General features: G+C 37.8%; 1 protein-coding gene across 2 annotated transcripts; it reads left to right on the top strand.

Annotated features, from left to right (window-relative positions):
* The first annotated feature begins 24,591 nt into the window (after positions 1-24,591).
* Positions 24,592-137,983, top strand: LOC132107750 (cadherin-8-like). 2 transcript variants are annotated; one of them, XM_059513924.1, is made up of 12 exons: positions 24,594-24,920; positions 26,580-27,062; positions 60,855-61,149; positions 89,768-89,887; positions 91,757-91,924; positions 94,700-94,887; positions 104,211-104,458; positions 127,953-128,089; positions 129,599-129,720; positions 130,302-130,413; positions 135,675-135,926; positions 136,103-137,983. In XM_059513924.1, the coding sequence occupies exons 2-12, from the start codon at positions 26,814-26,816 to the stop codon at positions 136,594-136,596; spliced, it is 2,385 nt and encodes a 794-aa protein (XP_059369907.1). In that variant the 5' UTR covers positions 24,594-24,920; positions 26,580-26,813; the 3' UTR covers positions 136,597-137,983. The 2 variants fall into 2 exon arrangements, with proteins under 2 accessions (XP_059369916.1, XP_059369907.1); XM_059513933.1 differs by lacking the exons at positions 130,302-130,413; positions 135,675-135,926; positions 136,103-137,983 and adding an exon at positions 129,880-130,280 and having other exon boundaries at positions 24,592-24,920; positions 129,599-129,790.
* The last annotated feature ends 6,196 nt before the right edge of the window (positions 137,984-144,179 follow it).

Raw genomic sequence — 144,179 nt, 5'->3', positions numbered from 1 at the left:
TTTATTTATATATATATATATATATATATATATATATATATATAAATATATATATCTGTGTGTGTGTGTGTGTGTGTGTATATGTATGTGTATGTATACATTCCCCCCCCCCCCACACACACACACAAATACATATATAGCTACAGGGTTTATAACATTAACAGTTTAAAAGTAGCCATAAGAGAAACAAAAATCAACACAAGCTGCAGGAGTCAGTTTTGACTGATCACGGGTTGAGGAGATATAGATAAGATTTAAATACCCTACGTATTGATAGCGGCTCCCTGATGTGCGAAAATTGTGCAATATTAGAATGTTTGCAGGGAGTGGGTAATAATGGTCAGAAATTCAGTGGGAGCGGGATTAAGAAAATAGTCCGTCGCATCGCTCTAATACAAAAATGCAATGGCGACTGTAGAAAGTAAAATCCGAATTCCCGAAATTTTGGGGGATTCAGAAATGTTTTTAGTTTCAAAAAGAGGCCATGTCCGGGAAAAAGAGGATATATGGTCACTCTAACGTCATGGCAATGTTCAACACAAAGTACATAACGCGAGAAAATGCATAGTGCGTCAATGCATGTAACTAATGTAAATCAAGCAAGCTTATATGCATTGGCCACGAATTGTTGGCAAAATAACACATTAGCGGACCAGAGGGAATAATATGTTTTTTTTTGTCTCCAGAAAACTTATTGCACAAAATAAATTCAAGCTCTCTCAAGGACCTGCATCAATGTATGTTTATTTTCAAAAACTTTCCAGGGTCTTGATTTCTTTTTAAGATTCACAAACTTTCAAGGATTTCAAGGACCCGTGGAGACCTATAATATAAACATACTAACCCAAAACATCTGAATGGTATTGTGAGATAGTGATTACACCCATGTGCCTCCTTTCTAATTTGTTAAACTGATAGTGAAACAACCAACCAACATGTGTCACAACTCTTTCTACTCTTCCCAGATTCATTGTTTGAATAGTCAGCCTACAAAAATGTCTCACTTACAGTTATCCACATAAAGCAGGGAAAGGAGAAATTATTTTAACATTAGAAAACGTTTACATTTAGGAATGCGTATATAGAACTGAAACAACTGATCCTACAATGCATTTATTTTAAAAGACAACACCATTATGAAGTCAAGAAGAGTTCAGGCTATGCCTTCTATCCCTCCCTCTGTTTGTCTACCTCCCTTGTGTTTAATATCACTCCACCACTGTGGGCATATATCACCAGTCCAGTCAGGCCATGAGCTGTGATGCGCAGCTCTCTTCATCAGGGCATTAATTTCTGGAACTGGATTTAATCAAGTCTCAATATCATCATAGCACTGAATGTGATGTTCAGTTTGGTTGTGTTTTACACCTGTCACATGCTATCAATGTGATGTGAAGCAGATCCTATCCTGATGTATTAATTCCATGGTACACCTTTTGTAGACTGCTGCCTCCATTCAAGTCCTGCACATCTGTCATACTATAAAACAATAAACATCAGTCAGAAGAAATAACCTATATTTGCAGTCAATTTTTGTCAGTTCCCATGAGCTCCAGTCAGATGGATGTTTTATTGGTTGTGGGAAGCCCTTAGGCAATATTTAACAAACAGTCATAAAAATTACCAATAAACATGATTGACTAGTCTCCCAATGGGCCAGTGCCATTCCTGGCATAAGGGGAAATACTTGAAGGGACTATGTTGTAAAGCTTTTCTGATTTCAAAACAAGAGGAGAAAATAAAACATCTGAAATAATACTTTATGACCGTGCTTTCATTTTTAGATGGATGGTCAGAGACATTATTCGCTTAGCTGTAGGATAATATAAGGTGTCAGTTTTACTGTTTGTTCCGGACTCATTTTGAGCATGTTACACAGACTGCCGGTGCCACTGTTCCATGCCCTCCCCTGAAATAATTTGCAAGTCAGTAATGTTTGGACACACCCATGCCCTCTGTCTCAATTTGTTGCTGTTGTATCCAACATTTGCGTTTCTGCTTTAGCTGTCAGAATTCATTATCTGCCATGCTAAAAATACTACAGAGTTGTCCTGAGAACAGGTGTCAGAGGGGCAGAAAATGGCCAAGAAGAAAGAAAGAAAAATAAATAAATACTGTAAATGAAAGCCTGGCACGGCACCAACTAACCAGGCAAAATTAATAACCTCATTCCCAAAGTACCCCTATATTTTATTCAACTGAAAGGAAGCAAGGGCTCAATAAAGAACTCTCTGTCCACAGGCTTGCTACTTACCTTGATCTAAATCAAGCTTTCGGGATTATTTGAAGGTGAGACAAAATTCTCACTGTACTGAAATAAACATCATATGGGCTCAATGGAAAAAAGTGCCTCTATCTACATTTTTACTAAATTCCAAATATATATATCTATATCTATCTCTCTCTCTCTCTCTCTCTCTCTCTATATATATATATATATATATATATATATATATATATATATACAGTGTTGGGGAGTAACTAGTTACATGTAACGGCGTTACGTAATTTAATTACAAAATTATTGTAACTGTAATTAGTTACAGTTACTACGAAAAAATGAGTAATTAAATTACAGTTACTTATGAAATTTTTAACGATTACAAAGGGGATTACATTTGAATATTTACACACATCCACATACAGATTTAACTGATTTCTTTCCCAAATTGCACTGACTATTCTGAGACATACCGCTCTAATAATTTCCGGGATGCGGAAATACAGTCTGGTTCGTAGAATCCATTCATAAAAACGGAATGCCTAACGCGGACGGAATATGCCACATTTTGGATGACTAAATCAAAAGTAGGTCAGTACACTTGATTCAAAACATGACATCGACTAGTGTCTGTGAATATTAAGCCCCAAAAATGCAATATATGACTTGCACATTCTGCGTGTCTTTGGAAATCAGGCGCGGACTGGACACCGGGAGAACCGGGACAATTCCCGGTGGCCTGGCAGCCGATTTTGCCCCACTATTTAATATCATTATTGTATACTAAAGCGATCATTTGCAAATCCGCCATTTGATAATTAAATCTCTAATAAGTCATGAATTGTAAGTCATGACTCGCACGCTCTCCGCGCCTCCGCCAAACGGTTTGGATCAGACTCAGAGTAATCAATGAGAGAGAGAGAGAGAGAGAGAGAGAGAGAGAGAGAGAGAGAGAGAATAGAGTGGACTGCTGGAGCAGAGAAGCAGAACTACTGTTCAGGGTTTCAGGTCAGTTTCATCTGTAAAGATGCTTTTTTGTCTTTGTTTTTTTATTTATTTAATCAAGCAGCAGCACGTTGCTCATCAGTAATCACTCAAAATACTATATAAAGGACATCATTATTATGTGTTGTAATGTTACAGTAGGAATTTAGCTGAAAAAAATTCAGATTTATTTTTTATAGGTTTAGGGGGAGCTACGACAGACAACAACACAACCCTTATGAAAATTAACATTTTAATATTTAACTATAAATCCAGAGAAATGGTTACTATTGTTTAACTGTGGTAACCAAAAATGAAAAAATATTTTACAAATGTATTTATTTAAAAATAAATACAAATCCATTTGCAAAAAAACAAAAACAAAACAAGGTTATTTTACTTTTATATAGGCTAATAAAAGCATGGTAATTTTTTGTAAGGGAAAACATGACTCGTGTACAGTATTAGGATTTTTCTATAAAGATATTGTAGTATTGTAGAGTATTGTATTGTAAAGTATAGTTTTGTTCAATCTTGAGTATTAAAGTCATGAGAGAGATGGATAACAGGGCAAAATAAAGAGACTGAGGAGAAAAATGGAAGTGAAGGTGCAGTTCAGGAGAGAACTTCAAATTATTTTGCATGTCCCCAAATTAAAGATTTAAACCTTTTTTTATGTCAGGTCCATACAAAAAAATAGTTTTGTCCATGAATTTGTTTGTATGAGTTTGAATTTTCCAGTCTGAATTTTTTTCCCAGTCCGCCCCTCCTGTAAATTAAGGGCAAAGACATGGTTTCATTTACTACACATAGGCCTACTGAAACTCGCAGTGTTTTCAACCTCTGCCATCTCAATATAGGAGTACACAAGCACATAAACATAATTTCTAGAACTGCTCTGTGTCACTTCATGTGCATTTTACTTATTTTGAGAAAACTATCATCATATACAAAGAGACAGCAGTTTAAAAAAAACACAAATGTTTCAGGAGTTTAGTACACAGAATACGTCACATGCTTATTAGATAAATGTATTTAAGTTGATGTATATGCTTTCATTTATTATTCTTTAATTTTCACAAATTTAGAAAAGTAATCAAAATTTACTCAAAAGTAATTAGTTACATTACTTTAATAAAGTAATTGAAAAAGTTACACTACTATTACATTTTAAACAGGGTAACTTGTAATCTGTAACCTATTACATTTCCAAAGTAACCTTCCCAACACTGTATATATATATATATATATATATATACAATAGTCAACTTTGATTCATTTTCCATAAAGATTACAATGGTTACTGATCAATAAAGACGTTTTGCTCAATTCCTTGCAATAATACTATGTAATGACCTCAAAACACATTTATCAAAGTGCATGATTTGTAAACTAAAACATTTTTATGTTTATGCATCACATAATCAGATTTGTATGTATGGTTTTTCTGAAGTACAGAAGAATGTTTCTGAAATATGTAATAATAACTTGCTAGGTAGCTCACCTGGTACAACATTGCACTTGCTATGCAGAGTGCTTGGGTATGAGTCCCATGAAACAAACTAGAAACAAACTAAATTGGAAGGGATGCATTAGCAAATGCTTTCTCATCTCACATTTGCTTTTGTTAAAATTGTTGGCTAGTTATAGCGTAGGGTTTCATTTATTATTTTGAGATGCGATAGACCATTTAAGGGATAGTTCACTCAAAAATGAAAATTTTATGTTTATCTGCTTACCCTCAGGGCACCAAGATGTAGGTGACTTTGTTTCTTCAGTGGAACACAAACAGAGATTTGCAAGTGGGTGGGAATCACAGCTAAAACATACAATAAAACTAAAAGAAATAAAAATAAACCCTGTAGCTCGGGACTATTCTATGATGTGTAAACACACAAAATCATCAGTCTCTGCAAGAAACTGAACAGTATGTATATAGTTTTTTTTTTTTTTTACCTCTGATGCAATGCAATGCATAAACCGTCTGAACTGTATGATCGCCTCCTCAAAACACAGCCTGCACATGAGGTGTCTTCTTATTGATTTTGGCAGAGCGCAGATTTATAAGTGCATTACCACCACCTATCTCTCAAATTGACAATTGACACTCTATCTACAATCTCAATTAGGAGTGTCAGTGTTCCACTTGAGAGATAGGTGGCGGTAATGTACTTATAAGTCTGCCATAAAATGCTGTATTGCTGTTCGTTGTTGGCGTTTGGTCATGGCGGTTGATTGAGCGCCTGGATTGTGACTGGAGCATTGATGGAAGGAAGTGACGGTATTACCGGAAGTGATCCGGAGATGGAGGAAGAGTGTAGCGGTAGGAGTTCAGGAGCAAATGATTGGAGTAAAATTGTTAATTGTAAAAGAAAGAAAACCTGTAGACAAGAATCGGGAACTGACAGTGAAAAAGACCGTATGCCGGTAAGGACATGCAAGGAGGATTTCAAGGTAATGGTGAAGTTTGCAGATGATTTTGCGATTAATCCAGTAAAATTAACCAAAGCAATAAAGAAAGCAGTAGGAGATGTAGAGAGTGCAAAGACTTTGAGAAATGGGAATATTCTAATTTTCTGTAAAAATGAAAAACATCAGAAAGTGACACAGGGTATAAAATCACTGTTAGGCCAATCAGTAAGTTGCACAGTACCAAGTAAGAGAGTTTGGTTAAGGGGAGTAGTCTATGGAATTCCTACTGATGTATCTTCCGAATCAATAAAGAACAATATAAAGGGGGCTAAAGTGATTGAAGTGAAAAGACTGAAATGTGTTCGTAATAAAGAGAGAGTAGATAGTCTTTCTGAAATGCTTCAGTTTGATGAAGGAACAATGCCAGAGAGAGTATATATTGGATATGTTAGCTATGTGGTAAGAGCATATGTACCACCTCCAATCAGGTGTTTCAAATGTCAAAAGTATGGGCATGTTGCGGCAGTATGTAAGGGAAAACAGCGATGTGCTAGATGTTTTGGGAACCATGAATATGGAAAGTGTGAGCAAGGGGCACATTTAAAGTGTTGTAACTGTGGAGGCGAGCACAGTGCTGGCTTCGGGGGATGTGAGGTACATAGGAACGCTGTAAAAATTCAAAACGTCAGGATGCAGGAGGGAATATCATATGCCGAGGCTGTTAAAAAGGTTAAACAGACAGAAGTTGGGCAAGGAAATGGTACATCAGTTCTAATGAACAAGAACAGTAGGCCTTCATCGCAACACAAATTAAATGAAGACTTTCTAAAAATTGGAAAAGTTGAGTTCATTACTTTTTTAGCTGAGGTAATAAACTGTGCTGCACAAACTGAAAGCAGAACTGAGAGGATAAAATCATAATCAAGGCAGCTGAAAAACATCTTCAGATTGAGGGAGTTACTCTTGAACAAGTCAATGAAAAACTTAAGGGTCAAATAGCAGATACACAGGCATCACATGGAGGCTCTTAATGGTAATATCAGTTCTACAGTGGAATGCAAGGAGCTTAATCTCTAATGGGCAAGAATTTAAAAAGGTGATAGATGATAAAGAATTCAAACCTCATGTAATATGCATTCAAGATACATGGTTGAAGTCACATTTAGATTTTGTAATACAAGGTTATATATCTATTCGAAGAGATAGACAGACATGTAAATTAATCAAATTAATCTGCAGCTGTATATATCCAAAGATTACAAGTCAAAATTCAAAAAAGAATAACTAATTTTGTATCAGTCTTTACAACAGAGCTAATAGCAATTTTATTAGCTATTCAATGGGTGGAGGAAGTTAAGCCTACTAGGGTAGTCATCTGTACTGATTCCTTGTCAGCTTTAAATAGTTTAATAAGTCAACAATCAACATCAAGGAAGGATTTAATCTATGAAGTACTTATAAATCTTCTTAGGATTCAGGAAATGGGTATAGACCTGAGGTTCCTATGGGTACCTGCACATGTAGGGGTACTAGGGAATAAGATTGTTGATAAACTGCCCAATCAAGCATTGAAATTTATGAATGTTGAGGTACAAATTCTGCTGAGCAAAGCAGAAATAAAACAAAGAATTAAAGAACACATGCATAAAAAGTGGCAGGAAATGTGGGACAATGATTTAAAGGGCAGACATCTATACAATATTCAAAAACAAGTTGGCAAAGGGAGAATGTGTTTTAACAATAGAAAAGAAGACATAATAATTACTCGACTTTGAATTGGACATTCTGGTTTAAATCATTCATTATTCACAATAGGGAACCATCAGTCAAGATTATGTACAACATGCAGTAAAGCAGAGAATATTGAGCATGTACTTCTACATTGTGCATTATATTCCAAAGAAAGAGAAGAGTTATTTAAGAAACTGAGAAACATGGGAATAATAAATTTTACTATATCAAATCTGTTAAGTTGTGCCTTAGGGCAGACAAGTACTATGAGAGAAATTCGTAGGTATCTGAACATAACAGGATTGGAAAGCAGAAAATAAATTTCATATTAATACTACCGGTTGGTTTATTTATGTAATTATTATTATTTAGTTATGTATTTATTTATATTTAATTATTTATATTTATTTATTTTTTTCCCGTTAATGCTTCATTCTCCTGTCCAGTTGGTGGCGGTAATACACCATAAGTTGGCTTGTCAACCGCCATTAAATCATACAAGAAAAAGAAGAAGAAGTTGTTGGCGTTTGTACTGCGTTTGAGCTCTGTCACTATATTCTTTTTATCGACTATTTTTATCTTAAAAATCAATTTAATAAACCATTGTTTCTGTTTCTATAACGTGTGAATATATCCTCTATCGTATTCTACAACAAAAACAATCAGAGCGCCTCGTTATCACTAGTTTTATTTTGATCTCCCAGGTCTGCTATTAGCCCATAAGCATAAGCAGCATGGTTGCTGCTAACTGCGCTTGCGTTGCTAATACTCTACTCACACTGTTACTTTCCCCTTCTTTGGTCTAGGGGCTTTCAAGGGGGGGTAACAAATGTTGTAACAAAAATAAATAAATGTGAGAAAACTCCTTTCCGTCTATCCCAGCTCTAAATTCTTCTCATCTTTTATATCTAGAAGGCTACACAACACCTTTTGATTTACACTTTGTAACAAAAGAAAACTGAAGAAAAAGTATGCTTACTAAAGGTTTCTTTTATTAAAGAAAAAAAAAGTTTTTCCAAATATGTTAATAAAGCAACAAATATCAACAAACAAACAAAACAAGTTTAAATAATAACCAGGGGCCCGTTCTTCGTACGTCGCTAATGTTGACGATTTGGCACAATTTGGCTCCCCTCCACGAGATGGGATGCGACGCTGTGATCATCGGAGACTTCATCGTCCGACATGTTCGTGCTACGTTAGCCGAAGGTAAAGTGCACACTCGTGTTCTCGATGTTTCTGCGCAGATACCCGCGATCCTGAAGGCCTACGAGAGCCCCAGAGCAGTCGTGCTTCATGTCGGGTTAACGACACCATGCTGTGGCAGACGGAAACGCTAAAGAGGGACTTCAGGAGCCTGATCGAGATGGTTCGCAACACGATGCCCGCGGCAATGGTCATCGTGTCAGGACCACTGCCCATGTACCGACGAGGACACGAAAGGTTTAGTAGACTTGTTGCTTTAAATGAATGGTTGTTGTCATGGTGTAAAGAACAGAAACTGCTATTTTTTAATAATTGGAATCTTTTCTGGGAGCTTCCTAGGCTGTTTTGCACTATTGGCCTGCACCCCAGCAGAGTCGGAGTGGAGCTGCTCACTAACGACATCTCCAGGACACTTCCCTCCATGTGAGTAGTAAGCCAATTCTCAAATAACTGTTATGATCACTTTTGTTCCACGATAAATGATATATCTGATATAAATGATAAAAGTACTTGCGCTGTACAATCTATTAAGACTGTGTCTGATCCCCGAATAGTAAGGTCAAATTTAATGTAGGATCTAGAAAAAATCTTATCGTGATTAAACCAGAAAAATGTAAAGTACATGAATAAAAACTACTGTTATAAGCATGAGCCCTGTCAGACTGGTCGTGGCGGATGTGTTGCAACAATATACAGTCGTGGCCAAAAGTTTTGAGATTTACATAAATATTAGTTTTCAAAAAGTTTGCTGCTAAACTGCTTTTAGATCTTTGTTTTAATTGTTTCTGTGATGCACTGAAATATAATTACAAGCACTTCATACGTTTCAAAGGCTTTTATCGACAATTACATGACATTTATGCAAAGAGTATTTGCAGTGTTGGTCCTTCTTTTTCAGGACCTCTGCAATTCGACTGGGCATGCTCTCAATCAACTTCTGGGCCAAATCCTGACTGATAGCAACCCATTCTTTCATAATCACTTCTTGGAGTTTGTCAGAATTAGTGGGTTTTTGTTTGTCCACCCGCCTCTTGAGGATTGACCACAAGTTCTCAATGGGATTAAGATCTGGGGAGTTTCCAGGCCATGGACCCAAAATTTAAACATTCTGGTCCCCGAGCCACTTAGTTATCACTTTTGCCTTATGGCACGGTGCTCCATCGTGTTGGAAAATGCATTGTTCTTCACCAAACTGTTGTTGGATTGTTGGAAGAAGTTGCTGTTGGAGGGTGTTTTGGTACCATTCTTTATTCATGGCTGTGTTTTTGGGCAGAATTGTGAGTGAGCCCACTCCCTTGGATGAGAAGCAACCCCACACATGAATGGTGTCAGGATGCTTTACTGTTGGCATGACACAGGACTGATGGTAGCGCTCACTTTTTCTTCTCCGGACAAGCCTTTTTCCAGATGCCCCAAACAATCGGAAAGGGGCTTCATCGGAGAATATGACTTTGCCCCAGTCCTCAGCAGTCCATTCACAATACTTTCTGCAGAAGATCAATCTGTCCCTGACGTTTTTTTTGGAGAGAAGTGGCTTCTTTGCTGCCCTTCTTGACACCAGGCCATCTTCCAAAAGTCTCCACCTCACTGTGCGTGCAGATTCGCTCACACCTGCCTGCTGCCGTTCCTGAGCAAGCTCTGCACTGGTGGCACTCCGATCCCGCAGCTGAATCCTCTTTAGGAGATGATCCTGGCACTTGCTGGACTTTCTTAGATGCCCTGAAGCCTTCTTTACAAGAATTGAACCTCTTTCCTTGACGTTCTTGATGATCCTATAAATTGTTGATTTAGGTGCAATCTTAGTAGCTACAATATCCTTGCCTGTGAAGCCATTTTTATGCAACACAATGATGGCTGCACGCGTTTCTTTGCAGGTCACCATGGTTAACAATGGAAGAACAATGATTTCAAGCATCACCCTCCTTTTAACATGTCAAGTCTGCCATTCTAACCCAATCAGCCTGACATAATGATGTCCAGCCTTGTGGTCGTCAACATTCTCACCTGAGTTAACAAGATGATTACTGAAATGATCTCAGCAGGTCCTTTAATGATAGCAATGGAATGCAGTGGGAAGGTTTGTTTTAGGATTAAGTGAATTTTCATGGCAAAGAAGGACTATGCAATTCATCTGATCACTCTTCATAACATTCTGGAGTATATGCAAATTGCTATTATAAAAACTTAAGCAGCAACTTTTCTAATTTCCAATAGTTATGTAATTCTCAAAACTTTTGGCCACGACTGTATAGTGATATTCTCAATGTTACCCAGAAAACAGTATACTGGTTTAACTCAGTTGAAATACTTCTGCTTAATGTTACACTGTCAGACATGCAAAAGAAATCTAATGTATCTCTTGCTCTGGCTACTGTGTATAGACCACCAGGGCCGTATACAGAATTCTTAAATTTAATTTGCAGATTTCTTCTCAGACCTTCTGGTTACAGTTGATAGATTGCTAATCATGGGAGATTTTAATATTCACGTTGATAATACAAATTATGCATTAGGCGTTTGCTGACCTAATAAACTCTTTTGGAATCAAGCAAAAAGTCACCGGGCCCACTCAACATTTTAATCATACACTAGATTTAATTATACCGCATGGAATCGATCTTACTGACATAGATATTGTACCTCAAAGTGATGATGTTAAAGACAATTTCCTTGTATCGTGCATGCTGCGTATCACTGATATTAACTATATGTCTCAGCGTTACCATCTGGGCAGAACTATTGTTCCATCCACCAAAGACAGATTCTCTAATAACCTGCCTGATCTATCTCAATTGCTATTTATACCCAAAAATACACATGAACTAGACGAAATGACTGGCAACATTCAATTATTTTCTCTAATACATTAGAAGCTGTTGCCCCCCTCAAATTGAAAAAGGTTAGAGAAAAACGTACTGTGCCATGGTATAACAATATTACTCACTCTCTCAAGAAAGAAACTCGTAGTATTGAACACAAAAGGAGAAAAACTGACTTGGAAGTTTTTAGAATTGCATGGAAAAACAGTATGTCCAGCTATAGACAGGCTCTACAAACTACTAGGGGAGAGCATATCCACAAACTCATAGAAAATAACCAAAACAATCCAAGGTTTTTATTTAGCACAGTGGCTAAATTAATAAATAACCAGACGCCACCTGATTCAAATATTCCTTCAACGTTTAATAGTAATAACTTTATGAATTTTTTCACTGATAAAATGGATAACATTAGAAATACAATATTGAATGTAGATTCTACAACGTCTAACACTTCAGTTTCATCCATCTCACCCAAAGATAAACTGCAGTGCTTTACAACTATAGGACAGGAAGAGCTAAATAAACGTAGCACTGGATCTAAACCAACAACATGTTTATTAGATCCTGTACCCACTAAATTACTGAAAGAGTTGTTACCTCTAGCTGAAGAACCGCTTCTGAATATTATTAACTCTTCGTTATCTTTAGGTCACATCCCAAAACCAATTAAGCTGGCAGTTATTACGCCTCTTAAGAAACAACAACTAGATCCTAGTGAACTGGCAAATTATAGGTCTATTTCATATCTTCCATTTATGTCTAAAGCTTTTGAAAAAGGTGTGTCCGCTCAATTGAGCTCCTTCCTGCAAAAAATATCTGTATGAAGAATTTCAGTCAGGTTTCAGGCCCCACCATAGCACAGAAACTGCACTTGTTAAAATTACAAATGTCCTGCTTTTTGTGTCAGATCAAGGCTGCATCTCATTGCTAGTTTACTTGATCTTAGTGCTGCGTTCGACACCATAGATCTTGACATACTCATAGATTACAAACCTAAACAGGTATTCAAGGGCAGGCTCTAAGATGGTTTAGATCCTACCTGTCCGATCGCTACCATTTTGTTTATCTAAATGGGGAGTCATCTCATTTATCACCAGTAAAATATGGAATGCAACAAGGATCCATCCTAGGTCCCCTTCTATTTTAAATATACATGTTGCCCCTTGGTAATACAACCCGAATTCCGGAAAAGTTGGGACGTTTTTTAAATTTTAATAAAATGAAAACTAAAAGACTTTCAAATCACATGAGCCAATATTTTATTCACAATAGAACATAGATAACATAGCAAATGTTTAAACTGAGAAAGTTTACAATTTTATGCACAAAATGAGCTCATTTCAATTTTGATTTCTGCTACAGGTCTCAAAATAGTTGGGACGGGGCATGTTTACCATGGTGTAGCATCTCCTTTTCTTTTCAAAACAGTTTGAAGACGTCTGGGCATTGAGGCTATGGAATTTGGAAGTTGGAATTTGGTCCCATTCTTGCCTTATATAGATTTCCAGCTGCTGAAGAGTTCGTGGTCGTCTTTGACGTATTTTTCGTTTAATGATGCGCCAAATGTTCTCTATAGGTGAAAGATCTGGACTGCAGGCAGGCCAGGTTAGCACCCGGACTCTTCTACGACGAAGCCATGCTGTTGTTATAGCTGCAGTATGTGGTTTTGCATTGTCCTGCTGAAATAAACAAGGCCTTCCCTGAAATAGACGTTGTTTGGAGGGAAGCATATGTTGCTCTAAAACCTTTATATACCTTTCAGCATTCACAGAGCCTTCCAAAACATGCAAGCTGCCCATACCGTATGCACTTATGCACCCCCATACCATCAGAAATGCTGGCTTTTGAACTGAGCGCTGATAACATGCTGGAAGGTCTCCCTCCTCTTTAGCCCGGAGGACACGGCGTCCGTGATTTCCAACAAGAATGTCAAATTTGGACTCGTCTGACCATAAAACACTATTCCACTTTGAAATAGTCCATTTTAAATGAGCCTTGGCCCACAGGACACGACGGCGCTTCTGGACCATGTTCACATATGGCTTCCTTTTTGCATGATAGAGCTTTAGTTGGCATCTGCTGATGGCAAGGCGGATTGTGTTTACCGACAGTGGTTTCTGAAAGTATTCCTGGGCCCATTTAGTAATGTCATTGACACAATCATGCCGATGAGTGATGCAGTGTCGTCTGAGAGCCCGAAGACCACGGGCATCCAATAAAGGTCTCCGGCCTTGTCCCTTACGCACAGAGATTTCTCCAGTTTCTCTGAATCTTTTGATGATGTTATGCACTGTAGATGATGAGATTTGCAAAGCCTTTGCAATTTGACGTTGAGGAACATTGTTTTTAAAGTTTTCCACAATTTTTTTACGCAGTCTTTCACAGATCGGAGAGCCTCTGCCCATCTTTACTTCTGAGAGACCGCTTCTCTAAGACAAAGCTTTTATAGCTAATCATGTTACAGACCTGATATCAATTAACTTAATTAATCACTAGATGTTCTCCCAGCTGAATCTTTTCAAAACTGCTTGCTTTTTTAGCCATTTGTTGCCCCCGTGCCAACTTTTTTGAGACCTGTAGCAGGCATTAAATTTTAAATGAGCTAATTAAGTGGATAAAAGTGTAAAATTTCTCAGTTTAAACATTTGCTACGTTATCTATGTTCTATTGTGAATAAAATAATGGCTCATGTGATTTGAAATTCCTTTAGTTTTCATTTTATTAAAATTTAAAAAACGTCCCAACTTTTCCGGAATTCGGGTTGTATTATTAGAAAATACGGGATTAGTTTCCACTGTTATGCTAATGATACTCCGCTATATATCTCAGCGAGACCAGATGAAACTTCTAAATTATCTAAGCTAACGGAGTGTGTTAAAAATGTAAAAGATTGGATGACCAATAATTTTCTTCTATTAAATTCGGATAAGACAGAGATATTAATTATTGGACCAAAAAGCAGTACACAGAATCTTGTAGATTACAATTTGCAACTAGACGGATGCACTCTACACTTCCTCTACAGTGAAAAATATGGGTGTTATATTAGATGGCAACTTGTCTTTTAAAAATCATATATTAAACGTAATTTTCTGTAAAGTTGCTTTTTAATGATTTGTATTGTAAAAAGTGCTATAGAAATAAACTTGAATTGAATAAAGCAAGAAGACACTGCGAAGTAAGCAAGAAGAAGTGATCACCGCATGATGCTTGTCAGTTAGAAAAGAGTTACGTCTTCCTTGCTCTGATGTCATGCTGGCGTGTGCCAAAACACTCTTGCAACAGCGTGGCGGCTGTGTCGGATTGAGCAGTCGAGCACAGTTGCTCTCCACTGACTGCGCTATTCAAAAGCATGATGGAAAACGGCTGACTGACGACACAGCTTCATGCTGATTGGCTGAGAATGTCAACTGATACATTTTCTCTTTATTCTAAGAATTAGATTACCCATTTATTTATTTATATTTACATGCGAACTAAACAAAAACAAAACATGCCTAGTGAAGTTGAGAATTAGGACGTGTGTTTAATTTATTTATTTTTTCTCTTAATTAGAATTCTTCCTTGTAATTTTCACTTTATTTCTATTGTATTTTTGTGTGAACTTATAAATCAATCCATTAAAAATATACATGCACATATATATCTAAGTGGACTGTTTAGCCATTATGCCTGTTTGCTACAAAACAGATTTGACTTACATAGTATGGAAAAATACTATGGACGTGAAATGATGGCAGAAACCTGCTTGTTTGCTAACATTCTTCTAAATTTCCTCTTTTTTTATGTTCAGCAGAACAAAGGAATTGATGCACATGATGACAAAACAGTGGTGTTTCAATTACATCCACTTTGTCTGCGATTAAAAACGCGATTGCGTTCTCCTCAATTGCTGACGATTGCAGGCAACAAAACAGCGAGATTAAGGAAGTGTCCGACTTCAAAGGTCTTTTTTTGACCCCTCCTCTTACTGTAGACATCTATCCTCACCCACATTTCAGGCGAGGCTAGACGCATCTCAAACAATCCTTGTATTTTGAGGGGGTGCTCATACAGTTCAGACAATGCAGTGTATCAGAGGTTAAAAAAAAAAAAAAAAACTATATAAATACTGTTCAGTTTCTTGCACAGACTGATTGTCTTGTGTGTTTACACATCAATGTATTGATTTTTATTATTATTATTTATTATTACTTTTATTTTTTTATTGTATGTTTTAGCCGTGATTTCTTTCCACTTGCATTATATGACTAACAGACTACAACGATTTGATTTAAAAATCTCCATTTCTGTTCTACTGAAGAAACAAAGTCACCTACATCTTGGATGCCCTGGGGGTAAGCAGATAAACATCAAATTTTCATTTTTGGATTAACTATCCCTTTAACCTTTTAGGGACAACCAGCATAATAAAACATTTGCCAGATTCACATTAATGTGTTTTGGATAAAACTGGCCAATCTTTGATTGGCACTCACTGGACTTTTTTACTTTGAAAATGCTATAAAACGACAACATAATATATTTTTGCGGAAATGTCACCATGGATACATTGTTTTTTGTTTTTGTTGTTTTTCTCAATATTCCTGGGTTGAAAATTCTACAGTAGAAACCTTTTGATGTTTCCTCACAAAAATATATTGAATTAAGAAATGCAAGTCCTGCTGATTGGGTCTCAACAGGGTTTTTAAATAGGTAGGAGGTCATAATGAGACATAAGTTGTGGTTGTTAGATGTTATGCCCAATCAGAGAATATAGCCTCTGGAGCACATCCCCCCAGGCACTCTCCCACACTTCTGAAAGACCGCCACAGTCACAAATACTCTTATCATTTACTATTAAAGATTAATGAGAGGGATTTCAGATTTCAGGGATTTCAGATCACAAAGATTAATAAAATTAGAGATTCTGTAGCTGACTCCTCAGATGGAGGTGGTCAAGTCACTTGCTGGACACTCTGGGACGTCCTGAAGACTTCTTCATTCCAGTCCAACCGCTCTTCTTGAAGTTCTTGATGATCCGGTAAATGGTTCTTTCAGGTACAATATTCTTTGCAGAAATTTCCTTGCATGTGTGGACATTTTGATGCAAAGTGATGATGGCTGCATGTGTTTCTTCGGAGGTAACCATTGCTAACAAGAACACAATGATTGGAAGTGCTTCTTCCCTCCTTTTATAGCAATCAGTCTTATCTTACAATCTGTTTAGTTTAATAGTGATTAACCTGACTAGTACTCATTCGCACTGAAAAGTTCATTTTTTGACCAATGAAGCTTTTAGAAATCATTTAAAATGCATTGTATCACTCTACACAATAATCTAGAAACAATGTGAATTATCATCACAGCAGCTTAAAGGGAGCTCATTCAGCCACTACCAGTAACTGCCTGCATCAATTTCAAAGCATTGTTGGTTGTGTACGGCCACTGAATGTACACCCCACACATAATGATGTCATTATGATGGGATGGAATGTTCCTCTCATTCCCTTTCCACTTTATTTTATTTCAGTGGTGAAACTTCTCTTTAAAATTTTGTTTTCAAGAAATGCAGTACCTTAGCACACTTTTACCCCTTATCCATAACTACTTTAGTGTTGATTTGTCATGCACTTGCTGTAGTTTATATTTATTTATTTACTCTTCTAGTTGAAGTCTCTTAAGAATGAAGTGATTGTGTTGTGTTCCACATTTTTACATAAAGGCATCAACTAAAATAATAAATCTAAAGATTATGATCTGTGACAAATTTTGAAGAAATAACAAAGATGGTCATGCCATATATCTAATAACCATGGGTATCCTAACTTTTTGTGTCTCATGCCATCTGACATAAATCAAACTTTCCCTCCTTTTAACACAAGCCTCTCATCTTGTTATGTGGCCTGTCAAACAAATTGTTGGACAGTTTTTGAATGTTAAGGGTTGTTGCAGGCATTTCGATTTTATTTTTTAGTGAGCAAGCATAACCTTCCATTTAGTCAATCTTGCACCTGTCACAAAGACAAAGACAAACACAAACCACCCCCACTGCCATAAGAAAAATAACAACAAAAAAACGTTAACTCACATTTGTTTGTCTCTGTGCTTTATATTATTCTTTCATGCGATTTCTACTTATTTGTCTTTCTCTCTTGTCTTTCTCCCTCATTCTCTTGCTCTTTCACTTAATCCACAGCATATCAATTTATCATTTTAGTATGTAATTGAGGCTGTCACTGAGGTTGCGAGAATGGTTAGCATGTAATCATTACCATTTTCTTATCCTTATTAAATTACAGCTAATGTAGAGTTATTACAGTGTTATATGAATTAACACGGTAATTGTTTTCATGCACCCTAATAATCTAGACTGATTTTCTGACTACATTCACAATCAGATTTAAAAAAAAATGGTAACACTTTAGAATAGGTAACACTTGTTAACTATTAACTATGACATTTCTCTCAATAAATTCTTAATTTGATGCTTATTAATAGTTTGTAAGGTAGTTGTTAGGTTTAGGTATTGGGTAAGATTAGGGATGTAGAATAAGGTCAAGTAGAATAAGGCATTAATATGTTCTTAATTAGCACTAATACATGGCTAATATTCTAGTAATATGCATGCAAATAAGCAACTAAAAGGTGTTACCTATTCTAAACTGTTACCAAAACGGTACCTTGCATACTGTGGTGTTTTCCTTGCAGAAAATGAATGAATTCAAAGGCATTTACACCAAATGCCACATCCATTGGAAAGAGTCTGCCACTAAATAAATCTAGTATCTGGAGGTGTTGAACTATGTCTGACAATGTAGACTAATGAAAGTTTTAATCACCAAACAATTGGAGTGAACATCAAAACTAAGCAGGACTTGCTTGACAATAATACTATTCCATTAAGATTATCTCCACTCATAAAAAGTCCTTCCCTTTTAATTTCATGTTCGAACTGAGTCATTATATTGTAATACTCACAGGTCTGTAGATTGTGCAATTAACTTTCTAGAACAAAATGCTTTTGGTGTAGTGGTGCATTCCCAGAGGTGTTCCGAGATTCTTGGTTGTGATGTTATAAGGGCTGTTCTAACGTCTTTTGTACCAATTTTATTGGGTGTAGACAACATAAACCACTTATTAATTAGAAGATAGGATTCCCACTGTGGACTTTTCTCAGTGAACATGTGAGGAGACTAAATCCCCATCTGCACTGGAATGTCCTGCTTAAAGCTTTGTGTAAGCACAGCAAGTGATCACCGCACATGGCTGAATCCTCAGTGTGGGGGTTCACAGGGTAATATTCTCAGGGTGACTGTCATAGAGGATTAGATGTTCAAAACGGTGCCACTGCAGTGTTGCTGAGGTAGATGTTTGTTCTGCAGAGCATGCTTCTCTCTCTCTCTGTCTCTCTCTCTCTCTCTTTAGCTGGAATGCTTATACAGGTGCATCTCAATAAATTGGAATGTCGTGGGAAAGTTCAGTTATTTCAGTAATTCAACTCAAATTGTGAAACTCATGTATTACATAATTTGAATGCACACAGACTGAAGTAGTTAAAGTCTTTGGTTCTATTAATTGTGAAGATTTTGGCTCACATTTAACAAAAACACGCCAGTTCACTATCTCAACAATTTTGAATAGTTCATAAGACCAAAAAATACATTTTAGTGAATTGTTGGCCTTCTGGAAAGTATGTTAATTTACTGTACTTGTACTCAGTACTTGGTAGGGGCTCCTTTTGCTTTAATTACTGCCTCAATTTGGTGTGGCATGGAGGTGATCAGTTTGTGGCACTGCTGAGGTGGTATGGAAGCCCAGGATTCTTTGATAGTGGCCATTACCTCATCTGCATTTTTTAGTCTCTTGTTTCTCATGATCCTCTTGACAATACCCTATATAATCTCTATGGGGTTCAGGTCTGGTGAGTTTGCTGGCCAGTCAAGTACACCAACTTTTGATGCTTTTGGCAGTGTGGGCAGGTGCCAAATCCTGCTGGAAAATGAAGTCAGCATCTTCAAAAAGTTGGTCAGCAGGAGGAAGCATGATGTTCTCCAACATTTCTTGGTAAACACAATGGACCAACACCAGCAGATGGCATTGCACTGTGGAAACTTAACACTGGACTTCAAGCAACTTGGGCTATGAGCTTTTCCACCCTTCCTCCATACTCTAGGACCTTGGTTTCCAAATAAAATACATAAATTGGTCTCATCTAAAAAGAGGACTTTGGACCACTGGGCAACAGTCATGTTCTTCTTCTCCTTATCCCAGGTGAGACGCTTCTGACATTGTCTGTTGTTCAGGAGTGGCTTAACAAGAGGATTACGACAACTGTAGCCAATTTCTTTGACACGTCTGTATTCCTTGACTCCAGCCTCAGACCATTCCTTGTGAAGTTCACTCAAATTCTTGAATCAGTTTTGCTTGACAATACTCATAAAGCTGTGGTTCTCTCAGTTGGTTGTGCATCTTTTTCTTCCACATTTTTTCCTTCCACTTAACTTTCTGTCAACATGCTTGGATTAAGCACTCTATGAACAGCCAGCTTCTTTGGCAATGAATGTTTGTGGCTTACCCTCCTTGTGCAGGGTGTCAATGATTGTCTTCTGGACAACTGTCAGATTGACAGTCTTCGTCATAATTGTGTAGTCTAGTGAATCAAACTTGTACCTGATATTCCCAGCAACCTGACACAGCTCTATTTATGTGCTTTTGAGTATATTAATTATTGGAGGACAATAATTGTTGCAATTGGGAAATACGATCAGTAAATGTAAGTGGATTTAAATATATAAATAAGTTAAGTGTAATTAATACTTGGTAATATGAAACCCATGATAATCTACTGTGTTTTTCAATTTGCATGATTAAGATTTGTTGTGTTATTCATTTAGTTTCCAGGTTGTTCATTCTCAAAATGTCAACGTATCAAAATTCTGAACACTTCACTTAATTATCTGCAGAGCTTTAAATTCATTAACGTAGAAACCCATTAACTTTGCAACCAATTAAAATTGACTTTTAGGAGTATTAATATACTAATCATGGCACTAAACATATGCTGGAAAATGTTTACACACCGCAGGGCCCCCAGGCCATGAATTGAAACATGCTTGTATGTGTTTACATGTGCTGGCACAGAAAGATGGTGGAATGATGTGAGAAGTCTTGTTGTACATTTGTGAATAATTATTTATGCATTTGAAGTGAACTTTGACTATTTAATTTGTTTGCTAGATTAGTGAGCGACCTTTGGAATTCTGGTGAGCAGCTGTTTATGAGTGGCTGGAAATTGCTGTATGAATACATTTTTCAAAGTAACATGGAGATGTGAACAGTCAACATATTGTGGGACTTTTATGACATAAGAAGTGATTACAGAGCTTGCAATGCATTGCAATGCACTTGCAATGCAATATTTCTCAGAGCGGGTGTTGAGCACAAATTGCTCAACATACTGACTCCATTTAAACTGTGTTTTGTAGATCATTTCAGCCTATTGCTCTATCTATTTTTGTTTTTGTAAACTCTATTAAAAAGTAAGGAAAGATGATTGGGAAAGTGTCAAAACTACCTATTAATGTAACACTTTTATAGCATGTTTAGCATTAAAATGTAACTGTGCCTTAACTGACTGCCATTTTGAAGTATGATATTGTCTTCCTTGCTTAATATTAACTATTTAAAACCCACCTTTGTGCTGCAAAGTTACAGTGTTGATTCTTGTGCACAACTGACTGAAAACAAGACATTTGCTTAGTATCATGACAATGACAAAGCAGCTCTGATGCAGCAGTCTGTTTACATAAAATCATTTTCACTGAGCCAAAGCCAATGAAATCTAATCTTACTTTAAACCAGAACACTAATCTTTCGCTGTTTTGTGCTTTTTGCTGATTTCCTTTAGGAAATACAAATCTAATTTTACCCATCCCCTACAGAAGTTAGGATGGAGAAGGAAAAAGGTTGCTTTAGGTTCAGACGCCATAACTTTATTTGTTATTTGTGTCACAGAGATTCTATTGTGCTAAATGAAAAGTCACTTTACAGGAATGGAGAGTCATCCACCTGAAGCTGTTATTATACAGTTGAGACTGCTCTTTACAGAATAGTGTCTCTTTCTTGCTTTGGTTGAGGTGAAATCGATAAACACAGTTCATTATCTTCTTGTCTTGTTATTGTGTTTTGAATGGAGAGTCCAACAGTGATGCTCAACCACCAGAGCAGGTTCATGACTGTCAAAAACCCGACAGTTGCACAACAATTATACACATTTACTGATGTGCTGTCACATCAGTCACAATATGTATATATATATATATATATATATATATATATATATATAAAAAAAAGTGAAAGTGAAGTGACATTCAGCCAAGTATGGTGACCCATACTCAGAATTTGTGCTCTGCATTTAACCCATCCGAAATGCACACACACAGAGCAGTGAACACACACACACACTGTGAGCACACACCCGGAGCAGTGGGCAGCCATTTATGCTGCAGCGCCCGGGGAGCAGTTGGGGGTTCGATGCCTTGCTCAAGGGCACCTAAGTCGTGGTATTGAAGGTGGAGAGAGAACTGTACATGCACTCCCCCCACCCACAATTCCTGCCGGCCCGGGACTCGAACTCACAACCTTTCGATTGGGAGTCCGACTCTCTAACGATTAGGCCACGACTTCCCACATGTATATATATATATACACACACACACACACACACACACACACACACACACACACACACACACACACACACACACACACACACACACACACACACACACACACACACACACACACACACACACACACACACACACACACACACACACACTGTACAGTATGTGTATTTTTTTCTGTCTAAAACATGCTTACAAAGGGTATAATAGCTAAAAAAAATAAAAAAATAATAAAAAAAATTAAAAAGTTGCCAAAAAGATTGATGCCTAGATTTGGTAATTATAATAAGAGATTAAAAAGCAATACTTAAAAGGCCGGACATTTTTGACCATGATCACCAAATTGGTTCAAAGATTGTCAGCACATTTATGCACTTGCAGGACAGTGTGTGGCCACAATTGTGCAATTTTGTAAAAAGTATGAGTGTACATATACAGTAATACTGAGACATGAAAACACAGTGAATTATGAACCATGAGAGATTAGAATTCATAGCAGACACAATCTTCAATAACAAAGACAATTGTTTTAGACATAGCCTTACATCTATGTGAAACAGCTGGGAAAATCCCCAATTAATTGCCTCTCTAAATGATTTGATGTAAATGCAGAGACAAATGAATAAATCACGGCTTGTTTGCTGCTTTTTTGTCGAGGCTGTTGTCGCCATTTGCAAATGAAAGGGCTTGAGGTGTGTGGAGAATGGTGCCAGAAGTTCACGGCACACCAGGCCTGTGATTAATTCCACTGACAATGTAGTAACCAATGATCGATTGAGGATGCTTGGGCTGTAAAGACTGTTTCCCCTTCACTTACTTTGCCTTTTTCAGAAGATGTCTGATACTTTGATCACCGGTAAAGGCTCTGTCAGTGAAATTAATCAATGACAGAGAGAAAGAACCACTGGAGAGCAGCTTGACAAACTGAGCAGGATGCAAAATGTGAGCTGGTTTATATCGATGATAGTTTTCTGAGGTGACAACCACAAGAGCATACTATATATGTAATATCAGTTAACAAAAATCAGGGATATACTGTAAGTGACATTGTTAGGACTGCGATTCATAATTGTGAATTTACGGTGCTCACCAGACTTGATTTTTCATGTGGGTGAGGATAAAAAAAGAAAGAAATGAAAAGAAAACAGCTCTTTTTTTATAAGCCTTAACATTCTGAAATTAACATTTGAATTATTGATCAACATTTCGATCAACACCTTAGGTGTTTTAACTACTGTACTGTATCTGTGAAGGCAACACTGTGACTAGCTTGTGTGTATGCAGTTTATTTATTATTAATATTATTTATAATACAGAGTTATCAATATCGTTGCAGTTGGGGCTTATGATTTATTAAACTTTTGTATCTGCAAGGTTTAATCCCAAAGGTTTAATTGACCACAGTCCAGAAAACTCCTGATGTCTGCTTGATGTTTGACCGCTAGAGGGAGTCAGTGGAATCGGACCTGTTGTGTATCTCTACCTTAAGAGTCTTCAATGCATGTAGACAAGAAACGTGTCAAGATAAATCTAATGTGCACCAACGAATGCAGACAAGCTGGTGGGTTTATTTAAGTGCATTTCCTTTTTTGAAAAGTACAGTAAATGGGCTGAATGTTTGCAAATTATGCTTTTAATTTAATTAGGAGTTGATATTGAACATTGGAGCAGTTCACAGCATCAGTTCAAGGTCGTGTGAAGATAGGCTACTAAAATTGTTTAGTTATCCAGCGTGATCAGAACATTTAGCTGTACAGTTGTGGGATTAAACATGATTGAACGTTATTTTAGATTAGTCTACTCGTTTTAATACTTTTAGATTCTGATGAGCTGTGCCTAAAAGCTTTGAATTGTATCCCTGGTCGCCAGATTGAGTTTCTCAAAGTATGTCATTGCATATATGTAATTTCTTTTCATGCAAATGTGCATATGTTTAAGCCGCGTTTTAAAACCTTTCAGTAATGAAGATAGAGAAATTTTAGATTAAGTTATTATAAGACCTATGATTTTTGTTACGCTGGCTTGAGGTAACCATAACAACAGCGCTCACTCGCTTTTTTTTTGGGGGGGGGGGGGACTTCGATTAAGCAAGACATTTGTGTATTATGGTAATTATGTATACATATATTATGAATTTGGATGCCTTGATATAGCATGTAACCTTTAAATTTACATTTAATTAGTTGGCACATAATTAAAATACAATTCCAAATAACTTCAAAATGGAAATTTTATTATGGACTAAATCATGTTAATTTAACTCATCTCAAGGCAAAGGTGTCCCAATTCACCCTAATTTTCTCACTTGGCCAAAAAATAAAAATAAAATTTAAAAAAAGATTGCCTCTTAAAATAAATAACAGGCCCGTTGCATTCAAATCACGTCGCGTCACAGAAGTGTCAAGACGTGACTAACGTGTGGATTTTTTGTTTGCAGAATGCGTATAAAATGGAGGTGCGTTGAAAAACACCAACGCACTGACATAAAGGTTCACTATTCCCAGGGTAGGGCGCGTGCATTCAATGCCAGGGCTGAGGATCAGCCCAATGAGCGCGGCAGAGGGGAGGCTCTTCCCACCAAACACCTCTCGTCCATCTCTCCTCACTCCTTCACTCAGCGAGCGGGCATGCCGGAGCTCACCGACACCCTGTCAACGCTAAGCCACTATAAACTGAACGGATTCTAATTGTTCACAACCGCATCTGCCAACTTATTCTCCTTATTTTATTCTTGACCATATTCAATTGACAGAAAGACAAGTACCAGCAAGTGCGAAACAAGTCAGGTCTTTTTTTTTTTTCCTTTTTTTCTTCTTCTCTGATATTTGTTTTGTATCTCCTGTGAGTGGCAAGGAACAGAGGTCCGGATGAGATACAGTAGGTAGACTCATTAACAGTTGCAGGAGGTTTTTACACATTATTGGTCGTTTGGCTGGAGTCGCGTGCATTTTTGCTCGGTTGAAATACAAGATGTTGCGTTTGATGCTGTTTGCGCTACAGTGATTGATCCGAGTCGCGAGACAGATTGACAGCCTGCATATGAAACTATAAATACGCGTTGTACTTTCTTTGTTTAGCATATAGTTCAGGAATGTCGTGCATGACATATCTGTGTTCAGTTTACACAAGAACGAGGTCTGTGAACGTCTTGGTTAATCAACTTGGTCAACTCGCTGTGCCATGTATTTTTTTTCGTCCTGTATTGCTTCTAGTGTATCCTTGCCTGCTTTTAAGTTTCAAAACCTTGCGTTTCTCACTCATTCTACAGAGCCAGAGAGCGAGCGTGAAAAAAGTAAGCGACTTTTTTTGTGCAATGATTTTAATGCAAGGAGCTGTCCACGTTTGCTGGTGCTGAAATTCGCTAGTGAGTCTAGCGTCGCCTTTGCTTGCCGAGACTGTATATGTTGTTATAATGTAAAAAAGGTTTCACGATGGAACACTGTGGTTTCAAAAGTTACACTATGGAACAAAGTCTAAGATTTGAATGTTTCCTGTGTGTGGCTTGCTTACTAATCTACAGGGCAATTCGATTAATTTTATGCACAACGTTTTAAGAAAATAAATATGTACTCTTCTGTTGTGTGCTGCATTAAAGGATGAACAGTCTGAATTCCTCTTCACCACCTTTCTGCTGCTTTTTGATGCCTGGAAAAATGAAATATGATGAAATAAGAGATAACTGAGTTTTCCAGAGGATGCAGCATGAAACCATTCTCCTACATATTCCGATTTAGTGAAATGCAGCTTATGATTGTTGTATAGTCAGACAAAAAGGTTGGGGGGTTAAGGACTTGCTGTTTGTATTTGAATTGCAAGCAAGTGCATGGGAAAATTAGCAAAAAGAATAATTTTTGCTGAGTGATTCATAATATGTCAAGGTTAGAATATAAAAATCCAAAATATATGTATTTTAATCATTCTGCAAACTCTAAATTATACCTTAATATTGTAATATGCCAAGGGCATTGAAATCAGTTGGTTCAGGTAGATGGAATCAGCTCATAAAAATGAGGAGAGTGCTGTTTTTCTCTACTCTGTGATTTTCAGGTTTACTGCATTTATAGTCTATGCTGCAGTAATACGTTTAATGTACAGTGTTTTATTCATCTTTTGATCCTCAAAATTGCTGTATGCAATCACTTATGACTGTATCCTTTTTTAGTTCTTGATAGTATTTATTAATTAATTTATTTATAATATATATTTTTTTTTTATTTCTTTGAAGCTAACATTTCGTTTTGTTAATTTTTTTTATTTTTTTTATTAGCTGTTTTTGCAAGAAATTTGGGCACAATAAACACTGCAATCTGAAACCATAGTTGGCTTGACTGTAAAAATCCTAAACATTTTCCAATAGTTGTAGAGAGTAAAATCATATTTTTTTCTGTGATGTGCTATATACTCTTACAGAAGACAGATGTGCTCTGACTTGTTTTCTGATATCATATCCCCCTGATCTTGAGACATCACTCCTCAAGCTTGTCAGTTTTATTTACATGCACTTCTAGTAAGTCTGCATTTATCTCTCCCCTCTAGGTCTCTTACATTGATGAACCAACTAATGGATGTCACATCTCATCGCTGGTCTCCTTTCTCTGCATTCTGGAGACAGATCAGAGTACATCCGTGACCCTCCTCGCAACATGAACTCAAGCTGGGGTGTACGTAGAACAAAAGAGTAACCATTCAGCTGTCTGTCTGCTGGTCGACCCCTGACTTTTGGGGGAAGCAAAAAAAAAAAAAACAGGCAAAGAGAAAAAACTACTTAAGATGCTTAAACGAGGAGAGGATATGCAGCGAGATCTATGGACTTCTCTCCTGCTAGTATGGATTACTTGTGTGCCGTACTCTTCCATGGCTTCATTAAACAATCAGTCACAAAGTTTACAAATGGTATCAGCGATCCCACGATCCCGCGAAGGACAAAGAATCCTCAGTCGTGCCAAGAGAGGATGGGTTTGGAATCAAATGTTTGTGTTGGAGGAGTTCTCTGGACCCGATCCAATTCTGGTTGGCAGGGTGAGTAGTCTAATTGTCGGCTGAATATTAAGCTTACTTATCATTTGGAAACATTAATTATGCTGCCTTGATGCCTTTTTGTTTGACATTTTGGGAAGAGAGCAATAATTGCTGTGAAGAAGAGGGAAAGGTTGGCATCGCTGACTCTCCCACAGTTTCCATCTTTAACAGTTCAATTAGGCTGAGAAAAAAATACAGCTCTGGAAGCTAATTTATGCATGATGTATAACGAACTCTGGAAAAGTTCTGCAACGAATATAGTATAAAAGGAAATTCAAAATTAATTTTACAGGTGTAGTGTGCAATATGCCCCATGCAAATCTGTTTATGCAGCAAGGTGAGGTGATACGGAGATAATTACAGAATAGGTGAGCGACCTGGCACCGGACCTGTGCAGAGAGCTCTGCGTCCTGAGAGGTCTATAGTATGAACAGGCCAAAGCAGCTTGTTCACAGATCACTGCAAGCGTGAACCTCAGGAGCCCAACCTGGCACTATGCTTGTCCAACCGCTAGCACTTTACCATAGCCAGCAAGACATCCTTGTTCCTCATGCGTTTTTGTTTTTTATTTTTTTTTCGTGAACAAGGTTAAACTTTCATACTTATTTAGAGTAAATACTATATTACAACCTTTTCTGAACAATTATTTTTATGAGGTTAATTTGAATAAATCAGTATATATATTTGTTTGTTTTATAAATACTTATTTGTTTATTTAATTTACAACAAATCGGTTGCCTTTTTTTTTTTTTTGCTTTATAGTCATTTTAGCTTTTCTGCACTGACTGAACAACATCCTCACCATCAGTGAGGTGGAAAATGCCATCCTTTGTGTGTCCAAAATTTGGCTGGGTCTTCGCTAATTAAGGCCTCTCACTTGAATTTTCCACTTTTTATGCTTGCTTACTCCCGTCACTCGGTCATGTGAATAAAAGATGTGCTCTCATATGGCCTTTACACCTGTGTTTTCCCAATATTGATGTAACACAAAAAAGTCCTTAAGAGCGGCATCCATTTTTCAAGAGCGGCAATTAAACAGCCTTTGTTGGATTCTGCCATAGCTTTTGATCAACAGAAATGCATAAACAAACACAACAAATGGGCTCCCTGTGATGATCTCCAAGGTAGAAGGGCAAATGAGTACGACGCTTTCAGGCTGACACATTCACAATACTAAAGGGCCCTCTGTGAATGATAAAGACAGCTGGGAGTGCTCAGACAGTGATGTGCTAGTCTGCTCCTCTCTAATGTGTTTTGCTTTATTTAACATCATGAAGTATTTGTGCCAGGGAGCAGAATTATTGTCTGTAGGAGGACAATGCATGGAGAGTGGACGTGAATGGGTAGACGTATGGGGTATGGACTGTGCTCGGCTCCATTGGTGGGCAAGCATTGATTGAGCTTTGATTTTCTGCATTTTCTGCATTTTCTTTTATTATTATTATTATTATTTTCAGTAAACCACAAGGTTAAGTGCTCATAAGCATGGCTTGCAGAGCTCAGATAAGTTCCTTGTTGCAGTACGATAGGGAACCATACTGCTGGAAGAGATTTAGCACTTCTTCTCTCTCTCCATCCCTCTCACCCTCTCTTTTAAACCACCTCACTCCATCACCTAAGATCTGTAGTCCTCCCTCACTCTGTCTGTCTAATTAAAAAATGAATCAAATAAAAAATGGGAGGTGTGTGATTCAAATGGGTAATGCAAATCAGGAAGGTATATATATATATATATATATATATATATATATATATATATTTTTTTTTTTTTTTTTTTTTTTCATCACTGGCTGCCAGGCATGTGGTTGTGGGCTGATTATCGAGGAACCTCAGGCCGAGATTACACTCATTTCATCCTTTAGCTTTTATTACGTGCTGGTCTGATGTTTAATTATATACCCGGCTACTGTCTTGTCAGTGCCCCAACTCCCCTTGAGCACCAGCTGCCAGTCGGAGTAGATGATTAGCATACGTGTAGAAGTGGGCATGGCAGGGCCAAGAGACAGCAGAGAAAGAGAGAGCAACCGAGGAAGGGATAATAAGAGTTAGCTATGGTACATGACAGGAGGCATCTCAGAGTTTCACGTGGCTTTGTGGCCTTGGTGGTCTGACTCACTTGGTTGGCAATGCAACTCACCATCACATTTTTGAGAACATGGTTTTTTCTTTGACACAGAAAGTTTTTTTATTTTTTATTTGGAAATGAGATACAATAAGGTAATTTATTACACTGATTGGCATGTCAAACTAGCACAACAACTTTACAGCAAAATTATATAATTTATATAAATTATATACAAAACAGTTAAAATGCCACAACAAACTCAAAAAGTACTTATATAGCCATCAAAAAAAAAAAATAAAATAAAATAAAATAAAATAAATAAAAACACACACAATTAAGAACATTTAAAACTGACGACAACTTGCTCTGAACTCACATTGGGAAAAATATCCTTGTCCTGAGATCAAGAACTTAAACTTAAACTTATGCATTTAGCAGACGCTTTTATCCAAAGTGACTTATAGTGCATTCAAGCTAACAGTTTTTACCTTAAATGTGTTCCGTGGGAATGGAACCCACAACCTTGTGCTGCTAACGCAATGCTCTACCACTTGAGCCACAGCCACAGAAACCGTTTGTTGCTATTGACTTTAATTATATTGTTGACTCTTGCCATTGTGGTTTTATTTTGTTCACTAGTTAAAAAGATAGTGTAACAATGTGGTGAATTTTAGTCTGGAGGATAAAATTAGCATAAAGTATCTATTATATTTGCATTTTCTATTCTGAGAGAGTTTTGATTTGGTTATTTAAGACCCACATACAAGACAACTGCTATATAGAAACCCTATTATGTAATTAGACTATTCAGTCAGAACCTTACTAAGAAATGGCACTGCACCACTGTATCTTGTATGATACATTCTCAAAAATATTTTCGTCATGAGTTTTGCATCCATTAGCTTTTACCACAAATATATGATGTATCCATGAGTGGTGTTTGGACTTGCCGCCAAAATAACCACACTGTCTTCACTTAACTCAAAATCGATTTCTGGCTTATATCTCCAATGTGTGCATTGCACATGGGATTTCTAACTAAGCACTAGTTGTATTCCATTTAGATGCATGCTGTTTTTGTATAAAACTCATAACAGTGAGTGGGCAGAAAATAAGAAATTGTAGTCTTTACCCAGCAAAGAGTAATTTGAATGTGTTTACTTAAAGTATTGTCAGTTGTATTACAACATGTCAATTAGATTCTATCTTGCATATGGATTTGCTTCCCTTCTTTTGGCTGGAGCGTGTTGTGATGCCTAATCACAATGGACATCGTTCCTCTGTTTGGAGTGCAGTACTCTGCACAAATTAATAGCACTGCTGTGTGATGCCTTTTCTCACCATAATGTGCTCTTATCTCTGATGGGATTATGTGTGTTTGGAGCAGAAAGAAAATGGATATTTGATTCATATTTAGCAATCCGAGCTGAAGAACAAGATCACTGGGAGTGTCAGTTTGAATACACGAGAATGGCATTGATTGTTTATTCACAAAAGAAAATGGATACGTGTCTGTGGACATTTTTTTGCCTTACAGGGGGCATGACAACACTTGATAAATAGTGTGTATGAGCAAAGCCATCAGCCAGATTGTGAATGTTTCCTTGTTTCTATTATGGAAACATTTATTTTTCCTACTTTAAGAATTATGTTTTGCTCAAGCAAACACCAGTTGATTTGACATATGTCTCTTTTATGCTGATGTCCAGTTTACTGTGAAGCTAATTTCCGTTTTAAAGCCAGAATAACTGCTCATTCTATGCTTTTGGGTCATATTTGTTTAAGGGGGAGGGGAGGAAATTTAAGGGATATTTACTAGCACAGATTTGTCCTACATAAAGGCATGATTCCATTTTGGGTATAAAGCCATATCATTATCTCTCATTTTTTCACTCAACACAAATTAAGCGATAATGCATCCATGTAAATAAGCGCGTGAGCTCAGTATTATTCTCCAGTATTATACACTTCAATAAATGCGAGCCTACAACTTAACCTTGAAATATTCATTATGTTGTTATTAATAACATTACAATATTAAATATGAATAACTTTGCTATCAAATATTAATTAGTAGTGCTCTGTCATTTTGCAATGAAAGCCAGAGTGGATTAGTTTCACTGAGCACAATGACTGGAGCTGAGAAGGGATATAAATATATTGTCGATCGGGCATTAAAGCTACTGTATACTGCTCTAATTCTGAAATAAAATAGCCGTTTTACAGTCGAGGGACATGCTGGTGTCTAAAAACGCTTTAATTGCATTTTGAAGTGTGCCCTATAGCTAAGGGGAAAAGAAAAATATTGTGACAGTTTGAATGTTAGAAGCAGTGAATCCCTGAAATGGACAATCGATTCATGTTCTCTGCGCTGCCTGTGATGGGATTTGCTGTTAACAGCCACTTTTCTTTTTTTTTTTTTTTAGGAATCCACTGAAAGTGTCCTTACTATTCTACAGAGGAAGTGTTGTGCTTTCAAACAGTGGTGTAACAAAACCTCCTTTCTTTTTCAAGGAGAGTATTTATTGTGGAAAATAATATCATGATGGTCATTTCAGAAGATTTCTGGATGAAGCTAGGGTTGTTCACAACTAGCACAAATTTTTATATTACTACTATCCTAATGTATTACACAATAAGCCGTTCTGTTGTTCAGTCGCTCCTGGTCACGGTCTGTACTGAGAGGTGCGAGTTTAACCACAGAGCAGTACTTGCCCTGTTCAACCTTCTTGACACTTCATGAATTATCTATATCCCTCCCACTGATCCACTCTGGAGAGTAACAGCTCTAACTCTCAGTTGTTTTGCTACGTGTTTCTGTTGCTCTGGAAAGCGCTACAGCTTCTCACTTTCAGGTAACTAGACCTGCTTAGCAGTTGGCTATCCTCAGACTACATGCCTACGAACTGCCCACAGAACGTGCATTAACTGTCTGATGCATGTTGCATACAAATCTGGAAAGTACTTTATCAGTCTAGTAAATTCTAACCCGATTGGTTTATTTTCCATAATTTGTAAGATTAAGGTCACATGTGCAAGGAAACACATGTACAAATCTCTAGATTTGCTTGTTTGAAAATTGGAGAGTTTTGTTTAGGGCAATTTAAAATAGATATTCACACTTCCCAAATGAAATATTGTGGACTTATACAAAGTACTATGTTATCTATTGTCTATTGTATGAATTTTATAAGGTTATCCCTTTCCACACTTTCCTGAGTTTTCTCCTTAGGCATTTGTGAAGGTTTTTTTTTTTTTTTAAGGATGATGTTAAACAAAAATATTTTACTTGCAATACTTGCATTGTGTAGGAAAAAATAACAAACAAACAAAACGAACAACAACTTTCTCAAAATACCTTCTTTTACGTTCTACATTGGAAAGTCACGCAGATTAGAAACAACATGAGCATGAGTAAATAATAACAGGGTATCCATTTTTAGGTGAACTGTCCCTTTAAGAATGTAATGTATCAGTGTTTGTAAATGGTTCTATGACTCACATAATTACTTACTTTACAAGATTAGAATGAGTGTGTCTAGGATAAAGTCCTTCAATTCCATCAAATTCTTACGGTGCGGCACACATTTCATAGCTTTTTGCTATCTGGCGAGGGGCTTTTTAGCAGATCGAAAGGTCCACCTTCTGATCCCCTCACGATTTACCCCTGCCATCACACAGTCTGATCTGAGACAGTCTTGTGCGTTAATCTGCATTTGCTCAGGTTAGGAGAGGGGAAATGCAGGTTCTAATCGATATCAAGCTGTTGTGTGTGATTGAAGGGCCAGCGAGTGGGCATTAACGAGGGTATTAGTGGACTTATCAGTAACCCAGGTAACGAGATGCTGATAATCACCACTGGCCACTGCATCCATCTGCAGCTCCTCATCTGACCTGTGATTGGGATTGTGCCCCTGGTGATGCAGAAGGAGAGATAAATTAACTTTTTTTTTTTTTTTATCATTAAAATTTCTATGTATAGGGTCATGATAATGATCTCATTAGTAAGCGCAGGTACATTTGCAATGAAATTTAAATTTTGGGTCTAAAGAGTAGTAAATAGTAAATAGAATAGTAAATAATAACAAACACTATCTATATAAGCATAAATAATATACATATACAACAATCACTGTACAGTTGTATACTGTTTAAAATGTTAAGATTTGTACGATTATTATTATTATTATTAAAGGGTAGGTATTTTCAATGATAGTGTAAATAAAATATGAATAATTCATAAAGATTTCTTAGTATTTCCATATTAAAATTTCCATTGCCCAAATACACAAATTTGTACAAATGCCTGCAAATACTAGTTAGATCAGGCTGATAATTAGGGGCAATAAGACTGGACAATAATGAAATGAAAATCTTGACACAAATGAAATTTGCATGCATGAGCTCAACTGCTTTCATCTGGCTTCAGCTTCTGCTCTTTTACTGTTATCAACATGATTATCATGAAGTGGTGGTGGTAGCACTGCAAGATTATCAATAAGCATCCCAAATAATCCTCCAGCACAAGTCAGTGCCCCTCTCGTTCTCATAGCCTCACCATTAAATTCAGCACCCTTTGTTCCTTACTTTCTATTTCGTGCCTCCTATTCAGTGTGTTATTTCACCCAAGAACTGTGGGTCATGTAGGCCTTTATACCTATTATACCATTGCTAGGTGAGCACAGTCTGTTGTCTCTCTGTCTCCCTCTCTCTCTCTCTCTCTTTCTCTGCACAGTGCTGTAATAAAACACCAGGACTCTGCACAGCATCCAGCTAAGCTGTGGGATCACATTAACACCTCTCGGACCAGCCGGATAGCTTGTCTATAGTTCTGTGTTGTTGTCTTTGTCCCCATTAACAAGGCCTGTGTATGTGTGTGCATGTGATTGCTACATGTGTGTAGAGAGTCTAAACTTGACAGAAGAGCATTTCTTGAACTAAGCATATTTCCATAACAACACCAGGGTCATGGTGCAACCATAATTACAGACAAAAGTCCTGCTCCATCTGCCTTTCACCAGGTGCTCTTGAATCATTAAATATGTATACTGCCCAGCATTTAAATAAATAACTGCTGGCATTAAATTTCTCTCTCCGGTGGCCCCTTGTAGCATCTCTCCTCTAATTTTCACACACACACAAAAAAACATACATGCACATGATATAAAGCTCCAGCAGGCGTAATGAGCCAGTGTGGCAGAGGTGTGACAACAGCAGTGCACCTTTGCAGTGACTTATAGGGTCTGGTCACAGCGAGAGTTGTTTGAGGTGTAAATCCCACATCCCTAAGTGGTAACAAGAACACAAACAAACACAGGCACACTTTGTCCCTGCACTCTGAATCCTCTGCCGAAGTGACACTGGGGCTCGGGATGAGAAATCTGCATGTGGTCCTCATCGGTCCTCCTTGGAATGTTGTGGTAATCCACAATGAACGCTGTATAAACGCTTTCAAACTGCGTGGATGAGGGAGGAGCGAGCAAGATCCTGTAGTCATGCCAGTGAGGACGAGGGAGATTACTCTGGCGGAAAAAAGCCAGACTCAACCAACTGTACACAGAGACAATTTCATTCACACTGTCAGGTAATGGCAGCACAGTACTGAATATCCACAGCCATCTTCTCTGCTCATCTCTGTTCATTAAGTGAAAAGATATCATCTGTACAAATGCCGCCCACCTCAGTTTTTACAGGTGAGGAAAAAAATCCATACATCGGCAAACCTTTTATAGCTGTCTTTCTCTGTGGGCCAGATAGTCGTATGCCTTTTGAGCCTTCGCTCTAACCTCAGAGGTCGTGGTGGATTCTATCTCATTTATGGTTTTTGATTAAATTTGAGCATGCTCAGGTTTGAGCAAAACCGCTTAGGTCAAGTATTATAGCCTTCTTTCGAGGAGATGGGGGACACTGATCATGCTTTGGCCTTGGACAGTATGGTAGAGATGGCATATACACCTGGGTACTTCACAAACCTGATGTTACCTTTGTTTGCCAGCAGTCTCTGGGTTTTGGCATTTGAGAGAACTTGTGGAGGTGGTGCATGTAGCTGCTACTGTAAATGAAGGCTTTTGGCAGAGAGCCTTGAACTCTGTGTGGACTAATCACTGGAATTAAGCAGTTAACCTTTACTGTGTCGCCTGGGCTCGATCTTTCAAGCGTGTTATATGGCCCTTTCACTCAGCGCTGCAGGAGCCTCTGTATCACACTTTGTATACTGTAGTCAACTCACTATACACACTCTGACTGATACCAATGTTTATTTAGTTTGTTTGTCTATTTACCGTGAGTTGTTGTTACTGGAATGACCATTTTTAATCGCTGTAGTAAATACTCTGGTCTGTGTTATTCTTGTCAGTGCAAAATGTAATATGTCTGTTGATGTCTCATTGTTTGATAACAAAGAAGCATGGTGTTAATGATTTTAATTTAAATATTTGATTAGGGATGTAACGATTCTGCAGAGAAATATGGAAATATAGCTATATTTATATATTTATATTTATAGTCTATATTTATGTGTCTCTGAGGGGAACTGACTATCTTTAGAAAAGTTTACGTGGTATTTTCTGTTCATCTTGCCTCTGAACAATGCATTTGAAAGCAATGTTCATAAGCACAGTACTGCTTTGTTTACAGCGGTACTTGAGGAAACACTGTATCACTGCTGTTCATACTGTAAGTGCCACCTGCTGTCAGAGAGTGAATCTGGGTCTCATTCAGCTCGTCTACTGTTTCGTTCAGATATGTTTTATGTAGTAGTTTCACAAAACTAAAGTCAGACCATTCTGTTTTTGCTTCAAATTTCGAAATTATACAGTCAAATTCAGATTTTAAACTACTCAGGCTGCATGTATGCTGCAATATTTTTGGATCCTGATTAAAATCCAGTGGTTACCTCTAGGGATGCATCAATCTAATACTCAGGTTCGGTATCGGCTCCAATACTGGCATTTTCTGTCGGATCAGGTATGGGTCAGACGAGACCGATCTAAATCCGATATTGTGCATTTACAATTCCATGTTATTGTTGAGCCTCACGGAATGGAAAAAAAAAAAACATTATAAAGCACCAAAAAGTTTTCATGCACTATATTTAAAGTGTTCTGAAACTGTTCCATAGTGCAATGTGATATACAGATGAATATTTAAGTCATTCAATTTAAGGTAACAATCTCTTCTTTCCGCTGCAGCTGTCTGTCATCTGTTTGTCACTGTTTGTCTTCAATCTCATTTTGTTAACCAAAAATAAAATAAAAAATTTTGAGAAAATTGAATCGTGAAATCATAACCTTAAATCGAATCGAATTGAATCTTGAGTTGAGTGAATCGTTGCATCCCTACTTTTGATGAAATGAGCTGAATGAAACTATGCATCTACAACTAAGTTAAAGACAGAAAATAATGCAAATGTGCAGGTGAGTTTAAGTTAAATGCTAATCATAATATGTAACTGATATAATGAATAAATTATTGCATATGATTATATTTTCCCAAACTATGTAAATTATCACTAAAAATGTACACTATCATTCAGCATATTTTATATTTAAATTGTATTTTATTTTTTTTATTTGTATTATTTTCAGATTTTGAATGACTCCTATGTTCACCAAGGCTACCTTTATTTAACTGAAAACTGAAATATTGTAAATATGTAATATTTTGGATATAATAATAAAAAAAAGTGTAGCAGTTTACTATTTTAATATATGTTAAAATTTTATTTATTCCTGTGATGGCTAACATGTTAGAATTTTCAACCGACATTACTTCAGTTTTCAATATGTCACGATCCTTCAGAAATCATTCCTATATGCAGATTTTGTATTCACATTTTGTAATACAATATTTACAAGATTTGTATTCATTGTTATTATTATTATTATTATTATTAACAATGCCGAAAACATTTGCTTGATATTTTTGTAGAAACAGTGATTTTATTGTATTATTATGTCCTTGATAAATAACAGTATCCATTTAACTTCAGTGTACTCAGAAGCTTTTTTTTCAGGGCTAATTTATACAGATTAGATTTAGTTTGTTGATGCATCTTTTAAATGTTTGGTCATAAGGAAAAAAAAAGGCAAGTTAGATCTGTTACAGCTCATTTTTGTCTGCCAAAATGTTGCTTTCATCTATTAAATTTATATTCAGTTTCTGTCAGAATAAAACAGACTGTAATTAATGAGTAACACTTGATACTATTTTAGTAACTACATTTGAAGAGGCTTTTTCATTAAGGGTAAACAATTATGAATAAAAACAATAACACTGGTTATAGCTCTGCTTTAATTCTGGTTGATTATATCTGAACAGAACAATGTCAAATTGGCTGCCGAATTTGCTTACTTGCTGAGAGACGTGAAGCAATAGCACATGGTTTAGTTTAAGCTCTGGCAGCTAGGCTATTTTTTCCATCATTTTGGATTGCAATTATTCAATCCTGATTACTTAAACACTTGATTATAATTATTTAAATCTTCTAATTGCTCACTGGTATAGTCATTGTGGGCTGCTAAGTCATCATCCAGTGAGTCAGTGGATGCTTGGCAGGGCTAAGCAGCTCACTTCTGCAGATGGCACCCTGCATCAGGGGAACTGCAGGCAGAAGGGCTTATCCCAGGCTCCCTCAACCCATGAAAGCCTAGGAGCCAAAATTGGAGCATAGAGTAATCTTGTCAAGAATGGATGTCACTATTGTACTTTTTGATGTGTAGTTGGCGGCGTGGTTAACTAAAAGCAAACATGGGCAGGGGAGGTGTAGACAATAGGAGCGGGTGGGAGGAACGACCTATTTTGAGATCTTTAAGAACAGTCACCATTCACTGCCTTCTGCCTGAGCACCAAAATAACAACAAAAGAGAAAGTAAAACCCCTGCTTCTGGTGCATTCTAGCATTTTGACACTTCCTGTTGTTGGTGTCTGTTGCTGGTTGGCAGCCATTTTGAGAAAAAAAAAAAAAGTAACCATTGTGAATTGATTACCCCGGTTATCTCAGTGATACACCTGCGAGATTGTCTGGGAGCCAGCGAAGTGTGACACTGACCTTTATTGCAAATTAGCTATTTTTGTTTTCTGCTACTGCTTGAGAAAGTAAAAAAAAAAAAAAAAAAAGGAATAACCCTGAGAGAACAAATTATTTCAATTTACCATTTATTTTAATTGGAGCATTTAATGTCTGTCTGTCTGTCTGTCTGTCTGTCTGTCTGTCTGTCTGTCTATCTATCTATCTATCTATCTATCTATCTATCTATCTATCTATCTATCTGTCTGTCTATCTGTCTGTCTGTCATCTCTGTTTATGTCTGTCTGTCTGTCTGTCTCTCTGTCTGTCTGTCTGTCTGTCATCTCTGTTTATGTCTGTCTGTCTGTCTGTCTGTCTGTCTGTCTGTCTCTCTGTCTGTCTGTCTCTCTGTCTGTCTGTCTGTCTGTCTCTCTGTCTGTCTGTCTCTCTCTCTGTCTGTCTGTCATCTCTGTCATCTCTGTCTGTCTGTCTCTCTGTCTCTCTGTCTGTCTTTCTATCTGTCTGTCTGTCATCTCTCTGTCTGTCTGTCTGTCTCTCTGTCTGTCTGTGTTACAACCCATTGTTTTGCATTTTGTCATTTGTCTCCTTTTTTTGTATTTGAAAGTGTTTGTGTCCAGGTAGGATGCTGATTGGCTCCTACAGGATAATGATTGGCCCATCTGGTTTGGTGCATTCAAATTTAGGCACACCTTAAAAGCCCTGATGTCACTTCCTTTCTTCCATAGGCGTAATGTTTTAAAGTATACAAACTGTATATTCTATGGCCCTACACCTAACCCTAACCCTCACAGGAAATTTTGTGCATTTTTACTTTCTCAAAAAAAAACTCATTCTGTATGATTTATAAGCGTTTTGAAAAATGGGGACATGGGTTATGTCCTCATAAGTCACCCTCTCCTTGTAATACCTGTGTCATACCCATGTCATTATACAGAGTTGTGTCCTGATATGTCACAAAAACATGCACACACACATACACATAAGCACTCGCTCACCCACATATCAGTCGAAATGACTTTTCTCACATCTCCATCTCGACAATGTCCCAACATGAGCCATTCTAGTCCAGCCATCCTGAAAAAAATGCCCAACAAATCATATCCAACAAAACATAGCAAGTCTTGTCACAGGCCCTGTTGTAATACTACAAGGTTTTAACATGCTAATGCAGTGGGTGGATTTTACATACATACATTTCATCTAATTTCAATTCCTCCTTTTCTCTTCATGGCATTGAGGGGTTGCATGAAATATTCAAGCCGTTATAATATGAGATCAAGATGAATCATGAATCCTTAATGACTATCAGGCCTGCATAGTCTGGCCTCTGGAATTACACTCAAAGAATGATGACCTTTTTTGTATATATTCTTCTTTGTATATGACCTTCTTTGTATATATATATATATATATATATATATATATATATATATATATAAGAGTATTGCAGTGTGAGAAACAGAATAAGAGCCTCATGTAGGCGTGAGCTTACACCTGCATGGTACAGAGATAAAGGAAAAAGAGTAAGTGAGAAAAGGATTGGAGACACACTACTCCATATGCATTGGCTTGTGTCTTAAAGTTCATTAGCTTGTAACAGCTATCTGCAATTTTCAAAACAAAATTCGGTGTCTGTTGTGTGTCCTTGCTACAGGAAATTCATGTGTTCAGAGTGAACATTGGTTCTTTGTCTACCTTTCTTTCTTTCTCGCTCTCAGGCAAACACAAACACATATATAAATTCGACATGCAATCACACCGGAACATGAACACATAAGCAGTGACAGACGGTGCGTTGGAAATTCTTGGCCAATAACAGATCCGTGATGTCATGCCAAACATTACAGGTGTGCATGTTACAAATGCAAGGTCACTGTCATGCTGCCGCTGTATATTTTTATCTGCGTGAAGGTAGCTGAAAACATGTCAGGTAGCGTTTCTCATGCTCACCTACAGTAGCTTTATGGCTCAATATTTTTGCAAATCCTGAAATGAAGCAATCTTTCCTCCTTGACCAGGCTAGCCAATTGCACTCCTGGGGATCGATGCAATCTCACATTGCCATGTTTCAGCCCATTTGTCTGTGTTTCCATGATACTTTTATAAACATTCCAGGGCATGCTACTTCAGTTCAAGAATGCATTCTGGTGTCAGTGTGTTGTTGTTTTTCCTCCAGACTGCAGTGAAACAGTAATGCAACTTTTGCTTATCACTCGATTTGGACATGTGCCATGTCTGCTGCCAGAAAGCTATCACAGAGACGGCCCGCCCATGTGCATGACCTTTTCCTTTTGTTAACGCGTAGTGTTTTCATAAATACTGTGCTGATATCGCAGACTTGATAATTACTGTGCTCCTGCACACCCGGCCTCTTTATTAGTTTCCTGACAATGGGCTGTCTCGTCAGCTACACCATTGCAGGGCCAAGAAAATATACTGTGAATGAGTCAGATGATTCATAATATGAATCAGATGATCACTGACACCCCCGACATCTGATTATCGATAATAAAGCTAGGAACACTTGATTTAAATTCAGTCACAGAGCTTAGTTTGAAAAACATCAACATCATTTTTTTTAACAGCAGACATTGTGTCTTACTCACTTACCATGCAAACTCACATATTATTGTGTGTAAAACGTATGCATGGTGGAATGTTTCTGTGCATAAATTATTATTCATCAATGAGTTCACAATTCAATTTATTTTAAATTTTAGGATTACATTTGGAAGCACCTGAAACTACATTCTTACAAAGAAATCATTGGTTTTATGCAGCAAGGATGCAAATGTTAAACTGATAAAAAAGTGGCAGTAAAGGCATTAACAGTGAACTTTATATTTTTAAAAAGAAAATAAAAGAAAAGAAAAAAAAAAGAAAAAGAAAAGAAAAGAAAAAAATGCAATTTACATAGAAAGGTCCTATTTTATATTACAGTAGGTGTCTCTAAATCAGGGCCGGCCCTGACCAATTTGCTGCCCTAGGCAAGATTTTACCTGGCGCCCCATGCATCACAGCCCATTTCACCCTGTCATTGTGTTCATGATTTAGCATATATATATATATATATATATATATATATATATACACAGACACACACACACACACACACACACACACATTACAGCAGAACTGTTTCCAACACTCATTATGAATCATCATATTAGAATGATTTCTAAAGGATCATGTGATAGACCGGATATCACATGTGACACTGAAGAATGGAGTAATGATGCTGAAAATTCAGCTTTGCATCAAAGAAATAAATGATAATTTAAAGTATAATAAATTGAAAACTAATTATTTTAAATTGTAATAATATATCACAATATTACATTTTGTTCTGTATTTTTGATCAAATAAATGCAGGCTTGATGAGCAGAAGAAACTTCTTTCAAAAACATTAAAAATAGTAAATGTTTCCAAACTTTTGGCCTGTACTGTATCCCCCCAAAACTGCACAACTGTAGAGTAAAACATTAATAAAAAGTGATAATAAAAAATGCGTCTTAAATCTGACATGATTGTACAAAATCACAGTCTGGGGACTCAGAACTCAGAACAACTGCTAATATTAAGTTTAAGGTCAAAATAACTGCCATGAAATTATAGTATCTTACTCCTATGCAATAAATTGTTCTTTCACTACATCTCTTTACCTCTGTCTTTATCCTCTTCTCTTCTTTTTGGCACTGTATCTATCGCAGACTATGCTCATTTATAATGTGTCATGTAAATTCGGCCTTCCGTCACAATCAGGAAACTTTCACCGTGTCTAGAACTGGCGTGAGCTGCCAGGCCCGTTTCTACGAGCTGTGTGTTAACAAAAGCAGTGCTGTCTACATTGGATGCGGCGTCGGGCACGCTACAGAACAAATTACCAACAACTGATCGCGCGTGCGCTCTGTTTCTGACGCACTTCAAGCACTCGATGGGCGGGTGAAGATTGAAGAGCCGGACTTTTTTTTTTTTTGCTTAATTTGGTAGTATTTCGAATTAATGGTTTTTAAATAGTAGCCTATTATATATATATAAAAAATATGTAAAAAAAAAAAATCACTCGTTCACTCATTCTGGCACCCCTATGGATGAGTGGCGCCCTTAGCATTTGCCTATACCGCCTATGCCGCGGGCCGGCCCTGCTCTAAATACTGTAGTTAATGGTTGCACTTTATTTTGCAGTATATGTACTTGCAGTGTACTTATCTAGGAAGTTCTGGTATTACAAGGTTACTACATAGGGTTAGGTTTGGGGTAGATTCAGAGTTATTACCTAGTTATAACATAGTTATTGTAATTACGAGAATGAGTATATAGTATGTACATGAGGAACAGGACTGTAAAATAAAGTGCTACCTAGTTATAATAATAAAATAATGAATTGTTAGGTATAATGTACCTATTGCGTTCATGTTGAATTGCAAAACACTTGTGGTGTGATATAGGCAAGGTTAGAGTCAGGTTTGGTGGTCTGTTTAACTTTAAGATTCAGATTTATAAAAATTTGAATAAGGGGAAAACATACATATGCACCTGTTGAATCCATCCAAAAGTTGAACTTAAACTTAAACTTTGATCATAAAATATGTCATTATTAATGAATGACATACATTTACGTCCACAGAATTTATATGGTTTGTTATGTATCATCATGAAGAATTAAAGTAGATCTGAAGATTCAGACTTCCTTATTTACTTTTCTTTTTTTTTTTCTTTTTTTTTTAGCAGAATTTAAAAGTATGTCATATAATGAATAAAGGAGAGACATTTTAAAAACATTTAGTTTGCATTGAAAATTGCTTCTCTATAATTCTTTGCATTTAGGAAACACCACTGCAGCATCACTCTATCTCTCCTATAGGCTTGAATCCATAATAGTGCATGTACAGTTCTCTCTCCACCTTCAATACCACGACTTAGGTGCCCTTGAGCAAGGCATCGAACCCCCAACTGCTCCCCGGGCGCTGCAGCATAAATGGCTGCCCACTGCTCCTGGTGTGTGTTCACAGTGTGTGTGTGTGTTCACTGCTCTGTGTGTGTGCACTTCGGATGGGTTAAATGCAGAGCACGAATTCTGAGTATGGGTCACCATACTTGGCTGAATGTCACGTCACTTTCACTTTCATAATAAGTTGAAAATAATGGCGAAATGACAAGGAGGAAAAGCAGATTGCAGTGGTGATGCTAAGGCTGTTGGAAGAGCCTGTACATACTGTATGTTATTTTTTGGGACCCCTTGCCAGTAGTTTTGTCCTTGCCAATACAGATCACACTCTGCAGGTCGGGCTCTGAGGAATAGGTCACTTAGGTTTGATCTGAAAGTACTGAGGCTAGGAAAGCACACACGCAGAGAGTGAGAGAGGGAGAGAGAGAGAGAGAGAGAAAGAGAGAGGGGGGGGGTCAGATTATTTTACTGCTCCTCTCAATATATTATATTGCCATACTTTATAATGGAAAGCTACATTTTATTTTATCATATGTGTGAGTGGCAGCAGTGCTCAGTGATAAGGGCACATCCTGTGTGTGGGAGTACAATCTGGACCTGGAGAGGGTGGTTGGTGATGGGAAATAACTACGTACAAGTGAGAGGGGCTTGACTGGAAGTGTCTGTTAGGCAACATAATTACTACTAATGACCATTAGGAGTTCAGTTTTCAACCTCCAGGGATTGGTGAAAGGGCTTTCGCCTTATCAGTTGATTAGTGCAAATCGAGGAGGCCGGATCGAGCATGTTAAGTAAACGGGACTGAGAAGTATAGCATTATCTGGGGAAGACTAATGGAGCAGCGCAGAGTTCATCCTGAGCTAATGTGAGCTGCATACACGGAACCACTTACAGAAATCAGATAGTAATATAAAAAAAATGAGCCACCTCCCCATCCCACCCCAAACACCACACACACCAGTTTCCTCAAGCTGCTTTTCCAATAGTCTTACTTATTTGCATATGTAAATGAACCCATTATATATACATATATATATATATATATATATATATATATATATATATATATATATATATATATATATATATATATATATATATATATATATGGATCTTTCTTTTTGAATTTGGCCTCTTGTGAAGGAAATGACAGCCAAAGCAATTAGTAGCTGACGGAGCAATATTCCTGAATTGATCGAATGAGATGCAAACAGGGCCACATTTGATGTGTTCAGATTAATCCATAATTGGACAATAGCTGGGAGGTATAAGACAATGTCAAACATGCCTGGACATGTTCTCTTGCCTCTGATATGCTAATGGTGTAGGTTTAGCATAAACCATATAATCTTATTTACTGGATAAACTCACATTAAATTTCAGGCCAAGTGATGGACATGTTGGGGGATGACGAATAAGCTTGAACGTCACATGCTCCGCAGGTAATTTACGAGACATTTACTGATGATTCAATATATGTACTCATTAATGCTTCGTCATGATTTATTACTTCTTAAGAAAAGACATAAGGCAATAATCAGTTATTGCCATATAAACCAAGCTGTGAGATCATGTTGAACAAACATTGTAAATTAGTCAAGAATCCTTGTTAAACAAATGTCTCAGATTGGCTCATAGATATACACAACCCCCATAATTACTCATGGAAAAGACTTGAATTGAAGCAGACCCTTATGATAATGCATCTTCTGCTGTACATGTGCGAATAATAAACCAGCAGATGTATTGTAAATATGTAGCCTTATACTGAATGAAAAGACAGCAGGCAGTTTATTTTACTACATTTCTATGTCTGTGCTCTCAACCATGCATTGGATACAAACATGCCAGAAAATGTTCAAATGAATGCCTCTGTAGTACTTCAGATATGTCAGGAGTGCTATTTGGAATTAGTCTTTTGCAATACAGTCTCATTTTTATGAAGTAATACAGACAGTGTTTTGAGTTATGAGGATATATATACAGTGATACTTCAACATATACATGACATCACATTTATCACTGACTTTGCCCCTTCTGGACTAGGAAATCATGTATATTAAGCTCAAATCATAAATGGAAAGCATAAAGGAAGGGAACACAAATTGGGTGTGGCATAAAAATAACATAGGATCTGAGAAAGTAAAGGAATAGTTCACCCAAAAATAACAATTTGCTGAAAATGTATTCACCCTCAGACCATCCAAAATGTAAATGAGTTTGCCTGTTCATCTGAACAGACATAGAGAAATGTATCATTACATCACTTGCTCAGCAGTAGTTTATCAGCAATGAATGTGTACCATCAGAATCAATCCATCATTAAGGCATTCAAAGTTTAAACCTTTGTTTCTGGCCAAAATATAAGGCAATAATCCATAATAACACTTCCACCAGTGAAAATGTTCAACCCCTGTTCTCATCTCACATCAAAATCCACCAACATATTTGTTTAGAACAGTTTTGGCCTGTTTATCCGTGTTAATGGTGCTTGATCAATGCCGGGGTCTCCAACACTGTTCCTGGAGAGCTACCGTCCTGCAGATTTCAGCTTCAACCCCAGTCAAAGGTGTTTTGGAGCAGAGTTGTGACTGAAGTCTGCAGGACAGGAGCAGGGCTGGAGATCCCTGATGCATAATGTTTTTTCAGACAAGACAAGGTATGGAGTCATTTCGATTATTATGATGTTTTTATCAGCTGTTTATACTCTCATTCTGACGGCACCCATTCACTGCCATTTAAAGGGAGCGTTCACTCAAATGAAAATGATAAATGTCATCATTTACTCACCCTCATGCTTTTCCAAGCATTCTGTATTCTGTGGAAGACAGGAAGTTATAAGTAAGGGTAAGTAAATGATACCATTATTTCCATTATGAGAGGAAGTATTCCTTTAATATGATTCTATTTCTCACTGTCCTGTAGGCCCCTACTCCCTACAGGATGGCCCTAGCTGATTTCATTTGGAAACCCACCCTTACTTGATATTTCCTTTGAGACAATTTCAAGGAAAAAAAAAATAGTAATATTTCATCAGAATATGAATTTCCCTCTCTTTCTCCAATTTTTTTTTAAACATTTTTTTTTTTATCTTCCTGAGTTGGCAAGATCCCCCCACATGTACAAAAAAAAAAATAAGGACGGATGAAAGATATGAAAAATAAATAAAAGTTGTGTTGCAGCATTTTTGCCCGTGCAGTGGAATCCCTTAAATGGATTTCATTTTTCTTCATCTCCCTGGGACCACAGGACCTTTAAACAGAGCTACGTGCTGAAAGAACACAATTATAATTCTGATAGTCTTGTACAGTAAATGTAAACAAATAGCAGCCTGCCACTCTGAACTCCACTGTCTCTCAAAAGGCAAGTATAATGAGGTGCAATAGACGTAATCCTCTTGAGCAGTGCCTTTTTACCTCAGTGCTTCTTCTTTTTTTGTATTTGTTTTTTTTTGCAAATTGAAATGTATTGGCTGGACTACGACTGTGAGGCAGAGAGATGGACTTAAAAAAAATTTATGGGAGCACTGAGATTTTCCCGTAAGCATTAAAGTGATTTGTAAACAGTATGATATAAGACTACTTACAAATGGTAGTGTCATTTTTTTTCGCATCATACTAACAAAAATGAAATATCTTCATTTCAATACAGTAGAGCTGTGTTTTGTCACCAGCTTAATTTGAGGGTGTTTTTTTAAGTGTCAGACACAAAGGTGGAGATAAACAAACGCAGTCCCCAAGATATCTTTACTACAACATAATGCTCACAAACTTTGATGTATTGTGTTAAATTAGCAAATCTGGAACTCTCCAGGCAGGAATACTTTTTTTTTTCTTTTTTTTTCACGGAATATTTTGAGTTACATATTGTCTTGGGGCAAAGTTTGTCGTGTTATATGTGCATTTCAAAACTTGTAGTGAACAGAAACACTTGTGATATGCTTATCATACTATTTTAGGCACCAATTTTAAATGCATTATTGATCTTTTGCATTATTAATAGCATACAGTATTGGGATTTTTGCTCCTTCACCTTCTCTCACAAGCTGCTTCCCAACTTCAAAATGCAATTTGTTAGAGTGCATTTTTAACAGACTTGAGTCCTTTTTCTATGAGCTCTCGGACTGATGTATCTCAATGGTTTGGCATCAGGCTTTTGCATTAACAGATTGTCATTCCCCATACTTTTTCCATTCAGGCCTTATTGTGAGTTTCATTAAACCACGGCATTGTTAATTTTAAAGTCACCATGAATTAAAAAAAAATAATACATATTTATTTATATTTTTATAAAATATTGTTATACATAAATTAAAATACTTTGTGTCTTCATCTCACAACCACATCTCTTCTTTGACTGATGACGTGTGCATTGGGATGAAGGCTATACTATGCTTTCTTTTCTCCAGCAATCTGTCACTCACAAGACATTGCAGCAATTAGAAAATGAGAACCACCCAATCAATTATTGATGTACAAAATCAAGTCCAGTCCTGCATAGGTTCATGTTTCTGCCGGTGGATGCCCAACCTCCGTAACACCTCCCATCATATAAGGGAGAAAAGATGGTTGCATATTTATGTTACATTCCCACCTTTAAGCCCAGCTTGCTAAATTTAAAAAACCCAATTAATGGATATCCTGCATTAGTTCCCGTCCTACAGAGCCTTGCACTCACTCCATGTATTTTTTTTTATTTTCTTTGAATGACTCCATGTATTTTTTTTTTTTTTCTTTGAATGACATAACATATATGTTTTGACTGACAGCTTAGAGTCGACACCTTCCACTTCATAGATGTCACATTGTCTGTGTATCACTAAAGGAATGGAGGATTGCAAGATGGTGAGAATTGTAGAAAAGTTAACTCCAGACATGTCAGACATGTGACTTCCCTTCATGGCTCCCTCGCTAATTTACGTTTGGTGGGGGCGGGCCATCTGTGATCATCACATTTACTGCTTTCCCAGGCTGGACCCCACTAAATGACTTACTCCATGAGATTGAATTTGTATGCTAAAGGTCAGAGTAGTAGTTCATGACTGCATTTGGGTAAAGAAATAAATTCTGGAACTGAATTGGATAAACTTGCTGTGCCCTAAGGGGTGTAAATACTGTTATAAATAAATACTACAGGCTATATGCATATTTATATCTGTCATGGTTCATGAATGCCCCTTCTCCTGCTCGTCTCTTGTTACGTCATGTTGATTGTTTCATGTACGCTGCAGCTCATTCCACCTAGCCTACTTAATGCCCTGTCTTTTGTCTCTTGTTTGTCAGATCGTTGTTTGAGGTCCTCCGTGCTTCATGTCTGTTCTTTCTCCTGTTCTGCTTCATCGTGTCTTGTTCCAGTTCGGTCAACCTTGGATTACCAGTCATCATCACGGATTACCACCACCTCCACCAGCGCATTCAAACTCCTCCTCACCTGTCTGTGCTGCTGTCGAGGTCCCTGCGTCACCCACCGTCATTTCCTCACCATTACTCATCCTAAATAAATATCCAGTACTCGCATTTGCCTCCTGTCCTATGTCCTATCAGACCTATGTGGATCATCTGCCATTTCATACAATCGATTAATGACTTATATGAGGAAGATCAACAACTTACTGCATGATGGAGCCTAGAAATGTCCCTAAAATTCAAGATATGGGGCAAAACGCCCATCTCATATTTACATCACATAGTTAAGAAATGCCACACGAGCAGTAGGCTTAGTGCAATATCACACTTGTGCAAATGTGATACTCATCTTAAACAACAGTTCATTATGAAGTTAATATTGTGTTACATTTTCACAATGTTGTCTGTTTTGCTCAATTTTGCCAACCAAAATATAAAGACAAATCAGAACTGTTCATCCCCGAGCAACCCACAGTTGTATTTAATTTCCTAATCCACATTTTGAACGAATTTGGTGAACTGTTTGGTGCGTTGAACCATTAGCATATGCGTTGGATTTGAAGTGGCATTGCACAGACCGATCGTTGTATGACATCAAAGTACCGCGAGGGCGATTCAAAAGAACAAGGAGTCATCTTCTCTCTAAAGCTCTTGTGGTACTTTGATATCACACAATGGTCTGTCTGACGGTGATGATCCGTTTCAAGTTGAACAAGCCTAATGATTCAATTAACCATTTGTAAAGAACCATTTACTTCACTACTGAATGAATCAGCCATTTGAATGAATCAAACGAATGTATAAGTAACTTGATGACTTAATCATTAAGACATTTACCACCACCTACTGGCAGTTTTAGTTTATTATTTAAAGTATCATTTCATTAAATAAATAATTGTATATTTTCATAGTAATAATTAGCCTGACTACATCAGACTTCGTACTTCCGCTCAATTTCAGTTCGCTTCTGTACTCTAAGATAGTCTAAGATAGCAAACCATCTCCCAGTTTTCCTCCTACTAGCGACAGGTTTTGGGAAAAGTTTAATTTATCAACTGTTACCGATTGTCAGCGAGAAAGCGGGCAAAGTCCGGCAAGAAGATAATTGTGATTGTGTCCCCCTTGGTTGCTCTCATGCAGGATCAGATTAAGGAGGCAGCAAAACTCACTCTATGGTTTTGTTTTCGCAGTATTCCTGTGTTTACAGTGGAAGTGTGTGGCAGCTGAGCCGGCGCATAACACACGTCATAACCAAACGTTATGTGATTAGCTTACGGGTAACCAATGATTTTAAACTTCAGACAAGCATAAACGAGAAAGTAAATGCTTGTCAATTATGCCCTTCCAGACTCTGTTTACAAAGCAAAGTGAAGTAGCGGAGTTTGGTTTTACCAGGCAAAATAATAATAATAAAATGAAAAATAAATAAAAAGAAAATAAATTATTAAAGTTATAGTTCACTATATAGTTATATATATATAGGGGTGGTGCTAGCGCAGTGGATAAGACACATGTCTTTGGTGTGAGAGACCCGGGTTCGAATCCACTGTGAGACACCAATGTGTCCCTGAGCAAGACACTTAACCCCTAGTTGCTCCAGAGGTGTGCGACCTCTGACATATGTGGCAATTGTAAGTTGCTTTGGATAAAAGTGTCAGCTAAGTGAATAAATGTAAATATATATATATATATATAGTACAGACCAAAAGTTTGGACACACCTTCTTTATTTTCATGACTATGAAAATTGTAGATTCACACTGAAGGCAGCAAAACTATGAATTAACACATGTGGAATTATATATGGAATTATATACATAACAAAAAAGTGTGAAACAACTAAAATATGTCATATTCTAGGTTCTTCAAAGTAGCCACCTTTTGCTTTGATTACTGCTTTGCACACTCTTGGCATTCTCTTGATGAGCTTCAAGAGGTAGTCACCTGAAATGGTCTTCCAACAGTCTTGAAGGAGTTCCCAGAGAGATGCTTAGCACTTGTTGGCCCTTTTGCCTTCTGTCTGCGGTCCAGCTCACCCCTAAACCATCTCGATTGGGTTCAGGTCCGGTGACTGTGGAGGCCAGGTCATCTGGCGCAGCACCCCATCACTCTCCTTCTTGGTCAAATAGCCCTTGATGCCTTCAGTGTGACTCTACAATTTTCATAGTCATGAAAATAAAGAAAACTCTTCGAATGAGAAGGTTTGTCCAAACTTTTGGTCTGTACTGTATGTAATATATATAGTATGTTTTAGCCAAGATTCCCATTCACCTCCATTATAAGGCTGACAGACTTCAATGGTTTGTGTTAAAAATCTTTGTTTGTGTTCTACTGAAGAAACAAAGTCACCTACATCTTAGATGTCCTGGGGTAAGCAGATAAACTTTAAATTTAAATTTTTGAGTGAACTATCCCTTTAAGTCTTTGAGGGGATGCCTGTAGATAATTGGTACTTACACATTTTACTAGCCGTTTGTGTGAGTGTGTGGCCTAGGAGCAAGCAGCAGTCATCATGCAAAACACAGGTGAACTGCTGTACATTTCATTTCAAGTGACCTGTTCATGCTTCATAGATGTCCAAGATTATCCTCAATTCATCTCTGAAAATATAATGTGTTCTAACATTTACCCTTGCAGTTTTTCTCCCAGTTTTCCATAATTTCCATTTGAACAAAGAAAAGTTAAATATCTTCTAGATAATGATATGTTTAATAATTTTAATGCCTGAACATGCTTCACAAAACTACAACTCATATGTTTGTCTCACAGTCCATGTGAGAATTAATTGAATATTTTTTTTTTGGGGGGGGGGGGGGGGGTTGCCCTTGTTTTTCAAGCAGATGTTCAAAGACAGCCACTTTGCTTCAGTTCATGTCACTTTTTTCTTCTTTTTCTTCTTGTGTTGTTTTGCTGGAAAAAAAAAGATTATAGGTTTGAGACCATTTCAGTGGTAAGGTGGTTTGAGCTCTATTCAGTCAACCAATTTTTAAGAGAGTTATCTTTTCTAAGCTATCTTTTCTAAGCTATTTTAATAATGCTTGGTGGCTGTGGATGTAAGTATGCTGGGTTATAGTGACTGTAATCAAAGAGATTCTCAGTGTGAATGGCAGAATCAAAGCGTGTACAGAGGGGAATTTGCTGACATCCTGTTTTTCTGTAATTAAATATTTGAAGGAAAATGCATGTGAGACGTAAAGAGAGAGGGAGAAAAAATATGTAGAAAACAGATCTGCATCATCCCTTGGGTGCATTATTTTTCTTAGTGAGAGAGAGGACAAATGATGAGGGATGGGGAGTGAAAAAAAAAACACATCTCATGATATTGCTCATTTGCATCTTTTCATCTTTTCTCAGCCTGAGAGTAGATCAGTACCATAGAGGAGCCAATACAAAGCTGTTTGCTATTTCTTTTATGGGGCTATTACTCTCTCATTCTCACTTTCTTAGTAGTTTTTTATATGTTCTCAGGTCAGTAGATTAGTGCCCTCGTTCTGTGGATGGAAACATCTTTCCTTATGTTGTGACTAAATTGTTATTGGAACCTGTAAGAGCAAAGGCAGGACCACAGGGCAAAAGTGAGATTGATGAGTGTTTGTGCACTTTCCTCAAGACCCCTTCAAATCTGGCAAGAACAAAGGCAGGCAAGTTTGACAGCCGACATCCATCTCCCAGGCAGGGGCGATGGGAAAGGGGTATGCATACTGGGAGGCCCCCTACCGCCCTCCTTCCAGTTGTCCTCTATTGGCAGGAAGGGTCCCATGTGTTCAAGTGGCCTTCACTGTTAGAACCTTTGATAAGAGCAGGCATATTTATCTATCTATTTATCTATCTATCTATCTATCTATCTATCTATCTATCTATCTATCTATCTATCTATCTATCTATCTATCTATCTATCATGTTGTTTTGTTGTTCTGTAAAGATTGTTCTGTCTATCTATTGATTGTTCTATCTTTGATTCTATCTATTATCATTTGCAGAAATCAGATTTTCTAGTTAAACATTACACATGTACATTTGAATTGGAATTTATTTTATTTCTACTTAATAACATTTGATTTGAATTGCAATTCTGCATCCTGTTTGCTGCCTCCAATCAAATTAATTTCAAATTCAGGAATTAAATTCTATAATTGAACGAGAATTATCTATTTATTTCAGAATGCAGCACAACTGTTCTGATAGACCATGCCACTTGGAATCTAAGAAATGTAAGAAAAGCCATTGAAAATAAGTTTTAAATTATTTCACAGTCAAATTCAAAACAGGAACTTTTAGTCATGAATTGATATACAGCCTACATTTTCAGAAGAACAGCAAATCCACCCAAGGTGTTTTTATTTATTTTTTATTTTTTTATTTTTTCTCTTAATGGTCAGTCTGGCTTGTGTTCGATGTTGCTGGGCCTAAAAGCAGGATGGCAGTGAATTCTCCTCACAGCAGTGAGTGCATGACACATTGTTACTGTGTTCAGTCAGAGCCCATTCACCAGTGCCGCTAGTCTCACTATGCAAATGTTCTGATGGAAATTACAGGTAAGGGGGAAAAGCCGCTGTCAGCTGACAGAATAGTGATGGGCATTTCAGACGGAGAATAAAAATGGATGCGTGTTCATTTCGGATGGTCCATTTTTATTTATTTATTTATTTATTTATTTATTTATTTATTGTCTTCTCTCCATCAACAAGCACTTTATTTTGTCAGTAGGTGCAGCTGAACCTCTGAGTTTCAGTTGTTACGTCTGGGTATTGTCCCATTTCACAAATGATGCTGATGTAAAACCTCTTCAGATGTTAAATCTCTTCATTTTTGCTTGGATGTGGTACATTCTTAAGGTGATACCGATATTCACAGTTTTTTTTTTTTACAGACTTTAAAAACAGAAATTAATGATGGGTTCAATAGTAATTCAAAAGACAAATAAGTCCTCTACACTTGTCTTCCCAAAGAGAATTGATGAAAGAAGAATACATATCTGCTGTTTGAATTTATTTGCTGGGTAAACTGCTCTTTTTGCCCTATGCCCAGACCAAAAAAGAAATGCTAGAAATACAGGTAGTAAAACAGTGCAGAAAAATATGTATTATATTGTATTATATTATCATTGTATTATATATAATACAATGATTTTTTGGGACCTGTGAAATTTGTAAGATGCTTTCATCACTTGAAATGAAATGTACAGTACACCTTTTAGGAGCTTAACAAGAAAGAATGCTCACCCTTTGTATTGTTGTGCATGAAACACTACCCCTTGTCTCTTGCCTGCTGGTTTTCTAAACTTGAGACTTTGTAGCCGCATAGTCACTTACAAGCACGTGTGCTCACAACAGACACACACACACAAACACACATTCTGTTTGCATGCAGTCTTCAGTCTGTGAGACAAAGGAACTGCTTGTTGCCACGTCTACTCTGCCATGATGTGACATGTTAAAACAGAGTTCTCTGTAATTCCACATTAGAACAGACAGCGAGCATAGATAGTGCTGCCTGAGCACTGAACCCCCCTCTGTCCCTGAAGCCTTTTGTGGGGACAGCCAATAGACACTTCAAAGAAAAGAACATGATAATTGCAGCTCCTATCAGTCCATTGGTCTCTGCCAAGGAGAGATGGATGAGTTATCTGCATGTTTAATGGCACTGTAGCACCTTCATGGCCTTAGGGATCCACTTGAAAATAAAAATGAACATGACACAGTGGCATGTCATTTTCAGTTCAATGTGATAAAGATCATCAATATATATATATATATATATATATATATATATATATATATATATATATATATATATATATATATATATATATTACCAATTAGCGTGTTAAAATGTGCACTTTTATTGTTATTAGTAGTAGTAGTTGTTGTTGTTCCATTGTTAGTGTTTTTTAGGTTGGCAGATCTTTGTATATCAGATTAGTTTTAGTACACCAGAAGTTCAGAGTCACAGCCAGTCTTAAGCACGTGTTGCTCATGATTGTGTTACTTGATTGAAATCAATGCATGTTTAACAGGAGAATGGGTAATCATATCCTGTAGCAGCCCACAGTCCATTCAGCCACTCAGAAAACAAGGCAGCGGGAAAAAAAACAGACTACAATATGAAATTAGATTCTCAATCTGTATTATCTGGACACAGATAAAGCTCTTTTGTAACAGTTATTTTTCTTTATTTTATTTTTTCCTAGTTATGTAGTTGGATCTGCTTCGTGAAAATCTATCTGTTTTTTTATTTGATTACATTTGCTTTATATAGCAATAACAGTTGTTCTGTTTGGTTCCTTCTCAGCACAGTAGGAATAAATCAGGAGCACAGGAAGGCTAATCATGTACCTGGGAATGTTACTGAGACAGATGTGTGGTATTCATTAATCAAGCATGCATCACATATTTACTCTGATTGTTTTGCATTAGTGCATTTATTATTTTCTTTAAGGATAGGAAATTTTGTTTTATTGAATACATACAGTATCATATGTAGGGGGAGCTGTTAAAAATAACAATCATTATTTTAAATACACTCATTTGATCACATATTATTTGTGTGTGTGTATGTATATGTATATATATCTGAAACATAATTATTTATATAAGTTAGTGTTATTTATGAATTGTAAAGATGCTTCTGATAAGGAGGAGGGTAAGTAAATTGATGTTATTAGTGTCTGTTAAAATATAAATGGCATAACTTTTAAAAGTCCCTGAATACATTACAGGAATTTGCTCTCAGGCAGAAACTGTAGTGGCCTTGAAGGCCCGTCATAGCACATGGTTTAATCCACAGTTCACTTAGTGCAAAGAAGAGCCCTACATTTGATGCCTAATTGACCGTTGAGATGGTCATTGGGTTAAGGCTCCTCTGACATTTTTGAAACGTGTGACATGACATCTCTGTAGGTGATGTGAATCTTCTCTTCTCTACTCACGTCCTCTCTGCCACTTGCCCTGACAAGAGGCAAAATCATTAATTTGCTGTGTCTGGCTTAATGCTGCACTTTAGTGTGCAGTCGGCAGACAGAGAGGGATGGAGGGGTCCTCATTACGGAGCCGCTGATTGTTCCTCTGGCTACTATAAAGGTTCATCTCTAGCAGCCACTGACATATTTTCTCCTGAACAGACAATAAAAGCTGTAATCCACAGCAGTGGAACAGACAGAGACGGGTGTAAAAACCCACTGTTGTTCCTATTCAGCTCCAGTCAGACAGCTCTGAATGCTAATCCACCCCAGTGTGCCGGCAGATTTAAGACTGCCCGGGATTTTACACTTCTGTTTGCAGTTATTCTTCAGCTTTTTATTTCTCAGTGTCTTGTACTCAATGTTTTCAGTCAACTTTATTATGAGTTCAACTTAATATTATGATTTTGATGTTTTCTTTGACATCCTTTTTTACATTTAGTGGAGTGATCATAGACTTGTTCTTCATTTATATTAGAGTATTGGACTTAATACTGCTAAAAAAAAAAAAAAAAAAACACAAACTGGCCCCTTTCCATTATTTGTGTGTTAAGAGAGTTGGGGAAAATGTGATGCTGTCAGATGTTAGAGCACTGGAGTTGTCCTGGCAACCGGCATAATGACAGACTGCCCCTCTCCGCAGTCGTACTTTCAGTCGTTTGTTTGCACACTGAGATTAAGCGATCACTCGTCAGAATGAAAATGGTGTGAGCGCAGGCCTGAAATGTTGTCTGTACTCATAGGGCATAGGGATGAACAAATGGAGGAAGTGAAGTTGTGCAGCTGTGACATTTTGTTTATATACTGTAGGAATCCATAATAATAAATAATTTGTTTTCTCTATTACATGAAGAAAGAATCATATGAAAGAGAGAGAAAAAAATTTTTTCCATCAGAAATAGCACTTCATAAATTTAGGCTCATTTAGGGATTTTTTTTTTGTTTGTTTTTTAGAGCAAAGACTGTTGTGAAGCTGATGTGTTAATGAGATAGATCTTTCATGTGGAATGATAGGACAATTAGGAGAACAAAAATGCAAGGTGTGACAATTTAAGTGTGTGTGCTTTGTCAGTGTCTGGACATGGCACCGCTGAGACAAAATATGAATAAAACCATGGTTATTAAGCAATCGCATTTTTTTTTCTTAAGTCCGCATTTCAAAGCTCACGCTGTTCTTGTTACTGCAGTCTCAAGTGTACTTCCACCTCGCTCCAGAATGTATATATTACATTACCGCCTCAAGAAATGGAACTGAAGTTGCTGTACATGATGTCGCTACATAACTGATGGGAGTTACAGTACAGACCAAAAGTTTGGACACACCTTCTCATTTAAAGAGTTTTCTTTATTTTCATGACTATGAAAATTGTAGATTCACACTGAAGGCATCAAGGACTATTTGACCAAGAAGGAGAGTGATGGGGTGCTGCGCCAGATGACCTGGCCTCCACAGTCACTGGACCTGAACCCAATCGAGATGGTTTAGGGGTGAGCTGGACCGCAGACTGAAGGCAAAAGGGCCAACAAGTGCTAAGCATCTCTCTGGGAACTCCTTCAAGACTGTTGGAAGACCATTTCAGGTGACTACCTCTTGAAGCTCATCAAGAGAATGCCAAGAGTGTGCAAAGCAGTAATCAAAGCAAAAGGTGGCTACTTTGAAGAACCTAGAATATTACATATTTTCAGTTTCACACTTTTTTGTCACTCACAGAAATATTTCACCCAAAATTTAAGATTTATGTAATTTTATTACATGACAAATTCCCATTTATATTTTTTTCATAATTTTATCACAAATCTATCAAATAAACTTTATACGATTTATTTTCATTAGGATAATAAAACCTATTTATTTTAAATGCATAATCCTCAGGTTTATGTAATTAGTTTATGTAAAGTGTAATTATTCTTAATTAATAATAAAAAGTTTATGTATTTAAAATACATAAAGTTTATTGTATAAATTGCATAATAATTAAGAGAACTAAATCAGGATAATTAAAAAAGTTAAATAACATTTATTTGAATCATGTTTAATGTATGCTTATATACTAAACCAAATTAAACAATGCATCACATTTATCTTATAAAAAAAAATAGAATTAGACAAACACAAAAACAACTCTATTAGGTTATTTGTGAACTTACACACTGTGCAAAGTTACATCCAGTGGACGTCTTTTTTATGTCTTTGCAGACGTTGAAAAGACGACCACTGAGGAGCCAGAATGAAAGTTTTTATGACGTCTTTTTTCGATGTCTTCTGTACGTCCGATTTAGACGTTCAGAGAACCTCCTTACAAGGTTCAAAACTAGTTCAAAAGTGGTCAGTGGAAATATTTCAACATCATTTAAGGTTCATTTAGACATCATTTATACTGTTTCTGGACCAAATCAACAGTCTCATGATGCATTCGATTGAGACTCGTGTTATTTCAATGTAATTTCCAGACACTGTGTTTGACCTAAAATCAAGAAAATAAAATAATCTTTATGAAATAATGGAATAACTGATGATTGAGCATGTGGTAAAACCAACTGCAAATCAAAGACATTAAATCTCTGAAGATCTCAGCAGAGGAGAATCAAACATCTCCACAAACAGCTTCAATCATTAGATTGACTTTATTTCTGTCAGATATCTAGAGAAGCTCTTATTGAGAATTAACAGAGGTTTAAATGTTGATATTTGATTCATTTGAAGTCACCGTTGTGGTGGACAGTGTTTGGTTTAGTTGGGATCTTGGTCCTCATTCTTCTTGTGTTAGCTTGTCTGTGACTGTTATAACTGTGTGTTTGTGAAACACTGTTGTTGTAGCAAAGCTCAGGTGTTATCAGCTCTTTGTTGGTGATGATAAAGTCATCACATTACAAGTATTTGAGGTCATGAAATAAGTGTTGTTTTGTTTGTATATATCTCCTAAACCTTTTGACTCTGCAGTACAGGCACCAAGAGCAAAATACTTATTGTGAAGTTGGACAAAATGCATACGTTTGAAATATTTTGAGCAAAAGCATCATGTACTCACACACAGACATCAAGATTTAGCATATGCATCACAACAATGGTGACTTCAAATGAATCAAATATCAACATGTAAACCTCTGTTAATTCTCAATAAGAGCTTCTCTAGATAAACTCATCCTTATTTTCCAGCCTTTTTAGTTTTAATTGTCACCATTGATGTGATGCATATCCACAATCTTGATGTCTGTGTGTGACTACATGATGTGATTTTTAAAAATAAGTACATTATTTGTTTCTACAAAGTGTCTGTCCATGAAAATAAATACACAGTTGCAACAAAACATTAATTACTTATTTGTGCTATAGTTTAATCAACATTAAAAGAAAGATGTTAGCACTTGAGCTCAATTGCTCTCTGCCCCAGTAAGAGTGTTTTATAACACACAGTTACAACAACCAGAGACAAGCTAACACAAGAAGTATGAGGACCAACATCCCAACTAAACCAAACACTGTCCACCACAACGGTGACGTCAAATGATGTTGATGTAAATGATGTAAATTGATCCTCCTCTGCTGAGATCTTCAGAGATTTAATGTCTCAATCATCAGTTATTTCATTATTTCATGAAGATTATTTTATTTTCTTGATTTTAGGACAAACACAGTGTCTGGAAATTACATTGAAATAACATGAGTCTTAATCGAATGCATCCTGAGACTGTTGATTTGGTCCAGAAACAGTATAAATGATGTCTAAATGAACCTTAAATGATGTTGAAATATTTCCACTGACCACTTTTGAACTAGTTTTGAACCTTGTAAGGAGGTTCTCTGAACGTCTAAATCGGACGTACAGAAGACATCGAAAAAAGACGTCATAAAAACTTTCATTCTGGCTCTTCAGTGGACGTCTTTTCAACGTCTGCAAAGACATAAAAAGACGTCCACTGGACGTAACTTTGCACAGTGTGTAAGTTCACAAATAACCTAATAGAGTTGTTTTTGTGTTTGTCTAATTCTATTTTTTTATAAGATAAATGTGATGCATTGTTTAATTTGGTTTAGTATATAAGCATACATTAAACATGATTCAAATAAATGTTATTTAACTTTTTTAATTATCCTGATTTAGTTCTCTTAATTATTATGCAATTTATACACTAAACTTTATGTATTTTAAATAAATAAACTTTTTATTATTAATTAAGAATAATTACACTTTACATAAACTATTTACATAAACCTGAGGATTATGCATTTAAAATAAATAGGTTTTATTATCCTAATGAAATTAAAGCGTATAAAGTTTATTTGGTAGATTTGTGTTAAAATTATGAAAAAAAATATAAATGGGAATTTGTCATGTAATAAAATTACATAAATCTTAAATTTTGGGTGAAATATTTCTGTGAGTGTATACAATTCCATATATAATTCCACATGTGTTAATTCATAGTTTTGATGCCTTCAGTGTGAATCTACAATTGTCATAGTCATGAAAATAAAGAAAACTCTTTGAATGAGAAGGTGTGTCCAAAATTTTGGTCAGTACTGTATGTGAGGAAGAAAAGTCCAAAAATGCAATTTCAGATATTTTTAAGTTCTGTCAGAAACAACTACAACAATAATAATAATAATAATAATAAAATAAATAAACACCGTCATGTTATTCTAAAGCCATTCGTATTCTTATTATTATTCTTAAGTATAATGATGGTAATAATAGTAATAATAATATGATATTTGAGAGATGGTTCTAATATGCTGATGTGGTTCTCAAGAAACATTTCTTCTTATCAGTTTTCAAAATAGGTGTGCTTATTCATATTTTGTGATCAGTAGCTGAATAGTGATTTGATTTATTAAACTATTGTTCCAGTTTGTTCAGTTTACCAACTTTCTATCCATTTTCCCTCCGAGAAGCAGTCAAGGATAGTCATGCCTTTATTTATTTATTTTTCACACACAACGCAATTGCCTTCTCATTCTGGAACTGTGGCCTGGTGACTGGTTTCAAGTTGGTTACAGGGCCCTGAGGCAGGTGTGAGCAAAACGCTTTGACCTCCACCATCTGCTAGTGATGTATGAAGAGTTGAACGGCAGATAGATGGGATTCACAATCAAAGCATCCCCTGGAAATTCAGGATTTAGCCTGCCCTTTCCATTTTTTTATTTTTATTATTATTATTATATATATATTTTTTTTTGGTTTGTGAGATTGAAAAATTTAGCCATTACAGTAAAACACTAGAATTTCAAAGAGACTATGCAGCTCTGCACTTGATGGTGGGCTTTAATTCTTTTATGTGATTGAGTGCAGCTCGGTCCGGTGTGGACGGGATTGATCTGGTCGTGCTTGAGTTGTATTAGCTGCAACTGGAAGTAGTCTCAATCCCCCTCCTCTGTTTTTCTTTTTAGCTCCATACAGATTTGGACATGGGGAATAAGAACATCAAGTATGTACTGGCAGGGGAAGGGGCGGGCACCATCTTCGCAATCAATGAAAGGACGGGGGACATTCACGCCATGAAAAGGCTAGACAGGGAGGAGAAGGCTGAGTACACGCTCACGGCGCAGGTCATCGACAGAGACTCCAACCAACCTCTGGAACCACCATCAGAGTTCATCATCAAAGTGCAAGACATCAATGACAACCCCCCACAGTTCATTGAGGGGCCTTACAAAGGTTCAGTGCCAGAGATGTCCCAAGTGGGTGAGTGATCTCCTTTCTCCATCTCCATCATCTCTGGTTGTCTCAGCTGAACAATGACAAAAGGCCTTTATCTCACAATGAAGTGAGGCAGACAAAAGCTTTGACAAAATATACAAGTGATAGAGATGTCATGATCTAAAAATAGACGGAGAAATAAGAGATGACAGGAATTTCTCATTATTATGTCTGGAGACTGATACAACAATACATGACATGTATACTGGTGCACATAGTCACAATGGGGTCTGCCACTGAGATTATCTTGTATGACGATTAAAAAATAAATAAATAAATAAATAAATAAATAAATAAATAAATAAAAATATATAGAATTATTTTTATGCCACATAATATATTCACAAGTTCACAAGCATTTGAAGTAATGCATTCTAATGAATGTCTCCTTACCCTAAGACTTTAAATAGAGCTCATAGTTAGTTGACAAAGCCTGCTTGAGATTTCTCCATACAAACCCGAGCCTGACCTTGAGATGGATCTTGAATATGTGTTAGTTGGTGAAAGGAATCTCTGAAATTTTTATAAGCGATAACCCTCATGACATCATGAAAGCCCTGTTGTGCTGCAGTGTAGTGTTTTGGAGTGAAAAACCCTTTTTTCTGGAAAGTATCTGTATTTTTCAACTCTTGTGCTGGGGAATAGCTGTATAAAACATCTAAACTCATGTCTTGTTTTGTTTGATGGTTTGTTTGGCGGTTGATGGTTTATAAACAACATGAATGTAATGTAATGCAGAGAAGATTAAAGATGAGAGTACTCTGAGTTACAGGAAGTTCAATAAATAAAATGATTGATGTTAATTTGAGCAGTAAAACAGCATTAAATCTGCCCTGTGCATCAAGTGTTTTTCAATTTCTGATCTAATGCTCACTTTTGAAGAGCAGAATGCAGCCGGGGGAATGATGCTCTTCTCCAGGTACATTATAACTAATTAATGTGTAACACAGAGCTTCATTGTTTCCTTTAAATCCTCGGGTTCTTCATATGGGCATTTTCTCCTCAGTGTTTGTTCTTTGCCATATTTTCTGTGCACTTACAGAATAGGAGTTGTATGTGAGAGTCTTTCTCTCTCTACTGCTTTCAGACTAATGCACTCAATTGAAATCCTCAGTGTAGTTTTCCGAGGGGTTTGACAGTGAAGTGTGGGATGCAGCAGATGGTGGGGTGAAGAGCGCAGTGGTGGAGGAGGGCAGGAAGGAGAATACTGCTAAAGATGCCTGAAGTAGACTTCTTTTACGATTGTTCTTTCTTTTTGTCACTGCTGATCAATTAAACATTAGTTGATGTTCTCTTGTTTGCTTGAAAGGCATTCTCAATGACTTGTTTTGGTCTTATAAAGTATTTATGTTGTGGGAGACACTCATAAAGAGAATCAAAAGCTCTTTGGCTGGGAGAGAAGAAAAAACAATCCAAACAGTCAAACAAGGAAGCCTCTTTTATTTCCTGTCTCATGTACACAAATCACAGAAGTTTACCTATCATGCTGATGTTGCATGTTTTGTTTTCTAATAATGGTCGGCCAATAAGTTTTGTGAGGAAGTTGTGAAGTTTTTCTTTTTTTTTTTTTTTCTTGAAGTACAATTGAAGAACCAAACCAATCTGTATTTATTTATTTGTATTGTAGCTTACAGTAGATACTAGGTAGTACAGGTATGCAAACTTGAACTGCTAGTTTATTACTTTGATCAACACTAGACATTTTTAAGCAGACACATGCATTAAACTAATTATAAGTTTAAGTATTTGGATATAACCAGGGTGCGATTTGCCGGGGGGGATGCGTGGGATTTCCCCCTTTCTGGTCAATGTATCCCTGCCTCTGCTTAATTATTTTTATCCCCGGTGGGGATAAATTTATCCCCCCCTCAAAGTGATCAGTGCTACTACACTATTGGCGAGACGGATCACAAAACTTATGAAGGATCCGTGGTTTGATTAAAGTAAATTTTATTTTACAATGCGCTTCTTTGGCTGGCGCACAGCATCTCTGTATTCACCACTCTGCAGACTTGTTCAATGTCCCGCCCACGGCACTATCTGATTGGTTACACCTCACGAGTAATAGCCTATCAACACTTGCGAGACGGTTGAAGCCGGGTCCGCTGGGCAGGGGAGTTGCTAACTTGGCGACTTTGTAACTAGATTTAGCTCCTTTTTTCCAAGAAAGTGACTAGCGACAAATCTAGCGACTTCTTGGGCAATCATTATTTAATCTCTGAAACTCTCTGGTGTTGCCGTACGAGTGTGAGGTCTCTCTTTCCCAGCCTGAGCCTCTCTCTCTGCATCTGCTGTGTTCAGCGAACGCAGAGAGGAACAGCACTTTCAGTAAAAAAAAGATTCTGTTGCGTTTAACTCTATTTTACAAACAAGTATAGCCGACATCAGTCACAGCACAACCACTGACTTTATCGTATGTGTCTTTGATTTCATTAGTGCAGATTAATGTTTGAGAGCTGGTTATGCAGTCTTAATGGACCGCATTTCAGTCATTGTAATATTCATTCCGTTGTCTGACAACAGAAAGGTTAAAATATAGTAATAAAAATTGAGTATTAAATTAAACGGCTAAATTAAATTGCAGTATGTGAGCATAGGGAGGCAATACAATACAACACACTTACGTCATAAATATGCTAATTAGCACATGGCGTCATATAGTTCATGTTCTCATGATTTATTTTTATGAATTAAAATGTTTCAAAACACCCCCCCCCCCCTGTTTTTTTTTTTTCACAATTCGCACCCTGGATAATAACTGTGGTATATTTTTAAGTCGATTTTTCGATACATGTCTATTCACAATATTTGGTTTCAGTACTCAATACTAATTTTTCCACAGTATCAAAACAACAATTTCAGCTGTGTTTTTTCACTTTATCTTCTGTCTGACAGCAAGTTTGACACATACGGTAGTGTGTGTGGCACTGTGATCATTTACACACATACAGATGCAAACTCTATTCTCTGCATGTGCTGTAAGCTGAGCATGCTTTTGGGAGTGCAATGTGTGTGAGTTATGCTATTTTTTCCACATTCACATTATTTCCAACATTTTTGTAAACCGTAGTTCACAGTGTTTCACTAGATTTGTAATGAGAAGATTTTATATGACTGTTATCACAGAAACTTAAATGCTCTCCCAGCCCAAAAAATAAAAGTTTTAAGTCTTGCAAGTGAAGAAGTAAAGATGTAAGTATAGTACATTTAGCAGACACTTTTATTCAAAGCGACTTACATTTTTATTATTTTTTTTACCAGAATGTGTGTTCCCTGGGAATTGAACCCACAACCTTTTGCACCACAGACGCAATGCTCTACCCCAATTATAATTATGAATTATTCTTTAAAGTTCAATTGTATATTTAAGTGTTAGAATTAGTATGTAATAGTGATTTTATAATAATAATAACAATAATAATAATAAACCCATTTGAAGAGAAAGACCAACCAATGGTAATGTGTGGTAGTTGTACAAGCTGTTGCTTCTTGAAGTTGTTTTTATTTGGCTAATGACTGAATTCTGAATTGGTGTATTGTAAAAACCAAGAAAAGCATCCCACACATTAGATCACCAAATTCATGAGAGACCAAAGAATAAATGATTTGAAAGGCCATGTGAGGTTTGACAAATCCTTCACCTTCTCAATTTTAATTCAAGCTCATGGATGCAAGTTTTCCACCTGGAACGTATGTATATTGATGAGATTATCTCATATTTCAATTTCACTTTAAATAATTTAAGAATGTTATCTGCTCACATCAGTCTGTCCACAAATGACAATGATAAATCATTTGCATGGACTGGATGAATCTCATCAGATTACAGGGTCTGTTTTTTTTCCACTAATGGGGTCTCTGACTCTAAGGCCAATACAAGCAGGTGAAATCCTCCATCAGATCTTCAAACCACATGCTGGCATTACAGAGCTCCCTGCCTTCTGCTGCTGACAAGAGGATTGTTACATTGTTGAAATTAGCAAGTCTACTTGAAGTGTCTATTGGGGTAATTAACGTTGAGTCGTCCATACCACCCCCTTCCACGGAAGAAGGTGCGAATGACAATAATTGCTACTAGGAAAAATAAAGCAGGGACAGTTGTTTTTGTCATCTGAAAGTCGAGCGTGTTATAGAGTCGGGTAATAAAGTCAGGAAGAGACAGATGGCACATGGCTCATCCACCCTGCTTGCTGTGTGCCCGCTCTCTCCTGGCTAAATGAACCCATGTGCGGAGACACAAGTGCACAGGAATGTGTCAGGATCTGCTAAATTGGAGTGCTGATATAAAATTTAAGTGACGTTAATAGATTACCCAGAGTTCATTTGCATTTGCAGAGTTATTATGAGCTCCAGTAACAGAGCTAACAGGCGAGGGGTCTGTTCTTCTAATAATATTTCTGATTATGCACTCCATATTCCTGGCAGGTAAAAAATAAATAAGGTCTTGTCAGGGGGATTTTTGACAATGATTTGGAAGCTATTTTCTGAGACGTATTTATGGAAATAGATAACACATATCCAACATACCGCTCACACATTTTAAGACATCAGCCCATGTACATTTAAAGTATGCACACTGCCTTATTCTAAAGCTTATTGCAATAATTTTGAATGGGTTTATTTTACATTTATCTTAGAGTCAAAATAATAGTAATAGTAATAGTAATAGTATTAAGAAATATCACCAACCAAAGTACAATACTGTTTAGAAGTGGTTTTAGGGAAATATTTAATGTTTAATTAGTTTAATAAGTTTACAGTGAGGAACTTACCATGTAAGTATTTTATTATTATTATTATTATTATTATTATTATTATTATAAGACTTAAATGCAGAAATGTGAAGTTTATAATGAAAAAGAAAAGAAAAAAATAAATAAATATTTTTTCTTTTATTTTAATGATTACAGATTGGCCTCATTGACGTCCATTACATGTGCAGATTTGGGTGGAGCTCATGATTTAAACATACAGTATACATTTTGAGTTATGTTCACACTGCATCTGTCAAATTATTGCCTTCAGAGCAGACGTCCTCAGCTGCCAACCTGGCAGCAAGCAGACATTATGCCTGGCTCAAAAGTTTCTAGATATTCTAAAATATATCCAAGAATTATAGCTCTAACAATAGTAGTATAGAGCTTTGAAGTAAAGTGGTCGTAAAGAGTGTGCTTACTTGCTGTTGAACACACAACTACTGCATGAAAAGGTTTGCTATCAGAAATGTACAGGGCAACCTGTCAAGGGCTTATTTTATTAAAACTGCATCCAAGTTTGCCCTGCTTTGATAGTTTAAACATTCTACAGATAAAGTCATCCACTTTTGGTAGCTTCTCTTCAACAGTGTACACTGTAAAAAAAATAAATGTGACATTTAAAGTAAAATACCAGCAGCTGTGGTTGCCAGAACTTCATTGTTAAAAATATAGTAGAAACATTTTAAGTTAAAAATAAAAAATAAAAAATAACTATTTCATTAACTGATGTAATGTTAATAAACCAGTATACTGAAGTACTCATATCTGTTTTGAACCACTGTAATGCTGACAAACACCAAAAACATGTACTAAATAACAAAAACATATACAAAATATACTAAATACACTAAACACCATCATGGTAACACACCTGATACTGAAATAATGCAATAAACATTAATTTAACAACATTAGATGTAAGATAAAACACTACTGTACACTGATAAGGAAAAACTAAGAAGAAACATAGTTATTTCAACAGAAAAACATAAAATATGATGTGTCATGCAGGGGATTCTGGGAGTGTCAATTTACAGTTTTTCACTGTAAATTTTTGCAATGACTTTTTCATTTTCTGTAAAAAAAAATAGTAAAATTACATTAAATGTAAAATTACATTAAATGTAGTTATTCGCCTTATATAGCATAGAAACTTACTGTTAACCAGTTAACAGGTTTTTACTGTAACTGTAATTTATTTACTCTAATATATATATATATATATATTTTTTTTTTTTATTATTATTTTTTTATTATTATTATTTTACAGTGTAGGGCAGCTCGAGTTGTAATCTAATTACACAGTACATGCTTTACAATCAGTATCACATCTTAACATTAGACACTGCTTTCACATGAAATTATCAGAGCCATAGGCTAGAAAGACTTTTCACATCCTCATTAGTGGTTGAAACATGGTGCATATTTCTCTGGTAGATTCCAAGGGTTTACGATTATATACTTGAGCATGTCATCTGGTGTGTGGCACTGGCAGATAAAGGAGGAAGTAGGGGGTGCTGGGCCTTTAACGTGGTGTGCAGCTGGGCCACTGCGAAAGCACATCTGCTGGTCAGACTCCACGCTGAGGTTTGCCTTTGGCCTTAGCTAGGATTGAGGGTTAGGGAGTTAACCCACTGCAGCCAAACTATATCCAGCTAACTTAAAAAAAGATTGGATTTGCTGATGACAGAATGCTAAAAAATATATATTACTAACGTCATAACCCTTGCAAAATTATTTTAAATATATTAAGAAAGCCACCGCTACTGGTCACGTGGTCTATGGTTAGACTGATTTGTTTAGATCCAGTGAAATTGCTACCTTGACAACGCCACGTGAGAGGCGTTCACACCGCCGCTGACTTGAGCTTCCAAAGTTACCGGAAGTCATTCATTTTCAAAATAAGCTGGCTTCTCTCAGCTGCAAGGAACGTCAAATTCCTTGACGTTGCGTTTTGAGTGACCAGAGCGTCAATCCGAGAGTTGAAAGTGGCTCAACTTTATGGTAATAATGAGCTATGACGCGGTTCTTCTTGCCTTCCATGGGGGTATCGTTAAATGTCATGCAACCACGCTAATCCTTCCTGACTGTCAATTTTTTTTTTTTTCTAGAATTTGCGCGCTTTCTCTCTCTCTCTCTCTCTCTAGTCTGGCGTGTGCCATTTTTGGGTCATGCCATTAGACGAGGGGGCAGGGGGCGCTCATTATCTCCCTACATTTCTGTAAACAGACTTGACCTGCAATCGGTTCATTGGATAAACGAATTTCCCATTCCCAGGAGGTTTTACTCCATTCTATGTTAATTTAAGAATAAACAAATTAATTAAATACTCGTTTTTTGTTTGTTTTTTTGTGACCATGAAAGTTCTGTATGAAGAATATGACGGGGGAGATGAGATGAGTGTGCAGGGGGGTAACTATGACTGAGAAATACAGTGCTGGCCGCCGCGCTCCTGCTCCCGCTCCGGCCACTCTCACGGCCGTTATGAATAATTTATAATGGGCCGATCATGAAAATTCATCAACCGGCCGGCCGGTTGGGAAAAGTCCCGATCGTCCCGATTGCCACTCCGCCCCTGGGGGTAGTAGTCTGCAGAAATGTGTACTGCTTCTACTTTGAAACTCTATGTGTATTTCTTTGAGGTCAGACTGTGAATATACCTTCAATATGACCAAATTAACTTCACTACATTAGGTTTCACCAGTGGCATCCGGTGACTTCTTTAACAAGTTATGCTATCTAATTTCTTAGAGATGACAAATAAGAAACAGCATGGCAGGTGTTGATTTAAAAGTAGGAATGTTGCCAGGAATATACGGATGTAATATACGGAATAAATGGTTTGAAAATGCAGAGCCTTCACAGCTTATATGGACTCAACACCCCTGGGTCTGGGTCAAATCAGTCAGGTAGAAATAGCTTTATTGTAACAAATAAGACGATGTGCGTGTGTGTGTGTGTGTGTGTGTGTGTGTGTGTGTGTGTGTGTGTGTGTGTGTGTGCGTGCGTGCGTGTGTGTGTTGTAAATATATTCTGTCATCATAATTATTTGTCTGTGAAACCATCTCTTTTTGTTTTCTCTTATTTTGTAGTATGTTGAGAAACAAAGCATCACAACTACAACGAGCTGGACTTCTTTTTGCATGTAAAGCCTGACTGTCTCTCTCCACTTACTTTTAGATTTTATATTACTGACATTTATATCCACAGAGGTTTTGCAACAGGTGGGAGTGAATTTAATTTTCAGTTGAAATGGCATTAGTGAATAAGATGTAAGCAATTCTTGCTGTGAAAGTACTACTGTAGTACTGGTTTCAGCAGGATTTCTTTGAAACCACCTCTTTTGCTGCATGGACATCAGTGCCATAAAATGTGAATCACCAAGAAAGAGCTTACAAAATGACCCTACTCCACTCCACTGACTCTGCCTCTTATCCTACTGTAGTCATGTTCAATTGCTCATGAAAAGAGATGAAAATGCAATAGACGGTTTAATCCATTTCCATCAACTCTTCTTTTGAATTACTAATTCTTTATTATTATTTATTTGTTTCCTTTTAAGCATACATACCTTATTTTACTGGAGCTTTTGCTTTCATATACAGCATTTACAGTTTATGCTTGTAATAATATTTTAACCTTCAGAAAAAAAATGGCACACTTTTTGTTTCCAAGGTTAAAATGAATTCAGCTAATAGCATTTAACTTTCTGTCAATCAAGGAATGCTTGCACTTCTCTCTAGTACAGGAATACAGCATTAGTTTTAGTCTGTTATCTCTGAATATATATGTGAGGACACAGGAACTTTCAGTTGAAATGGCCTTAGTGAATAAGATGTAAGCAATTCTTGCTGTGAGTGTACTACTGTAGTACTGGTTTCAGCAGGATTTCTTTGAAACCACCTATTTTGCTGCATGGACATCAGTGCCATAAAATGTGAATCACCAAGAAAGATGTTACAAAATGACCCTACTCCACTCCACTGACTCTGCCTCTTATCCTACTGTAGTCATGTTGAATTGCTCATGAAAAGAGATGAAGGTTAAAATGAATTCAGCTAATAGCATTTAACTTTCTGTCAATCAAGGAATGCTTGCACTTTGCTCTAGTACAGAAATACGGCATTGGTTTTAGTCTGTTACCTCCGAATATATATGTGAGGACACAGAAAAAACAAACAAAAAAACATACACACATGCACAGGAAATGATGCCATGCATCGTGTTCAGCATAAAAGCAAATTCAATAATGATGTTGGAGCTCAAAATTACAAGAATAAACAATTTTTTTTTTCTAATAGTTATTCCTTTAACATTGGACAACAGGGATGGAAATAGACAACAAGCGATGAAAGAGACAGGAGAGAGTGTTTTTGCAGTTGGGTGATGAGGAGAGCCCATAAATAGCCCAGGCCAGCGCTAATGGGCCCAGGGGGGTATTGTGTTGGCTTAGAGAGTGACACTGATGCCATATGACAGGGTAATCAGCACTGAGGTGGACACTGACATTATCTGTCTCTCATGATAAGGGAAAGCATGGAGGTGAAGCTAACCTCACATCACTCAGACCTATCTGCCTCATCCTAAACGTGAGCTGAATGATAGACCATCTTATATACTATTTTTTAATGCTCCAATATAAGATGGTGTATAGCCATTCCTGTTTCAGTAGGCCTATTTATCCTGATTTACTGCAGATTGGAAATTAGCTCTGAACAAAAGCCATGAAATACAGCCAAGAGCCTTCAAAAGCTGTTGAAACACTATACAATGAAATATTTGACAAGTAGTATAAACATATTTGTGGAAAGTCTTAAAAAGTAGGTGGGATCCAAAGGTGTGTGGCCCCACGCTTAACTTTATTAAAACATTTAATGTTTTGAATTTTATTTTAAAATGATCGTATAGGGAAAGCAGTGGTCTACAGAAATGTGTGTTATTTTACTCTGAAAATAACTTGTGTAACCTGTGTGTGTTTGTGTGTTTCCCTAAAGTCAAACATATAATATTAGTTTCACTGCAGCAGTTTGCTTTGTTTCACATCAGGTACAAATTATAAAAAAAAAAAAAAAAAAAAAAAAAAAAAAAAAAAAAAAAAAATATATATATATATATATATATATATATATATATATATATATATATATATATATATATATATATAATTACTATTTTTTACTTATTTTACTTATTTACTTGTTTATTTTTTGACATACTGTATTTTTGTGCTGTGCTAGTATTATTATGTCCATTGCAGTTTCAGAGTTAATCATGCAGTTATATGTAGATGTCACTTCAGAAACTTTGTAACGTAATTAGCCGGTCCTCTTAGCAACATGAAACAATAATTTTATTTAACGGATTATATATATATATATATATATATATATATATATATATATATATATATATATATATATATATATTGTCTCGGAAGTGCGGAAGACTGCTGACTTTAAAATCACTAAAACTACACTGCATAATGAATCTCTTACTTACATTGTGTCATTGTTTGTTAATGAGAGAGGATTCACGAGAGTGAGCACAACTCAGCGCTAAACAAAATCTCCGTGTTGTGAACAGTGAGTGGATTCTAACTTAAACACCTTTGACTGGCCATTGTTTTCAAGATATCAACAAACATGTCTGATTGGCTGAAAAGTTATATCTCAATTCTGATTGGTTGATTGGAATGTTGTTCCAGGATCAACAAGGATGTTGATCCAGGAACATGTTGTACTTGGTGAAATCATGCTCGCCACCTGGAAGTTTCTAGTAGGCCTTAAGGTGTTTCTCAATGTCAAGGAAGGATCCTCGGAAGCCAGTATTTCGAGGATGCTACGTCATCGACATTCGTCGAAGGACTGTTCCAATGTCGAGGATCCTCGGAATTTCAACCAAGGACTGAGTCCTTTGTTCGAAGAATATCCCATACACAGGAAAGGATGCATATGTGTATCCTTCGCGCTCTTCGCGCTCTCAAATCACCCACAATCCTATTCACGCAGCTTTGGTATCTTGTTCAAAAATTCAAAAATGTCGAACGTTAGCGGAGTCGGAGCGTTAACGGTTTTTATTCACGTTACCAAACATTTGTTATAACTGTAGTAAATATAAGTAAAGTTTAACGTTTAAATGCCAGTACAAATTACTAACGTTGCCATATTGATATTGTAAATTATACAAATGGTTAACTGAACCGGACCTGTCATTTAACAATTGGTTGCGTCATCGGCATTTCTTTTATAAATAACTAGTTAAGTTGTCCAAAGTAATTTAAGGATACCATTCACAGCGTTATTCAAACGGACCTTTTCACTGACGCAATTACGTGCACTTGCTAGCCTGTTCCATTTACGTGTTCTCCAAATGCTTAAGAGGAGTCTCGCCTAGCCTCTGAAGGAAGTGCAAGTCACTTCCTTCAGAGGCTAGGCGAGACTCCTCTTAAGCATGAAGGGAACCTCAGTCATGGTATTGCCAGTCTGAGACTTAAACCTGCAACCTTAGGGTTAGGAGTCAAACTCGCTAACCACTAGGCCACGACTTCCTCCATAGTGGTTATCATCATTTTCCATCATTTATCCATTCAGTGAGTTTTTAATCTGCAAAACATCCGTGACAGCCATGGTCCATGCTGGCAAATAATAGCCAAATGGCCACTCGACATTAATTATATTAATAATAATTTTAATAGCACAGTCATTCAAAACCCAGGGTGTGATCTACCATGTGCGATCACTCACAATCATTTTGGGCGGAAAATATGTAAACACATATATCGGATACCAGCCGTGTCTAAGTTGAATGTAAACAGATGGGCCAAAAAAATCAGATATGGTCAAAAGATCAGATCTATGCATTAAGACATGCAGTGTAAATGCAGGCTAATGTAATAATGAATCATGTATTATTTAGATTATCTGTGTTATATTGTAATATTATAAATATTCATTATTTAGTTCGATATAACATGAGCAGCATTCAGTAGAGGACAGCTGAGATTTCGGTGAATGCTTGAGTGTTCTAATCTACACTCTTGCCTTTGGCACTGCTTATTTATATCTGATATGATGCCTGGCCGCTTTCTCACAGACGGCCCTCTGTTCAAAATCCCCTTCATCTATTAATTATGCAAGAGACACAGTGTGGATATTTAATGTTGCGTCAAGGCTTTCTCTTTCACTCCTCACCCTAAGACCTCATTTCATTGTGCTTCTATTTCTACTTTTCTCTGTGTTTTACTCTTAATTTCCATCATCTTCCTTGTACCACAATGAATTCACTGTATCCTCTGTCTGTTTCTGTCTCTATTCACATTATTAGGCAGCAGCATAGCAGCAGCATGCACTTCCCATAGGCATTCAGCGTTGCCCTCCCAAATTAAAAGCGCTGATTGCTTCCTGTGGGCAATGTGTTTTTATTTGCTCTTTATAGTGCTTTTATTAGTCTATATTCTAATGAGTGGAAGTATTCAGAGTAATTGCATAACCACAGAGAAGCATGTGATCAAGCCCTCTCGCAGTGCCGTTACATACAGTATATGCTTTTCAAGCGAAAGGACACCACAAGCCCAAACACCTTTGTGTTGCTTGGGATAATCGGGATGATGTGTGCAGAAAAAAAGGCATTTGAGGAAAGGACTTCATGAAAGGTCTTCTTGCAGGGTGGGGGGGTTGATATTTTTTTTTGGGGGGGGGGGGTATAAATGTGAGGGAAACACATCCATCACGCTGCGCAGATCTAAGCTTAGACGTGGCTCAAAATAAAAGGCTGGGCATAAACGTCTGCACTCCAAGGTCATTTGAAAAAGAAACAGATAAGATGGAGAGATCAAACAGTAAATCTCTGCTGCATGGAGTCTTTGTGGTTCTCACAGGGGACCGGCCTATTAAAGCAGGCCTCTGCTCCAGTGAACATCTCCTCCACGTATGAGAAGTGCTATCATCTCCCCCCTACTGTCCCAAATAGATTCATTCGAACATTTACAAACAAGTTTTGATTGTTTAACAAGCTGAATCATTCGGTTTTGTTAAATAATTCAGATTTTTATGGGTCTATCAAAATCTTTGACATCACTTATGTTTGGGTCTAACCAGACCTGCGGTGTCACATCAGGTCGTCTGGCTAATTAAAAGCAGCTATGATGTAGAGAAACCTTTTTTTTTTAAATGCCACACTTGATCAGATACTTAAGAAACCCCATTTATTTTCTTTCTGCTTTTCCTTTCTTTTATTTCAACAAATCCCTCTAGGTGTATGCGTGTGCAGGTGTGTATACTGGTGTGTATGAGAGTATGTGTGTTCCTTTTGATGGATTGCTTGTCAGAAGGCACTAGGAGCGCTTCCTATGGCTGACTGAAACATTTACTCACCAGTCACGTTTGCTGGGTTTGGTCTTACCTTTCAGAAGCTCTCAGCAAATATGTTAACCCTTCTCAACCAGGCTATTTTGTCTGAGGCCAAAGGTTTGGTTTGTCTGATCCCCTGGCTCGTACTTCCAGTCATGGTGTAGATGAAGCCATCATTGCATCATTGCATTGCATCCTCACTGTTCTGTGTGCACAGTGATAGTTATACGTCAACTTTGATGGTCCCATCATGCTTACAGGAAGTCAGGCACAGTGTTAGCTCATTCCTCACCTTCACACCATAGACAAAGACACGTACAAACTTCCACCTGTTCAGTGCAGCCGTTTATCACCTATCATTTCCTCTTCTTCCCACTTTTTCTGATGAGGGGGAGCAGACTTGGCTGGCATGCTATGTGATGATCACAATCACTTCGATGTGTCATTTATTCTCCTGAGTGCTTCAATACTTATCTCACTCTAGACACAGCCAAAAATGGAGCTGGAATACACCCAGTACGCGAAGCCAACTGGAAGGACAGACATATTCCCTTTGACCACATTTATGGCATGGCTTATGATATTTTCACTTTCCAAAAAACTAAATTAATTAATTAATAAAATGATAATACATTTAAAAAATGCCATTTAAAATGTGTTTTCTGTTTTAATATATTTAAAAATGTAATTTATTCCTGTAATGTAAAGATGAATTTTTAGCAGCCATTATTTCAGTGTCACATGATCCTTTAGAAATCATATAATATCAATATAATATGCTGATATATATATATATATATATATATATATATATATATATATATATATATATATATATATATATATATATATATATATATATATTATTATTATTATTTATTTATTTATTTATTTATTTATTTATTTTCATGATTCTTATTAATTAAAATAATTTTAAGTTCAAAAGGACAGCATTTGTTTATTTGATAGTAAAAAAATGTATTTACTGTCACTTTGATCAGTTTAATGCATTCTTGCTGACTAAAAGTATTTCTGCATAGTGCAGCAATATCATAAATTGCCCCGTTTCCATCGCAGGAACTTTACCCAGGAACTAGGGACTTTGGCCTGGTACTCGGTGTGTTTCCACCTCAGGAACTAAATAAAGTTCCGGGTAAAAAAATGCCCCTCAGAAAGTCCCTGCTGGCGAGGTGGTACTTTTTCAAAGTTCCGGAACTTTCGGGGGCGGGACTTGGGCGCTAAACATCTTGATTGGTTGAGTTCAACCACCATTTATTCGGATCAACATTTTCAAAATATTACTGTTATTGTGTCATGAAATGTAATTTTAAAAGTATTTCAGGCGAAAATGTAGTTGTTTAGAACTCAAATCTGTGGTTTATTTATAAAGACAGCGCCTATTTAAAAATGTGTTTCGCCGATCTCAGAGACGGTGAGCTCCACGCGATCAGCGGGAGCTCAGTGATCATGTATCCGCCGAGAAGCAGCCTCACCTCGGCTAGACCTTCTGATAGGTGCCGCTGGCTCTGATGTCACTTTAGTGGTTAAACATGAAATATAATTCGTTTTGGGTAAATCTAACAGGTTATCTTTGGTCTGTATTCAATTTATCTATATGTTAAAATGAAAATAAAAAAGGCGAATCTATACAGTCGTGGCCAAAAGTTCTGAGAATTACATAAATATTAGTTTTCAAAAAGTTTGCTGCTAAACTGCTTTTAGATCTTTGTTTCAGTTGTTTCTGTGATTTACTGCAATATAATTACAAGCACTTCATACATTTCAAAAGCTTTTATCGACAATTACATGACATTTATGCAAAGAGTCAGTATTTGCAGTGTTGGCCCTTCTTTTTCAGGACCTCTGCAATTGAACTGGGCATGCTCTCAATCAACTTCTGGGCCAAATCCTGACTGATAGCAACCCATTCTTTCATAATCACTTCTTGGAGTTTGTCAGAATTAGTTGGTTTTTGTTTGTCCACCCGCCTCTTGAGGATTGACCAAAAGTTCTCAATGGGATTAAGATCTGGGGAGTTTCCAGGCCATGGACCCAAAATTTCAACATTCTGGTCCCCGAGCCACTTAGTTAACACTTTTGCCTTATGGCACGGTGCTCCATCGTGCTGGAAAATGCATTGTTCTTCACCAAACTGTTGTTGATTTGTTGGAAGAAGTTGCTGTTGGAGGTTGTTTTTGTACCATTCTTTATTCATGGCTGTTTTTGGGCAGAATTGTGAGTAAGCCCACTCCCTTGGATGAGAAGCAACCCCACACATGACTGGTGTCAGGATGCTTTACTGTTCGTATGACACAGGACTGATGGTAGCGCTCACCTTTTCTTCTCCGGACAAGCCTTTTTCCAGATGCCCCAAACAATCGGAAAGGGGCTTCATCAGAGAATACGACTTTGCCCCAGTCCACAGCCGTCCATTCACTATACTTTCTGCAGAAGATCAATCTGTCCCTGATGTTTTTTTTGGAGAGAAGTGGCTTCTTTGCTGCCCTTCTTGACACCAGGCCATCTTCCAAAAGTCTTGGCCTCACTTTGCGTGCAGATGCGCTCACACCTGCCTGCTACCATTCCTGAGTAGGCATGAATCTGCATGAATCCTCTTTAGGAGACGATCCTGGCGCTTGCTGGACTTTCTTGGACGCCCTGAAGCCTTCTTTACAAGAATTGAACCTCTTTCCTTGAAGTTCTTGATGGTCCTATAAATTGTTGATTTAGGTGCAATCTTAGTAGCCACAATATCCTTGCCTGTGAAGCCATTTTTATGCAACACAATGATGGCTGCACACGTTTCTTTGCAGGTCACCATGGTTAACAATGGAAGAACAATGATTTCAAGCATCACCCTCCTTTTAACATGTCAAGTCTGCCATTCTAACCCAATCAGCCTGACATAATGATCTCCAGCCTTGTGCTCGTCAACATTCTCACCTGAGTTAACAAGACAATTACTGAAATGATCTCAGCAGGTTCTTTAATGACAGCAATGAAATGCAGTGGAAAGTTTTTTTTTGGGATTAAGTTAATTTGCATGGCAAAGAAGGACTATGCAATTCATCTGATCACTCTTCATAACATTCTGGAGTATATGCAAATTGCTATTATAAAAACTTAAGCAGCAACTTTTCCAATTTCCAATGTTTATGTAATTCTCAAAACTTTTGGCCACGACTGTATAATATTTCGTTTCATTGTAATGGCTGTATATACACATATCCCTGAACTAAGTACATTTCTGCAGCTGTTCTTATGTTAAAATGAAAACGAAAGGAGGCAGTGGTATTTGATATCCTATTTCTTTTTATTGTAAATATACAGAGAGGAAAATTGCAGTAGCCATGGTCAGCTGAGTTCAAGCAGCATGTATTTGGATCATTTTCAAAATATTAGTGTTATTGTGTCATGAAATGTAATTTTAAAAGTATTTCAGGCGAGAATGTAGTTTGTTTCGGGTAATTTCGGTGGAAATGCAGCAAATGTGGTCAAGGTATACAGAGACATATAGCTATTAGAAAAAAATTTGAAGTGTATTTACTTTTTAGAACGTTTTTTACTTTCCTTTCTGTCATTTACTTTTTGAAACAGTCATAATAAAACAGAAGAGAGCAGGCAGATCTTTTGTGGCGATATTTCATGGATTGACAAATGTTTGATTGATGCCACTGTTCTGACATACCCCATGTCTCACTTGTTATACATTTCCATTGCGACTAGTCAAACTTATTTTTTTATTTGACTTGTTTATTACAAACAGTGCATGGATCATGAAAGAAAAGATATACCCACACATTGTCCTCTTGACTTATTGTTCCTCTCAGTGTAACATATAGCTTTTGTATATAAAACATATAACTCTTGTTTCAGTTAGTTAGGGACAGTTAAGTATGTGAAGTGTAGCAATTTGTCTAGAATTTACTTGACAGCATCATCCACAAATCCTGCACACATTTCCTAAGAACTAATTAAAATGAATCAATGACATGCCACTTCAAAAATGGCGGCATGTCAAAGCCATCAGCAGCAAGCAAAGGACACTCTTAATTGTGTTGTTCCTGTGGTTCTTGTAAACAGCTCGTCAAGGACGCCACTCAAGCATCCATGTTACACAAGTGCTTTTTTCCCTCTCTGCCTCAAATGCCTTTCACAAACACATACTTTACAACCCTTGCCACCCTGCTGCCACATTAACTCACCCCAGGCTGGTAGCATGTTGTGTTAAGTGTTGGTTGTCTTGCTGTCTCATCAGAGGCTATTAATTGTGACACCAAAGTGATGGTCTCTTATACTACATCAGCCTGAGGCTACTTTTCCTTGTGGGAGCAGATTTCAAAACATTGACAGCCAAAGGAGAGTCTCTCATGTCTTCCTCTCTGGCCATTTAAGCAAATGGTCATTCACTTAGCTGCCATATGATAAACAGTATGCAGTATTTCACCTTCACAAAATCCAGTGTTTTGAGAGGGAATGTGAATAAACAGCCAGTATGAGGACAGATCAGGACCAAACTTAGAATTGTAACAGTTTCCTACTTCAGTGTGTTACAAACATAATTTTGGTGTCTTTAGAAAGAAGACCCTTTGGGCTTTACTTTTTATCAACCAGATTTGATAATGCTCAAAAATATTAAAGGTTATAGACACTGAAGTGCCTTGAATTTTTTTTTACCACACTTAAATATTTTTTATTTGATATAAAAATACATGAAATGAGTCCTGGAGCAATCTAATGGGTTGAAAGCCACATGTATCATGAGTTTCTATTTCAAATCTGAATAAAATATCATGAAAAATGAGACTCCTGCAAATATTTTTCTGAGACTATGTCTACACCCCCACCCCCCAAATATAAGAAAATATATTTCCCAGAAGTACTGAAGGCTTTTTACAAACTATTTATTCAGTAAACATACCACTGCATGTTTTTTTCAGTTATAAAACACTAGACAGAAACTTAGACACCATATAAGTGATTTATTTGAGCACTAGAAAAATACAATAAGAATAATTTGAGTAAGAAAAATAAGAATAATAAAAAAAAAAAGATTTAACTTTGTTTGCCAATTACAGAACATCCTGAGATTGCTAGAGATGCATATTTTACAATGAATTACGATGCAAATAAGTGCTGATGTTCTGATGGCCACTTATACAGATGGTAATAACACAAATGTGCCAAAGTAAATAATCCACTCTCTCTATTCATATAGACGCGTTCACTTTGATAGCTGTGATCATTCAGTAATAGCGAGCTGATTTGGGCTAATTTGCACTCAAACAGATGGTAATCATGCAGATACATTCACATTCAACATAAAACACAGTCTCACATATATAAAAACTGTTGAAAAATGAAACAAACAAAGAAAAAGGCGATCGCTATAAGTTCCGCCTCCATCAGCTGACAGGTGCGTCAAAGCGCGTCACGAGGAAGCGCCAAATTCAAATATACTATCTTTCGCCTATTTTTCATTCATTCTTTTTTTCCAGTGGATTGTCTCATTCTGTTTGTGACACTGTATGCTGCAAAACCATGCCGTGTTTTTACTAACAAGACGCAGTTTCCGACTGTGAGTTATTCCATGATGGACACAAACAGTTCTGTCGCTGAAGAACTGAAACGTAAACAAAGGAATTATGATCCATATTACAACGTTATTGCTTCGTTGGACTAAACGTGCTTCATGAGATGTCGTTCAGTGGACCCTTACCTTTCTAACTAAACCGGGATTTACAGCTGTGGATTTGTTTATGACTCGTTATTACGACGGATCTGGTATGTACAGCGTTTTCATTGCTCATGTTTGTATGTGTACTGCTTACACAAATGTAGCAAATACAGTCTTTATAAGCTTTCCATTGAAAAACAGCGATGTGTCGTCAATGCTTGAGGCTTAGATCTTTATAATGATACATAGTTTGTCAAGATTAAATTTGTCCTGTTTCATTTAATCTATTCATAAACACTGACACGTGCGAGTTGAGAGGCTTTGAGCACGAGGGCGTTGGGGTGCAGGCTAAGAGTCTCTCTCACTAAGCCTCTCAGCAACATCCATGTCCCTAGATAAACAACTCAGAGGAAACACCTTTTTCAATTATACTTAAAGATGTAAATCATGCAGGAATGGGTGTTGGCCGAAAAATTGCACCCTTCCATATGACAGCTTTTAGCATGTGTCGTAAATGTCAACCTATATCGACAACAAGACGGCCATTGCTGTTATGAGTGTAATTTGGCCTCAATCCAGCATGTTTCAGCGGACTCTAGTGGACATTTTGACTGGCCTCCCCTTTGGTGATTCACCGTTCTAAGTCAGCCTATTATCCCTGCAGGTTGGTTTAAGCCGCAATTTAAAGAGAATGATGGCTCTTTGATGAGAGCCTTCAAGGCTGGTAATACATGTCTGACCAATGCATTTTAATCAGGAGGGCCAACTTGACATTCAATTTCTGGTCAAACTTACTCTTTGGTTGCTTATAACCTTTTCCCAGAATTATCTGCTTTTACAATGGTATTTTTAAAATCCGAATAATTGAATAGTAATTAACAGTGCTCCAAATAACACTAGTGCCCCATGTTCTACAGATGGTTGCACTGGCAGGGGGGCCATTAAAATGAAAAATTAAAAGAAACCAGTAATAACAGTCATGTTGTTATTTATTTGCAAGTGAAATCAACAATGTTATTGCATATTATTTGTTGCTTAGTAACATTATGTCATTGACTATATTTTTTTAGAATGAGAATGACACCAGAAAACTCTGAAGCCATTTTTGTTCTGAAAGTTCCAATTGTGTTGCTATTCCAGATGCCATGGATTCGGTAGATGACGTGAGAAAATAGCTTTCAGCAGGTAGCTGAGTGGTACCATGATGGGATACCGATTTTTCTTGCCACGACTCCTGCCTAGCTCAGCTGCACATCCAAAACAAGCCCATTTAAGCCACAGAACCACTTATTATCCCAGATCTTGTTGCCTGACATTACTTTGAAATGATAGACACAGTGAAGAGTTTCTGTGGATATGGGAAAAGCATGGCATGAAACATATGCCATTTAAAATTTTAAGGGACTATGAGGACTCTGTGTTTATTGATCAGATAGATATTGACCAGAGATCCCTATGTTGGTGTGTGACTGCATTCTAAGTACTCAAGAAACCTCTAAAGACCAACATGGGCTCTTGCCAGCTTCATTACATTCAGTTCCTGTACTGATAGCATCAGTCTCAGACAGCACGCCTCTGGACCTCCAACAGTCATTCCCTGACTGTATGATGCTCACAAAACTGGCAAGCTCTAATCTGATTGGCTGAATTTTCTGGAGTAAGGACAAACAGGTGTCTGCTTGTTTATTTCCGCCTAGAAACAAAATCATGTTTACAAGGTATCAGGTTACAATGAGTGTTGGAGGATAAAGTTATCCTTGAATTTGCCAGGGTGTCAGGTTTTGTTTAGTTAACTGGATATCCAAAAACAGACTTGTACATTATGCTTTGTTTTCTGAGTTACAACTGTTAAATAGTCTGCATTTTGTGATGGACAGAGTAGGCTATACAATACATCTAATTTTATATAATTTTGCCTGTGCTTTCTGAATAATAGTTTGTGTATGTGTTTGTCTATTATTGTGGCATAATACATTTGAGACAAACCTCTCCCTCAATTATTGTCTGCTTTACATATTGGTCAGGCAATTTATAACTAGATAAGGGCAAAACCCTATACTGGTGGCTCTTGCTGTGTTTTTTCATATAGTCAGTTATCTGTGCTCATGTTTGTCCATTCTATCAAAGTCAATGGGCTTCAGTGTTGTTTGTTACAAAACTTGTTACACAATATTGTGTTATAAAAAATAGTAAGTTGTACTGGTTCAAAATGACAAAAGTGAAAAGGTGATAAGGTTAATAACAACAGACTATCCCTTGTACAGTGTTTTGAATAATTTCCTCAGTATATGCAGATTTTGTCATAAAGACTCCTGCCAAATATTGAATATTATTTAGCAAAGTTAGCATTAGCGACACAGCTACAACAGTGCTTGGCATATCCTTATTTAGTTGCAGTAAACTCCTAATCATTTAATATTCAGAATATTCAGTCACTGCTAAAGCCCAAATAATGTTATACTGTATGTATGCTTTGAGCCATTTCATGTAGAGACCATGACATTTGAAGACATTCACTCAACAGAATGAAATGACCTGACAAGTATAATATCATTTCCTACTTCAAATTGATTCACACCATTCGGTAACTGCTGGCACAGAGTGTGATCGTGTTCAAGTTTCTTTGGACATGCCATCGGATAATGATGCCACCGCAGACACAACCACAGAGAAGCACATTATGGCCCAGGGCTATAGGAGCAAAAGCACTGAGATGTAAACAGCTTGCAAGTGGCCTGGCCCGGGGACATGCAGCCTGCTCAGGGTAATGCTTTCCCCCATATTCCTCAGTGGATTCATGAATATACATGACATCCCAGTCAAGCAAGGCAGCATGGCTTGTCTCAGAGTTCGTGGTGCATAGACACCTATCTAACAAAGACAATCCTGGACTCCCAAATATCTGCCATGATACAGCTGACAATACCACTCTTAAGTGTTTATCCACCACCCACACAAAGCCCAGTTCATAAGGAGGTTTAGTATTGATTTTCTTTCACTGCATCCATGTATGCAGTAAGTACAATGAGCAGTTTCCCTTTATTTTTTCATTATGCCCAATGCCCTGGTGCAGTGTTTTAAGCATGTGGTTGACATTTCTCAAGACACAAATACAATTTTTATGGCTGTTCTGTTTGAGATCCCCGAACAACTCCCATGGCTGGAAAGGCAATGAAGCACCCTCGATTTCCCAAATGTGATGGAAGAAATGTCATAATATTTAGATGTGCTGCGGAATTGCATCTAGCAAGCAAGGTATAATAAAGGTGTAACTTTTATCTTGTATGGTACCAGTAGATAGAATATAATGTTTTTAAAACAAGTTTCAGCAAGTGTCCACCACCCAAGGGTGTCAACAACCTGTCCCCATGAGTTTCGGATTTTGTGGTAAAATGCATTGCAAGGACAGGCTAATATGTTCTGATTTGGAGCACAGCCAGTGGAAGGATTCTCTAATCACTCATTCTTTTTATCGTAGCAGGAGAGGCAAATTTCACTTCACTTCACTTCACTTTTTTTTCAGAATGGTTGTCTTCTCTTTTTAGGCCTTATTCTATATGCTGCACATCTGCATTCTGTGGAAAAAACTTGCTTTATGTGTATTTTATTTATTTATTTTTTTTTTTTTTTTTGGTGCTAAAGGTAGGAAGATACTGTAAGAACAACTTTGCCAATTAGGACATCGGCCCATAGTTGTCCTGTGTTAACACCATTGCTCTATCCTGGAAAAGGAAGTCAATAAACTTATTAATGCATCATTCATCCTTTTATATGCATTACAAAGTGAAAACATTCATTACAAAATACCATTATATTGTTTACAGCTGGCCTTCTACTCACAACAAAGCAGAATGTGGGCTGCCCCCTGCTGCTCTACAGTGCTAAAACAGATTAAAGACTGTATGTGCCTGTTCGGAAGGTGCGCTTGATGTTCCTACTTTGAGTTTTTTTAACAGCTGTCCAGTTCAAAGTAGCAAGAGGAAGAGACAACTGCTGTATCAAGCAGCTTTCAGCGCTCCACAAGTCAACAGTAATGTCTCCATTAATCTCTCTGCCTCTAAGGCAGCTTTGAGAGGAAACACTGAGTAAATAAAGAGAAATATTCCAGTCCTAGATGAAGATAAAGGGATTGCTTGTATCTAAACATGAATCAGCTGCCTTACGCAAAAGGAGCCATAGAGTACCTCCCCAGGGCTGTACAGGAAAAGAGATCATATACTGTTAGCAGCTTTTGGGACTGCGATAAGAAGACTATTGTGCCATCTACATACACATGCATTCTGAGAACACAGGCACTGACATTCATTGGTAATGTAATTAAAGCGTTTGATAACCCAGTACAGTATATCAAGATCCTGCTGAGTGAAAGGAAGTAGTACATGTCAAGTAACAGATATCCTGTGGGGTGAATGTCTCATATTTCCCTGGTCATGTTTCACACGTATCATCCGCATGCGTACACACTCAAGGACGTAAACAAACAGTCATCAGTCATTGAGAAAAAACCTCAGACACCTCAGCAAATGTGGGTCTTAACGTGTCTGACACTAACTTTCTGACACACATACATCTCTGTGCACTGGCAGAAGTTTTCACGTGTAGCATAAAAAGTATTCATTTTAGTAGAGTTTATTTCAGTTATTATCATCCATAACATGAAAATATTTATTATTTTATCAGTATCTGTGGCATTAGTATATATGTTTTTAAACCTTTTAAAGTGTTTTTTTTTGTCTTGTCCTGAATCAGTATGTGTTTATATTACCAGTAAGTTATTATATAATATAAGATATTAAGTTTATATTTAAACCTTTTGGGACAAAATCCACTGCTTAGTACCTGCATGACTCGTCATTTCCGTAAATAGAAATGTGCATTTATCTGCAAGATGCATGCAGTTTTGTTTGTTAACCACTAGAGCGCCAATAGTTACATAGTTTAACTTTAATTATTTACTTTTTTGTTATTGTTGTTATTTGTTTGTTTGTTTTTCTGTTTGGGGTGTATTCCAGTAAGCAGGGTTAACTTACCATGAACTAACCCCTGAACTCTCAGTTGATTAACCCCAAACTTTGCTTACTCGAGGTACCGTATGTGGTTCCAAAAACACGTCCGGGAGTAAGTTCATTCAACTCAGAGTATGTTCCTGTTTAAGACTCAAGACATTCTCAACAGAGCGACGAATCGACGAGTCACTATAGAAATGGATGCTAAGAAAAAGCGCGCCAAGCTGTTTCTTTCTCCTTCTTTTGTTCATTAGTTGTTTACATGCTTAGTGCATATCACCACCTAATTGATTACTGTGCAATCATTTTATTTCTTTTTTTTCCCATTTAATCTTTAATCCTTGAGAATGTTAATTATATTGTTTGTTTTATGCTAATTATACATTAAATCATATCAGATATGTTTTTTGATTTAGAATTTAGACATTATAGACATGTAATAAATAAAATATATAAATATATATGTTTAACATTACCTTGTCATAGTGTTTTATAATTTCTACATACCTCTTAACCCCATAACTGTCACCGTCCCACCTGTTGGACGCTTGGCACTCTTTTTTGTTATTGTCTTTTTCTCTATAAAATCTTTTAGTAATCATCATAAATCATATATCATTTGAAAGCTTAGAAGCCCAAGATTCATCCTGTGAAAACCATTTTGAAATCGGACATTGCTTTACCATGGAAATGGTACTTTAAAATCTAATGGCGGCCACCTCCCCCTTAGTGGGCAGGGTCAAGTGTAATAAAACATAATGCATTACGGTCTTCTAGAACCAAAACTTTTTATAATCTTGGCAACAAACATATCATTGGAAAGGTCTGAGTCTCAGGATTCCATATTTGGTGGTTATTTTGAGATATAAGTAAAATTCACAGAGAAATCTAGAGAAAAATTCATTAAGCAAAATTCAAAATATCTTTGATGACTCCCAGTGGCTGTGTGTGGTATGACGCCCTAAATAAAATCTCACAGGAACCTCAATTTTTTTCATATCAACTTCAAATTTATAACATAACTTATTTAGACACAAGGCTTTAATTTTATACCAATTTTAGAGTAAAACCTGTTATGTAAAATATTTATAATGAATAAAATATAATAACATTTATATAGCGCATATTATTTATAGTACATTTAAACTTCTATAACTTTTTGATACTTCAATTTCTTGAAAACTTTTGCCAACATCTGCTAATTTTCTTCTTTAAAAAGAGACCAACCTTATGTTTATATTCCAAAGTGTTCATAAATTACAGCAATGTTAGTTTGGATAGTGCACTTTAATGCCTATTTAAAAAATGGGGGGTCACAGTTAATTAATACATAATTTATAGATAACTCTTATATGTGCCACTAAAAGTAATAATCATATTAAAATAATGTATTAACTATATATAGGCTATATATATATATATATATATATATATATATATATATATATATATATATATATATATATATATATATATATATATATATATATATATATATATATGTATATATATTAGTACAGACCAAACGTTTGGACACACCTTCTCATTCAAATAGTTTTCTTTATTTTCATGACTATGAAAATTGTAGATTCACACTGAAGGCATCAAAACTATGAATTATCACATGTGGAATTATATATGGAATTATATACATAACAAAAAAGTGTGAAACAACTGAAAATATGTCATATTCTAGGTTCTTCAAAGTAGCCACCTTTTGCTTTGATTACTGCTTTGCACACTCTTGGCATTCTCTTGATGAGCTTCAAGAGGTAGTCACCTGAAATGGTCTTCCAACAGTCTTGAAGGAGTTCCCCGAGATGCTTAGCACTTGTTGGCCTTTTTGCCTTCTGTCTGTGGTCCAGCTTACCCCTAAACCATCTCGATTGGGTTCAGGTCCGGTGACTGTGGAGGCCAGGTCATCTGGCGCAGCACCCCATCACTCTCCTTCTTGGTCAAATAGTCCTTGATGCCTTCAGTGTGAATCTACAATTGTCATAGTCATAAAAATAAAGAAAACTCTTTGAATGAGAAGGTGTGTCCAAACTTTTGGTCTGTACTGTATATATATATATTTGCTCTGTGCAAATTGGATGCAGAAAGGATTGACAATCTTTAAGTACTTGATATTTAACTATGCTGCACTTTATCCAGTGGGTTGCTATAACATAGTTATGTCACATTCATTGTGTATTGTATGTAAAACAAGCATAACCTTTTTTTTTTTTTTTTTTTTTTTTTTTTTTAGAAAATGTTAACATAGATTAAAGTGTTAACTTCCTTTTTAATCAAGTTTTTACATTTTTATTTATTTATTTTTTATTTGTGGATAATATTAATAATTATAATAATAATAATAATAATAATAATAATACCCTATATATCCTAAAATATCCTAAAAATATCCTATAATTTGATTACAAAATCAAGAAGTTGCTATCCAAATCATTTATTTTGCAGGTTTATTTTCTCCATCAAGCTAAATTATTATAATTTTTTCATACTGATTGATTTTTTTTTTTTTTTTTTTCATATTTAGATATTTTGTGAAATAAATATGCATTTAATTGCAGCATGTGTGATGTACTATCCTTAAATGTAATAGTGTGATATTGTATATTATCCAAAATGCTCTCTAAGATATCAACATATGTCGTCCTTATTCCTCGACCCCAATCAATTTGATCCCTGGTCTAAGTATTTTTCTTTTTTTTCTTATTTTTTGCTGCTTTCTCTCAAGAACTGTGGTGGTACCTCATATTCCTCAATGGAGTCATGAGGGCTTCACTTGTGTTGCATCAGGGAGATGTAGGGATACACCTTCACTTCGGCCTAAATCAAGCAGTGCACATCCTATCCCTCACAGTGAATGTTTTTCATGCTGTTTCTGACAGCTCCAGATACCTGTAGCTGCAGCACAGGCACGCTTGCTGGTCAGACACTCACCAAGCTGTCAGAGTGCTGTGGAACATGCTTTACAAACAAATACCACACCATCTGCACTGTCAGTGAGCTGTTTAGCATTAGCGTCTCAGTTTCTCTCCCACTCTCACTCTCTTTTGTGTGTCTCTCTCTTTTTGTGCTACTTATTTTCCTCTTTCTTCTCAATTCATCCAAGCCATGGGTTAAAGAACAGGAGGTTACGAGAGCAGCATGGATTGTTTGTTTGTCTGTTTTTCTTCGTTTTGATCTTGTTAAGGCCTGGAGCTGTGATGTTTTTTCATCGTGGTAGTCTCACAGCGTGTGCGAGCGCTTGTGCTCATCTGAACAGCAAAACACACTTTTATGAGTTTATTCCAGAGAAGCTCTTACACCATGGCCAGAGGTATTATTGAAACATTGATAAGAGTAAAAAAATATTTGTTCTCAAAGCAATTAAGTTCATACGGAAGTTCTAAGCGGCCATGCTTTATAATTTTTTTTCCTTTTTGTTTTCTCGCTATAACGACTTAATTTTCTCATTATCTCGACATAACGATAGTCGTTTTCTCGTTATAACGACTTAATTTTCTCATTATCTCGACATAACGAAAGTCGTTTTCTCGTTATAACGACTTAATTTTCTCGTTATCTCGACATAACGAAAGTGTTTTTCTCGTTATAACGACTTCATTTTCTCTAATAAGTTACAAAACTGTGCCAGCAGGTGGCACTATAGACCTGAGTATAACTGATGGGGTGTTGTACACTGTCCACTTTACTATACGCGGACCTTCCTCGTGATCGCTATAATTTGTGCAGTCTTGTTCATTACTGACATTTAATTAATTCATAAATGTTAAATGCTTTAATCAACATAATTATTTTGTGTATTAAGTTCTTGCTAGATGCTTGAGTTTCACCAACGCGTTCTGGGTCATAAAATAACTGCTTATCAAAACCAAGGTTGATGTCACTGTATTCTGTTTGCACCTATATCTTTATTCGTGCTTCTTTTAGGCACATGATTACGTTGTTTATAAGCGGAAATGTTCTGTGTATCTACAGTAGGACAGGATTTAACGATGTAGGCTATTTGTGATGTGCTTTTTTTCCTTATTATTAATCTTTATTGTTAACCATATTGATGAGAAATGTGATGTATATAAAATGCATAGGCTAATTTAATTCAGTTTTGTTCTATAATGTTGTTATCGTTTTTCTCTGCACACACACACATACACTGCACATGAACGATCTTTTCAAACAGAAGCTTGTAACGCACATGATATCTGCCTCAGCATATAATGACTAATAAAAATTACAAATTATATATAATTTTATTTATTATGGAAAATTAAAAGTGAGTTTAATCCAAGCAGCTCAAGATCTTAGAATAGTTCTGCATCCTTCTGAAGGCACTCCGTCTGTTTCCGCGGTGTTGCCATTTAAACATGTTAATTACAAAAACAAAACGTTTGGTGTACTGTCTCTGGAAAAATCAACAGTGATTGATCAGCCTTTATTTATGTACAGTATTGTAGATGTTATTACCTAGGCGAAGCAAAATTTGCTGAAATATATGCTACAGTAAGAGAGCCTGCATGGTTGTCCATCAGATGCCTGTCAAAGTTGAGTTTGTTACTATAGCAACAGTAAAACTGTCATGTCGTTATAACGAGAAAACGACTTTCGTTATGTCGAGATAACGAGAAAATTAAGTCGTTATAACGAGAAAACAAAAAGGGAAAATAATTATAATGCATGGCCGCTTAGAACTTCCGTAAGTTCAGAAAGTGGACACAGTGGTGCGGTAAATGGAAATAATTGATTTATTTGTTCATTGCAAATCGTTTTTGTTTATTGAAGATGATTGTTTTCTCTTCTGCTCCACAGGTACATCAGTAACAAGAGTAACTGCAACTGATGCAGACGATCCGGTCTATGGAAACAGTGCCAGACTGGTCTACAGCATTCTGGAAGGCCAACCTTATTTCTCCATCGACCAAACCACTGGTGAGTTAATCAATCCACAATTTCTAGATGGTCATGAATCATTCAAATGATTCAACAGCCGTATTATATGCTTAGAAATAGGTGTATGAATGTCTCTTTGTGTCCCAAGACAAGTTTTAGTTGTTATATTATTATAATCATTGTTATTATGATCATCATTATTGGAGGCAGGAAATAAATAGTACAGAAAGACTAAATAACCAAAGTATTTTACCTGAAGTAGACATACAAATGCTGGTTTTGTTTTGTAATAGCACACAAAGCAATTTTGGCTTCTGATTTAAATGACAGGGCTATCATTGAATTCCATCTGCATTCTGCTTACTTTTCAACTTTGACTTAGTTTTTTTTTCCCTAATTGCATTTTCAGCTGACTTGTTAACAGTGTTTCTGTAAGCAACATGATTAAATAATGGTGAAATTACATTAATAAGCAATGAGATGGAAATGGACAGCAGTACTTTCTTATGAGAACACCTTGTGCACTTCATAACCCCATGGATTTCAATCACTCACTGTCAGCTTTGTCTAACAATGCAAATGGTCGAGAGGTGTGAAAGCCCAAATTGAGGTGCCATGTGCATGGTTTTCATGATTACTGAAAACGTGCAGATGGCTTAATCAAGTGAGCCAGATGTTTTAATGAATGCTGATGAAAAATAAGAGTTAAAATAAATAAATAACAGTAGAAACAATTTGACACATCATAGGAAATGAGACAAACTTGATAAATAAGTAAACATCATGCATTATGAACCAGTTTATCACTTGGTTAATGGCTTGCAAATAAAATAAAATAAAATAAAATAAAATAAAATAAAATAAAATAAAATAAAATAAAATAAAATAAAATAAAATAAAATAAAATAAAATAAAATAAAATAAAATAAAATAAAATAAATGAAAGTAATCCTCCAAATACCTATGGAAATTAATGTTTGTGTTGCCTCACTTCTGTGATCATCAGGAATTCATTTAAATAGATTATGATAAATCAGGGTGACAACTGAATGATTATTGCAGTGTGCATCAGATTCAGTGTTGCACCTCATACAACGCACAAACAGCTGCATCCAGCACTCAGGGTGGCCTGCATCTCTGTATTCCTATTGACAATCAGAGCACTTCACCACTAAAAATGCACCTTCTTAGTTTACTGAAATTATTGTGGTCTGTTTGTCTCCATGACAGAACAAGAAACAAAGACATGTAAGGGCAGCAAAAAATATAAATAAATAAAAAAATGTCTAGCAGACAATGTATGCATGCATGCTGTGAATTATTCATGCGTAATGAAACCAGAGCTGGCCCTACAAAACACTTACCTTTCTTCCTGTAGAATGCCTTTGTTTCCTTAGTTCTTTTCTTCTATTATTTGATCTCTTTAAAGTAGGTGCTTTTTAGCATTGTTTTTTTTTTTTATACATAAAAACCTTTAAATGTATATGAAGATTCTCAGTCCTTTAGATCATTAAAAAAAAAATAAATAAATAAAAAAAAAGACACCGTCCTTGCATATTTATTGATATGTTTTGTCCGTTCTCCAAGTGAATTCATCAGGATGATGGTGATTTCTCAGGATTTAAGCTTATTGCAAACCATGACATCATAAAGCTCGCAAAATTCAGTTTGCAAAGTTAATTTGCAGTGCCAAATAAAATTAGTACAGGGAATGTGTGGCACACACACTAAGCTGGTCGGGGTGTCAAGGACAAGGAAAGAACTAACAGATTTTGCAAACGGCAAACCTCAGAATGTTCAATGGCATGTTTGTCTATAGACCTATATTTTTTATGTTTTAATGCATTATTTTATTTGTAATATCAATGGATTATATGTTATTTACTGTATTTATTGTTATTGTTATAGCAATCATTAGGGTGGCTCTGGCAGGGATGGATCGTGAGATGAGAGAAGAGTATCTTGTTGTCATTCAAGCAAAAGACATGGGAGGTCATATGGGTGGCTTGTCAGGAACCACCACTGTGACAGTCACTCTTACCGATATCAACGATAACCCACCAAAGTTCACAAAGGGTAAGAGAGTCCCTTTTTATTAACTATATGAAATGACTAATGCTACAGTTCAGAAGTTTGGGGTCAGTAAGAATTATTTTTTTAAGAAATTAATAATTTTTATATGTCAAGGATGCATTAATATATATACCGTTTTTTATGGAATATAAGTCGCATCAGTCCAAAAATACATCATGACGAGGAAAAAAAAACATATATAAGTCGCACTGAACTATAAGTCGCATTAATTTAGAACCATGAACCAAGAGAAAACATTACCGTCTACAGCCGCGAGAGGGCGCTCTATGTCTTCAGTGTAGACTACAGGTGCACTGAGCAGCATAGAGCGCCCTCTGGCGGCTGTAGACGGTAATGTTTTCTCTTGGTTCATTTCTCTTGGTTCATGTCAAATTAATTTTTATAAATAAGTCACACCTGACTATAAGTCGCAGGACCAGCCAAACTATGAAAAAAAGTGTGACTTATATTCCGGAAAATACAGTAATATTGACAATTTACATTGTTATTGAAAATTTTGGTAACACATTACAATAAGGTTCCACTTATTAAAATTAGTTAACTCTATTAGTTAACATAAACTAGCAATGAAAAATACTTTCAAAGTATTTAGTAAAGGGGTAATCTGATGCTATTTCAAATTCCCCCTTCTCTTTGGAGTGTTACAAGCTCTTGGTGCATTAAGAAGATCTGTAAAGTTGACTAAAGTCTAAAATCACTAGAGATATTCCTTATAAAAGTTAAGACCCGTCCACACCCCCCTAAAACACCTCATTTAATCACGCACCCACGTCTACATCAATGTGAGGAATATTTGCATAACACTATCCAAATATTTACAAAAAGAAACAAGAAGTAACTTTTATTCTCGCTGTAGTATTGTTGTTGCCGCCGCCGCCATGTAGTGGAGATGCTCTGTTTCATTGTGAAAGCGAAACATCTTTGTTTAACCTTTCAAAAGAGGATGATATCTACTTCGTCATGCCTACTTAAGCTGATCCGTGCTTCTCACTGAGAAAATACATGAACTTTCCACTGTGGATCGCCGGAATGGCTTTCACCGCATATGAAATGAATTCCAGCCCGGCGTCGTCACGTGTCCTTCGTCGAAACTGTCAGCCACAACGTTCTCAAGCCCACCTCCGCTCACTCTAGCCCGCAGTGTGTGACAATGTGTGAATCGTTTTATGGAGGACTGTTTCCTGAACCTGCAGAGTAGCCTACAATGGGTATGTGCTCAAAGGCTGTTCTATAAATTGAGGCAGTTACATCTTTGCAAGGACAGTCTGGCACTTCTCACTCATAGCCTGTATGGACATGATTTATATTTAAAGAATTTGCCACTCATAATTCAAACGTGAGTTTTAAATAGTGTAGAGTACAGCTTATTATTTGTCATTTTGTCGATCACAAATGCAGACATGATTTTATGTTCACATGGTGCAATACGCAATGCTTAAAAACACAGTATAAGTCATTATAACCAGTAATTATGTCCCCACTGGATGCAACAAATTCCTCGTTTGTAATGGGTTTTATTAGTTTTGTCTGGTCGTGCTGGGAGACATCACAATATGTTAAGAGGTGTAACATTTCCATCACACACTTGAGGTATTCCGCCAATCATAATGCAGTGGATAGCTGGCCAATCAGCGTACACCTCACTTTTCAGAATCTAAGCGTTTCAGAAAGGCAGGACATAGAAGAGCAAAAATAGTGTACATAATTTTGAAAATAATGTTTTTTTTAACCTTAAAACCGTCATATTATGCTGCTAAAAAGAACATTATTTTGTGTATTTGGTGTAATTAAATGTGTTTCTGCGGTTTAAGGTTAAAAAAAGACATTTCTTTCCACATACTGTACATTATTGTTATTGTATCCAGCACGTTGTGATTGGCTGAATGCCTCAAGCTTGAGATAGAAATATTACACTTCAACAAGACATGAACATAAAACCCATTATAAACGTGATATAAACATGATTTCTAGTCGTGTTTTCTTTTGGAAGGCAAAAACAAAGTTGTTTCGCTTTCTCAACGAAACAGCGTCACAAACTGTGGCCTTGAGTGAGCAGAGGCCGGAGGCCTAGAGTGAGCCGCAGTCTAGAGTGAGCCGCGGCCAGCTTGAATGAGCAGAAGTGGGCCGGCTTGAGAACAGTGCGGCAGGTGGCTTCTACGTAAGAGCGTACCTTAGTCTTGCAGCAACCTCATGTGATGACCCTCGTCCACGGTGAAAGCCGATTCAGCTATCCACAGTGCAAAGTTGAACTCAAATTTCTAAGTTCAATCATCATTAAAAAGAAAAGTAATGATTACCACAAAAAAAATATTAAGCAGCACATTTGTTTTCCACACTCATAATTATATGAAATGTTTATTGAACTCCAAATCAGCATATTAGAATGATTTCTGAAGGTTCATGTGACACTGAAGACTGAAGAAATGCTTGCTGAAAATTCAGCTTTGCCATTACATGGCATACCATTACATTTTAACATATATTAAAATATAATTATTATTAATTATTAAAATAATAATAATAATAATAATAATCTTTACATTACTGTTTTTACTACATTTTATGTCCAAAGCCTTGGTGAACATAAGACATTTTAAAAAACAACAACAACAACTACAACACAAAAGACTATTGACCACAAACATAATTTTTTTATTATTATTTTTTGTTTAGTATTTAAGTTATTTTGTTTTTTCTTGAGTGCTATTTGTCACCTGATAGACCAGATATTCCCTGTTCTTGTGCCTTACTCTAAAGGCTCTTTTGAGTTCACTGTTCCTGAGGATCTTGGCATTGGGAAGCCTGGAGGAAGAGTAAAAGCGAATGACAGAGACATCGGGGAAAATGCTAAATCAGCTTACAGCATCATAGGTGGAGATGAGAGGGATGTCTTTGAGATTGTCACTGATGCTCAGACTCAGGAGGGAATCCTCAGACTCAAGAAGGTAAGACAAGAAAAGTATGTTTAATGTGCCATAGGGACTCTCTAACAATTGTAAACTGTCTTTTACATGATTGTCACTAGGCTACATATTGTGAAAAACATGAAAAGTGGTTCATTACCAATGAGAAATGACTGTTAATACTGCAGAGGCAGAACCTCTCAGTATGTATTACAGGGATTGGAAACCTGTTTAACATGGCGTGCCATTTTCAATGTAATCTCAGACACTGTGCCATATCCTCCAAAAAGAAAGAATTAATCATCCAAATGAAGTAATTATGCAAATTACTGTCCTAGGGTTAAGTGTTTTACTCTTTCTATTATTTATAATTATTATTATTAATTTTTTTTAAGTTATGTGTCATGTGGTGATAAGCTGAGTGCATCTTTTGTATAATAATATAGTTGTTAAAGTCATAGTTATTGTAGTTTCTGCAGAATAGGAAGGTTAGTGTAGGTCTGGTTTGAAAAAAAAAAAAGAAAAAAATATAGCAGTAACTCCTTTCTTTTTAGCAAATATTGTTCTGAAACCAAAAGGCGACAAATACAACAGAACAAACTGTGGCCTATCATCTGATCAAATAGAAAAGAAAATAGAGTTTGGCTACCCATTCAACTTCATTCAACCAAATACAGGCTACATAACTGTGATGATGTAGATTGACATGCAGGTGCAAAGGAGTTCAGTATTTCTAAAATATAGACCTAAAATAAAATAAATGTAATAGATGCCTAAGTTGTCTAACCCCTGCTGAATACTCTCTTTTTGCAATAATAAAAATAATTTTCTTAAACACTTTTTTTTTTACACAGCTGAAAATTCTCACTTAAAGTCCCTGTACACTTAACATTGGAACTAAAACTGCAGTCCAGGTGTTCTGAGTTTTTAGAACTACTGTAACTCTGAACCCCTTGACTTTTTGTGCTCAATTCTCAGCCCTTGTGTAGCAGTGTATATTTTCATACTGAATGGCCATTTTATGCTAATGAAGAATCATTGACAGTGGATGAGAGGACAATGACACTCTTTTTATCTAACAGAAACATCTACAGTGTGACTGTGCAACAACAATTCTGAGCTATGTGACACAGATATGGGAAAATGCACACATTCAATAAGTCAACCCATTAGTCAACTCTCTTAAAGTGGTAAGAGAGTTTGACTCCTAACCCTTGGGTTGTGGGTTTGAATCTCTACCACGACTGAGGTGCCTTGAGCAAGGTACCGAACCCCCAATTGCTCCCCGGGCGCCGCAGCATAAATGGCTGCCCACTTCTCCGGGTGTGTTTTCACGGTGTGTGTGTTCACTGCTGTGTGTGTGCACTTTGGATGGGTTAAATGCAGAGCACGAATTTTAGTATGGGTCACTTGGCTGAATGTCACATCACTTTCATATACATACCGAACACGAAGGTCTATCAGAAAAGTTTTGGAATGAATATGTGTACCGTTACACCCCTTTTAGCAATGGCCTCTTGATTATCAGATTTATAACATGAAAGAAACGGAAGAAAATCTGGAGACAAAGCGAGAAATAAAATAAAAAATACAAAAATGAATACATTAAAAGTCTCTCCCAGCTGATTATGTAATGGCATGCCTGTTTTGTCTCATCTTCTCATCCCATAGTACTTGGCCTGGAATCTGTTGTCTGCATTACTAATAGCATGATGGATGGCATAGCATGAGAAAAACAGGCAATCAGCTGCCCACTCCCTGCTAACCTCTATACCTCCAGCACCGTGCTGGAGTTCAGGAGAGGAGAACAGGCTTGTAAAGCACACAACCCTTATTTTTTCTCCCTTTTTTAATTTGTTTTATTATTTTTTTTGCTCCTGCCACTGTGCACAGACAGATTTTCCCTGGGTGCTGGTTCTAAGCCATTGTGCACTTACTACCAAATGCAGCAAGATGGCCGATGCAGCCCTCACCAACAATTAAAATTTGATGCAACTTCTGCTAAATATTGAATGGTCATGACCAAAGAGCCTTTGTAGGAAGGTTAAACATATTGATCTGAGTGATATGCCACAGGCTCAGACAGTCAAGATACTGCTTTGTTGTATAAGGATGCATGCTTTCATCTCCCCCCTGCTCCCCTTAGGCTGTGGTGGTGGTGGAGAGGGATGCTGTACTTCCCCTGCTGCTGATTTTTGATGCTTCTAATGGTGCTTTTCCTCTGCGTGGTATGACTCGGCTCGGCACATTTCAGTACGTCAAGGCACGGCCTGGCCCGCTCCAGTGTAGTATCACTTTAGAGTGGGCGGGATTATTCACATGTCGTCATAGCTGCGCCAACTCTACTGCCGGGACACTTGAAACCATCTGGCTGTGCTGATTTAAACTTAGTGGTTCTGTTGTGTTTGTGTCATAAATTCAGTGATGCGGGTAGTGACAATTCTCTCCGCCAATCAGTGATCAGCTGAGTTTACACATCATATTTTGGGGTGTTTCTCAATATCCCTCCTCGTTTCCTCTATCCTCTGTCCTCCATCCTATGACCCGAAAACTAATCAAGCACAGCCATCTTGAAGGACATCTCAGTTCTCTAATTGCACTTTGAGGAGGTGAGGATCGAGGAGTGAGGAGGCTTCCTGAGGAGTCATGAGCGAGGATACACAGGTGTTTCCTATGCGGAAGGGTTTTTCATTGAAAAACCTGAAGCACATATAAATTCCCCTCCCCCTTCACATCTGTTGTAATAATTTTAATTTATATTTTAACCTTGCAGTTTACAACCCGAATTCCGGAAAAGTTGGGACGTTTTTTAAATTTTAATAAAATGAAAACTAAAAGACTTTCAAATCACATGAGCCAATATTTTATTCAGAATAGAACATAGATAACATAGCAAATGTTTAAACTGAGAAAGTTTACAATTTTATGCACAAAATGAGCTCATTTCAATTTTGATTTCTGCTACAGGTCTCAAAATAGTTGGGACGGGGCATGTTTACCATGGTGTAGCATCTCCTTTTCTTTTCAAAACAGTTTGAAGACATCTGGGCATTGAGGCTATGAGTTGCTGGAGTTTTGCTGTTGGAATTTGGTCCCATTCTTGCCTTATATAGATTTCCAGCTGCTGAAGAGTTCGTGGTCGTCTTTGACGTATTTTTCGTTTAATGATGCGCCAAATGTTCTCTATAGGTGAAAGATCTGGACTGCAGGCAGGCCAGGTTAGCACCCAGACTCTTCTACGACGAAGCCATGCTGTTGTTATAGCTGCAGTATGTGGTTTTGCATTGTCCTTCTGAAATAAAAAAGGCCTTCCCTGAAATAGACGTTGTTTGGAGGGAAGCATATGTTGCTCTAAAACCTTTATATACCTTTCAGCATTCACAGAGCCTTCCAAAACATGCAAGCTGCCCATACCGTATGCACTTATGCACCCCCATACCATCAGAGATGCTGGCTTTTGAACTGAACGCTGATAACATGCTGGAAGGTCTCCCTCCTCTTTAGCCCGGAGGACACGGCGTCCGTGATTTCCAACAAGAATGTCAAATTTGGACTCGTCTGATCAAAAAACACTATTCCACTTTGAAATAGTCCATTTTAAATGATCCTTTGCCCACAGGACACGACGGCGCTTCTGGACCATGTTCACATATGGCTTCCTTTTTGCATGATAGAGCTTTAGTTGGCATCTGCTGATGGCACGGCGGATTGTGTTTACCGACAGTGGTTTCTGAAAGTATTCGTGGGCCCATTTAGTAATGTCATTGACACAATCATGCCGATAAGTGATGCAGTGTCGTCTGAGAGCCCGAAGACCACGGGCATCCAATAAAGGTCTCCGGCCTTGTCCCTTACGCACAAAGATTTCTCCAGTTTCTCTGAATCTTTTGATGATGTTATGCACTGTAGATGATGAGATTTGCAAAGCCTTTGCAATTTGACGTTGAGGAACATTGTTTTTAAAGTTTTCCACAATTTTTTTACGCAGTCTTTCACAGATTGGAGAGCCTCTGCCCATCTTTACTTCTGAGAGACTCTGCTTCTCTAAGACAAAGCTTTTATAGCTAATCATGTTACAGACCTGATATCAATTAACTTAATTAATCACTAGATGTTCTCCCAGCTGAATCTTTTCAAAACTGCTTGCTTTTTTAGCCATTTGTTGCCCCCGTGCCAACTTTTTTGAGACCTGTAGCAGGCATTAAATTTTAAATGAGCTAATTAAGTGGATAAAAGTGTAAAATTTCTCAGTTTAAACATTTGCTATGTTATCTATGTTCTATTGTGAATAAAATATTGGCTCATGTGATTTGAAATTCCTTTAGTTTTCATTTTATTAAAATTTAAAAAACGTCCCAACTTTTCCGGAATTCGGGTTGTAAATAAACCATACATGTCATATACTTATATAAAAATGTATATATATACATATACATCCCTCTTGCACAGCTGATGACGATAAAGGGAGCGAGGATATTTCATTTCACTTGATTCAATTCCTCTATCCTCGCATCTTTTCCTTGCATCCTTCCCTTGCATCCTGAAGGGGTAGAGCTAAGATGTGAGGAAAGGAAGCAAGGAAAGGAAACAAGGATGCACAAATAAGAATTGAGAAGCACCCTTGGTAATGGTACGGTTCACTTGGAACCTCAACCGAGGTGGTACTAAAAAAAGTACAAGGTATTAGGTACTGTACCCAGTGGAAAACCCGCCAAAAGTGGACCGTACAGAGACGCACCATGCAGTGGAAAAGCGCCATAAATGTTCCTGTAAACATACACACTCAAATCATGCTGAGAGTTTTTTGGCTAGTTTTTTTCTAACAGGCAAATATATGTGTGGTAAAACCACTCACAGACATGCAGTTCAGTATGCGTTCAGCCTGAATTGCATCGTCTGGAAACGATGGAGGTCAAGTGACAGCCATAGTCATATTCAGGCCTTTTCACACAGCGAGTGCCAAAATAGAGACCCAGAGGCATGCAGAATTGCCAATTTTACTGTAGAGAGTCAAATGGCAAGCATGACTATCACAAGAATGAAGTGTTGGCATGATATTTTTAGATGGAACAGATTTGCAGTGTCTCAGATGAGAGGAGCTTGTTTCAGTCTTGCCAATATGCAAAGCTGCATTTGAATCAAAAATCTCAACTTAACTTCTAGCATGTTGTGTGATTAAAGAGAGACTTTCTCCCTTTCTTTATTTCTTTTTTTCCTAGCTTTTCAGATGTACTACTTTATTTACTTCATTTTATTTTCTACATTTAAGACATAAAACTCTATGAACTGTCACCAAAATCTAATAGTCTCGAACAGCACTGACCATTTCCAAAGCAAGCAAGCAGAGTTGTAGTCAAGACCAGCTCATTTGAGTCCAAGTCAAGATCGAGCTCAGAGAGGATTGAGTCCGAGTCGAGACCGAGTTCAGAAAGGGCTGAGTCCGAGTCAAGACCGAGACCAGAGAGGGTTGAGTCAGAGTCAAAACCGAGACCAGAGAGATTGGGTCTGAGACAAGACCTAAAGAAATCTTCAAGAGTATGTAAAATGTTTGGTGGAAAAAATAAAATTGGCACCATACTGAAACAGTATATCAAATATAACATTGCATGTACACTGTATTTTATTTACCTGATATAGGTTTAAAAAATAATATCAGTTAAGGGAAGAAAGGCCACATATAACAGAATGTTTCTTTTTTAGAGTCTTACTGCATACAAACTCTTTGTGGCTCCTATATGCAAACTGAATAATAGATGAGGTATCAGACGTTTTAAAAAGTTAATGTGTTAAGTTCATGAGACATCTTGAGTCCTGCTGCCTCTGCACTAACGTTACACTAACATCTCACGTCACAAGAAAATCACCAATCATTGAACGTGTCAATCATACATCAATTTAAAGAAATATTAACATACAGTAATAATCATGAAATATTTTGATTGGGACTCGAGTGGACTCGGGAATAAGTCTATGCCGAGTCAAAATGCACATACATCCATGACAAGACCAAGACCATTAAAATACGATCTCGAGTTCAAGATCGAGTCCGAGTCTCGAGTACTCAACACTGCAAGCAAGGTGTTAGACTGCAACTTGTACTGAATTTTACGTCATAGGGAAACTTCTGCTTGTAAAACCTTACTGAAAGCTGCAGTGTTTTTGCAAACCGTAACAATTTTTTTTTTTTTTCGTTTTACAGAGTTTCAGGTGCTACATGCATTAGCTCATCTCACCTCTTATCTGACAAGTCTTCGGGTTTGAGTCATTCCTTCACCATAGACTGTATAAAAGGAGTTACCCTGGCAACAAATCGGGGTGTTTTTGTATCTTTTTTTTATTTTTTATTGCACTACTGATTAATTAAAATATTCAAATGAGATTTTTGTTTGCACAAGGAGTCTGGCAGCAGCCAGTGCTCCACACAGAGATCTGATCTCACCATCATCCAGTCTGTCAGATTAAATCCAGAAGAACTGTGGCAATGTCCCCAAAATGCTTCAAGAAACCTGCAAAGCTACAGTAATGTGCAAAGTTTTAGGCACTTGTGTAAAAATTATAATGAAAATAAGAATTAACTTCTATTAACTTAACTAAACTAAATCAACATTTGGTGTGACCACACTATGTGTTAAAAAAATCTTTTGTCCTAGGTGCACTTGCGCATTGTTTTTCTGGTAGCTTTGTAGGTAGATTTCTTGAAATGTCATGGAGACATTTCCACAGTTTCTTCTGGATTTAGTCTCTCAGATTGTTCTGTTTCTTCATGTTATTCCAGACAGACTGGATGATGGTGAGATCAGATTTCTGTGTGAAGCACTGGCTGTTGTCAGACTCCTTGTGCAAACAAAATTCTCACTGAATTATAACAATTAATGGCTAAAATAATGTTGGAAAATTTAAACTGATATTTACTACTTACAACAACGGAAGATAGAAATAACTGACTAAAACCATTTTTTGTTGGTGAAAATACTAGTGGCCTAAGACTTTTGCACAGTACAGTGTGTGTGTGTGTATATATATATATATATATATATATATATATATATATATATATATATATATATATATATATATATATACATATATATATATATACATAAAGTACAGACCAAAAGTTTGGAAACATTACTATTTTTAATATTTTTGAAAGAAGTTTCTTCTGCTCATAAAGCCTGCATTTATTTGATCAAAAATACAGAAAAAACTGTAATATTGTGAAATATTATTACAACTTAAAATAATAGTTTTCTATTTGAATATACTTAAAAAAAATAATTTATTCCTGTGATGCAATGCTGAATTTTCAGTATCATTACTCCAGCCTTCAGTGTCAAATGTAACATCCAGTCTATCACATGATCATTTAGAAATCATTCTAATATTCTGATTTATTATGAGTGTCGGGAACAGTTCTGCTGTCTTATATATTTGATGAGTAAAAGGTTAAAAAGAACTGCATTTATTCAAAATAAAAATAAAAAATTCTAATAATATATATTCTAATAATATATTTTCTTTACTATCACATTTTATCAATTTAACAAATCCTTGCTGAATAAAAGTATTGATTTTATTTTAAAAATAAGAAAGAAATAAAACTTACTGACCCCAAATTACTGACCAGTAGTGTATATTGTTATTACAAAATATTTATATTTAAAGAACATAGCTTCTTTTCTTTTTTTTTCTTTTTTTTACTTTTTATTCATCAAAGTATCCTAAAAAAGTATCACATGTTCTGAAAGAATATTAAGCAGCAGAACTGTTTCCAACTTTGATAATGAATCATCATATTAGAATGATTTCTAAAGGATCATGTGATAATGATACTAGAAATTCAGCTTTGCATCACAGAAATAAATGATAATTTAAAGTATAATAAATTTAAAAACAATTATTTTAAATTGTAATAATATATCACAATATTACATTTTTTCTGTATTTTTGATCAAATAAATGCAGGCTTGATGAGCAGAAGAAACTTCTTTCAAAAACATTAAAAATAGTAATGTTTCCAAACTTTTGGACTGTACTGTATATATATATATATATATATATATATATATATATATATATATATATATATATATATATATATATATATATATATATATATATATATATATATATATATATATATATATATATATATATATATATATATTAATATGCAGTGCAAAATATCTTCATATACAGTGAAATGACAGATGAGTCAAGACTAGCCAAGGGTCTGAATACATTAAAGGAGCTCTTTCTTCTCTTGTGTTTTCCTGTCTCGACACGATGGTAGTAGTAAGGGAGGGGTGAAAATAAAATGAAATAAAATCCTCCCAAAGGCTTTGTGGACTGCAGCAGACAGAGGTACATGGAATGTTCTCATCCGGGTGCCCTTCTGTCAGCCGCACTGACTTCAAAGTGTGCTGATAGAGGATCTCCAGCTGCTCTCCTCCCCCAGCTGGGGCTGGGGATGCTCTCAGCCTGGCTCCAGTGTCCGCCTGACCTCCCCTGTGGGACAGAGGCTTTTTTTATTTATTATTATTTATTTTTGATAACATAAGCAATTTTTTCATTCTACCACTTCAACTATTTCTGTCAATAAAATAGCACAGGGGGGATTTGAGACCTTTTTCAAGTTCAAACGAGGTAGAGAGAGATGTGATTTGGAGTGCAATGTTATCAGCTGGGAACAGGAAGAGTAAAAACCATGACATTTTTTGCTGGATGAAAATCATGAGGAGGTACTGCCAATAATACGGTGCTCTATGTCAAGTTCTCTTTACTGCAGCATGTAAGTACACAGGTGGGCTGAACATGGGGCCTTTCCTCATATACTTAAAATCACAAATATTTATCCTGGAGTACAAATAATTCCCGAATTGTATTTTATCTCCTATTTCAATAATATCTCACCATTGGATAATTGCCTCGGAGAAAACATTAACAATGTTATCGTCATGGCATTGTGGGCAAGGATTAATTTTGTTTTCATACAACACAAACATACAAATTGTATTTTTTCATGATTTCTTAACAATTTGCAATGCAGTCCTTCTGTTTCCATTAGATTAACCTTATTTGCAGCCTCATTTAAATCCCAAACACATGCTGACTCTGCTACAAATTAATAATATCACACGCTCCAGGTGAAAGTGTGGTTATTGCTACTAAATATAGTTTTTTTCACCCTGCTATTGGGCTCACAGCAGCTTAAATCTTAGCCACTGCAAGGTGGAAGGAAGCCGGTGCAATTACAATCAGACCTGCAAGCCCAGCAAACTGAGTCCGCTAAAACCAGGAAAGCGTTTGTCTTTGTTTCTGTGCCCATTAATAATAAACATCTACATTTTCTCTCTGTTTTCCAGCCTCTGGACTTTGAGTCAAAAAAATCCTACAACCTAACAGTGGTGGCGACCAACATACGTGCCGATTCGATTACGGGTGGGCCCTACATGGACCAAACCATGGTCAAAATCATCGTTGAGGATGCAGATGAACCCCCTGTCTTCACACAGTCTACTTATCTCTTCAACGTCCATGAAAACGCTGCAATCAACACAATAATAGGAGCGGTAGCGGCGAGAGACCAGGACGCCACACACAGCCAAGTCAGGTAAAGGCAATAATTTCTAGCCCACGTGACATTGTCAGAAGAGGTCTGGTGCTCTTTTGTTCTCCTTGGCGAAATTAGGCCGAAAAAAAAAAAAGAAACACCTTTTTCATTAAACAAAGATCAAACTCAAGCTTCTACATCAATCTAATAACCAAGTGTTCTTTCACTACTGCATCCCACCACCCATTAAATGCTGCTAAGTTGTCTGTAGAGGTGCATTTGCATTCAGACTAAATTGAGCTCTCACTTCCACAGAATTGGTTGAACTGGGAAAGAGAAAGAGAAAGAAAGAGAAAGGACAATGACACAATAAGATTCCTCCCCTTTCTCCCACTGATGTATTTCACTTCCTACTTGAAAAAATTACAAGGGCACCTTCAGTATAGGTTATACAGCCAATTTATCTCAGTCCAACCTAGCATTCCATTAATTCTCCAGTGACTTGCGATGTTTCAGGGACAGCATGCAACAGGTTGTGTAATTACACCTGGGAGCAGGGGAGAAATCAGAGATTGGGTTTCAGTGCTGCAATGGACTCTATGATAAGTTAAAGTTCTCATGTGTATTATATATTTATTCAAGGGCTGCACAGTACATCAAAATATCAAAATGGCTTAGTGAGATTATTACATTGCTAAGGTTGTGTTTTAATTAAATGTATGCACTGCTTGCTTCAAAGTGTGGCACTGCACTGTAATAAATGAGTGTAATTTTAACAGTAAAATATTGTAAAAGGAAAAAAAAAGAAAGAAAGAAATGTAAACTGGTATTCCCAGAATTCTCTGCATGTTGTTTAAATCATTAGTTTTCTTAATAATTCTGTCATGTTTGTTATCAGTTATACAGTTGGGTTTATGTTACATCTTCTGTTGGTTAATGTTAAAAGTGTCATGTGAGTTAGCATGATGGCGTTTAGTGTTTGCATGAATGAAGCTGTGCACCCTCTATATATTAGTATATACTGTACTTCAGCTCGTGGAAAAGCTACTTGTAATGAACTGATTCCTCAAATTACTATCTCTTTTATGACCTGCATTATTATCAGTGTTGGGAAGGTTACTTTGGAATTGTAATAGGTTACAGATTACAAGTTACCCTGTTTAAAATGTAATAGTAGTGTAACTTTTTCAATTACTTTATTAAAGTAATGTAACTAATTACTTTTGAGTACTTTTTGATTACTTTTCTAAATTTGTGAAAATTAAAGAATAATAAATAAAAGCATATACATCAACTTAAATACAGTTATCTAATAAGCATGTGACGTATTCTGTGTACTAAACTCCTGAAACATTGGTGTTTTTTTAAAACTGCTGTCTCTTTGTATATGATGATAGTGTTCTCAAAATAAGTAAAATGCTCATGAAGTGACACAGAGCAGTTCTAGAAATTATGTTTATGAGCTCGTGTACTCCTATATTGAGATGGCAGAGGTTGAAAACACTGCGAGCTTAAGTAGGCCTATGTGTAGTAAATGAAACCATGTCTTTGCCATTAATTTACAAGAAGGGCGGACTGGGAAAAAAATCAGACTGGAAAATTCAAACTCATACAAACAAATTCATGGACAAAACTATTTTTTTGTATGGACCTGACATAAAAAAGGTTTAAATCTTTAATTTGGGGACATGCAAAATAATTAAAAGTTCTCTCCTGAACTGCACCTTCACTTCCATTTTTCTCTTCAGTCTCTTTATTTTGCCCTGTTATCCATCTCTCTCGTGACTTTAATACTCAAGATTGAACAAAACTATACTTTACAATACAATACTCTACAATACTACAATATCTTTATAAAAAAATCCTAATACTGTACACGAGTCATGTTTTTCCCTTACAAAAATTAACCTTGCTTTTATTAGCCTATATAAAAGTAAAATAACCTTGTTTTGTTTTTGTTTTTTTGCAAATGGATTTGTATTTATTTTTAAATAAATACATTTGTAAAATAATTTTACATTTTTGGTTACCACAGTTAAACAATAGTAACCATTTTCTCTGGATTTATAGTTAAATATTAAAATGTAAATTTTCGTAAGGTTTGTGTTGTTGTCTGTCGTAGCTCCCCCTAAACCAATAAAAAAATCGGATTTTTTTTCAGATAAATTCCTACTGTAACATTACAACAGATAATAATGATGTCCTTTATATAGTATTTTTGAGTGATGACTGGTGAGCAACGTGCTGCTGCTTGATTAAATAAATAAAAAAACAAAGACAAAAAAAGCATCTTTACAGATGAAACTGACCTGAAAGCCCTGAACAGTAGTTCTGCTTCTCTGCTCCAGCTGTGCGCTTCCACAGTCCACTCTATTCTCTCTCTCTCGCTCTCTCTCTCCCGCATTGATTACTCTGAGTCTGATCCAAACCGTTTGGCGGAGGCGCGGAGAGCGCGCGAGTCATGACTAACACTTTATGACTTATTAGAGATTTAATTATCAAATGGCGGATTCGCAAATGATCGCTTTAGTAGGCTACATTCGGCAGGCAATTATACAATAATGATATTAAATAGTGGGGCAAAATCGGCTGCCAGTCCACCGGGAATTGTTCCGGTTCTCCAGGTGTCCAGTCCGCGCCTGGTTTCCACAGACAGGCAGAATGTGCAAGTCATATAGGCTATTGCATTTTTGGGGCTTAATATTCACAGACACTAGTCCATGTCATGTTTTGATTCAAGTGTACTGACCTACTGTTGATTTAGTGATCCAAAATGTGGGATATTCCGTCCGCGTTAGGCATTCCGTTTTTATGACTGGATTCTACGAACCAGACTATTATGTTTCCGCATCCCGGAAATTATTAGGGCGTATGTCTCAGAATAGTCAGTGCAATTTGGGAAAGAAATCAGTTAAATCTGTATGTGGATGTGTGTAAATATTCAAATGTAATCCCCTTTGTAATCGTTAAAAATGTCATAAGTAACTGTAATTTAATTACTCATTTTTTCGTAGTAACTGTAACTAATTACAGTTACAATAATTTTGTAATTAAATTACGTAACGCCGTTACATGTAACTAGTTACTCCCCAACACTGATTATTATGGTGGCTGTCAGTTTAAGTTAAAGATACAAAACAGATTTTAGTAGCAATGTTTTACAATGGATGGTGATTGGAAGAGGCTTTCACCCCCATTGATTGTGTTAGGCTAAACATGACAAGGTCATTTTAAGCATTAAGAGATGAATTATCTTTTCTAATGTGATCAAATGATTTTTGGTCGTTTGACTTTTTTTGCTGAATTTAGAGCCATAAAGTGGTAAAGTTGCATGTCTTCCCAGCGGAGCAGAAGGGTTGAAGTCATTTTAAAAGGTAAAAGCCACTTTGTAAATAAGAAAACCAGAAAAAAAGATGACTGACTTTATCTGACAAATAGCCCATACTGAATTTCATAGAGAAATAAGATAACCAGACCAGACCTCAAATGACTACATTTCTGCTTGAATACAGCTAATTGGGCACATGGATGTGGTTGTCACATCAATAGGAGAAGTAATCAAGGTGAAATGGTCAAGAATTAAAATAATAAAATTAAATTAAATTAAAAAGGAGCAGGGAACGGGGGACTCCTGCCGGCTGCCCAAAACCGGAGGAGCCGTCGCCGTCCACCGGGCGGCGGAGGAGTGTCATGCCGTCCGCCGAGGGCCGTCCAGTGCCACCGCCAGGCACCGCGGAGGAGATCACCCAGCTGGTGGAGGGCCGAGCAGCAGTGCATCTGGGAACCGGATCTTTTATTTTTATTTTTTCTCTCTCCCCTCTCTCGTCTCTGTCGCTCCTCCTTCCATCTCCTTTTCTCTTGCCTCGTCTGTCCTACCCCCAGGTTCCCGCAGGTCCCCGTGAGCGCTAAACCAAATAGAGCACAGTCTCGGGAGTACCCCCCGGCCTGCAAGGGGCGATGGGGGTATGTGACGAGTGGGGCGGGGCCGAGGGACGTGGGAACTCGAGCGAGGCCGGTGGAGTGATTGGAGATGAGTGACACCTGCGACACTCGCCGGTCTCGAGTCCCCAGAGGAGATGGAAGGATTTAAAACCAGAGCGAGGACAGTGACGGACGAGAGAGGACCAGGCCTGGGTTTTAGTTTGTGTCAGGGATCTGCAAGAAATGGGACCCAAATGCAGAATGAGCAGTCAAGGGTATTTTATTAACAAAACATAGACTGGAACAGCTGGGGGAATTTGCAGTGAAACGGATCGAACAGATGGGCAGGGCAGACAATAAGGGCAGGAGGGATGACCACAGAGAGAGTCCAAAATGACCACGGGCTTGAGCACAGAGGAGGCAGCTCCAGAGGAAGGGCCAGGCAGACACAGGAAACCCGTAGCTTCAAGAGAAACTCAAATGTCACCAGTCTAGTCGCCAGGTAGAGACTCACGAGACTTGACACGTGAGAGAGTTGAGCTGCTTCCAGGCAGTGGGGTTCAGTGGCCAGGAAATCTGAGTGGGGGCAAGACAGGACAATACACAAAACAAGAATAGACTCAAAATGACACACAGACAATAGAAAACAAAGAGTGAACAAAAGGCAAAATAACCAAAACTATCCAAAGAAATCAACCAGTTTAAAACAAAAAGCCAGGATCCAAAAAGGAACTGCACTCTCAAACTGAGTAAATGAAACCCTAAACCAAAAAGAGAAAAACAAAAACTAGATTAGGATGTGCACAATCAAAAAACAAGAACTAGATAAAACTAAAAAAGCCCAAAAAGGAACCAAGGATATAGACTAACTAGACAAGAGATCAAAAACAACTTGAGCAAGATCAAAAGGATAAATTCTGGCCCAAGAAGCAGGTAAACACCAAAAACGAACCAGCAGAGACACAAGGAAAGAGAACCCGATATATAGAGCAGTACACATGAGGATCAGGTGAAAACGATCAAGCAGACAAGGGCTAAACAAGGGGGCATGACCAGGGGTAACAAGGGGGTGGGACAAGGGGAGCACGTGGCAGACACGAACAAAGACAGAACCATGTGCTTAGACACAAAACAAACAAAGAAACATGGAACAGAGACAAGATGGACAGGACTGTCAGGGCAGGATCCTGACAGTACCCTCCCCCCAATGGACGCCCCCAGGCGTCCACACTGGGCAAAACAGTACAGGGAGGTACCAACTGGGGGGGTGGTTTGGGAACAAAGCTTGGAACTCCAGGATAGCCATGAAACCTAAGGGGTGGGACTGGGAGGGAGGAAAATAATCCTGGGGAATAGTTTGAGGTGGACCAGGGAGGTTCTGGTGTATGGGATCCAAAAGGACTAGCTAATAGGGTGGGTGGGATAGGGATCTTGTTGGTGGTCCTTCTAGGGAGGTGGACTTGTTTTACTGAAGGAACTTTGGAAGTAGCCTTTATGGCCTCTGGGGCCAACTCTTGCTGCGTGAAGGGCCTTGGGACAAACTCAGGTGCCGTGGCCACATGGGCAGAGAGGGTGCATCCTTGGGAAAATGGTTCCGGAGATGCAAGAATGGATTCCGATACGGACTTGGAAGCACTCTCCAGGGCTTCGGAGACAGCCATTGGGCTGGACTCTGGCATGCCCTCCTGGGCAGTAAGGGCAGGCACTGGGCTTGACTCTAACGTGCCCTCCGGGACTGCAGAGTTGGACTCTAGAGGCTCCTGGACCGGCACAGACTCTGGGACTGGCACAGACACTGGAATGGGCTCAGAGGTTGGAGCGGACACGGGCTCAGGGGGTGCCATCTCAACAGCAAGCTCTGGGAACATGACATGACTTATATGATTGCCCTTCTTGGGCATGACATAATTAACTGGGGGTTCAGGTGAAGTTACATAGACAGTCACAGATTCCTTCTCTAGGGGAGAGACAACTGGTGAAGTGGGCATCTGAGGGTGTGGTTCCACCAGGTTACATACTTCTGAGACCACTGGATATTGGACCACCTGACTAGGATCCACCTGGATAACAGGACTAGGGACATTCTGAAACTGGTCTTCCAAGACCACTGGAGGTAGGGCATCCTGACATGAGAAATCCTGGACCTCTGGACTTGGGGTCTCATGGCTTAGGCCCTCCTGGACCAGAGGACTAGCGACCTCCTGGGAGGGAATGTCGAACTGCACAACACAGGCCCTCATTTGATTCAGCTTCTGGGGGCACAGCAGTGTGTTATCGGCTGCCTCTGAATTGACTGCATTTAACTTAACCTCCTTAATCTTGGTTGCTGACTTGGCCACCTCTGGGATGAAGGGCCCCTTCTTTACTAGCTTTGAAATAGCAGGATCTGACTTGATTGGCTCTTGAATATCTGGGGCGGACTGAATTCGCTCTGGAATGACTGGAGCAGACTTGACTGACTCTGAGACAGATGCAGCATTCTGGACGTCGCCCTTCCTTCTTGCCCTATACTTCCTTGGAGTCAGAAGATGATCTGGGACTTGACTCGGTGAGGGTAAGAGAGCAGGCTGGTCTCTGCAATCTGGCTCTGGAAAGACTGGAGAAGACTGGACAGACTTGGGGATTGGTTCCAGACTGTATACCTCTGGACCCACTGAATACATGACCAACTGAGTCTGGTCCTCCTGGACCAATGTGTTAGAACTCTCCTGACACTGGTCCTCTTGGCGCAGTGTGCTTGGGACCTCTGAAAGAAGAGTGTTTGGCTGCACAATGGGTGCCCTCCTCATCTTACATCTTTGAGGGCTCAAATGTGCATGACTTTCAGCTTCTGGGGTGACTTCAACACTTTGAATCAACTCCGGACTGACTGGCGTGGGCATGACCGGCTCTGGTGTGGGCACAACCGGCTCTGGCGTGGCAAGGGCAGATCTAACTGGCTCTGCTACTGATGCAGCGTTCTGGGCAGCTCTCTTCCTCCTCAGTCTACGCTTCAACGTAGGAAATGGAATAGGGTCTTGAATTTGACTCGGCATGGGAGGGAAGGTGGCATGGTCCCTGCAGGCTGACTCTGGGGGTGTAAGAATCTGCCAGTCCTTACGATGGTGCAAATACTTAGAAAATGTCCAATAATCTATGCCTCTTAGTTGCTCCATCTCCCATTGTGGTAGGGGATCATCCAAGCAGAGATTAAAAGCCTCCTTTAGAGTGGAGTCCGGATACTCCAAGCCCCTTGCCATGGTCCAGAAAAACTGGGCAAATGAAACAACCTCCCGCCCCTGCTGGCAGAGCGATGGCACTGCCTGTTGGAGTACCAGTCTCCCCTTAGCGGTACTGGGAGGAACAATACGGATGCTCATTGCTGGGTCCTGAGTTGGCTGGTTCGTTCTGTCAGGGATCTGCAAGAAATGGGACCCAAATGCAGAATGAGCAGTCAAGGGTATTTTATTAACAAAACATAGACTGGAACAGCTGGGGGAATTTGCAGTGAAACGGATCGAACAGATGGGCAGGGCAGACAATAAGGGCAGGAGGGATGACCACAGAGAGAGTCCAAAATGACCACGGGCTTGAGCACAGAGGCGGCAGCTCCAGAGGAAGGGCCAGGCAGACACAGGAAACCCGTAGCTTCAAGAGAAACTCAAATGTCACCAGTCTAGTCGCCAGGTAGAGACTCACGAGACTTGACACGTGAGAGAGTTGAGCTGCTTCCAGGCAGTGGGGTTCAGTGGCCAGGAAATCTGAGTGGGGGCAAGACAGGACAATACACAAAACAAGACTAGACTCAAAATGACACACAGACAATAGAAAACAAAGAGTGAACAAAAGGCAAAATAACCAAAACTATCCAAAGAAATCAACCAGTTTAAAACAAAAAGCCAGGATCCAAAAAGGAACTGCACTCTCAAACTGAGTAAATGAAACCCTAAACCAAAAAGAGAAAAACAAAAACTAGATTAGGATGTGCACAATCAAAAAACAAGAACTAGATAAAACTAAAAAAGCCCAAAAAGGAACCAAGGATATAGACTAACTAGACAAGAGATCAAAAACAACTTGAGCAAGATCAAAAGGATAAATTCTGGCCCAAGAAGCAGGTAAACACCAAAAACGAACCAGCAGAGACACAAGGAAAGAGAACCCGATATATAGAGCAGTACACATGAGGATCAGGTGAAAACGATCAAGCAGACAAGGGCTAAACAAGGGGGCATGACCAGGGGTAACAAGGGGGTGGGACAAGGGGAGCACGTGGCAGACACGAACAAAGACAGAACCATGTGCTTAGACACAAAACAAACAAAGAAACATGGAACAGAGACAAGATGGACAGGACTGTCAGGGCAGGATCCTGACAGTTTGTGTTTTGATTTTTATTTGTGCGCATCAGTCGTCCGTGAGGGGCTTTATGTTACTACGCACAGGCCGTATTGATTGCAAAAACAAAATTAAGATGATTAAAGAAAAAGCGGTGCTTACTTATATAAATAATCACCCTTAACTTAAATATATGAACACAGAAAACCGCTGTAAACAAGTTAATATAACGTTTCCCATTCTATGACTAGTAAAATAATGACAACTTACTCTGACAAACACGTCTCTCCTCAGAGTGACTGTGAGCACCACGTCTTATTAGTGATGTCCGATTCACAAACGAATCGTTCATTTTAACCGGTTCTTCTTAGTGAACCGGTTGAACCAGTTCACCAAATCGAACTGAATCGTTTGAAATGGTTCACGTCTCCAATAAGCATTAATCCACAAATTACTTAAGCTGTTAACTTTTTTAACGTGACTGACACTCCCTATGAGTCAGAATAAACCAATATCCCGGAGTAATTCATGTACTCAAAGAGTACACTGACTGAACTGCAGTGAAGAACGAACTGAAGATGAACCAGATGACGAACACGCCCACTGCTGGAGCAGTTCTCGTTCTCGAGTCAAGAACCGGTTGCATCGGTTTTCGGATCACCAGTACACTGAACCGAAAACCGTTTCTTTTGGACGCGTCCGATTCGAGAACCGAGGAGCTGATGATACTGCGCATGCGTGTTATTTTTCTATTATTTTGTTAAACATCGGAAAGTGTGATAGAATATATATATATATATATGTATATATATATATATATATATATATATATATATATATATATATATATAATTTTTTTTTTTTTTTAAGATGAATGTTCCTAATCTATATATTGTAGATTATGTATAGGCCAAAAAGGGTTTTCAGGGAAGTTGGACAATAATTAATAATTAAGACTCTATGTTTAATAGGAATAAGGGATGATTTATATAATAACAGTACTGTATTTACAGTAAATGATGACATATTCACAAATTGAGTTTGTAGTAAACAGAACATGAACACGAGTAGAGCAGCTGATGATACTGAACTGCAGCACGTGCCGGTTAGAGCAATTCTCTTCCTCGAGTCAAGAACCTGTTGCATCAGTTTTCGGATCATCAGTACACTGAACCGAAAGCCGTTTCTTTCGGACGCGTCCGATTCGAGAACCGAGGAGCTGATGATACTGCGCTTGCGTGATTCAGCGTGAAGCCAACTTACTCACTGCGCGTCTGAACCGAACTGGTTCTTTAGGTGATTGATTCTGAGCTAATATTATGAGCGCAGGTAAACCGAGGGCTTGAATGAAGGGCAATCTGGCGAAACATAAGTTAATTTAATAACAAATACATCGCAATGGATTATATATAGTAAGTGGACCATGGTTTCTGCGCTGATGGGTGCGTTGTTGCAAAACTTAATTGTAAACTTTTCATGATTATGAGGTTTTTAACTGACTAAAGTTGTGATTACCGACTTTATATATTTGAATGTATGATAGACGTGACGCCATTATGTCATCGCCAATGACGTCATTACGTAGAGTGTAAAAGAACCGGTGAACCGTTTTTTTCAACCGGTTTATTGAATCGAACTGTCCGAAAGAACCGGTTCGCCGAAAAGAATCGAACTTCCCATCACTATGTCTTATTCTTGTGTGACAGGTGTCAGGGTTAAGGCACAATAATGCCACCTGGGAGCTCAACCAGGTAGTGGTGATGGAGTATTTACATTTGGTGTTATCATAAGAGAACTGTTCAGTGTAAATATTGCGATTATCGCTAATATCGATATATATCGATATATATATCGATACACACCTATCCGGAATCCATGGCAACTTTCTTTGGCCAAGACCTGCCGATGAGGCCAGTTCTTATTGGCATTTTAATGTAAAGCTTTTGCAAGATATACGTTTTTGTGAAACCTTTAAGCATTTTTGGGAAACATGGAAAAGTAAAAAAAAAAAAAAAAAACTATATAAATGGGAAATAGTTAAAGCACATATAAGGGAATTTTGTCAACAATACATTTATTATTCAACTTTGTGTTTAAAACGGGCTTTGGAGTGTCTTGAAAGTGATCAAGTGATCCCATAGAGATGTGCAGATTGGTAGTGGACTTTTATTCTAAGTTATATTAAAATCTTCTTCGTTTAATTGATGAAAAAAATAAAATATATATATATATATATATATATATATATACAGTGTTGGGTATAGTTACTTTGGAAAGTAGTTAGTTAGTTTACAACGTTACCATCAATTCAAAGTAATCAGTTATGATACAGCGTTACCTATTCATAAAAGTAACGCGTTAGAGTACTCATGCGTTACCAAAAATTAAAAGCCGTTTGCATCGGCTCACACATGACAGACACAGCCCCCGGCCCCTTTAAATGCACCTAGAAGTCGTGACTCCCGACAATGAATAAGGTCAGTCATCCGACTAAATTAACACTGCAGGATAACAATAACAGGAAAGACAGTAGGCAATAGGCGATAGGCGATTCCACATGGCGTTTTATTTATTTATTATCACAGAACATATTATTAATCAAAATTCGCACCTACCCAGCCCGGGTAGCCTATGCTACTGTATATTATGAGCACCACAAGATAACTCCTGATTTTTCTTTAACTTTAAATAATGCAGTTATCAAAGTACAAGTATGCTTACTTGTAAACACAACCTTAAACAGGCTTGCAGATTTAAATCCATTTAGAAATGATGAACAACCAGCTAGCCAATGATCTAACAGAAATTAACAGCTGCCTGTCAAACAAAAATGATAACAAACTGAATTAAATCCTTCACTGCCACACAGGCAAATGACAAATCGCTTAATAGCCGAACTAATTATTATTAAAGTGTCACTCACAGTCACAAGCCTAAATTTGCTTTAACACAGTCCATAAACCAAACGTTGTCCTCTCTGCCATCTTGCCGGGAGTTCGAGAAAAAAAAAAACCACACACACACAGGGTCAGGCGCAGGGCACAGACGTATCACAGCCATTGACTTTAGGATCACAGAGCTTCGGCTCCGCTGATACATCCGCAGGTGGCACAGTAGACCTATACTGTCTGACAAAAAGCAGGCTGCAGTCGGGATTTTCCTTTCCTTAAAATAACGGATTACTTTTTTTTTTAAAATAACGAAGTTACTGATTACTTACGCATGAAACTAACGCGTTAAGTTACACATTTCAGGAAAAAAGTAATTAAAGTACGCGTTACCCACAACACTGTATATATATATATATATATATATATATATATATATATGGATTGGCAATTACCTTTGGTAAATTTAGTGCTGCAGTACCAGGATTTGCCTTAGGTCATACTCAAGGTATAGTGGTGGACAAGGTGAGTTGTCTCGCTGGCATTGGCTGCTCCCCCGGCTATCATACAGGGGAAGAGTTTCAGTCTGTAATCTGGTAGCCTCATCCTTCAGCACAAAATCACTGTTTTAGAACCTCCCAAGATTCTGGTGGAAACTGTTCAAAAGCATCTAGTGAATTTTTATTTTTATTTTTTTCTGGTCTGGTCACCATTGAGTAAAAGCATTGGTGTCATATCTGCCCAGACAAGAACGATGTCATGGACTGGTGGACATTAATGGGAGAATAAAAACTTTTGGGCTACAGACAGCAAAAAGGCTACTTTATGGAAAAGATGTAAGCTGGGCTGGAGTAGGTTGTTCTTTTCTAAGAAAAGCGGGCAGTATGGGGCTGGAGCGGCACCTATTCCTTATGGACACGGAAAGTTTTCATTTGTGTGGACTGACAGCAATTTAGTGTTCAATGCTGAAAGCCTGGGAAATTTTAAGTAAATCAAGAAACTTCAAAGATGTGCAAGGTCCTTGGATTAGAGACAAACCGCTGTTGTTCAATTCCATTGTGGGTTTGGACATTTTAAAGCCAGTGTCAATGAGGACTGTTTTAAGGAATGCTGGAATTGCAAAGATTAGATATTTAATAAAAACAAATGAATGGATGTCTGCTGAGATGCTGGCCACTAAGCTGGGTGTGAGGTCAATTCGTTTGACACAGTGACTGTTGAATGATCTTCTTGCATGTTTACCTATGATTTTAAAAAGGATTTGGAAACAAACTAAGATATGGACATCTTTTTCCCATAAGTAAAAATTGTGTCTGCTTTTGTTGCTTTTCAAGAGAGTTATATGGCATAACTGGGCTCCAAACTGTGTCTAAAATGGTTGCGCATCAGTTTTAGTGAAAAAAAAGAGTTTCAAACAGTCCTCATCTCTGCAGTGCAGACTTTCAAATGTCTGATGCTTCTCAGTTTCTTATCTGACACTGTGTACATATACTCTGCCATACTGTACTCTTTCTTTAGGGCCAAATAGCATTGCACTTTACTCAGTCGTGGTGTTTGGATTTGCCAGTAATTCTGTTTGATTTGTGCTCTCTCTCTCTCTCTCTCTCTCTCTCTCTATCTGTCCCCTATAAGATTTCAGAATTTATCTTGTTATTGTGAAACTGACGTGCATCAAATGGTGCCAAACTTTTGTCCAAGTTCACATTAGCCCTGTTAGCAGTATTGTCGATCTGTCAAAAGAAGTGTGGGTGTAATCAGTAGGGATCTTTTAACCTTCTCTGACAGAAATCCCTCTGGCTCCAAATCTTGTTGTGGCACCTGATATCTAGCATATGCTAATACATGGTGTCTGCTCTTGAAGGCAATTGTGTTATACTGATGTACACTTTATTTACATAGAGTTGGCAGAGTCATTTGATTTGGTTACTGCACATTTACAGGGTGCAGCCTACTGGAAAACATTTGGAACAGTAGAATAAATTGTGGTTCCGTGAAATTCCTCTTAATTACTATTTTACCTAAAAAATAAATAATCATTTTAATTTACGTAATTTGTGACCCTGGACCACAAAATCAATCTTAAGTATCAATTTTTCAAAATTTAGATGTATACATCATTTGAAAGCTGAATAAATACATTTTTTAATTCATGTATATTTTATTAGAATAGGACAATATTTGGTCGAGATACAACTTTTTGAGAATCTGGAATCTGAGGGTGCAAAACAAATCAAATATTGAGAAAATGACCTCTAAAGTTGTCCGAATGACGTTCTTAGCAATAATTCCTTACATTTATATAGCGCTTTTCTAGGCACTCAAAGCGCTTTACATTGTCAGGGGGTATCTCCTCATCCACCACCAGTGTGTAGCATCCATCTGCATTATGCGACGGCAGCCATATTGCACCAGAACGCCCACCACACACCAGCTTACTGGTGGAGAGGAGACAAGAGTGATGAAGCCAATCAGCAGAAATGGGGATTGTTAGGAGGCCATGATGGTCAGAAGCCAATGGGCAAATTTAGCCAGGATGCCAAGGTCACACCTCTACTCTTTTCGAAAGACATCCTAGGATTTTAATAACCACAGAGAGTCAAGACCTAGGTTTAACGTCTCATCCGAAGGACGGTGCTTGATGACAGTATAGTTTCCCCATCACTACACTGGGGCGCTAGGACCCCTCTTCCAGTAGCAACCTAGTTTTCTCAGGAGGTCTCCCATCCAGGTACTGACCAGGCTCAGCCCTGCTTAGCTTCAGTGGGCAACCAGTCTTGGGCTCCAGGGGGATATGGCTGCTGGCAATGCATACTTATCAAAAATTAAGTTTTAAAATATCCTCACAGGACATGATCTTTACTTAATATCCTAATGATTTTTGGCATAAAAGAAAATTCTATAATTTTGACGCATAATTATTTTTTTTTTGCTATTGTTACAAATATACCCCAATGACTTAAGGCTGGTTTGTGGTCCCGGGTCACAACTGATAAAAAGGTCACACCTTACATTAGTTCCCTTTCATAGGTCACTTCGATGCTGCGGTGACGTCACCGTATGGGAACACCCCTCGGTGTGACGAATGTCTGAAGCCCTATACCATCCCGCCAATCCTATTGGCCAAATAGCGCTTGGCACCACCCCGCACATGCGTACGCATCGTATACCTGGGTGCCGCACGCTATTTCGCTCAGATTTAATTTCCTTCAGGAAAGCGAATCATCTGTGCCCTGGGAATCATCTCGCATTCTCAGCGGTTTCTCCGAGCAGTGTTAACTCCTCTTCGCGGACGCGATGAATTTTCGCAAATGTAAGGAACCGTGTACCAGGTTCATCACGAAGGCAGGCTCCCATGAAAGATGCGTAGTGTGCTAAGGCTTACATCACGCACAGGCAGCGCTTAGCGGCCTTTCTTCTTGTCCCCACTGTGATGGCCTGCGGCTTAGAGTACTGCATTCGAGGGTAGAAGTGTTTTCTATTGTCGCCCCTGCGTCTAACCCCCGCCATGTCACTTTTGCGGCTGCCGAGGCACTGCACGAGGTGATAGCTTGGGGAGACACGTGCGACATGGATTATGAGGACAGCGCTGCGCTGGAATTTTCTCCACATCGCTCGCTCTCCCCTACCCTAGTGCAGGAAAAGAGCTTTGTCGAACCAGTCGTTTTCTCAAACGAGGATTTACAGCCCACCCCGGAGGTATATGATGCTATCTCCTTCCATTGTGGACGTTACGACGACGACATCTTATCCACCGCGGCCTCGGGGTCTGAGGACTTTGCAGCCGACGCTTGCTCTCTCCCTCCTAGTTTACAGGAGAAGTGTGTTTCCCCCTCCTACAGCGAGCTGTTGGATGTGGTTTCTCGCGCATTAGGTAAACTGGGACTGGATTGGGAGGTTGAGAAGGCCGAGGCCCAACCTTCATCTAAGCTGGATGACCGTTTCCTAACTAGTCGTACACCTGTGCAGCCCCGAAGGCCTTTGCCTTTATTCCCGAACCTCCACCAAGAGGTTTCGAGGTCCTCGAAACAGCCACACTTGGCGCATCACTAACGCTGCGGCTGCGGATTTCGCCACCATTTCTGACATGGCGAACCATGGCAATGCAGCGATGCCTCCGGTGGAAGAGACTCTCACCGAACATCTCGCGCCTAATTCGGCCACGGCATGGAAGTCTCACCCCCTTCTTCCTTCTAAGGCGTGTCGAGTCACGTCCAGCCTCATCGGGAAATCCTACATGGCCGCTGGCCAGGCGGCTGTTTTGCTCCACTCTATGGCGGTCCTTCAGGCCTACCAAGCGGAGCTCTTAAAGGAACTCGATGAGGGGGAGGGTATCACACCCGAGGCTGTGAAAGAGCTACGGCGAGCAACGGATTTGGCGCTACGTGCTACCAAACATACTGCTCGAGCAGTGGGCCGTTCTATGGCTGGATTGATTACGGTCGAGCGCCACCTCTGGCTTAATCTCACCGATATCAAAGAAAGGGACAAATCTTTTCTTATGGACGCTCCTGTTTCTAAGGACGGTTTGTTTGGAGAGGCGGCCACTTCGGTGGTGGATAAATTTAGAGCAGCGAAACAGCAATCAGCCGCCTTCCGCCAGCTGATTCCTCGCAGGCCCAGGGAGGTTGAACGCCGGCAGGCGCCCGCGCATTCTCGCTCAACCTCCTCTCACCGCCAATGAGTTGTCTCACAAGAAGAGCCTTCACCTATGGCGCCCCCTCGTAAGGATTGGGGTCCTAAGGTTTTTCCACCGGCTCGCCAGCGACAACGAAAGAGGTTAAACCTGAGCTCAACGGCTAATGCCTCTCATTCTCGGGCCCCGAATAGCAGCTCCTGATACTCTTGCTGCTTGCAAGGGACTGTGCCCTCCACTAGAGAGCGCTGTTGGACCGCTTTTGTGCATCCAACCCTCTCACTGCAGTCCCCACACACAAACATTGTCTGTCTCGCCGCAAAGAGCGCTTCGAGCAGCATTGGATCGAGTTATCATGCCGAGCGTTCCTTCAGGCACTCTGCGCAATTCAGCTTTCAGAATCTGAGGGACGGTTCAAGGGTCTGGCAAAGACGACCCGTTTATGACGGCTCACACAGCCGCTGCTTTTTTGCTAGCGGCAGAGCCCGATGTTCATCTTAATGAATTAATTCCTGCCGTGGACACGCTTCAGGATTATACACAACAAGACGCAACGAATTTGACGCATGCGCCTCCCCTGCTTACGAACGCTGCAATCTTTTCGTGCCCAGACATTTTAACGCGTATAAAAGCGTTGCAGAAGGCGTAAATCTTTAAACCACTAATGTTGTTTCGGGCCGTGTGGGAATGCTTGCCCGGCATCTCACAATGGGTGGTACGCACAATTCGTCACGGATACACCATTCAGTTTCGAAAAGGCCCGCTTCCTTTCCGTGGAATTCTTCCCACGGTTGTAAAGCCAAAGGAAATAGCGGTGCTGCGACAGGAGATGCTCTGCTGAGCAAAGGGGCTATAGAGGAAGTACACCCCTCTCAGATGGAGTCAGGTTTTTACAGCCGCTATTTTTTTGTGCCAAAAAAAGACGGCGGGTTGCGACCCATTCTGGATTTACGCCATTTGAATCTTGCACTCAGGACGAGCAAATTCAAGATGTTAACGGTAAAGTCTATTTTGTCTCAGATCCAACCAAACAACTGGTTTGTCACGATCGATCTGAAGGACGCATATTTTCATATTCAGATCATCAAGAGACACAGGAAGTACCTCAGATTCGCTTTAGAGGGCAAAGCGTATCAATACCGCGTTCTTCCCTTTGGCTTAGCTCTGGCTCCCCGTACTTTTTCAAAATGCATGGACGCAGCTCTGGCCCCCTTGCGGCTCCAGGGCATTCACGCATTGAACTACTTAGACGATTGGCTGGCGTTAGCACAATCGCAGACTCAAGCACACTCTCACCGGGATCTTGTGCTGAATCATCTAAACAGCCTGGGCTTATGCACGAATTTCCAGAAGAGTGTTTTAATTCCCTCTCAACAGATAACCTTTCTGGGAATAAACTTGGACTCTCGGGCGATGACAGCAAAACTATCTCTCCCGCACGCTCAGTCTATCTCGTCATGCGTGCGTTGCTTCAAAGCGGGTCGCACAGTGACAGTGAGATTGTGCCTCAGACTTTTAGGTCTAATGGCAGCGGCATCCCCTGGAATCCGTCTGGGATTACTTCATATGCACCCTTTTCAGTGGTGGACGAAAAGTCGGAACATTTCACCCCGTTGTCTTCTGCATCGGAGTTGTATGTCATGTCATTAAAACAGTGGATGTCAACCGAATTCCTTCTACCCGGCGTTCGGCTGGGGATTTGTGCTTCCCGAGAGACTGTCACGACAGACGCGTCTTTGACCGGTTGGGGTGCTGTTTGTCAAGGGCGCCCAGCTCACGGAGTGTGGACGGCGACACAACGCAGTTGGCATATAAACAGGTTAGAATTACTGGCAGTTTTTCTAGCTCTCCAGTACTTCTCGAATCTGCTGATCGGCCGTCATGTACTGCTCAGGTCAGACAACATAGCGGTTGTGTCGTATCTGAATCATCAAGGACGATTACGCTCTCGCCCCCTGTGCAGGCTGGCGAGAAATATTCTTCTTTGGTCTCAGAACAGATTTATGTCGATCTGAGCCGTTCATGTCCCCGGACGTTCGAACTTCGGAGCGGATTTGCTATCCAGACACACTCTGGAGAAGGGGCAATGGAGGTTGCACCCCCAAACGGTGAGCCTCTTATGGCAGACTTTTGGAGAAGCAAGAGTGGAGTTATTTGCGTCGAGCATGACTACGCATTGCCCGCTGTGGTTCTCCCTATGCCCTCCATCGCCTCTGGGCTTGGATGCGTTAGATCACAGTTGGCCCAGATCCAGCTTGTATGCCTTTCCCCCGATTCGTTTAATTCCAGCGGTGTTATCCAGGATACAGCTGGACAGAGTGGAGCAGCTGCTGCTGGTAGCTCCGTGGTGGCCCACACAGCCGTGGTTTGCGGACCTGATCAGTCTGTTAGCGGCTCTCCATGCGAGATTCCCCTCAGACAGGACCTACTATCGCAAGCACAGGGTATGATTTGGCACCCAAGGCCAGATCTATGGAAGCTGTGGGCATGGCCTCTGAGCGGGGTGAGTTAGTATGTCCCGGTCTTTATGTTGAAACCACCAAGACTATAATGAATTCTAGAGCAGCTTCTACAAGATGCTTATATCCTTTCAAATGGAAAATGTTTACGACCTGGTGTGGAATTCGTAATATGGATCCAGTTTACTGCCCAGTGGCTTCAGTACTGGAGTTCCTTCAGGACCGTTTCTCTGATGGAGTAACGCCAGCCACTCTGAAAGTTTATGTGGCAGCCATTTCAGCTAACCACATATATATAGATGGTGCCTCAGTGGGCTGTCATCCGCTGGTTTCTCGTTTTATACAGGTTGCGCGACAGCTGAGGCCTTTCCGCCCTGTGCGAGTTCCTTCATGGGATTTATTCATTGTGTTGCAAGGTTTATCAGGGCATCCGTTTGAGCCCTTGGAAACTATACCGGATAAAATCCTGACTCTAAAGACAGTTCTTCTTGTGGCTTTATCCTCCCTCAAGAGAGTTGGGGATTTACAGGCTCTTTCTGTTTCACCCTCGTGCATGGAATTTGCACCAGGCTCTGTGAAGGTATTGCTGCGACTGAGGCCTAATTATGTCCCTAAGGTCGCTTCTATCCATTTCCGCTTTCAACAAGTGGTCTTGGAGGCTTTACCCCCTGCTGAGGCAGGGTCAGGAGATCTGAGTCTTTGTCCTGTCAGAGCGCTAAAGACTTATGTTGATCAAACAGCCCCATGGCGTCAGTCTGACCAGCTGTTTGTCTGTTTCGGACACAAGAATGAAGGCCATGCTGTCACAAAACAACGTATGTCCCATTGGCTGGTGGAGGCAATATCTTTAGCCTATGAGGCGCGTGGACTCGCTTCACCCTTAGGAATAAGAGCTCATTCCACGAGAGCAGTGGCTTCTTCACAAGCTTTTCTCAGTGGATCTTCTATGGATGATATCTGTGCTTGCGGCAGGATGGTCCTCACCGAGCACTTTTATCAAGTTTTACAGTCTGGATGTGAGGATGGCTCCTGGCTCCCGGGTTCTCTCCGCTTGAGCAGATGCTTCCTTGGATCCCAGCTATCAGGTACGTCAGGCGATCCATGTCGCACGTGTCTCCCCAAGCTATCACCTCGTGTGGTGCCTCGGCAGCCGCAGAAGTGACATGGCGGGGGTTAGACGCAGGGGCGACATTAGAAAACACTTCTACCCTCGAATGCAGTACTCTAAGCCGCAGGCCATCACAGTGGGGACAAGAAGAAAGGCCGCTAAGCGCTGCATGTGCGTGATGTAAGCCTAAGCACACTACGCATCTTTCATGGGAGCCTGCCTTCGTGATGAACCTGGTACACGGTTCCTTACATTTGCGAAAATTCATCGCGTCCGCGAATAGGAGTTAACACTGCTCAGAGAAACTGCTGAGAATGCGAGATGATTCCCAGGGCACAGATGATTCGCTTTCCTGAAGGAAATTAAATCTGAGCGAAATAGCGTGCGGCACCCAGGTATACGATGCGTACGCATGTGTGGGGTGGTGCCAAGCGCTATTTGGCCAATAGGATTGGCGGGATGGTATAGGGCTTCAGACATTCGTCACACCGAGGGGTGTTCCCATACGGTGACATCACCGCAGCATCTCGTTCCCTATTCAGGGAACTGTGGTTACATACGTAACCGAGATGATTCCTTAGGTTGCAGTATAATCATATAAGCAGGTAGCACCTCTGAGTAATACTAATAAACAACATGCACTTCATGTACTTATTTTGTTGAGTGACCTGTAATTAAAAGCTTTATATTAATATTAATATTAATATGAATTCATATTAAAATCAATATTAATTATATTAACAGGCAATATGTGGATTGGCTCTTAGGGTGATTAAAAAAAGGTGGTATTGATTGATTCCTGTATCTATAGCATGCACTGTAAAAACATGAATATTTACATTTGATAAATGTATAATAATATGATTATTATTATTATTATTATTATTATTATTATTATTATTATTATTATTATTATTATTTGTTATTCAGAAATTGTATTTATTTTATTTTATTATTATTATTATCCAAACTGAATGTCAGAATGGGAAAGAAAGGTGATTTAAGCAATTTTGAGCGTGGCGTGGTTGTTGGTGCCAGACGGTCCGGTCTGAGTATTTCACAATCTGCTCAGTTACTGGGATTTTCACGCACAACCATTTCTAGGGTTTACAAAGAATGGTGTGAAAAGGGAAAAACATCTAGTATGCGGCAGTCCTATGGGCTAAAAATGCCTTGTTGATGCTAGAGGTCAGAGGAGAATGGGCCGACTGATTCAAGCTGCAAATATGCAGCAAAGCATTTGTGAAGCCACAACACCCACAACCTTGAGGCGGATGGGCTACAATGGCAGAAGACCCCACCGGGTATCACTCATCTCCACTACAAATAGACAAAAAAGAGACTACAATTTGCACAAGCTCACCAAAATTGGACAGCTGAAGACTGGAAAAATGTTGCCTGACCTGATGAGTCTCGATATCTGTTGAAACATTCCAATGGTAGAGTCAGAATTTGGCGTAAACAGAATGAGAAAATGGATCCATCATGCCTTGTTACCACTGTGCAGGCTGGTGGTGGTCGTGTAACGGTGTGGGTGATGTTTTCTTGGCACACTTTAGGCCCCTTAGTGCCAATTGGGCATCGTTTAAATGCCACGGCCTACCTGAGCATTGTTTCTGACCATGTCCATCCCTTTATGACCACCACGTACCCATCCTCTGATGGCTACTTCCAGCAGAATAATGCACCATGTCACAAAGCTCGAATCATTTCAAATTGGTTTCTTGAACATGACAATGAGTTCACTGTACAGTCGTGGCCAAACGTTTTGAGAATTACATAAATATTAGTTTTCAAAAGGTTTGCTGCTAAACTGCTTTTAGATCTTTGTTTCAGTTGTTTCTGTTATGTACTGAAATATAATTACAAGCACTTCATGCGTTTCAAAGGCTTTTATCGACAATTACATGACATTTATGCAAAGAGTCAGTATTTGCAATGTTGGCCCTTCTTTTTCAGGACCTCTGCAATTCGACTGGGCATGCTCTCAATCAACTTCTGGGCCAAATCCCGACTGATAGCAACCCATTCTTTCATAATCACTTCTTGGAGTTTGTCAGAATTAGTGGGTTTTTGTTTGTCCACCCGCCTCTTGAGGATTGACCATAAGTTCTCAATGGGATTAAGATCTGGGGAGTTTCCAGGCCTTTGGACCCAAAATTTCAACATTCACTAGCCACTTAGTTATCACTTTTGCCTTATGGCACCGTGCTCCATCGTGCTGGAAAATGCATTGTTCTTCACCAAACTGTTGTTGGATTGTTGGAAGAAGTTGCTGTTGGAGGGTGTTTTGGTACCATTCTTTATTCATGGCTGTGTTTTTGGGCAGAATTGTGAGTGAGCCCACTCCCTTGGATGAGAAGCAACCCCACACCTGAATGGTGTCAGGATGCTTTACTGATGGCATGACACAGGACTGATGGTAGTGCTCACCTTTTCTTCTCCGGACAAGCCTTTTTCCAGATGCCCCAAACAATCGGAAAGGGGCTTCATCGGAGAATATGACTTTGCCCCAGTCCTCAGCAGTCCATTCACTATACTTTCTGCAGAAGATCAATCTGTCCCTGATGTTTTTTTTTTTGGAGAGAAGTGGCTTCTTTGCTGCCTTTCTTGGCACCAGGCCATCTTCCAAAAGTCTTCGGCTCACTGTGCGTGCAGATGCGCTCACACCTGCCTACTGCCATTCCTGAGCAAGCTCTGCACTGGTGGCACTCCGATCCCGCAGATGAATCCTCTTTAGGGGACGATCCTGGCACTTGCTGGACTTTCTTGGACGCCCTGAAGCCTTCTTTACAAGAATTGAACCTCTTTCCTTGAAGTTCTTGATGATTCTATAAATTGTTGATTTAGGTGCAATCTTAGTAGCCACAATATCCTTGCCTGTGAAGCCATTTTTATGCAACGCAATGATGGCTGCACGCATTTCTTTGCAGGTCACCATGGTTAGCAATGGAAGAACAATGATTTCAAGCATCACCCTCCTTTTAACATGTCAAGTCTGCCATTCTAACCCAATCAGCCTGACATAATGATCTCCAGCCTTGTGCTCGTCAACATTCTCACCTGAGTTAACAAGACAATTACTGAAATGATCTCAGCAAGTTCTTTAATGACAGCAATGAAATGCAGTGGAAAGGTTTTTTTGGGATTAAGGTAATTTTCATGGCAAAGAAGGACTATGCAATTCATCTGATCACTCTTCATAACATTCTGGAGTATATGCAAATTGCTATTATAAAAACTTAAGCAGCAACTTTTCCAATTTCCAATATTTATGTAATTCTCAAAACTTTTGGCCACGACTGTACTAAAATGGCCCCCACAGTCACCAGATCTCAACCCAATAGAGCATCTTTGGGATGTGGTGGAATGGGAGCTTTGTGTCCTGGATATGCATCCCACAAATCTCCATCAACTGCAAGATGCTATCCTATCAATATGGGCCAACATTTCTAAAGAATTAAAGAATGCTTTCAGCACCTTGTTGAATCAATGCCACGTAGAATTAAGGCAGTTCTGAAGGCAAAAGGGGGTCAGACACAGTATTAGTATGGTGTTCCTAATAATCCTTAAAGTGTGTGTGTGTGTGTGTATATATATATATATATATATATATATATATATATATATATATATATATATATAAAATATAATTTATTTTTCTATAATTTTTTTTTTTTTTTACACCCTTAAAAAATTAATTACGGATTTGATTTTGTTTCTCTTTTTTTTCTTCCACTTCATTCCCCTTTGTAACTTTGTCAGTTTGATTGACACATAGCTGAACATTTCAGGGTCTGTCTCTCGGTGGTACATGGAGCTGTCAGAGCCTGACTGAAATCCACCCTGCCTCCCGGAGACTGTTCCCAGGTTCTTTCTTTCTTTCTTTCTTTTCTTTCTTTCTTTTATTTCTTTCTTTCTTTCTTTCTTTCTTTCTTTCTTTCTTTCTTCCATTTATAATTTAATTTACAACCCATTCCTCATCCACTGGGGCCTTCTAAAATGTTATACATCACACTCGTGTTTTAGAGAATGCCCAAGTAGATTTAACCCTAATAATTCAAGGATTAGTCAATAATTCAATAATTCAATATATATATATATATATATATATATATATATATATATATATATATATATATATATATATATATATATATATATATAGGACCATTTTACCTCATATACTAAAGGATTTTATTCTCTCTCTCTCTCTTTTCATCTACAGGTATTTTATTGATAGGCACACAGATTTAGAGAGGCAGTTTAACATTAATGTTGATGACGGGAAGATCACATTAGCTAAACCTCTGGATAGAGAGATGGATATGTGGCACAATATCACCGTGACAGCCACTGAAGTTCGTAAGTACAATTTTGCTTTCTTCCTCTTGATTGAAACATTAAATGTTTTATGTTTCAAAATGATTGTATAACAATATCAAAGAGACCATTACAGTTAACATCTTTTATTACGTAACATGGTTTACAATGGAGAAACTAATGTGTGTATTGATTCAACATGTTAAAAGGCTCTAAGATAAAAGGTCAAAACCTGAACCATAACAGCTTATGTAATATAAGCTTTAACTTACACCTCAGGAACTAATTTACCATCAATAGATTTTCAGGTGGTAAAATTTCCTCTCAGACAGAGATTTAACTGATATATCAGCTCAGCAGTCAATTCATGGACATCCAACTTCTACTCACACCAGAGCTGTTTGCTGTACATAACAGATAAAAGAACATCTGTTGACTGGATAAAGAACTTATTAAACACAAGCTGTGGACCAGAAATAAACACTGCACAAGCCATCCATAAACCTTGAGATTTTGATTGGCATTTACAGCTACATTATTCAGATACTGGAGCCAAAAATCTTTCCCTGGAGGAGGTAAAAAAATATTGATGTTGTCATATACAATTAAAATAAGATGTCTTTGAGCTCAAAGACCAGAATAAACAGAATTTTTTAAGGGCTCCTCACATAGCAACATTGAATGTGAAGTTTACCATGCTAAATTGTTTTGCATAGTGTTTTAACATGATGACCAACAAATCTGGAATTGTATTTATTTATCTTGGTGATGCCTCTGGTGAAGCAGTATTTAAGTAAATATCTGTACAGCATGGCTATGAATATTAGTCTGTGCTACTACATTATATTGAATCTGGTCAAGGCTCATATGCTCATATATATATATATATATATATATATATATATATTTTTTTTTTTTTTTTTGTGTTTGTTTTTTTTTATCAGGGAGAGAAATAAATTGACAGGTCAAATGCATTTCAAATGCTGTTTGCAGTATGCCCTGAATTACCCGTAAGCTGTTAAGGTACCTTGTCATTTGCTAAAGCCAAACGAAGAGATAATTGCTTTAAAAGTCAGTGGTTGCAACCCTAATTAAGTACAATCATTTACATGGGTCCTCAAAAGGGACTGTGAATTACTGCCAATGAATAATTCCAATGAAAAGTTAATCTAATTAAATTGCCCTTTATTTTCTTCTTCCACCGTTTTATTAATATTCATTTTTTAACCTTCATTTATAAAACATGCACTTGTACAGGGGATTTCAAAGGCACTTTGAATGTTTTTTTATTTTATTTATTTTTTTTATCGTAATCCTGTTTTGCATATTTGATAATGTCTAAAGATCAGACTGAAGCTGCATCTCATCTGTTTCTCAATCAACCCAAAGGATGGGAGGGAAAAAAAAGGGAAACGAAGAGAGAGAAACAAATAGGAGACCGAAAAAAAACTGGGTCATTGTATTTGTCTGGGATTTGCAATAGCTCTCTTCTATATTTGGCTTATCTACTTCTGTTTTCAGTGTTTTAAAGCTTGTCTCTTCTGATATCAGGAAACCACAGCCAGATTTCAAGAGCCACAGTGGCAATCAAAGTGTTGGACATAAATGACAACGCCCCTGAGTTCGCCACTGAGTACGAAGCCTTCCTTTGTGAAAACGGCAAACCTGGACAGGTACGAGGGCATCAATCAAGCCCGCCAGCAGCATCTCCATCTCATAGCTCCTTTGTAACGATCAGTCATGGTAAATTATAGCCTATTGATTTAAGAGAGAGAAGTAAGAGACACTTGGGTGGCCTTTTCTAGCTACTCACTCTCTCTCTTCCGTTGCAGAAAATGAAAACAATCAGATCCATTCAGGCACGGTCAGAGTCTGCATCTCTCTAGCCGACATGCAGTGTCTGTGACTAACAGTATCAGTATGTACTTCCTCATCCTCTGCCCTATAACGCAGACACCATAAGAACATTCTCCATCCATGTTGGGAAAAGAATGGCTGGGTCCCGCTTTTCAGCGAGCTGTAAATCGTAAAGAAAAAGAACATGTCTTGAAAGGGGGTGGCAGATATTTAGATGGACATGGCACAGAAAAGTGGGCTGCCAAAGCCTGTGCCCCTTAGATTAGGGTCTCTACTTTTATGAGTGAATGGGACAGATTTTTCATCCCGTGTTGGCTGCTGTCAGTGTCTGGCCCCATATGATGTCAAAAATAGAGTAATGGATGACTGGTCCCTCTCTTTGTGTCTGTGTCCACAGGTGATTCAAACCATCAGCGCTTTGGACAAAGACAATCCTTCCCAGGGACACACTTTCCACTACCGTCTGGAGATACTCAACAATCCCAATTTCACCATCAAAAACAATTTAGGTATGTTCCTCTACACAAACGTTTTACCAACACCTCCCAATTAAGTTTTAATTGCAAAGCAGCCACCGGTACTGTGATGCACACATTTTAGGATTGTGAAATGATTAAAATTTTTTGGAAAGAGATTCCCAAAATAAAAAAGATTATTGGAAACTATGTTCCGTGTATCTGAAACATGTAATTTTTGACAAAACTCATCGGTCTGAAAAGCAAGGTGTGCTCTGATTGGCCAACTATCCAGTGCATTGTGATTGGCCGAATGCCTCAAGTGTGTGATGGAAATGTTATGCCCCTCACCATACTGGGATGGCATGTCCAGGTCAGAACATAGGCATGACAGGACAAAAACAATAACACACTTAACAAACGAGGCATTTGTTGCATCCAGTGGGGACATAATGACTGATTATAATGAATTATACTGTCTTTTTACGCATAACCTTGCATATTGCACTGAGTAAACATAAAAGCATGTCTGCATTTGTGATAGGACAAACGACAACAATCGCTACTCTACACTGCTCAAATTTGTGTTTGAATCATCAGTGGCAAATTCTTTAAATATAAAAAAATGCAAACGGCCGGGGGGCTAGAGTGATAAACGATCTGGCTAGAGTGAAAGCCGATCTGGTTGATGAATTTCTTCAGCGACCAGCATGGTTCAGCTCTAGGCATGACAAAGCAGATATATTCCTCTTTTGATAGGCCAAACACGTAGTTTTGCTTTCACAATGAAACACACAGTGAATCCATGACATTGCGCCGATGGCATTATGCAAATCTTCCCACACAGTGATGTAAACATGGGGGCATGTTAAAATGAGTAATTTTGGAAGGGTGTGGACTAGTCTTAACTTTGATAAAGAATATCTCTTTGGATTTGAGACTTTAGTCTTTGCAACTTTACAGATCTTCTCTATGCACCAAGAACTTATATCACTCCAAAGAGAAAGGAAACATTTAAATTGATGTATTATATGACCCCTTTAAAAGAGCATTTTTAACATTTTATTTAGCAGGGAAATGAGAATGAAATGAACATTGAGAGAACGAGAGAATGAGAGAGAGAGAGAGAGAGAGAGAGAGAGAGAGAGAAATCTGTTTGCACAAACATAGTGTGTCAAGCGCAGTCTGAGAGGCATGCATTTGAATAGGGAAATCTGCCAGAATTAGTGTACCCAAAAGTTAGCAGATGCACAATTGTCTGGACATCAGCTATTTTGTACTCCCCAGTGCATTTTGAAAGAAAACAAATGAACAGAATCCAAGCCGAAGTTTAGCGATGCAACTTGATGTAGGGTGACTTACTCAAAGCTGAGGCTGTGCAGCAGATGGTTCTAAATTTGTTTGCTAAATACACTGATTTTTCTTTCTTTTTTGTATTACCTATCCAACCTTTTTTACTGAACTCCTGCTGTTCTCGCTTCACTGAAAATCCTAATATTGCACTATGCTTTTAAAGACTTGAGGGAGAACTGTATTTATGTAGTTCCATTTGGCATGTGGTCTTATGGCTGACCGTTGAAGGAGCTGTTGTTTTGTCTAATCACCAAAAGACGAAACATGGTATTTTTGAACCAGACAGATCAGAGGTTACATCATAAGAGCTCTGCCTTCCAAGGAACAGTCATAATTTGTGTTTACATGGAAGTAGGTAAGAGTGTGAAAAGGAAAGAAATTGTGGATCCCCCTATAGTCTCTGTAAAAGCTATATGTGAAAGGAAAACAAATAATAAAATAATAACATTATTATTATTATTATTATTAAGGTTAAATAAAACAGATTATTTGAGTATATACTGCAAGAAAATAATATGTCAGTCTCCATGGTTAACATTTAATTTCACAAAATTAATTTGTTTAAATCAATGTGTTACTTGCTATTTCTTTGTAATTATCATGTTTTTTTTACCATTATTTATTTATTTATTTATTTTTATTCTCTATTATATTATTATTATTATTATTATTATTATTATAGACAATTTTTATACCTAAAACTATACTTCCTCACTGTTTATAAAAAATAAACCATAATATCAGGTATGAAAAAAGAAAATTTTGAATTCAGAACAGCACAGAATTCAAGCGTATGTTAATAAGCAAAACAGATTATTATGGTTATATTTAAACATTCAGGCTTATGTTTATAACCTAGAAAACAAAGATGTAAAAATGTGATTCATGATAGGGAGAAATTAATATTATTGCTGTGTGTGTATTGTTATTGTTAAATATTGTTTAAATGGGTTAATCTTTAGTAATTTAAGTAATGCTATAGGCTTGTAATAGCTTGTAGTGTCTTTTTTATACATTATAATAATTGTACTGTTTTATTTTTGTAAATACAATGAACAAGAAACTCACAAAAGAGGTTTGGTTTAAAATAAGTTTTCAAGGAGAAAAATATTAACCACATCAACTCTGGGGACCCACCGGTGGGTCCAATATTGCATATGCCTAATTCTCAAAAAATCAAAATAACAGCTGAAGTGGTTAAAGAAAGATTAATCAATACTGATAAGAAAATTGTGGAACAATAGACTACTAAGACAAAGACAGAACTTGAGAATTGTAAGATGAAGCAGATAGGCAGAATGTCATTAGTGACATCTCGGTGATATCTTCAGAGGCAGCATGTACTATACACTATAAGCAGAAACTTATGAACATATGAACATCATTTACACTGGTACAATGGACATTAAAAAAGTGCATAGAAAAATATGCCAGTGTGCAAATGGATCATTCAGTATTCTGAATGAACAGACAGTAGTGCAAGTAATAACAAGTGTGTGTTTTATTTGTTTGTTTGTCTGTAAACCAAATATAGTGACGAGGAGGGGTGAGGAGTGTGTGTTTGGTATGTGTGTGTGGGGATGGTTGATCCTTGTCTGAGGTTGAACAGTCTATGGGCAGGGTAAGAGGAGTCCTAAAGAATGCTGCAAGCTCGACGTAGACAGCATTTTCTCTGGATGTCTTCAATAGCAGGAAGTGTTGTCCCTGTGATGCGTTGGGTGGTTTTCATCACCCTCTGCAGTGCCTTGCGGTCAGCAACTGAGCAGTTCCCATACCAGATTGTGATAGCACTGGTCAGGATGTTCTCGATCGAACACGGATAGAAGTTCACCAGGATGGCTGAGACCAATTGGTTCTTTCCTTCTTATTCTGCAGTGTTCTTAGGAAGAAGATGCAGTGGTGACCCTTCTTGACCAGGCTGGAGGTGTTTGTGGTCCAGGACAGGTCCTCCGAGATGGTGGTTGAAGCTGGAGACACGTTCAACAACCATCACATTAATGTGGATGTGGTCATGCGTGCATCCTTTCTTCTTCCTGAAGTCCACAATGAGCTTATTTGGTTTACTGTAGGCAGTCTCATCATTGTCTCTGATGAGGCCAATCACCTTGGTGTCATCTGCAAACTTAATGATGGAGTTGGATCCATACACAGGCTTGTAGTCATGGGTGTAGAGGGAATAGAGGAATGGGCTCAGCATACAGCCCTGTGGTATGCCAGTGTTGAGTGTGATGGTGGTGGAGCAGGTGTTGCCTGACCTAACATGTTGAGGTCTGTTGGTCAGAAAGTCCATAATCCAGTTACAGAGGGAGGTTTTAATGTCCAGGTATCCAAGTTTTGTGGTCAGCTTGTAGGGAATGACAGTGTTTAATGCTGAGCTGAAGTCTACAAACAACATCTGTTCATATATATTGTTGATATATGCGTGCGTTGATCCGGCTCAATGTAGTGTAGACATCTGTGGAGGTGAGTTTGGAGGTGAACCCACATTAGCTTACATTAGATACATTTACTTACATTCTTTCTGTCTATGTATACTACACAACTTTTTGAAGTCTAGATTTCACACACTTGGATTAATGTCATTCTCTTCCAGTCATAAAACTATTAATCATGTTTAACTTACCATACAATCATGGCTGCTGTTTTTATTTAATTTTTTTCACTCACACTTAATTGCGTGATTATCCTTCCTGACAACTCGTTTTCAAAGATAATGTGCAAATAATGATCTAAACAGTATATGAACATCACATAGGAATACATACAGTCTATGATGGTTCCCACCTGCACACATTAGGAAGGTTTGGAGCTGAGCTGAGCTGAGGAGATTTGTTTGTGATGATAACTGTAATCTACAGTGGCTGGTGACATGGAGAGGCCGATGTGAGCTAGGAACTGTCAGGACCACCTCAGCTATCTTGACCTAAAAGTTAAGCTTCAGTGTATTGTGTATTGTGAACTGAAAAAATAAATAAAAAATTGAGAGAGAAAGATTGAATACCCGAGCGCAACATTATAGCTCACATATTCCACCAGAAGATTATATTAGCCTTTATTTTGTTATATTGTGACTAGTACTCTATGAAATGCTCAAATGCCTAGAAACATTTATTATGACTGTAGCTGAGCATAGACACGTGAAATATAGTCAGATAAACAGAAATGAGGACTGCATATCAGCGAATATTGTTTGGTGAAATGATATACATTAGTTCAGGATAATGTTCTTCACACATAATGACACAGAAAAAAAAGGAACTTTAATTACATTGATAAATCAGCTTAACGCTTTTGCAGATAATTGCTTTGTGATCTCAGGGAAAAAGAAAGAAAGCCATATTTACATTTTTCATTAGCATGTTTATGAGCGGAAATTAAATTCCGACCATGTTCAGTTTACAAATATTTGTTCCAGTGAGCTTTGTGATGTCCTTTCATTCCATAGATTTAAATGATGAACTTCGTGTTCACCCTTGTGAGAACCAATAAATAAATGCATACATACTGGACATTCTGGTGTATCAGCCTGAGATATTATCTAAACCTTTCACTCAGTAGCTGAATTTATTTTCTTCTTTGAAATAAAAATTGAAGGCTTTTAGGGAGACGTTGTGCAGCGTATTGACTGTATGAGCTCCTTGAGACAATGGAGAGCTTCAACATATGCTTTGGGATATGAGGGGGCAGATGATGAAGTTACAACTTCTGAATAGAAGCTCCAGTGGAAGCTCCAATACTTTGCTCCGTTTCTTTTGTCTGCCTCCCTGAGACACTTCCACTACTCCCATAGCCTTTGCAAAAGATTGACGGCAGAGATTAAGCTATTTATATCCATCTGTTTATTTATCGGTGGAACAGACATTGTCTTGTCATAAATTTAATAGTGTGTTGTTTCCCTAACATTTACTTGCATGAATTCTCTTTGATTTCAATCATCACAGCCAAACTTTATCTCTCCCCAGATAACTCAATCAGCGTTCTTGCCAAGCACGATTCCTTTCGGCGACAGAAACAGGATACGTACCTCCTTCCCATCGTCGTGACTGACGATGGCGAACCTCCAATGAGCAGCACGAACACTTTAACTATCCGGGTGTGCGGCTGCAGCAGGGAAGGCACTGTGCAGTCGTGCAATGTCGAAGCTTTTGTTCTTCCCATTGGTCTCAGCATGGGAGCTCTGATTGCTATTCTAGCTTGTATAATTCTACTTCTCGGTAGGTCATTTCAGCTGCCTCTTTTACTCCTTATTTTTTTAATTGAAATTCACTTTGTGATGTGCATGTAAGATTTGAATTGAAAAGGTACTTAGTGAAAAAATCTAAATTCAAAACCTCTGAACTGTGCAAGGCAAAAGTAGAGCTCACTAAGTGGATGTTCTTGTGACTTTCAGTTATTGTGGTGTTGTTTGTGACATTGAGGAGACACAAGAATGAGCCTTTAATCATAAAAGATGACGAGGATGTGAGGGAGAACATCATCCGTTACGATGACGAGGGAGGTGGGGAGGAGGATACGGAGGCCTTCGACATTGCCACCCTGCAGAACCCAGATGGCATCAACAGCTACCTGCCCAGGAAGGACATCAAGCCTGACCTGCAGTTCATGCCCAGACAGGGTCAGCACTCAGGTCCGAATGGAGTAGACGTGGATGAATTCATCAATGTACGGCTTCACGAGGCAGACAACGATCCCACTGCTCCACCATACGACTCCATCCAAATCTACGGCTATGAGGGCAGGAGCTCCATCGCAGGCTCCCTGAGTTCCCTCGAAACAGCCTCCTCAGACTCAGACCAGAACTATGACTACCTTAGAGAGTGGGGGCCACGCTTCAGAAGACTGGGTGAGCTCTATTCTGTGTGTGAGAGCGACAAAGAAACTTGACCTCCAAGCGCCACGGACATTTTGCTTTTGTTCACATAACTTGTGTATTATGCTACGGGGATGTAAGACACAGCTTTTAAAAGGGGTGGGAGTGGAAGTTTTCCTTTTTTAAAACTTAAGAGAGACCTAATAGCATTAGTCATCTACCATATCAGAACTTACCAGTGTCTATAGTAGGAGGTCAATGATACTTGTGGAGTGTGAGTTTAGATTACTGTCATTGAGTGTCTTGCAGTATTTTGGGTATTTGTTGTTTACTGTGAACATCAGAGGCATCAGAACCTTGATTCTTGGCAGACGCTTGAAAAGACTGGATGGAAATAGGACTTTTGGACACCTTATAGCCCGCTGTGGCAGGAGAAAAAGGACTGGACTGCAGAGGCCTCAAAATGACACTGCTCCCCAGCGACAACATCTCTTGCCGTCATTCAGATGAAGGAACATTAAAAAAGATGGTAAAATAAATAGCAATATATTGTCTACATTACTTATGAATGTATGTGTGGTTTAACAAATGCGAGCGCAATGAAAATACATCACACTGGCTTTAGGATCTTCTTGCTGAGATAACATTTGACCCTTTGATACTATGTGGCCAGATTTCTTGAATAAACTGGAAAAGCCTATAGGCTTGCTTTATACAACCCTTTGTATCCATATGCTTTAAATGTGGTTCACACTCTAAGATGATTAGACTGTGCAAGACAACAGGAGAATCGTGGAAACAATGAGGCCTTCGTTTTACAAAAGCAAGCATTAAGTACAGTCATATGTCATATGTTTTTTTTTTAGGAACATTGATGGTGTTTCTTCATTATTGTGTATGTTTTATATAAATATATAAATATTAATCACCAGTCGTCTGTTTTGTGCTGCAGGTTTGAGTATATTTATACTTTTTATTTATATATTTATTTCAGCCAAATTTTTATTTTTATTAACTTTTTAATATAAAATTTCAAGCTTTTCCTCTTAAGCTTTTTTCACTTTTCTGCATCAGTGTTTTTTATTTTTTTTTATTATTTTTTTTGTTTTAAAGCTGAACTGAATTTCTGTATTGAAATTCACATAGTGAGATTTGTTAACTACACTGTACTGTGAAATCCACAGAGAATTTGATACTGACCCGGAATGATTAATCAATATTTCTTTGACACTGTGTGTGTGTGTGTGTGTGTGTGTGTGTATATATATATATATATATATATATATATATATTAGGGGTGTAACAGTACGCAAAAATCACGGTTCGGTACGTACCTCGGTTTTAAAGTCACGGTTCGGTTCATTTTCGGTACAGTAAGGGAAAGAAATGCAAACATTAAACTGCAGGTTGTTTATTACTATACACTTTTTTTAATACTTTTTAATAAAATATATATAAAATAAAAAAGAATAAGAAATAAAATACTGCTGCAAAGTTCTCCACTAAATAAAATACTCTCAGTCTCAAACCAATATCATATAATATAATATAATATAATGAAAAATATAAATAAATAACTATGATTACAGTGCAGCATTACCAATCCCAGCTTGTAGGCCTGCTTCACCAGAACCGTGCCGTGCCTGCTGATGTAGGTGACAGGGAGACCGCCGACAGACCAGGCTCTTGTCTTCATGACAACAATATCTATACTTCATGTTGAGCATAAAGATAAAGCCTACTGATAAAGGACACCGTCAACAGTATTGACGGCAAAATAGACTATGTTTGACAGGTGCAATATATGAAAATCGATAATTATTAATTTATTTTTTAAATTACATTTATATCTGAATTTATGTCAACCTATAGACTTTCAAACATCAAAGTGTCATGAATTAATATGTATTTGTGCACAACGCTTCCAACATGCTTGCGTGTCGCGTGAAAAATAGGCGTCGGTTCTATTTCTAGCATGCACACGTTTTCCGCGCGTCTCACGCAGGCAGTCTGCAAGCTCTAACCTGTTAACATGGGAGCCGAATTTGGACACGCCACGCAGCTGAGACGCCGGCCTTAGAATCAGCTGCAGGGCAGGATTTGCGCTGAACGCGGAGACTTCCGCTACTTAATATGTTCGTTTGGAAACACGAAAATGTACTTATGTTCCGCGCACAAAATATTGCATTCCGTCATTCGGTACACACGTGCACCGTACCGAAAGCCCTGTACCGAAACGGTCCGGTACGAATATACGTACCGTTACACCCCTAATATATATATATACAGTACAGACCGAAAGTTTGGTCACACCTTCTCATTCAAAGAGTTTTCTTTATTTTCATGACTATGAAAATTGTAGATTCACACTGAAGGCATCAAAATTATGAATTAACACATGAATTAACATTATGAACTATATACATAAAAAAAAGTGTGAAACAACTGAAAATATATCATATTCTAGGTTCTTCAATGTAGCCACCTTTTGCTTTAATTATTGCTTTGCACACTCTTGGCATTCTCTTGATGAGCTTCAAGAGGTAGTCACCTGAATGGTCTTCCAACAGTCTTGAAGGAGTTCCCCGAGAGATGCTTAGCACTTGTTGGCCCTTTTGCCTTCTGTCTGCGGTCCAGCTCACCCCTAAACCATCTCGATTGGGTTCAGGTCCAGTGACTCTGGAGGCCAGGTCATCTGGCGCAGCACCCCATCACTCTCCTTCTTGGTCAAATAGCCCTTGATGCCTTCAGTGTGACTCTACAATTTTCATAGTCATGAAAATAAAGAAAACTCTTTGAATGAGAAGGTGTGTCCAAACTTTTGGTCTGTACTATATATATATATATATATATATATATATATATATATATATATATATATATAGTCACTCTGGTGTGCTAAAAAGAAATGTCAATATCAGTGGTAATATACTTCAGAGATATTTTACTCAAAATAATTTCTAGGGGTGCCAATAATTGTGGCCAACATGCATTGTAGAAAAAAAATCATTTCATCATGAGTTTTTCTCCCCACTTTCAATTGTTTTACTTTAACGATACGTTAGAATTTTGTGAATTTTTCGAATGAAAGATCAAAAGGATAAACAATGCAGATTTATTTTCACAGCCACCTTTGCTCATATTTACCAAGGTGCCAATAATAGTGGAGGGCAATGTGTGTGTGTGTGTGTGTGTGTGTATGTGTGTGTGTGTGTGTGTGTGTGTGTGTGTGTGTGTCTGTGTGTGTCTGTGTGTGTGTGTGTGTACTGTTCAAAGTCTTAGGCCACTAGTATTTTCACCAAAAAATAAATAAATAACTGAAGTCTGTTATTCCTATGTTTTGCTGTAGTGTGACACTAGTAAATATCAGTTTACATTCCCAAACATTATTTTTGCCATTAATTGTAATAATCTAGTGAGATCTTTGTTTGCACAATAAGTCTGACAAAAGTCAGTGCTTCACACAGAGATCTGATCTCACCATCATCCAGTCTGTCTGGAATAACATGAAGAAACAGAACAAACTGAGACAGACTAAATCCAGAAGAAACTGTGGCAGTGTCTTCAATACACTTCGAAAAAAAAAAAAAAAACTAACTTCAAAGCTACCTGAAAAACAATGCGCAAGTGCACCTAGGAAACTTAAAACTTTGCACAGTACTGTATATTTGCAGGTTTCTTGAAGTGTTTTGGAGACTTTGCCACAGTTCTTCTGGATTTAATCTCAGTTTGCTCTGTTTCTTCATGACAGACTGGATGATGGTGAGATCAGATCTCTGTGTGGTGCACTGGCTGTTGTCAGATTCCTTGTGCAAACAAAACCTCACTAGATTATTTCATTTAATGGCAACAATAATATTTGGTAATGTAAACTGATATTTACTACTGACACAGTACAGCAGAAGATATAAATAACTGACTTAAAACCATTTTTTGTTGGTGAAAATAATAGTGGCCTAAGACTTTTGCACAGTACTGTATATTCATATACTGTATACAGTGATATCAGAGATCATTCTAAGCACAATAGCTGAGAACATCTAGTTCATGTTTATATTTGACCCCTGCAATTTCTGAAAATTAAAAATCCACTGAGTAAAGAAATACAGAAACAGACTTGTTATGTGTTGCACTGTACGATATTTGAGCAACAACAACAACAAAAGGTGTACATAGAGTCATTGCTGATTCTCTTAGCTTTTATTTGAAGTGATAGGTTTTGTTTATGCACATTAGCTATTGCACATGGGGATCTGGCACTGGAGCTACGTACATACTCTGTTTGTATCAATGCGATATATGGCAATTCTCTTGGACAGACAGTATATATAAAATAGTATTTCATGCAAATCATATTTTCTACTGTGCTTTAATGCTCATACACTTGTATGTTTAATTAGCTATCTCTGTATTGTAATCTGAGATATCCATGTATTGTTTCTTACTTTGTGAAATATATTTTTATTAATACTTGTGGGTGTAACTTTTATTGAGACAAGCATGTCACAGGTCCTGATCCCTGTACTTGAGATACCTTTCTTTATTGTTTCCTTTTTATTTAATTATTATTATTTATTCATTTATTTATTTTTTTTTGTTCAAATAATTTTCCCATGTGGGGTTATCAGTTAATCTATCAATTTTTGTGAGGATTTTTTTATTATTTTACAGAACACTAATGCATTGTGTTTGAGTTTGTTGGATTTATATTTTATTGACCATAATGCCATCACAGACCTGCAGCGCTACATGTGCTAGACTGACTTCTTTGGCCATGCTTGCTTGGTTATTTTCAGCATATCATGCCAAGAGCATTGTGTTTTTAAAACACTGTGTCAAGTAAAAAACTTAGGGTCTCTGCAGGGTGTTTCTTTCAGTTGCCCTCAGTTTAGCTTTTTTTTTTCAAAGACATTGGCACAAGCTGTGTGAACGGCTTCTCCCATTCTGTCCTGTTTGCTCCTGGTAAGTGTGGTTTGGAAAGGTAAACTGCATTTAGTACATCTATTTTATGAATAATAAACTGTATAAAATTCATATTACATTGCCAGCCCTACATAAAAACAAATAAGTAAAAGCTTTATACTAGAGTTAGTATATCCTTATATATTTTAAAAAAAAAAGTAGCTTTAGTGTCAGAATGAAAACCTTTGCAAGAGATGCTGATAGATTTTAATTATCTGTACCCCCTAGTGTTTTCCAACAAAGTGGAGGCTTGTGATTCATAATCCTCTCCCCCTTTTCTCGTTCCCTTTGAAAGATTTGAATTTATCCTCAAGCCTATCTGATATTAGATTGCTTTCATGAATAACAAAAGCTGTTGATCTTGTCAATTATTGAGCCGGAGTGGATTTATCATTTGTTACACTGAATACAAAAAAAAATGCATCCATACAGGATTACTGTGCACAAACTCAACTCATCTGTTTGTATGAATTTATTTAATTTTTTTACATTGATTTTACTTCCAGTTACTTTAATGCCCTTGGTTAGAATTATATATCAAACTCAACACTGGAATGTTGTTGAGGTTGTACAATATCCTCAAGTAGATTTAGACAACACTGATTTACTAGAAAGAAAGAAAGAAAGAAAGAATATATAAATATATATATATATATATATATATATATATATATATATATATATATATATATATATATAAATCAGCAGCTTTTTGGTACATGAGTTTTTAATCGAAATAAAAGAACTAAGTGCTTAACGGCTTTAACTCCTGTAGCCTTCAACGTGGAACTGAACCTCAGGCTGTTCAAGGTACTCTCTCTCTCTCTCTCTCTCTCTCTCTCTCTCTCTCTCTCTCTCTCTCTCTCTCACACACACAATTCAATTCAGTTAGCTTTATTGGCATGAAAAGGCACATTCTGCATTGCCAAAACAGTCATAGGAAAAGAGAACACATAAAACTGTGTAATTTGGAACAATATTGCAACTGAAATAACATTTGAACAAGTAATATTAAAATAATGACTTTAAAACATAGATCCATGTAAACATATAGAAAAGGTTATGTAACAAGATTATGTATTTATTTAACTAATTAACTGGATTCAACATTATCTACAGTAATGTGTATTGGTTGGTTTGGTTTGAGTTAGCCATATATTTACTGGATATTGGTTTCTTGGCTGTGCCTCAGGAGTTGGAGTGCAATTATTAAATTAGGGAAATATTTTGTTTATTTTGGGGTAATGTTGGTCTCTAATGTTTTGGTGTTTGGGCATTGTGTGAGGAAGTGCAGCTCTGTTTCGATCTCTTCCAGAATGCAATGGGAGCAGATTCTCTCCACACGGGAGAGCCAGGTTTGTCTGCGCTGGCCTGACTCTACAGCCAGACTGTGTTCGCTGAGACTGTACATAGTCCATGTTTTCCTGAGATTCACATCAGTCACTTTGCTCAGGTAGTTTCCCATGGTGTACTCTCGATTTAGTGCCGAATAACATTCTAATTTGTTTTGGTTTTTAATGGTGTTTGTCCAGTGGGTGATGTACTTGTCTTTCTCTGTGTTGATGATTTGTGTGGGCCATATGATTGAGAATGTGTGTGAGTTCTGAGGCTGGCTGATCTCTGTCGGTGTGATCTCAGTCAGTTTCAGCACCAGCTGAAGGAGGGGACTCTCCGTGAGCTTCAGTTCTTGGTATTTCAGGACTTACAGGTGTTTCCAGTATTTGATGTTTAGAAGGAGAGGGTATCGGACTTATTCTGCCCTGCATCCATTGTTAGGGGTTTTTCTTTGGACTTTGAGTATTCTTTTACAGAACTCTAATCGCAGATTTTCAATTGAATGTTTTTTTTTTTTTCCCAGTTAAAAAAATTATTTTATAGGTAGACCCCAGACTTCACTACATATATGATTCATGTAGGTTAGAAAGTACAGTAAGTTAGAGACAAGTACAAACTGTCCCACACTGAAGTTTTAATTCTGCTTTATTTTCTGTTCCATGTATGAGTACCAGGCTGGTCAATTAAAACTCTTTTAATTTAAGTGGCTAATACTGTATGACTTCAGATGTACACTATCTGAATATTCATCCTTAGCATTTTCTATGCAGACTAGGTAATAAATTGGAAAATGGCATATGTCCCAATTAAAAGGAAATCTTTATAGAAGTCAAGTGGGTTGGAACAAGCCATTATTCTCAACCACAAATCACTGAAGCAGTGGAAATACACAGGCACCATATGACCACCCTGAGACACTTATTAATATTGTTGACAACTTTCAAACTTCTGATATGCTTCTGAATGGCTTCATGTCTTTGCGCTATGTGATCCAAGTTACTGATTCATGGCAAAAGTTTCAAAAGTGCCAGTTATATCATAAAAATTGAGAACAGAAAAAGTTATGGTTCAACATTTGTTTACTTGACCAAACCTGTCCAGATTTCAATCATCTTTTGCAAATGCTTTACACTTTTCTTTTCTTTTCTTTTTTTCTTTTGTAAGTCTGAATAATGATTTTCAATATCATACAATTATATTTATAATTACAACTTACTTAAACTTACCTAACTGCTTACATTATGTTTCTAGTACTAATGCATTACCTCCTTACTGAAAACTGAGTAATGAATAATAAAAGAGGCTATGGTTGGTTGGCTAAATAATTTAATTTTCTAGGTTTATTTATCTGCAACTCGAA

This window comes from Carassius carassius, chromosome 2, assembly GCF_963082965.1.
Source record: "Carassius carassius chromosome 2, fCarCar2.1, whole genome shotgun sequence".
In the NCBI taxonomy this organism is placed as follows: domain Eukaryota; kingdom Metazoa; phylum Chordata; class Actinopteri; order Cypriniformes; family Cyprinidae; genus Carassius; species Carassius carassius.
Note: the sequence above shows the minus strand (reverse complement) of the source record. Positions and strands in the feature narration are given on the sequence as shown.

Bases quoted from the DNA above. Each gene is read 5' to 3' on its own strand.
- LOC132107750 (XM_059513924.1), top strand. From the start codon at position 26,814: ATGCTTAAACGAGGAGAGGATATGCAGCGAGATCTATGGACTTCTCTC. The intron at 61,150-89,767 runs GTGAGTGATCTC...TCTGCTCCACAG, and splicing joins GCCAGAGATGTCCCAAGTGG to GTACATCAGTAACAAGAGTA. The intron at 128,090-129,598 runs GTAAGTACAATT...TTCTGATATCAG, and splicing joins CGTGACAGCCACTGAAGTTC to GAAACCACAGCCAGATTTCA.